This window comes from Prionailurus viverrinus, chromosome B2, assembly GCF_022837055.1.
Source record: "Prionailurus viverrinus isolate Anna chromosome B2, UM_Priviv_1.0, whole genome shotgun sequence".
NCBI classification, from domain to species: Eukaryota; Metazoa; Chordata; class Mammalia; order Carnivora; family Felidae; genus Prionailurus; species Prionailurus viverrinus.
In genome coordinates this window covers 121,454,277-121,598,455 of record NC_062565.1, presented here as the reverse complement: position 1 = coordinate 121,598,455, position 144,179 = coordinate 121,454,277, and the positions used below count along the sequence as shown (strand labels likewise).

General features: G+C 42.9%; 2 protein-coding genes, 1 long non-coding RNA gene and 1 other non-coding gene across 12 annotated transcripts; 2 read left to right on the top strand and 2 right to left on the bottom strand.

Annotated features, from left to right (window-relative positions):
* Window positions 1–42,530: 42,530 nt before the first annotated feature.
* On the top strand, window positions 42,531–108,462 carry SLC2A12 (solute carrier family 2 member 12). 3 transcript variants are annotated; one of them, XR_007152057.1, is made up of 6 exons: window positions 42,531–42,920; window positions 62,248–63,579; window positions 82,438–82,560; window positions 87,541–87,673; window positions 99,874–101,661; window positions 108,451–108,462. XR_007152057.1 is itself a non-coding variant. In XM_047858015.1 (5 exons), the coding sequence occupies exons 1-5, from the start codon at window positions 42,806–42,808 to the stop codon at window positions 99,977–99,979; spliced, it is 1,809 nt and encodes a 602-aa protein (XP_047713971.1). In that variant the 5' UTR covers window positions 42,531–42,805; the 3' UTR covers window positions 99,980–101,946. The 3 variants fall into 3 exon arrangements, 2 of the variants coding, with proteins under 2 accessions (XP_047713971.1, XP_047713972.1); XM_047858015.1 differs by lacking the exon at window positions 108,451–108,462 and having other exon boundaries at window positions 99,874–101,946; XM_047858016.1 differs by lacking the exons at window positions 82,438–82,560; window positions 87,541–87,673; window positions 99,874–101,661; window positions 108,451–108,462 and adding an exon at window positions 66,478–67,138.
* Window positions 51,758–61,601, bottom strand: LOC125165307 (uncharacterized). Its single transcript, XR_007152058.1, has 3 exons — window positions 61,538–61,601; window positions 56,635–57,435; window positions 51,758–54,306 (listed from the first exon to the last, which is right to left on the bottom strand). It is a non-coding gene; the product is annotated as an uncharacterized LOC125165307 (long non-coding RNA).
* TRNAR-UCG (transfer RNA arginine (anticodon UCG)) lies at window positions 85,042–85,126 on the top strand. Its single transcript is given in 2 exon segments — window positions 85,042–85,078; window positions 85,092–85,126. It is a non-coding gene; the product is annotated as a tRNA-Arg (tRNA).
* TBPL1 (TATA-box binding protein like 1) lies at window positions 103,856–139,276 on the bottom strand. Of its 7 annotated transcripts, none has more exons than XM_047858019.1 (8): window positions 138,874–139,276; window positions 132,002–132,084; window positions 111,432–111,610; window positions 109,316–109,398; window positions 109,102–109,165; window positions 106,558–106,661; window positions 106,360–106,454; window positions 103,856–104,389 (listed from the first exon to the last, which is right to left on the bottom strand). In XM_047858019.1, the coding sequence occupies exons 3-8, from the start codon at window positions 111,564–111,566 to the stop codon at window positions 104,310–104,312; spliced, it is 561 nt and encodes a 186-aa protein (XP_047713975.1). In that variant the 5' UTR covers window positions 111,567–111,610; window positions 132,002–132,084; window positions 138,874–139,276; the 3' UTR covers window positions 103,856–104,309. The 7 variants fall into 7 exon arrangements, with proteins under 7 accessions (XP_047713975.1, XP_047713974.1, XP_047713978.1 ...); XM_047858018.1 differs by lacking the exon at window positions 138,874–139,276 and adding an exon at window positions 137,900–138,214; XM_047858022.1 differs by lacking the exon at window positions 138,874–139,276 and adding an exon at window positions 137,743–137,758.
* Window positions 139,277–144,179: the final 4,903 nt, after the last annotated feature.

Below are 144,179 nucleotides of genomic sequence, written 5' to 3'. Positions count from 1 at the left end.
ACATCCACCGTAAGGTGCCCTGTGCACGTCCTATCCTCCCTTGTTTTGTCTCTCCTTCCAAACAGTCTGGTCTGGAGTTCTCACTGCTTTCCTCTGTCTTTGAAGGTTTGCTGTAACAGCCTCCTGAGCTTGGAAAATCTGAAGCTAGCCACTTGACCTTGTGCACATCTCCAGGTCAACTGAAGAAGGACAGTCTGTTAATGTGCTGCTGCCTAAAAAAAAAAAAAAAAAAAAAAAAAAAAAAAAAAAAAAATCACAAGAACTAAGTGAGATAATGAATGTCAGAGTATTTGAAAACTACAAAGGGTTAGGCGAACGCAGTGATGGTGCAGAGGGAGAGCAGAGGCAACAAAAAGTTCGAAAAGGCAGCCGATTTGGGTTCTTGGGTGACTGTTCAGGTGAGGCAGGTTCAGCCTGTCCGCGGGGGTTAGGAGGGAGCTTCCCTGCGTCACTCAAGCCAAAGTTGTCCGCGGTGCAAGCCAGGGACGGTGTTAATTACACTCACAACTTGGGAGAGACAGAAGCACATTCTGGGTATCTCAGTTTGTGGGGCGTGAGGGGCTACCTCAAGGGCGCTCTGGGGGAGACAGGAACCCCAGTGAGAGGCTGCACAGCCCAGTCTGAGAGAGAAGGAGGCCCGCGACCACACCCAGGACTCCAGTGCTGCGCCAGCCCCCTGCCCCCCAACCCCCCCGCACACCCCGCACCCGCACCCCGGAACCCGGTTGCTGCCCCGGGTGATGCCCCTCAGAAGCAGGTGTCAGGTGCTTCCAACCGCAGTGTTCAGCTTCAGCAGCTCCTCCTCTGGTCGCTTGTCCTGCTCCCGTGGTTAGACGCCCGATGCCTAGTTCTCAGCCACAGCGCACGTCTTGTTTATTCATGCGTTCCACCCCGGCCCAGTTTCTTTGTGCGCTTCTCTTGTGTGTCACTTACTGTGTCCATGACTGAATGTCGCCCATTGAGGGCCTCGAAGGGGGGGGGCTCTGCTTGGCGGAGAGTGTCACCATCTATGGTGGGAACACCCCCTCCTGGGCACAGCTCTGGTGCCAACCATTTTCTGATGACAGATAGCTGTTTCGGTCAGATGCTGACACTGACAAGAGATCCTACTTATGTGTGAAGCGACTGTCAGCTCTTTGCCCTAAGGGTGGTCCCGTTGGGCAGATCCCTAAACCGTGCCATTTTGCGCTGTATACATTCATTTTCCTTTAAGACTTTAGTTGCATTACTTGATCTCATTTAAAGTAATTAAATCCCGTGTAGGGATTTGATAGTATTAGGTCTGAGCAATTTCATACTCGCCACACAATTCATAGCACCTAATATGTTCAAATGTGTCATCTCTGAGTATGAACACTCTTCATAAAAACAAGAACAGAGACAATCATAGTTCGGTTCCTATGATAGCACACATTTTAGGTGTATTCATCTCTCACTTAATGGTTACAAGCTAAATACAAGGTAGATACAATTAACTTCGTTTTGCAGGTGAAGGAAGTGAGTCTTAAAGAGAGTTAATGACTTGTTTACAGTTATTTACTAGGATTTCAACTCAATTCTGATTCCAAAGCTCATGCAATTTCTTCTTTACCCATGGTGGCTTCTAAATGTCTTAGTCTGGCCTCTCTTACTTACCTTTCCTTTTAGCTCTATCTTTTCCTGAGATCTGTTTTCTTCCCCCATTTTGGAGTATCGTATCAGAACATATGCAATGCTATAATTATCTAGAAAGCTTCTGAGACCCTGACTCAGTGAAATAATAGTATATATTTTTTGGTGTTTTGCTTTTATTTTTCAATTAAGTTTCTGTGCAAAAATGTTCATTCACTATCCATTTTCTCTCTTCGTCTAACTCAGTCTTTACCTACTTCCTCTTAAGCCTATAGGTACAGCTGGGCGAATGCTTCCAGGGAAAGATTCTGTTTGAATCTTGCGGGTGGCACGTACAGTATCCTTTCAGGCTCCAAATTCTCCTAAGGCTTTCCCTCTCCTCTTAGTATCTACAGGACCAGAAGAATCTTCGGAACTTCTGGATATCTTTCAAGTCCCTGTAGTTCTGGCTGTGATTACTATGTGACCAGGCCTGGTTGAGAGGTCATAAGAGGCTAGTTTGGCCACAGAAAGGTCACCCTGACACCACATTTTATCATCCTTTTGAGAGTTGCTGAGGTAGGATATAGGGAAGGTTTAAGGTAAAAAGTGGGCTCTCCCAGTTGACAGGTATTCATTGGTTCTCAGTCTTTCGAATGTCTTTAGAAACCTAACTCAAACTGACTTGAGGAAAAAAGAACAGAGAGTTTCATGACTCGTGTAACTAAAAAGGTCATCAGATAGAGCTTGAATGAGAAACTTAACGAATGTCCTAAGAACTCTCTCTAACACTGGGGCTCTGCTCCTGGCTGTGAGGGCATTACTCTTTCACAAAGTATCTCCGTGTGTGATGGGGATCTAGGTTTAAATGCTCTGAGCTCTAGGTTCAAAGAAGGGAGAGAACGTCTCCAAAGTCCTAGTCCTGACTAGTTTGTATCACCTGCTTATCAATGAACAAATTGTCAGAGGGCTGGGATATTTTGACAGGCTTAAACTGGCACCCCTCTGCCTCTCAACATGGTTTGCAGTGTGTTTAAAAGGGGAGCAATATAAGGGGCGCCTGGGTGGCTCAGTTGGTTAAGCCTCTGGCTCTTGATTTCAGCTCACGTCATGATCTCACAGTTCCTGAGTTCCAACCCTGCGTTTGTGAGTTCGAGCCCCGAGTAGGGCTCAGGTCTGAACCTGTTTGGGATTCTCTCTCTCTCTCTCTCTCTCTCTCTCTCCCCCCCCCCACTTTCTCTCTGCCCCTCCCCTGCTCGTTTGTGGGATCCTGTCCTCTCAAAATAAATACATAAAATTTTTCTAAAAGGTGGAACAGTATGAAAAAGGAAACCAGGGAATTTCTGAAAGGAGGGGAAGAATACGGTACTCCCCTCTCGGAATACGAAGTTCAGGTTTTTTCTCAGGGTAGGCAGATGGCCTGTGCACAGAAAGGTCACCATGGGCCCCAGTGGGAACAAATCTTGACCTGGGCTCAACAGTAGAATCTGGAGGTTAGTGGCTAAGCTTTGGAAGGCCCTCTGAACTTAAGAATGCTTTGGGAATAATGGCTGAACCAGTGGTTATGAACCAATAGTTGTCCTCAGGGTCTGTAATAAATTGAATTGTGTCCCCCGGCAACATTTTATATGCTGAGGTCCCAACCCCCAGTATCTCAGAATGCAACCTTATTTGGAAATAGGCCATTGCAGAGGCAATTAGTTAAGATGAGGTCATCCTGGAATAGGGTGGGCCTCTAATCCAATGTGACTGGTGTCATACAGAATGAAGAAATCTAGAAGTGCATGCACATAGGGAGACTTGCGTGTGAAGATTAGAGTAATGCAGTCACAGGCCAAACAACTATCAGGCCTGGAACAGAGTCTTAGGACCTTCAGAGGGAGCACGGCCCTGCCAACACCTCGAAGTTAGACTTCTGACCTCCAGAACAGGACACGGTAACTTTCTGTTGTTCTAAGCCACCCAGTTTGTGGTCCTTTCTTATGGCAGTTCTAGCCAACTAATGCTGAGGCCAAAGTTGAGGCACCTCTGTGACCTGTGAAAGACTGAGATGTAGAACCAGTGGCCATCATCGGGTCAGGGGACGAAATTCCTCTGGTCTATGTGGGATCATGTGGTGCATCACGTGACAGTAAGAGAATCTACGGTGTGTCTGTGGGTGGTACATCTGGTGTTTGAAATACGGGTGACTTCTTTTACAACCAAGTAGGAGGTAATGAGGTGTGGCGATTATAGAGAATTACATTAACCGGAAAGTCGCGCTTCCTTACTCATCAAAATGTTTTATTTATTTACTTACTTACTTATTTATGTATTTATTTGTTTATGTTTATTTATTTATTGAAGTAAAATTAACATACGGTGTTGTATTCGTTTCAGGTGGACAGAGTAATGATCGAACAATTCTGCACATTACTCACTGCTCATCACAATAAGGATAGTCACCACCTGTCACAAAAACCTTCGTACAATGTCTTGACCGTATTCCCTGTGCTGTGCTTTTCATCTCTGTGACTTATTACTTATTTACTTTAGAACTGAAGTCTGTAGCTTTTAACCCCCCTCGCATATTTCACCCATCTCCTACCTGCCTCCCCCCCCCCACACTTTACAGCCACCAATCTGTTTTCTGTGGTTATTTACTTCTGTATTTTCTTTTTGGTTTGTCATAAAACTACTTTTTGAGTATTAATATGAACGAAACACTGTTCTAGGTTCTGAGAATGTAGTCTAGAATAGCATAGGTGAGGTTTCTGCGCGGGTGGTGCTTAAGAGATGGGACCCTGTGTCCCCAGCAAGCTGTAAAATAGGCCGTGTGTTTCATGGTCCCGACTCCAAATAGGCGATGGGCCAAGGGCATTGTAATAATCTAGAGAGCATAATTCAGATTTGAGTTTGCCTCTTGATTTTTTTCAAAATTTTATTTACATTCTAGTTCATTAATTTACAGTGTAATGCTGGTTTCGGGAGTCGAATTTAGGGATTCGTCACTTACATATAACACCCAGGGCGCATCACAATTACCTCTTGACTTCTAAAAGTAAAGCCATCGGTGTTAAATGTAATGTTTGTTGTTTCTCAGTTATAGATGGAACAAAGAGTTCTCACGCTTGGTTCCCACCTCGTTATATCACCATAATCCAGCAATATCTTCAAAAATCTCAATGTGATTAGGTTATCTTTAATTAGTCTAGTATACAAGTCTTTTCCCAAAATGCATTTTAAGTCCTACTGTAATTCAGCAAAAATGATTTAATTGAGTTATCTTTGGCATAAAACATTATATAAGTTTAAGGCATACAACATATTGATTTGATACATTTATATTGCCGTATTAATACAGCAAAACTTTGAGAGATAATTTCCTGGATGCATTTCTGAAAACTTTCTTTTACTATTACAGAATATATGTAACTTTGCCAAAATCTGTCACCAGTGGAGAATGTGGCTCCTCAAAATGAAAATTTATCAAAAATGACATCATGTCTACAACATCCCATGAATGTCCATCCAATCTAGTAACTATTTCTGGAGGAAAAAAAAAATATCAGAGCAAGTCAATGTTGAAACTATCAAAAAAAAATCCTTTCTATGAAAGGAATAAGTATAATAGTTTTATAACACGTTATTATATTCTAGTGTCACTGAGTCCCTCATCAATGCAAATAAAACTGGAAGGTTATGGTAACTGACTTTATTTGCTCGAGATACACAGAATAACTTCATTTTTTGTTGTTGTTAATTATTGCTATCCCTTCCTCCACCCTGACAACCCCACCCGCTATGCCCATGTCGATGACAGCTCCAACTTAATTCTTTGATAGACTTAATCTCCCAAACAAAACAGATAGGGTTTTCTTCAGCAAAATTCTTAAAAAATAAAGAAGTTCAAGAGTAGTTGTGTTTGTTGCGAGCTGGGGGGGCAGTGGAGAAGAGCATATCCCCTAGAAATCAGAGCCTTGACTTTCTTCCAAAAAGTAGCAATGGGGATGGAAAAGTAGCGCTTTCTCTTTCTACTCTGATAGAGAGAGCATTATAGATCCTCCTGCACAAAAATACTTAGCTCATCTCCCTACCAAAATGCCATCAAAACAATAGACAAGATATAACAATGTGGGAAATATAGAAGGGTACCATGAATGGAACAGAAATTTTGAAGAATTCCTACAAGATAGAAATCAGATGGGCTTATATTGACGTGAAGAGAAGCCAGGAACCACGACAGATGTAAGCCCTGAAAGAGGCTATTCACGGAGATTTGTGCAATTAAGACCCACCATATGAGAACAACCGAACAGTGCCCTGGGGGAAACCTCAGCCTCTATAAACAGGTTTAGGAACAGCCAAGGTCATGAAAGAACCCGGTGCTGGGTAGTCTCTCCAACTCGCTCACCCGCTGCCTGGACAGACGGAGTACACAAACAACGGCCAGGTCACATTTAACAAGACAACTCTGATCCACAACCTGTAACAACACCCTCTTTATTTACAGTAGCCAGCCCAGGAAGCCAGCCTGCTAGAAGTCAGACTTGGAGGAAGTTGGACCGCTACGTGTAGTAACAATCCAGGAAGTGAAATAAGAACTTCTGTACCAATTGGCTCAAAATGGCTAGGACTGGAATCATAACTGACCACTTCCCCGATTTTTGGCCCCCGTTCCCAATTTAGGACCAAGCGGAGAAAACCAAGCACGCACCCCCAGTCTATCCCATGGGATGCCCCACTTCTAGGTAGCCTGCTTACAGTTTCCCTAGTCCAACCACCCCCCCCCATCGGGGCACATCTGAAGCTTTCTCTCTCTTTTTGTTATAAAGCTTTCCCACTCTTCTGACGGCCTTCAGCCTCTGCCATAACACACGTGTTGGTGGCTGACTCCCTTGCAGCTCTGAATAAATAACCTTTGCTTTTCTCATATGGTGGGTCTTCATTTAATTGCACGACCCCAAAAACAGCTTTAGAAGAAAAATAGGGGCCTGCTTCAGAGAGCTCCCACGTGGCGACCCAGAGATGTGGATAAAAGCCCAGGGGAACTTAACAATTCTACCACCGGCCAAGTGGGAATAAAGGTAAGGACAGCCGCGCCCAATATTGGATGCGGGGCAGTCTCCACTTCAGAGAAGTCTCTCTCTGACAACTGAGGACTTCATCCCGCCTGCTCGTTATGCATGAAGGCACCATGAAGGAGCTTCCGGCTCTTTGCCCAGCCTGCCCACGCACCTGCACCGCGTTGGACCTGGCCGTCCCTCTAAGACTCTTCCATCGTTTGTAATTTCCCCTTCAATACTTCCTCTTGGAAAGTGAGAAACACGAAGACAGTACAAGCACTTGCGAATCGGTTACTTGACATCTGGAGCTTATTTCCTCTACTCAAGAATACACACCCCAGAAGTACTTAGTTAGTGTTTGAAACACCCTAATCAGGACGCCTCACTTCAGAGGGTCTGCCGGAGGGTTCAACTATTTCTGTCTGCCCTATAAGGACTGTTCATCAGCACGAGAGCTGTTAGGATTAATTCTGTACTGTGAAAATGAATGGTGTTCCAGCGATGCGATTTGCTGAGAAATATTGCACAGGAACGTTTGCCCCCGCATACACCAGGGTACGAGAATCAGTTCAGCACAACTCCCTGTACCCTTTAAAACTCTAACTCTAGGGTTCCAAATAAGACCGGGTCAAACCACTTCACAAAATCATCTAAATCCTGTTGCGGGAATCTTATCACCTCCCGTGAATCTAGCATGCAAGGTCGTCACTGAGCTTTTGAAAACAGATTGCCTGGCTGTTCCCATGCCAGCTTGCTAAAAAGGCTGTTGGCATAGCATGATTCAACCTGAATCTTGCTTTCCTGGTAACGTACACTGAGAGTAAGGTTGTGTAGTGATCCTCTGATCTCTTCTACCTCGTCACCAGAGGCTCCTGACATGTCCCGAAAAGAACCTGTCTCGAATGGACAGATTAGCCTACACCAGTTTAAAATTTTTTTTTTTTTTAACGTTTATTTATTTTTGGGACAGAGAGACAGAGCATGAATGGGGGAGGGGCAGAGAGAGAGGGAGACACAGAATCGGAAACAGGCTCCAGGCTCTGAGCCATCAGCCCAGAGCCCGACGCGGGGCTCAAACTCACAGACCGCGAGATCGCGACCTGGCTGAAGTCGGACGCTTAACCGACTGCGCCACCCAGGCGCCCCTAGCCTCCACCAGTTTAAATCAAGAGATCCTCTGATCTCTTCTACCTCATCACCAGAGGCTCCTGACATGTCCCGATAAGAACCTGTCTCGAATGGACAGATTAGCCTACACCAGTTTAAATCAAGGGAAAAGAGTTGTTTTAGAACCGTAGCTGCACAATGTCTGAGAAAATCTATTTCATTTTTCAATTGATCAACTTCCTCCATTTATGAAAATTGGTAAAAACAAAAAGCAAGGTTATCAGGCAGTTGAAAAAAAAAAACACTTAGGTTTCTTTTAGCATTACTATGAGGGTTAAATCAAACAACTTGCATTAAGTGCTTAGTGTATGTAGTATCAGTCCGTTGGTAAGGTCTCCAAGCAGTAATTATTACTTTCAATAGTTAAGTGTAATGTCTGGGAAATAGTCAGCGGGGACATCGAGGCTTCATTTACTCAATGATTCTCACCCAAACTGAACGAATTTTTAAAAGTTCCTCCGAGGCAGTAGGCACTGAGGCTATAGCAGTGAACAAGAGGAAAAGACCCTGCCTTGCAGAAGTAGACCTCTAAGGACAGAGATGCACTACCGACAAATAACTATACGATGCCAGGGAGAGGTCTGTGCTCCAAATTAACACAGGGCTGGTTCAGGGATGGAGAGCAGGGGGACAGGGACAAGGAAAGGGTGGTTGCTTTAAGTGGGATGTCTGGGGAGACCTACCTGCGGAAGTCACGTGTGAGCAGGGGTCTGACTGATGGCAGGGAGCACGTCACTGCGACATCTGGGGAAGAGCATGCCGAGTGGCTGAGACAGCAAACGCAAAGGCTCTGAGGTGAGAGTGTGCGGGAATGTTCAGGGAGAGCTACAAGGCAGGTGGGGCCCAGAAACAGCAGAAGAGGGAGTCTGGAAGGAAATGAGTGAGGTCACTGCTGGCCAATTTCTAGAGGGCAGGAGGCCGTGGTGAGGAGTTCTGATGGTGTCCCAGGTTTTACAGAAGGACACTGAAGAGTTAGAACAAAGATGAGGCATGATCTGGTTTACATTCTTAAAAGATCCGTTCAGAGGCGCCTGGGTGGCTCCGTCGGTTAAGCGTCTGACTCTTGGTTTCAGCTCAGCTCACGATCTCACGGCTTCGTAGGTTCTAGCCCCACGTTAGCAGCGCGGAGCCTGCTTGGGATTCTCTCTCTCCTTCCGTCTCTGCTCCTTCCCGCTCGTGCTGTCTCTGTCTCGCTCAAAATAAATAAATAAACTTAAAAAAAAAAAAAATATATATATATATATATATATATCCGTTCAAAGACATTTTAGTAGTCCAGGGAGAGAAGACTGTGGTTTGGCCCAGTGTCAGCAGTGGAGGAGATTTTTAAAAGTCAGATGCACTTTCAAGGTGGAGCTGATGAGTTGTCTGGGGACTAGATTTGGGATGTGAGAGAAAAGAGAAACTAAGCATGTCTCTAAGATTTGGGGCCTGAGCAATGAGATGAAAGGTGGTGTCGTGTATGAAGATGAATGGTAACAAAGTAAATCTGCTGTGGGTCGGACAGGGGGCGGGTGGTGGCCGGGGATGGTAATCCAAATACCAGATCCGGATGGGTCGCCGGAGTTCTCGGCAATTAGTGTTCGAGTCTTAGTACGAAAAAGGTCGACCATTCAGATTTCACAAGAGTCCGAAAAGAAGACAATCTGGAAGTCAGATGACCGGCGCACTGGATCCTAACGGGACTAAAGTAGAAACATCTGGTAGCAGTTTGACCAGGCGTCTGATGAGGAGGGACACTGGTTACTATTTAAACTGCCCTGCGTGTTAATTGTGGTTTATAAAATATGGATACGTCTGGGTCACAGAAATTAGCATGGAAGCATCCCTCGTGCTCTTTTCCGTGACCTTCTGAGGAGAACTCTGCAGGGGTCTGCTGTCCTCTTGGGCCTTTTTGATATCGATCAGGGTAATCGATGAAGAGAGGATTTGGCAGGAGCTGAGAAAAGAGAAGCAAATTTACACTGGAAAGGGCATGAGCCTGCAGAACAAGTCCTAAAGGGAAAAAAGGGGACAAGATATCTGATGGCAGAACAGAAACAGTGTGAAAATGCCACGGCGGCCCTCGGTGAGTTTCCGTGAATTTCTGGCCCGAGTGATGAGCAGCTTGCCTTCTGTAAGAATATTCGTATTCTAGAAGCTATTTTTAGTGACTACGTGAGCCACATGCCCAAAAGCATGCCTCATTTTTTATTTGTTCATAGGTATCTTTTCAAGCGTTGTCACCATAACCAATTGAGTTTATAGAAAAATGGGAAAATTCAAAATAAAACTACTGCTTCTAAAAAAGAGGTCATGACCTGAAATGACTCTCAATTAAGTATGTGCTAAGAGCTTGAATAATTTCAAGACATAGAAATAACAGCGTCAGTAGAATTGTAGACTATTATGTTCTGCTATTGAAACACAAACAAACGAGAAATAGCTTGGAAATCAGCAATGTTCCTAGAAAATAATCAAGAGGCTTTCATTCGGGTTTGCCTTAAGAAGAAAACAGTGACAATAGCTAATGTTCACTGAGCACATAGTAAGTGCCCGGCACTATGTGAACTATGTCCACTTTATGGATGAGAAAGAGCCCAGAGTTCACACAGGTGGGAAATAATGCATCCTTAGTCACAACACCAAATTGTGAAATTCTTTCAGAAAGAAAAAGATTCCTTCTGCTTCCATACCAACTTGAATAAAATTCAAAAAACAAACCAAAGCAAACGCAAAAACAAAGCCTTCACCATTTATCAGCCCAAATTACATTTTGTAAACTAGGGCAGTAACTTTACCGATAGATGGCAACAGTGGCGTGGAAAAGTCTCACCAGCCCACGACAAATGACCCTTACAGAAAATTCTGGAGCTGAAGCAACAAGCAGCTCTTTATGGCTTTTTCAAAGAGGACTTTTGCTCTTGTGTACTTAGTGACACTGTCGCTTTATTATTTTATGATTTAAACTCCAAACATTAAATTTAGACTTGGAGCAAGGGAAAATTCTAGAAACTTTAAATTTACAAGATTTCTCAAGTAACATTTTGGTTGGACTCACTTTATCAGAGCGAAACTGAAAATAAAAATTAAAAAAAAAGAAAAAAGAAGTTTATATATCATTTAAAAAACTTAAAATATTTCTTTTTATCTCATTCACTTAAAAATTTTTAATTTTTTTTTTTTTTTGAGAGAGGAAGAGAGAGACAGAGCATGAGAGAGGGAAGGCAGAGAGAGAGGGAGCACATGTTCTGAAATAGGCTCCAGGCTCCAAGCTGTCTGAGCCCAACGTGGGGCTCGAACCCACTGGGCACAAGGTTGTGACCTGAGCCAGAGTTGAACGCTTAACCGACTGAGCCACCCAGGCGCCCCTCTCTCATTTACTTTTTAAAAGAGAAGTGAAATACATTTTTCCTCAGAATTGAACAACTATAAAATCATAGAATTTAAAGGCTAGAAGGTAATTGAATTTTAAATCCTTCATTGTATTGAAGATTTACTGAGGCAAAGCACAATAAAATAAGATTAATAAAATCATTTAATAAAAAATCCCTTAAATCACTGGTCTTATGTAAATATTGCTTGTTAAGAATCTACCTGCCTGATTGTCCTAACGTACTTGATTTTATTGCCAACCTTTATTTTCCATTAACTGTGCTTAAAAATACTTTGTAATGAACACACGTCAACATTGCCATAAATGTGGAATATTTCAGAGTCCCTGCACCGAAATTAAAGAAAACTTCTCTAAGCAGCTTTATTTCAGGGCTCAAGTACTAATTTAAATGGAATTATCCGCTGTTAATACCTGTCACAATTTTGTAAATCATGAACAAGTTTAGGCAGAGAATATCTCCTTTGACTTAGGAGTAATTTCTTTTTAGTAATTTCTTTTGAGCTTACTCATCCTGCCGTTTTCATTACCTGTGTTGGTGCCACCAAATGATAAAGTTGTATAGCGGCTGGTCAGTTTCATACAGGTAATAGTAACCAGTGATTAATCTTCCAAAGTAGATGACAAGGAGCTTAAGTCAGGGTGTGACTTAATTTGTTCACTCACCAGTTCATTTATTTACCCACTCACTCGTTCATTCGGTAAATGTATACCAAGCACCTCGATGCTAGGGCTTACAGGGGTGAATAAAACGGTTGAAGTCTTATCAGCAAGAAACTTACATTCTGAGTGACTTATAATAAAAGCTAATACTTAAGTCAAGGGTAAGACATACTTGCTGTTATAATGGCATTATACCGACAGCTTTAGGCAATATTCTAATCTTCACAATAAACTTACAAGGTTGGTCCTAATTGACATCAAATGAATTGTGAATTGGCTTGATGATCTGAACGACTTGATCTTTTGACCTTGGAAAAAGGGTATGAAATTATTTCTCGGTTGCCCCAAAATGCCGACTGGATCCTTAAGGACTGTCTGTGGTTTAGATCACACTGATTTTACCCATCAAAGAAAATGTATTGAACTATGGGCTGATACTATCCTATAAATTAGTTAAGAGATGTAAATCAGTCTCTGCCCATGAGAAACATGTACTCTGGCCATATCACCTGTATTCACTTGTATTCCCTAATTCAAAATGACATTTACTAAAAAGCTTCCCACCCATCTTCTTTCGGCTTACTGAAATTCTTATGAAAATAGAAATACATGGGGAAAAAAAGAAATCTATGAAAGCTTACAGCACTAAAAATTAAGATTAAGAGAAATTTAGCTTAATTCCACTGGATAATCTGGGTTGAAATGCCTTGCTCGTACTGTGACACAGGAAACGGAACAACCTAATACCTTCCAGACCATCTGCCCCTGGGCCAGAAATGCAAGGCCTGCCTAAAAAGAAAACCAGGCATCTCTCCCTCTCCTTTGTGGCTGTTGATTTTGTAGACTCCCAAATTGCCATTCCCACCTCTATCCACCATTTCCATGCTCCTTTTAGTGCCTCGCTTTTTATATTTATTTAGGGACTATGACTTGAGGAAGACAATTGGACAAGGAGGGAATGCATCGAATCTAGGGATGTGTATTATTATTTTTCATAACATTTAGCATGATATCTTCACGTGGCGTTCTCCCCTGTGTGCATGTCTGTGTCCAAACTCCCCCTTCCTGCAAGGACGCTGATCACATCGGATTAGGGCCTCACCCCGACTTCACCATGATCCCATTCAACTTACTTCCATGTGCAACAACCTCCTCTCCCAACAAGATCACAGTCTGAGGTGCTGGGAGCTGCAACGTCGGTATGTGAAGGGGTGACACAATTCCATCCATAAGAGGTAACTTACTGAATCTTAACCTTGAAAGAGAGACTAGAACGGAGCTGAGGCTATACCTGGTAAAGAAGCAGCAGTCATGTTTATTGGTCTCACTGGGAGGATGTTTGGTCATTTATGTGGTTTGGAGAATGTTCGGTTTTCTCGGTGCTCAGGCATGATTACAGAGCAAATTTGGTTTCCTCCTGATCCATCATGGTCCCAGATGGCCTTGCCTGGTGCTGATGTTCTGTAAAACTATTTTTGTTCAACAGCAAGGGATAAAACTTAGCTGTGAGTACCAGCCCTGAGTGCTAGCAAAACCCAGAACTAATTTGTAATACCAGGCCAGCTCCCGGATACAAGGCGGCTACTCTCTTCATCCCCACCCTACCATTTTGAACAAGAGTAGATGGAATGAGGTCACAGGACACTAACTTACGATTTCCAGATCTTCGCTGTGGCCAAGATTTGCTGATGAGGGGGTTTTCCAGAGAACGTGGTGCCCGTTTCCCTATTTGAACTATTTGAACTTCAGAGTTAGCTCTTATATAACTCTCCTTTGAAAAGTCTGGAGTTGGTTTTTTTTTCATTCCTTCCCCAAAAGCCAACTTTACCCTAGTTGAGAAATCGCCAGTGGAAAGACAAACTAGCAAACATACTTTCAGAATATATGAAATAGTCAATCCCTGTGTTTTATATATAAAGACAGATTCCGTTCCATGGAAAGTCGGGGGCAGAGGGCTGTGCTTACATCCTTGGATATATGGAGCTTTCAAAACTCCATATATGTTTGCTTCATTGAAGAAGTTCTGAATTACTGTGACAGTGAGAATTTTTTCTTTCTAGTGTTTCAGCGAGGGTGAAGGGATAGATGCTAGGCTTGGTCATTGTTGAGAAACTTCTAAATCAAAGCTGTACAAAGCTCCAGATTTGTCAGTTGCCAAAGGCTATATAAATCTATTCCAGATGGAATCGGGAGAATGAGTTTTATTTTATTACTAAGTGCTGAACCAGCTGCCTCATCATGTTTCAGCTATAGATTGGACAAAAAAATATCATTTCTGACAAAAGTCTCTGGTTTGGTCATGAGATTTATCAACATGGAACATTCTAGGAACAATGGCCAAGTGTAGGATTAAAGAGCATATAATCAAGGCAAGGTATCTGGAGTAAATTTCATTGTACGTTGAGTTGTGCTTAATACCCCTTTATGTGCAGGCATATATATGTATAGTGAATTTCATGAGGCACTAAAAATCAGTTCCCAGGCTTGTTCATTTATGTTGTATTCCTTTCCCATTATTGCTAATTAAGGAATTAAGGACCAGTACCAACTTTAGTAAGATGTAAAAATCTTACATCTGTGAGTTTAGAGAAGCCAAAATTGCTTATTTTAATCTTCTCAAATGTACTTCTGCGGCTAATGAATTTAAATTCCAGAAATTAAAGCAAGATCCTGCAAAGTCCTAACCCCCTTCCCTTCTGGGCTAAACTTTAACTTATTTTTTAATTAATTGCTTTTAAACTGGAGATGTAACTGATATATAACATTATGTGACTTTCGAGTCGGCTTGAAAAATTATTCCCTCCTTTTTCCCTTCCTGCTTTTTTCTTTCTCTCCCCTCTTACCATAAGGTAACTGCCTTGTGCTACATTTCTTGGAAGTCAGTCTAGACACAGGAATTAATTTAAAAAACAAATTTAGGGTGGAAAACAGCTAAGGGTGTTAGCACTCCTTTAAAGTTTTTTTCTCTCTATCTACTTACTGGCTCAAATAATATGTTGCGTAGGTTGGTGTAATTCAAAATGTCCAAGGTGGGATAGGATTGGTTTGATTTGTAAGCTCCAAGTTGTTATGAAGAAGCCAGCCATCTCTCCTTTTATTATTCTCACTGCGTAAACCTGGCTCTGTTTTGTGTTGACAAGATCATGGCACAAGATATCTGGGTGACCTGTTTCTTCATCCATGTCCGGGGAGAAAACCTGTCCGCGCTGTATTTATAGTTCTATTTCGATGCTTCCCTTCCTGAGAGTATATCTGTTTTGAACGTCATATCGACTCAGGCTTTTCTTTCAGCAGACAGCTGCCTGTGCCACCAGAAGACCCACTTGGAAGGGAACGTTCAGAATTGACTGTTTTGTAACTGGCCAGAGTCCCATCCTTCCACAAAAGGTTTCTTTCTGTCAATATACGATTCCTGGGCTCTGGAGCTAAATCTCCAGTGGCACGTGAAGGGAAGGAAGAGTTCAACTTTGCTATCTTCCATCTCCCTTATCAGTGCTGAATTTTAAACCAATGTACCAAAAAATGCCTATTATTTATGTAGCAAATGCAATTTTTCAAAGGTGAGAAGAAGAACTTTTTAGAACACGTAGTTGCGTTTTGTTCTTTCTTAAAATTATTTATTTCATTTCATTTCATTTCATTTCATTTCATTTCATTTCATTTCATTTTATTTCATTTTTCAGAGGGAGAGTGTGTGGGCAGGGGAGAGCGAGAGAGAAAAAGAATCTTAAACAGGATCCATGGTCAGCATGGAGCCTGACACTGGGCTCGATCCTATGACCCTGGGATCATGACCTGGGCCGAAACCAAAAGTCTGCTGCTCAACTAACTGAGCCACCCAGGCGCCTCAGCATTTTATTCTTAATCCACAGGAAAACTGAAAGATCAGATTATTTGCCCCCCTTTCTCATCCTAAGAAACTAGATTCTGACTACACGTTCCATGGCTTAGGGGATATTTTTATTGCAGAACAGAAGGCAGAAAGCTCTCAGAATTAGACCTTGCCTGGCCCACCAACCCTTTGTTTCTGAGAGAATGGCCCATTGAGGAAGGCCCATTGAAGGAGGACCATCGAGGGAGGGAGGAGAGCCAGGACCTGCCAGATGAGGATGCAGATTCTTTCCAGACCCTGAGGAGGAACAAGTGGCTTGGGGTTCATGATGGGTGGGCACTGTGCCCCAAGGGGACATAAAACCTCCCTTACAAGGTGGTTCATAACTGCCAGAGGGACCGAATACTGGTGTCAAGGGGTGTGCACTTACTCTCTTTCCTGATGTTTCCTTTGCGGAGAGAACTCAGCAGAAATCGAACGCCTGCTCTCTCTCCCCCTTGCCTCCCAGTCCTCCCAGGGGAGAAGAAGCAAATGCTCTGATGAGTGAAATTGGAGGAAAATGGGCCTGCACACTCCAGCTCTTCCCCATGGCTTTCTGCTCTGCCCCCAATGGAGGGGGACGGCAGTGACCAGGAGCAACCTTGGCTGGGTGAGTGAACCAGCATTCCTAGGTGGGTGAACCAGTTGAGCTCTGGAGTTCCAGACCATTCTCCCTGACGTAGCTTTATCTGTATCTAAAGTAGTATTTTGATCTCCTGCTGCACATTCCTGCATCTCCCAGTTGGTCCTGAATTCAAGTGGGAAGAGAGGGAGGTGCTATGTATCGACCCTTTCAGATATGAACAATTAAGAATCATGGCCATGGGCACTGTGGTTACAGAGCCTCCTGGCCATTTGGAACAGGCATACAACCATTCATTCATTTATTTAGCAAACTTTCACTGATATGCTAGGTACAGTTGTCAGCAGGGGAAATATGGCAGATGGGTATCTCAACCATGGCAATGATGTTGTGAAAACTAGAAACCTTTTCAGTGTTTGAGGACACCATGGCAGTCTTCAGATCTTTAATGTGACCCCCAAAACATGACTGATGTATTTAATTTAGAATACATAATGTAACGTTTCTCACATGTAAGGACTACAGATCACGTTCATAACTACCACTAATAATTTAAATTTATTTTTGAAAGGATAGTTGTCATTGAGATATTTGGAAGGTAGGACGGGAAGGGAAAAGATAGGGCCTTCTCTCAAGCTATATGGCAGTTATACGGACAGTGTAAAAGTTGATCATTATTGGGGCGCCTGGGTGGCGCAGTCGGTTAAGCGTCCGACTTCAGCCAGGTCACGATCTCGCGGTCCGGGAGTTCGAGCCCCGCGTCAGGCTCTGGGCTGACGGCTCGGAGCCTGGAGCCTGTTTCCGATTCTGTGTCTCCCTCTCTCTCTGCCCCTCCCCCGTTCATGCTCTGTCTCTCTCTGTCCCAAAAATAAATAAACGTTGAAAAAAAAAAATTAAAAAAAAAAAAAAAAAGTTGATCATTATTTTCAACAAAGCTACTCTATTGCTTGGGGAAAAAATCCTAAACCTCAAGTAAATTAGTATCAAATAGAAAAAAGTTGAGCATTAAAAACAATAATAATAAATAAAATAAAATAAAATAAAAGGCTAAACATAGTTCTCTGTTATATCTGTACGGAAAAAAAAATGTTTAAGTTGTTGTACAGAGAAATATATCCAAATATGTTAATTCAATGGTTTCTGATTTAATGTAATCTGTAAATAACTGGGGGGCCAAAATATCATATTTCTGAGGAGGGAATATTATTTAATGTGACATGATAACAACAGAAAAAAAAACTATCATCCTCAAGACCTTTGAAAAAAATCATTATAGTCCTTGTAGCTTGCTCATTTCTGTCTCCAAGGAAAAAGATTTGAAGGCTGAAATGCTAACAATTATTATTCTCACTTCTAGTTCTTGTCTTTGACGAGGGCTAAATGCCACAAGCTTTTAAATTTTCCATTTTCTCCTCGTTCATCGTGTTTGCCAAATCCAAAAGTGGTGTGTGAGAAATAGCTTTAGCTTTTTTAAGGTTTTTTTTTTTTTTTTAATATGTGGGAACAAAAAAAAAGACATATCACTGTGCCAATTCCCACCATGCTCTAATCACAAAAAGTTGGGTTTAATTTTCATAATAGCTATCGCAAAACTTGTTCCCTGGCAAGGAGCTCTGGCTCTCGGCAAAGTCATGAAGTGGGAAAACACCCTTTTGGTGAATCCAACTCAACCCTTCCATTGTCTGGGCCCCACTCCACTACATATTCCGTCGTGGCCTCCCTATTTCCCTGCTAGGAAATTCCAAATTTAGGATTAGTGGCTCTCCCCTGGTATACTTTTAATTTTAAGAATATGCAGGTAAGACTGGGGCGCCTGGGTGGCTCAGTCGGTTGCGCGTCCGACTTCGGCTCAGGTCACGATCTCGTGGTCCGTGGGTTCGAGCCCCGCGTCGGGCTCTGGGCTGATGGCTCAGAGCCTGGAGCCTGCTTCCGATTCTGTGTCTCCCTCTCTCTCTCTGCCCCTCCCCCGTTCATGCTCTGTCTCTGTCTCAAAAATAAATAAACGTTAAAAAAAATTTTTTTTAAAAAGATTATGCAGGTAAGAAATGCAAATGAGCAGAATGAGATAGGAAGAGGCTTCCATATAATCATACGTCTAAGTCTGTAGTATGATGTCTCACGGTGCCACGATTTGTTTACATGTCTGGCTCTCCCACCAGATTAAGAAATGTGTGGGCTCGCTCTGACACATTTGTAACTCACATGCCCAGCTCAGGTCATGGCGCACAATTTATTTTTAATGAATTGATAACGAATGAATGTTTTCACTTTTTGATGTTTTGACAGTGCAGGAGCTGTTTCCTTTCACCTAAACTGCTGCCTCTGATTCCAATTTCATTTTTCCTGAAAAGATACATTTGAAAGTTGGATCTGAGTGAGCAGAACGGAAATGTAATTTTCATGGGGTGCCAGCAGAAAAAAACAAACTTTATTCTTTCTCTTGATTGCCCTTACCAACCTGTCCTATAAGGCTGTTTCTTCTCTGCCTGTTGGATAAAATCTAAGGCAAGTCTCAAGAATCTTATAATCACTCTCAGAAAAAAAAAAAAAAACCTCCAGTGGGTGCCTGGGTGGCTCAGTCGGTTAAACACCTGACTTCAACTCAGGCTATGATTTCGTGGTTTGTGAGTTTGAGCCCCGCTTTCTCTCTCTCTCTCTCTCTCTCTCTCTCTCTCTCTCATTCTCTGTCTCTCCCCTCTTATGGGATTCTCTGTCTCTCCCTCTGTCTCTCTCTGCCCTCGCTCACTTGTGCCCCCTCTCTCTAACAAAAAATAAATAAATAAAAAATAAATAAAATAAAAAAGACCTCCAGTTACTTCTAGTCACAGTAACAGCTTTATTTCAATCATCAATATATCTAGTTCCATGTGTTGTAAAAACTCCAAACTTTATTGAGTAAAGAAAGGCTTCCTTCTCACCCAGCCCAGGCTGCCTTCCAGCTGGAAACCTGCAATGAGAAGAGAGACCTGGTCAGTTTCCTTTCTATTTCCTGGAGCTACTTCCTCCCTTCTGCCGACTGATCTGGGGCTCTAACTCAAGATGGGCTATGGACATTCCAAGTTGACATTTTTGTTTTAGTGCTCCAATGGGGTCTCCAGAGGCCTTTATGAGACGCCACATTTCATAGCCCCTGACATGAGTGACGCACTCCCTAACTGATCTGTGGTGACAACCCCTACCCTTAGCACCAGAGCCAGTGTGTTCCCTTGAGCTGATACTGATGGGATTACCTCACTTGGCGGCTCTTCTGTGTAGGACTCCTTCCGGATGCATCCAGGATCAGTTTCCACTATCCACTTGGTCCATGGTATGCCCATGTATCCTTGAATGTACCACCTGCCCAGCACAGCCCGTTGTCTTTTCTTGTCTCCACAGGTGGCTTCAGCTTAGCCCTTTAGCTTTGGCTTCATAAGTACGGCTCAAATCAATTCCTAAACTCTGAAACACCCATCAAGCTTTCCAAGTATGCCTTTGAAACCCTTGTCACCAGCTTGAGTAAAGAAGAGGCAGCCTTTTCCCTTCTCCAACATGTAGGGTTGGGAGAGGGAAGGAGGCTCAGCTTACCCACATTTTTTCAAAGAAACTCTCTCTTCAACCTCCATTTCGAATACCCTTTAATGAATGTTAGGATGGGAGGGTCATGGAAACAGTTTTTGATCTGCAACTTTGCTAGCCCTGCATCGGAGGTGCAGTAGGTCACTTAGGAAGGTGGGAACATTTGCCACCTATTATTCGTTACTCAACTTTTTGAACCTATAGCCAAAATTGAGGGCAAAAGCGTCCTATTTTAACATCCTATGCAAACACAAAAGGCAGGCTTCATAGTAGCCTGTCAATTCATACCCAGATTCTTTAAAATAAAGCGTTTAGGTTTCTGGATGAATAGGGGCACCTGGGTGGTTCAGCCGGTTAAACATCTGACTCTTGATTTTGGCTCGGGTCATGATCTCACAGTTCATGAATTCAAGCTCCACATCAGGCTCTGTGTTGACAGTGGGGAGCCTGCTTTGGGATTCTCTGTATCCCTCTCTCTCTCTCTACCCTTCCCCTGCTCATGCTCTCTTTCTCTCTCTCTCTCTCTCTCTCTCTCTCTCAAAAATTAATAAACATTAAAAAAAAAAGTTTGGATGAATAAATGTGTTACACGTAAGAAACACAGGGAAAACAACCACAACAGGCAATGAGTGGACTGGTGATTCTGACTGATTTCTGGAAAATGGAAAGAAGATCGGGGGTACTTTCTAAGCATCCCCGGGAGAAGGCTTCAGTAGAGGTGACAGCTGTTCTTCTTTGCAAGCTCCAAGGTGGCGCAAAGCTTAGCATCACCAGGTTCCAAGCAGGAGTAAGAGGCCTGTGTTTATTGGAAGGCTTTCTCCAGAACAGTAGAGCTGGTGGCTGTCTTCCCATCTCCCATCCTTCACCTCACACTTGACAAGCAACTGGCTGCTGTCTTTAGCCCGAGGGGAAAAAAAGTCACAGAGATGTGGTAGCTAAGGAGAGTGATCTGTGACGCCGAGTTTAGGGCTCCAAGAGTGGACGCCGGCAAATTGAAGTAAAGCCTTAGCTTTTTTGTTGACAGAATTAGCCCATGTATTCCGTGTAGGGCTTCCGCCCGGAAGTAAACCCCCTCATTCAGTGCATGCACAGACGCACGCGCACTCCTCCCCCCATGACAAGATGCTGGTTTGAGAAAGATTCTCATTGGGAGAACAGAACTACGCAATAGCTTTGGAAACCATGCCAAGCTCCTCCATTAATCAGTCTAGCCCTTTATGCAAAAATAGGAAAGGACAACCAAGGATCACCAGACCATCCCCACGGAGATCTGGGCAAACACCAGAGGCTATTAATGGTGGACGTTGAGAGGACCCTGGCTTCTGGCACCCTACGAGAGGCATGCTTGATCTTGAAGCAGCTGAACACACGGTGGGGCTGGTCTCGACCACGAACACCGTGATTCCTGTCACTCTTGCTCTCATCCAAGAGTGTGACACTGATCTTGGATGAGAAAAAGAAAGATTCTGGCCCAGCATATGAAAAAGTCTGAGCTTAAATGCCAATTATTTAGGAACCTTCTGCGAAATGCCACTTGGCCACATCTGGAGAACTTGAAGGTGCCCACTAGTGTGAAATTTGGGTACCAGTCCTCCCAAGGAAGGCACTTGATTACCGAGGAAATTTCAGGCTCTGCCCCTGAGAGGCGTGAACCACCATTTTTACCAGCTTGTTGCCAGGCGACCAAGAATGATTTCCCACATTAGTCATCAGGAGAAGGACCAAGAGGAATAAACAGAATGACTAATTCTGGAGAAATCAAAGTTTACCCAGGAAACCCAAAAGAAAAAAAAAAAGAAAAGATATCGTGCCCACCACACGCCCACAGGAGCATCTGCCTACCTACCTGCCTTCAGAGGAGAAGGGTTGAATTGTCAAAGCAAACTCACTTGAATAATAGATCTCACCCAGCACCAAACTTTGCTGATAATTGGAAGACGATGGGCAAGAACTAGAAATAGATGTGGCATGTCTTTCAGGAGGAGCCCCAATCTGTCAGACTCAGCTTTAAAGAAAAAAAAGTCTCTTTCTCCATCATTAGAATGCATTCTGTTTTCAGATCAACAACTGGTTTCTGAACAATGTGGAAAAGGGTATTGTCTGCGCCCCCAGACCATCAGGCTGCATAAGTCCATAGGTTCCAGGCTTATTTACAATAAGCAGTATGGACCCGATGCTTGCTTGCTTGCTTGAATTCACTGTAAGTTTTGCTGAAGTATTGCGTCAATGTTCTTTTTGCAGAAGGGTGAATGGTAAAAAATCTGAGACACGCGTGTGTGAAAATGCCTTCATGTGGAAGGAGTGGTGTGGGTTGCTACACAACCCTAGCTTGTCTTAATTGACTACTTTGACACCCGGCAGCTCTCTTTCTGTGTGGGTAGATGCATGTGTGTGTCTCCATCTAACAGTAAACATCATTAACATATTTATAAGGAGGTCTGGTCAAGGTCAACCATCCAGTTGCCCATCCCCTCAGGAGGAGGTCACATTTCTATTAACCTTTCCGTTGCCGGGGCGAATTCTTCCTTTTACAACAAACTGTCTACACGGCTATTAAGGGCCAATCTGTCCACTTGTGCAAAGGATCCCGTTGTCCTTTATCTATTAAAAAGTATTGTTCTAGCTATTGTTCCCTTTCTCTCCTGTATATCTTCCCACCCCCTGCCCCGTTCTCCTAGATTATTGCCATCGGCATATAAACACGTAATAACTTCTTACATGTTAAATATTCTCTCTCAATCCTGCATCCTTATCCAACTCCTGCCCCATTTTCTCAGTTTCTCTTAACAGAGAAACTCCTCCAGTGTATCAATTATTTCGCAGTAGAATTGGGGAGAAACTTTAAAAACAAAAAACCCCCACAAAACTCCTCCAAAGAGCTGTCCAGTTTCTATTCTAGTTCTTTGCCTCCCATTTTCTTTTGAACCCACTCCAAATGGCTTCCACCCTCATCATTCCACCAAAACCGCCAAGTCACAATGATCCCGTGTGGCCAAATCCAATAGGGAAGTTATCAGTCCTCATCTTTCCCGACTCATTAGCAAATAAAATGTAATTTTAACATTGCGGACCACTCCCTCCTCTTTGAATCGTATCTTTCACTAGCCATCCAGAACGTGACACTATTGTGATTTTTTTCCCCCTATTTCATGGGCTTCTTATTCTCGGGAAGAAGAGGCAAACAAAGGAGAGTAAATCTTCCAGAGCAAAGATTAAAAAATGAAAAGCATTGGAAAATAAACATGGCAGAGGGAGGAAAAGGCAGGTGAGGGGTGATTAAAAGACATGGGATGCAGTGGACAGATGCGAGGATGGCTTTTCCATGATCTCCACCTCCTGGTGTTCACACTCTGGAATAGTTCTCTCCCCTTGAGTGTGGGCTGGACCTATGAATTTCTTTTAGTGAACTGACTACAGGCAAAAGTGATGAAATGTCACTGCTGTGGCTACATTACGTTATACAAGCTCCTTTCTTGCCAACAGACTAATGCCAGGGATTCTCTCTCCCCAGCTGGCTTTGAAAAAGAGAATACCCATGTTGGGGGCTATGTGGCAAGTATTTCAGGTGGTCTTGGGGAGCTGAGGGAAGCCTCTATCCCAAAGCCCCAATAAGCTGGGGCCCTCAGTCCTATCGCTGTAAGGAAATAAATTCTGCCAAGCTTGGAAGGAGATTCTTCCCCAGTCAAGCCTCCAGATGAGCCTACAACCTAGTTGATGTCTTGATTGAGGTCTTTTGAGACCCAGAGCAGAGGACTCAGCTGGACTGTGCTTAGACTCCTGACCCATAGAAACTATGAGATAGTAAATGTGTTTTGCTTTAAGCTACTGAGTTTGTAGCATGAGAAATCAACCCAAAGTCTGGTCAATGGGAGTTCTAGATATAAAAAATAGACAAAATAAAAAGAAGATATAATAAATTATGTAATATAAGAATTTCTAAAATATAAAATAAATAAAATATTTAAGAAATTAAAACTCTGGAGGCACCTGGGTGGCTCAGTAGGTTAAGTCTCCGACTTGGGTTCAGGTCATGATCTCACAGTTTATGAGTTTGAGCCCCGCATCGGACTCTGTGCTGACAGCTCAGAGCCTGGAGTCTGCTTCAGGTTCTGTGTCTCCCTCTCTCTCTGCCCCTCCCCTGTTCGCACTCTGTCTCTCTCTCTCTCAAAAATAAATAAACATTAAAAAAAATAAAAAAATAAAACTAAAACTCTTATTGAAAACTGCTCAGAGGGATTAATAGATGTGGAGGAAAAAAAAGATTCATACCAAGATATGAAATTTCAGAAATCCAGCTTAGGAGGTTTTGAGAGAGGGAGAAGTATACCACAGTTTCTCTAAATGGAGTGAAAATTAGGTGAGCAACCTATATGGTGGACGCCTTCGAAGTTCTGAGGAAGCATTATGTTAACCTAGAATTATATACCAACCCACACCATTACTCTGACATAAAGACAAAACAAAGATTTTTTCAGACATACATAGCACAAATGGTTTTCTACTATTTACCCTTTGGGAAAAAAATTGAGAATTTAGTTTAGGAAAACTTAAAGTGAATGCAAGAAAAAAAAAAAGTATGAGGTCAAGGGAGAGGAGACCAACCCATGATGAAGATTATGCAGCAGCCCTGAAAAGCAATCTGTTCAAATTAAAACAAGAAGTCGAAGAAGGTCAGTGAATTCACCTTGACGAACATCTTTAAGAAGCTAGACGACCTCAGTGAAAAATATGTATGTTTCTTTTTGGAAAATACAAAGGCAATTAGAAACTAAAAGAAGAACAAACATCCACAGGAAAATCAAGGTTCAAACATGAAGCAATAAAAAAATGTGGTGTAATTTTATTTATTTATTTTTTATTTTTTTTAATGTTTTTATTTATTTTTGAGACAGAGAGAGACAGAGCATGAACGGGGGAGGGTCAGAGAGAGGGAGACACAGAATCTGAAACAGGCTCCGGGCTCTGAGCTGCCAGCACAGAGCCTGACGCGGGGCTCGAACTCACGGACAGTGAGGTCATGACCTGAGCCGAAGTCGGACGCTTAACCGACTGAGCCACCCAGGTGCCCCAATGTGGTATAATTTTAAAGAATTGATAGAGTATAAGAAAATAAATTATTTGGTTTTAACATTTGGACATATTTTTTTTCCTTTTAGCATTACAGCTTTTAATGACACATTGGTACATTTCTGTATTTATCCTGCCACATTACTTCAATTAGTTCCATGGTAAATAATGTATCCCTAAGTATCCTGTTATAAATGTGGTTATGAGGAATACCAGTTATTAAAAACAATCTACAAAGCATGAATAAATTAATTACAGTTGGAGACACTATAAACATAATACTATAAATACTGAGAATGTAGAAATAAGTATAGTTTTAGAAGTTGGAAGATGCTATAGTGAGAATTGGAGGCATATGGAAAAATCCAATCGAAGAATTAAAAATAGTTACAATGAATTGGGAAAAGAGACTGGGACTGACAGGTTTGTCTAAGTGAAGGACCCAGTGGGAAATGAAATCCATTCTGCACTCTGTTCATCATCCTGTGTGTATGAGAAGGGGCCATCTCTAATTTCCAAGAGCCCTTGGCAGGGAGGGGCGGAGCCACCTCTTGGCGAACCTCTGAACTTCTGACAGCCCTGTTCTAAAATTCTCAAGACAGTGTGGATGTATCAGGACGGGGCAATGTTGCTTCTCTAGGTGTGGAAATCACAAAAGCCCCCATTTCCTTTCCAGTTCTGGAAGGGAGCTCTGGAAAAATAGTCCTCGCCTACAGTTGCTTGAGTCTTTTCAATCCTGACTACTCACTTCTCTTGATTTCCCTTTTAGGCAGCATAATTTGCTTCCAGCAGCCCAGACCTAGGCAAAACAAAAGCCAGGAGGGGGGGGCGGGAGTCTTCTGGGTGCCTGGCAACGGCTACTTCCTGGAGTGCCACACAAAAGCACTCAGGCTGGCTGGGAACACAAAGGCCTGGCATCTTCTGGGATGGGGGAGTTAACACACTCTAGCAGCAAGACCAAAACACAAACTGATATTTTCAAAAAATGATCTTATATCGTTTCTCTGCCTCCCATCTCCCCACATAATCTTGGAGTCCCTGAAAAGAAAACATTCCCCTACCCTGTGGTTCCCCCAAGAAGACCAGATCTAGGTTTCCCAGGCTGTTAGCTCCCCGACCTGAAGCAGCTTATCAGTTGGTGAGGGATCCTTCCCATATCCATCTGGATTCCCGGCAAGTGGACCAAGAAGCAATTCCTCAACCCATTATGTGCCTGAGGTCTAGAATTTTCTTAGGTTCTGAAATCCCTAGTAAACCTCAGGTTTGGGAGAGTAATGTTTGGCTTATCGGCAACAAGAGACGAAGAGAGTCAATTTTTGACAAAACCAGATCTGGTCTCCTAACTGGGGGTTGTGCCCTCTTCTTCCTCACTATTCTTTTCCCCATTTTTAGGACCTCTGTAGTGTGGAGTAAAAGGGAAAACTAAAGAAGCCAGCTGAGCCTAATTTCGTATTGTTTGCAATGTCTCCACTTCCTGCTCCCTCCCAGATTCCCCACAGTTGCCATAAACATACCTAGTTTCCTTTTATCAGCTGCACATTCATGTCTGAGTATAGTCCACTGTAAGAAAAGCAAACACAAGCCCATTGGGTTTCCCTAAATCCTCAATGACTCGCTTGGATCTTCCCACCATAAGGCTAAGGAGGGCTTCTTGTCTCCCCTGGAGCCACTGGGGCCTAGTCCATGTTTTAGTCGTATTACTTGGGTTCCATGCCACTGTGTCAAGGACCAAGTAAGAGCCATATCTCTTTGATGGCCTACTAGACCAGAGGGTACTCTCTGTAGGATGCCTCAGCACCCAGCTCCCTAAAAGGGTGCCCACACCATGTTTCCCAAAGCCTGCCCAGGGAAGTCAGGGCTTTTGTTGCTCTGGTGAACTTCCATCTATCACAACAGGCAAGATATGGGCCACTAACGTCAACCTATCCATGCCTTATTCCTACACTTATGTAAGTGGTCAACAACTTCCTCACTCCTCACCTCTCCCCTTTCCTTCACCTATTTCAGTGCATAGGAGAGCAGCTGGGGTGAGAGAGGGGGTATACAGGGTCTAGGGAGGCTGAGGCTATATGCAAGGTGAGGCACTGTGTTTTATACATGTCCTGTTTTAAATTTTTTTTTCAATGTTTATTTATTTTTGGGACAGAGAGAGACAGAGCATGAATGGGGGAGGGGCAGAGAGAGAGGGAGACACAGAATCGGAAACAGGCTCCAGGCTCTGAGCCATCAGCCCAGAGCCTGATGCGGGGCTCGAACTCACAGACCGTGAGATCGTGACCTGGCTGAAGTCGGACGCTTAACTGACTGCGCCACCCAGGCGCCCCGTACATGTCCTGTTTTAAATGAACAGATTCCAAGCAACAGATGTCTAAGCCTTCTGTACCAGAAACTCTAATCTCAGTGCAAATACAGACCCCAGCCTTTCCAACAGCCTTCACGAGGGTGTTTAGGAAACTGACTCAGGTTGTCCTCTGGTTTTTAGTGGACACTAAATCCTCTTCCAAAGTTCTTAGACATTTTGGGTTTTTTTTTTCCCCTTTAAGTTTATTTCTTTTGAGAGAGAAAGAGAGAGAGAGAGCAAGAGCTTGTGCACAACTGTCGTGGGTCTCAAAATCATGAACCATGAGATCATAATCTGAGCCTAAATCAAGAGCCCCACGCTTAACTGACCGAGTCACCCAGGTGCCCCGACTTCTTAGACATTTTAATGCAACATCCGAAGAAAGAGTTCTCTGAGCAGAGTTTCTGTTGTGCTCCCCCTACCACAATTAATATATTGAAATCCTAACCCCCAGGACCTCAGAAAGTGACCTTATTGGAAATAGTCTTCACAGATGTAGTTAGTTAAGAAGAAGCCACATTGGAGTAGGGTGGGTTCCGAATCCAATATGACTTACGTCTTCTTTTCACAAGGAGATGGACACACACAGGGAGACCACCACGTGAGGACCAGAATCATGTTACCACATGCCAAGAAATGATCCAAAGCTGGCAAAGAGGTCTGAACAGAGCCTTTCCTAGTACTTTGAAAAGAGTGTGGTCCTACTGATGCCTTCATCTTAGACTTCTAGCCTCTTGAACTATGAGACAACAAATTTTCATTACCCTTCAGGGTATGACACTTTGTTACAGCAACCCTAGGGATCTAATGCTCCTGGGATATTTCATCAAGGGATATCATTTCTGGCCTTGGACACCCGTTACTGTCAGCCCATCTAGTTAATATCCCCACTTCTCTTAGACTGGTAGCTACAGCAACTTATTTTCTTACTGAAAACAAGGGGCTTCCCCCCCCCCCCACCCTGCCCTAAATCCCAACAGCTTAGCCTGTAACTCATGTGGCATGGCCAGATCGGAATACACTGGGGTGTTCTTAGAATTCATGCAATATTTGAAAGTTGATGGGGGAATAATTTGCTCTTGGATGAATCTTTAGATTTGTAGTTTTCTATCTCCAGATATACTTGGATCCCACGTATCTGGTATCATCACCCACTCATGAGGGCTCAAACTCAGAAATAAGCACCCAAAAATGGCATCACCTACTCAAAAGAGAGATCACAAGTCCATGCACATTACTCACCAAGAGAGAGGTGGAGTCACGCCTTCCTTCCTCAGGCACAGAGGCTATTAAAGCGTATAAATGTCTTTTGGGGACCCGTTTTCCTTTAGCCTGGAGTTCCTTCCTAGGTTCTAAGTGGGGAGTGGAGGTGTAGAGAGGTGAGATACGGGAAAAGAGGGGGTGAAGAGCCACAGCCTGTTAGGTCTTCCAGAAACTCAGCAGGCTGCCCAGCAAGCAGAATTTATAAGGAAGCAGAAAAGACTGCTCCCGTCTCTCTGCCTCTGTCCTAAGTATGTGCACAGACAATTGCCTCAATTTCTGACAAAGTAGCTAAGACTGGCCACCATCTTTTGCCAAATCTGTAGACCATGTAGACACAAAGAATAACAGCTCAGGGGCTCAAGGATGGCCTGATGTCAATTTTGCCGCCATACATGTGCTGCCTCCGGGTTCGGGAGCCAACACTCTCCCTGCTGGGCCTTCAGCGGGGGTTCCCCAGGCACATCCTTGCCTCTCATCCTGGACCCTTCTTCCTGAAAGCCCCAAAGAAAGAACTTTACCCTCCCTCTCAGCCCAATCTCATCCCAGACCCAGAATTTTCATTTTTGGTTTCTAGAGCTGCTCCTTCTCAGGGTGACTGTGGAAATTTCCACTTGCTTCCTGGAATTGCATTCCCAGTTCAGAGGGGTTGGCCATCTTTGACCCTGGCAAGACCACGGTATCCATGCATAGCCAACCAGTGTCGGCACAGTTCTCCAGGCCAGAGTGATTTAGTCTGGTGTCACAGCACCTTCCAGACACCCAAGGACCAGTTCAGGCTGAGCTTGGTCAAATCTAGTCCACTTGCTTTTTTAAAAAGACTTTATCTAAAAAAAAATTTTTAATGTTTATTTATTTTTGAGAGACAGAGCTTGAGCAAGGGAGGGGCAGAGAGAGAGGGAGACACAGAATCCGAAGCAGGATCCAGGCTCCGAGCCATCAGCACAGAGCCCGATGCGGGGCTCGAACTCACGAACTGTGAGATCATGAACTGAGCCAAAGTCAGACACTTAACCAACTGGGTCACCCAGATGCCCCTAAAGACTTTATTTTTTAGAGTCAGTTTAGGTTCACAGCAAAATTGAACAGAGGTATAAAGATTTCCTATATTCCCCCTGGCCTTACTATCAACATCCCCCACTAGAATGGTACATTTGTTACAACTGACAAATCTACAGTGACTCATTATTATCCCCCACAGTCCATAATGTACATTAGGATTCATTCTTTGTGTTATACACTCTATAGATTTTGACAAATGTATAACGACATTAGATTATCGATCATTAGATTATCATACAGAGCCGTTTCACTGTCTTAAAATTCCTCTTTGCTCCACCTGTTCATCCCCTCTCCCCTCAGCCCCTGGCAACCACTGATCATTTTGACTGTCTCCACCACATTCCCTCTTCTAGAGTGTTCTATGGTTGAAAGCATACAGAATGAAGCCTTTTTATATGGCTTCTTCCACTTAGTGATCTTAGGGTTCCTCCATGTCTTGTCATGACTTGACAACCCTTGCTGCTTTTTAACAACGTCTTCATTGGGAGATGGCTGTTGGGCCTTCCTGTTCCTCCTGAAAACTTCAGGTCTCAAGTCCCAACTCGTGGCAAAGGTCTTTCTTTCTTTCCATCTATCATCAATCTATTTTAGAATAAAAATTCAGAAATGAGAAGGCCATCATAGAAAGATGCACATCAGTGTGGCTATTTGAACTTAAAAATGAGTTTCAATATTTCCTGGTGGAAAATAAGTATTATTTGACTGTATGGTTTGACACTCAGGCCTATTGTGAAGTGTGACAGATGTTAGCCACAGTTTGAATCTTTATAGCTCTTTGCTTTTAATTAATACATCCAAAGAATATATATATATATATAAATATATATATATATAAATATATATATATATATAAAATGCAGTACCCTGGAAAATACAGACTTTGCAACTATTTAAATTTATGGTAAAACATTCAGATGTCAGCTTAAAAATGCATGAAGAAGTACAGAATTTCTCAAGAGTTTTTCAAATACTTTCATGGCGTACTTGAGCAAAAATGTTTGAGGGCCCACAAGCCAGAAGCAATTGAGTGAAGGAGTTACGTTGGCTTTTTATTTCTCACATTAGTTACTCTTCAGGACATCATTGCATGACAACTTAATATAGTCATTACCCAGAATAATCCAGAAAATTTTCCATCTGGTTCCTACCCTATGGTAACTCAGGCAGGGAAGTAAGTAATGCATATTAGAGCAGTGACTAAAGTAACATCTCTCTCAGACTATTCATCAAAAACTTCACTCACCATCTAATTCCCTAACCACTGAAAATTTGGCCATTCTTTAGATATCCGATTGCCCTCCATGGTGTTGAAATGTTTTGGCATGTAGAGAAGGAAAGAGAAAAAAAGCACCCGAGAGAATAAGGACAGAGAAAGTTCTATTTACTAGGGCTTGGTGTTAATCTCTGTCCTGTTCCTCACCTGTCCCTTGACCTTGGACAAGACTCTTTCCTTGTCAGTCCTTTCCCAGAGGTGAGACAAGGGAAGAGTTGTATCTGCAGGGTGCACGGCATAGCATCCCCACATCAGGCTCGGCAGCCAAGGTGATTTGGAGGTAACTAATGTTTTTTGATAGTTTTCAAGATCAAAGACAGCATGAAGTTAATAATTCTACCATATAATAATTAACAGTTTCCTTTATAAACTAAAAGGAGTAGGTTGCAACATGGTTAATTACTTAATTATTTAAGGCCTCAATTTCTCTACTTGTCAAAAGGGAACACTGAACTTGATAACCTGAGGTCGCTTTTAGTGTCTACATGGTGGGTGATGTCATTATAAAGCTGAAGAGAAGAAATGGTCAGGTCTCAGCGTAATTACTCAGTAATGATTGTGCATCAGAACAGATCTCTCCTGAGCCCAAGAAAAGTTAGACTGTGGGTAGAATCTTCTAGAAAAGGTGCCAATCTCTTTGTCTTCTGGAAATAAATCAATAAAGGCCTCTGCTTCTGAAAGGTACTCTTTGAACTAACATATTTGCTAATTCAATTTTATCATGTTTCTTAGACACGTAGATCTTCAAACCTGACTTTCTTTTCTTTCATTCTCAAATGTCTGCTTAAGTGGTAGGGGACCATTGGGAAAAGAGAAAAGTACAGTTTCCATGAGATCCAATTATTATCCAATAAAGACCCTTGAGTAGGTTAGGTAGACTGTGGGGGTTGTGGAAAGATTCAACATGAGTTGTGATAGGGTGGAGTTTTGGAGAGAATCCGATCTCTGGTTGCTGGTGATTTTGGTGCTGGGGACAAGGTCTGGCGTGGGCAGTCCCACTGCTGTCCTCCCCTCAAAATAGACACATCCTAGGTCTTCCACTTTTTTCCAAAGGCAGATAAAGATGCTGCTTGCACCTGTCTGGCAAAAGTTTCTAGAACAATAAGATACAACTGCTTTCTTTCAGGCAATGAATGACATAAATACCATACAGTAATGAGACTGAAATGACAGAGTGTCTCAGAAGGTCTGGGCTACTCTGTGAGGCTCTGCAGTGGGGCAAAACTGGAGTTTGCCAGGAAGCTCTTCACTGTCACTTAGAAGTTTCTATGAGGATAGAGGTAGCCAGGAAAGAGATGGAAGGGCTGGAAACCGCCTCATCAATGTTCCTTTATTTTTTCTTTCTGGAGATATTTTTTAATGTTCCATTTGTTGTGAGCCATGCTGAAAATCATGACACTTTTATACCTTAAGGACTCCATTCGGATTTCTTCCCAAAGTGAATACCCTTCCACACCCAGGGTAGCTTCAGGTAGAGTCTGTGACCCAGGTCCTGCCTCAAATCTCAGCACAAAACAGAATAAAGTACGAGTTGTGGAGGCAGCAAAAATGATATGAGCCTAAGGTGGGCATTTATGACTAAACATCAAAATGTCCCTACTAAATGGTATCCAGGATCTGGAAAACTGAAAAGATGGCTGTTGTATTTGGTAAGAAGAAAGAAGTCTCGATCGGCAGTTTCAGTCTTTGAGATTCACAGAGAGCAAGGAAGGATGTTAGAGTCCAAAGGAAGGCCAGGTCCAGGTGCAATGAATATAATCACACAGTTGGGAAACATCTCTGGTTCGTCCACAGGAGCGCGTTGTTCATGGTTCTATCCCCATCGCTTTGCACTGGTTTATCACTGCTGTTTTAGTAAGCACACAAACATTTGTACGGATGGATAAATGAGTTTTTGAATGATTGCCCGTATTGCCTTCAGTCCAGGGCCCAAGGACACCTGGGAAGGCATAGATGCAGCAGGAACAAACAGCTAATTGGACCCACAGAAACCACAAGGTTGACAAAGCACAACTCCCATCACTGGTGGGGTGCTCTCTCAATCTCCTCAGCCCTTGCAGCGGAAACCCACTCTTCCCTCTATCTATCAGTAGGGGGCAGCAGAGAGAAGCAAATTCAGGTTCCAGCCTTCTGAGAGCAAAGCCACCCCACTCCCACCAATATCTCAAGGCAGATTTTCCAAGCTGTGTCCTCCTACAAGGTAATGTTTGTTTTGTTTTGTTTTGTTTTGTTTTGTTTTGTGGCAAAATTAAATATCTACAATTAAGGACGTTGGGAGAAATCTACATTAAAATGGTTTGGTGTCTACCCTGAAAACATTTCTTAGAGTTTTGGTGTCCTAAGAGTAGCATACCATGCAGACAATTTCTCAGACTTTCTGGAAAATGGAAGGGCCCCCTCGTTTTTTTAATTTCTCAGAATATCTATTCGCATCTGAAGATGCGACACCAAAACTCTGTAGAGGACGAATTAGGAAGCGCTGTCCTAGCAAATTCGTACTGTCTTGAGCGGAGGTTGATTCTCTCGACTTTAAAGATAAGAGAACATTTATTGGGCGACAGGGAGGAAAGGACAACAGTGTTGCCCCTTGCCATTTCATAGAGTAAATTATCTCAAGAGGGAGCTTGAAAAATGTAGATACACCTTCAAACCTTTCTACGTGGCACTTTCCTGTCTCACCTTCTCTCCTGGGAAGGTAGGCCAGACCCCAGATTTTCATCTGAAAGTTAAAGATCTAACCAGGGGCCTCCAGTTGGGTACATGGCTCTGGGAAATGTTGAGTCAGGTCATGCCGTTGTAAAGGCTGGAGATACGTGGACTTTTCTGGCTTATCACCACTGTATCCGTTGCCAGTCTACTGTCATATGGTGTTTCTGTCCTTTTTAGAAAGGGAGTGCATGATTTGGATGGATAAACAAACAGATTCTCTTTTACACTTACTGTTGCTATTGCATCGGCGAATAAATTCTGTTTATATGGCACCCGAACGGTTTTAAAAGTGCTTTCAAATACTTTATCTGATTTTATCGTAACTGAAATCCCTTTAAAGAGTTTATGTTAGGAATTTTGGACTCTGGACAACATTAGCCAAAAGTGAGTCTGTTGCTTGGTTTTGGGGTGGTTTATAAGAACGAAGGGAGAAAATACTGAGAACAAAGCCTTGGGAAGGATCAGGAAAGTTCTAGAGAAATGGGTAGTAGGAACTAATGGATGGTCTTTTCAGAGTTCTGCCATTGAGAATGACTGACTGCTCCATTCAGGTATAGTCCCTTGTGTCACCTTGGAAGACTTCTATTCCAAAGACAGAACATCTAATTGTCATGGCGGGCAGGTCCAAGCTTACCCGTTGGCTAAGGGTGGTGTGCACTCGTTGGCAGGTCCCAAAAGAAAATTTCAAGAATATTGCCAACAGAAGTGAGCTTAGCTGCTTGGTAAAAAAATATTACCAGCTTTAGGCAAAGCAAGTATATGTGTCCCCGTCTTCAAGATAAGGAAACCGAGCCTAGAGGATGATTCGAACTGGCCAAAGTCGTGTGCATAATAAACAAAAAATCCAACATTAGAATCTATATTACCTTACTCTTGAACCGGCATTTTTTCTATTATTGCCTTATATTTCCATGGAGTCCCTTGGATGCAAATAACAGCTATGACTTACTGAGGATCACTGAGGTCAGATACTGTTCTAAATACTTTCTGTATATTAATTCATTTCATCCTTGTAGGCATCCTATGAGATGGGTGCTATTATTATCCCATTTTAGAGATGAGAAAACTCAGTCTCGGTTCCCAGACTCTTGCAACCAGCTCTGGATGTCAGTTCTGTGCATCTGTATGGGGATAGGTATGATGGGGAGGCGGTGCTATTTTCTCTGGCTCTTTGGGGAGTGTCTGCTGCCCTGTGAGTTCAGACAGATGTGACATTTTCCAGAGACAGCCTTCCAGCATCGATAGCTTCCTGGAGAATGCAGTTATGGGGGCAGTTATCATCTGAATTTGGGCAATACATTCTTGAACTCACGGCTTTGTTTGCTGGCCTTGGATACAGGAGCTCAGCTGATAAGTCAGCTCTGTATCATTCTGGGAGTCATTTCTGAGTGCTTGGAATCTGATCTTTCAGGCCTTCTAATGATGTTATAAGCATTCATTTCCCTGTGTTAAGTTCCTTCCTGCTTACACTTCCTGCACTGAACTCTGACTGATATGACCAGTCTCTAACTTAATTCAGAGAGAGAAGATGTGAAAGAGGGGATCCTGGCCCATCCTGTCTGCTCCCTGGGCAAAAAAAAAGAATTCTATTCCTGGTTTAGTTAGTTGTGCTGGGGTAGGATTAGAGCAACCGCGGTGAGGAGTGAGACGAGACCTTCTGAGAGGGGATCCAGTCAAGGAGGCACTGATTGGCTGGCCCACTGTAGAGTCTGAGATGGGAGGAGACTTCAGAGTTCAAGTCCAGCAGGGCCAGGAGACGGGTCTGGAGATCCCAGCTTGAGCCAGACTGTGCAGGGCATCTCAAGTCTCATGAAGAAACTTAGACCCATCCTAAGGACAGAGGAAGCTGGCGAAAGGTTTAAAATACCTGGAGTCCATTTAAGGGTCTTGATGTTAGAAAAAAAATCTTCCTGGCTGCAGTTTGGAAATGGCCTCCAGGAGCAAGAACACAGTCAGGGGGGCTCGTTAGAGGCTGCTGCAGCTGCCCACAGGGCCACCGGTCAGGTGGCCTAGATTCAGGGAGCAGGAGTGGAGAAGGGGAGAAGGGAAGGGATCTGAGAGATGTTTAGTAAGCATGCTCATCTGGAGAGAACTCTATTTACCAAACATATTCGTGCTTCTTGATCGAAGTTTTGTGGGGCCTGAAGGTTTTAAAAATTTGAGGGCTCCTACTTTTAAGAAATAAGAATACAAAATGGGGCACCTGGGTGCCTCAGTCATTTAAGTGTCCAACTCTTGATTTTGGTGCAGGTCATGACCTCACTGTCCATGGGATCAAGCCCCACATCGGGCTCTGCTCTCACAGCTCAGAGACTGCTCGGGATTCTGTCTCTCCCGCTCTGTATCTTCCCTGCACTTGTGTTCTCTCTCTCTCTCTCTCTCTCTCAAAATAAATAAACCTTCAAATAAATACATAAATAAAAATAAAATCAGAATTCAAAATTATGTATGAATGTGAATATTTATTTAGCTAAATTCCAAATATAGTAAAACTTTGGTGTATACACATAATTCATTCTAGAGACACGCTTGTAGCCCAAAGCACTTGTATATCAAAGCGAATTTCAGGAACCTTTGGCTCAGTTGTGATCATGTGACGTTCAACGTCACGTACTACTCGGATCGCAAGACGTTGTTCATTTAGCAAGTTAAAATTTATCAGAAACGTTTGCTCGTCTTGTGGAACACTGCTCACAGAACAAGTTACTCGCTATCCCAGGTTTTACTGTACTGAAAAGCTGCCACTGTTACAAACATCACACAATCCAAGAATCACCTAATACATCTGACAGTACTCTTTTCTCCCTCTCCTCTCCGTGCACATGTTTTTGGTGACGTTATTTTCTACAGAGAGAATCAAAAGAATCCAGTGTGGCCCCTAGCATGGCCATCCTCCACAGTCCGCACACGTCTTGTGCTGAGAGCCATAGGACAGGTTCATGTTGAGAGGCAGTCTCCAGCTCTGTCCCTTCCATCACGGTGCCCCATGAGTGACGATGTGGAATACGCGTGACATGGGAGAATTCCCGGAAGTCCTTCTTTTACAAAGAGAGCTAACAAGGGCTTGACTATATACACCCACGCTCCTGGGAGCCATCTAACTGAAACTCAAACCAAGTATTTTTCCAAATTAACTGCCCCTAAGCTGGATCCCAAATATTCGAGGGCCACCATGTCACCTGACGCAAAGAAAATGTGACCGAGAGGATGTCAGAGTCATGGTGCAAAGAGTTCGTTAGTCTTAACTCGTCGCAGGTAAATATTTTACTTTTGACCTACCTCTGCACAAATGAAAAAGGATCCATTGCAAGGCCGTGTAAGAGTACTGAGGAAGAGTTAAGAATTAGAAATAATTTATTAGGAACAATAGCTGACGGAATGAAGAAAGGCGCTCATTTGTATAGCCAAGCGGGAAAAAAGCGGATGAAGGCCAGACAAATCAAAAAGGAAATTTAAAGGAAGACTATAATTTGAACAGCCTTCTTAGTTGCTCAGATACGTCTTTGTGCAAATTAGAAAAAGCTGCCCCTTCCTCATGTTTTTTTTTTTAAAGCGTATTTATTTATTTTGAGAGAGCACGAGCACGTGAGCATGGGAACGGCAGAGAGAGAGAGAGAGAGAGAGAGGGAGAGGGAGAGAGAGAATCCCAAGCAGGCTCCATGCTCTTAAGGCAGGGCCTGACGCGGGGCTCGATCATGACCTGATGGTGACCTGAGCCGATATCAAGAGTAAGACGCCCAACCAACTGAGTTGCCCAGACGCACCCCACCCCCCACCATGACATTTTCAAGTATCAATTTCTGGAAAATTTGTTTTACGATTAAACAAAGCCAACCTGTGCTGTGAATGGGAATGGTCCGCCTATTGTGCAATGTCTAAATTGCACAATAATATATAGTAGCCCTAAATCTGAAGAACGGTTCTTTAGATGTATACTTATATATTATATATTATATATTATATATTATATATTATATATTATATATTATATATTATATATATATTGTATATGTATATACATGTATATATATTGTATATATATATACATGTATATATATTATACAATGTTATCACAGCATTAAGAGAACATTTCTTCTGAAAATACCTTTTACACGTGATTAGGACCGGCCTACATTTCTTAACGTGGCCTAAGATTACCATTCCAACATTGTCAGTTACTTTCAATTTTTACAAGTTCCTTTCTAATCTCCACCGCTATGCACATACGTGTTTAAAAATTATTAGAATGGTAATCGGCATGCAATTTTCTACTCTGATTTTCTCGTTTACAATAACAAAATAACAGTTTTTATTGCTATACTGTCCTTAATGATTTTATTGCTAAACTGTCTTAATGGTTTATCATTTTCTACCCAGAAAATATATTATAATAAATTCAACCGTGCTTCTTTTATAATGTGAGGAACTTGAATCCATAGGTAATGATTGGTAAGATTCTACATATAAGAAACAAAGTTATACTGAAAACTTTTAGAGAAAGAAGTTATTTAGGTAGTATAAACAGGTAATATAATAACTATCTTTCCAAAAAATCGTACCAAGCTGAGTAGTTGATTGGACCAGGGCTAAGGAAGAGCTGACTTTGTATCTGGGTAATTTTTTTCTAAAGATCATATTTCTCCATTTGTGCTTACACTGTAGTGACCCATTTTAGGATTAAAAAACTCCAGAGGCACATCGCACATAAACATAGTGCCGTAGGATACACTGGGGAGAAGCAACGGGGTGTAGTGGAAAACATGTGGGTTTTGGAATCAAATGGACTTGGACCGCTGTGCTTTGAAATTTTATGTCCCACAAAAAGACCTGTAAAAGAATGTTCATAACAGCTTTATTTATAACAGCTCAAACTGGAAACAGTCCAGGTACACATCAGTAGGAAAATGGATAAATAAGCCGTGTCATCGTCACCCATGGAATCCTATTCAGCAATAACAGAATGAACATAATACACATAACATGAACAGAATGAACAGAATGCACATAAAAAACATGGGTGAATCTCAAAATTCCGCTCAGTGAAACAAGCCTTCTACGAGAGTACATACTTTATGATTCCATGGTATGAAGAGCCAGAACCAGCAAAGGTAACCCATGTGAGAAAAACCCACAGCACTGGTTGTTTCCAGAGGCTGAAATGGGAATTTACTCAGAAGAGATAACAAAGAACTTTCTGGGATGATGGGCATGTTCTGTAACTTAACAGAGCTTTGGACTGTGCACATGAAATCATGTCATGGTACCCTTAGGATTTGTGCACTTTGTTGTATGTAAAATGTCTCAAAGGGGAAAACAAAAAGAACTAAAACAAATAAATATTGAACTCTAGGGAATGATACCCATCCCAAAGTATTTCAACTTACTTTGAAGTTCATAAATACTGGGGCGCCTGGGTGGCTCAGTCGGTTAAGCATCCGACTTGGGCTCAGGTCATGATCTTGAGATTCGCAAGTTTGAGCCCTACATCAGGCTCTCTGCCGTCAGCTCTGAACCTGCTTTGGATCCTCTGTTTCCCTCTCTCTGCCCCTCTCCTGCTTGTGCGAGCATACACAGGCTCGCTCTGTCTCAAAAACAAACATTTAAAAAAAAGAAATTCATGAAAACCAGGATGGATCGATGGATGGATAGGGGGATGGATATATGAGTCCAAGAGCAAGCATGTTGTAAAATGTTGACTAGAGAATCTAGGTTTTCCTGTGTTATTGCAGATTTTCATGATAAAACATTGCAAAGGACTTTTTGATCTTGGGCATGCTCATAAACTTCTCAGGTTCGATTTCTGCAAATGGGGGTCATAGTATTTACTTCACACAGTTGTGATGTTAAAAAAAAAAAACTCGCCAGAAAAATAGGCCTGGAATATGGGAGACATTCACGTGCCTGGCAATGCTTCCGGCCTTGTCTCTGGTTCCCTCGTACCTATCTTGCCAATTTATCAGCCATGATATATCTTTTAGGATTCCACAGCATGATCTACAAGCAGGGCGTCTAAAACGGTGTGTGGCATAATTATTGGGGTTATAAGGAACAAACTGTGTGCTGTCTGCTAAGATCTATTTCTTGGGGGTGGGGAACAGCTTTTAAGGATAGCAGTGGCTCCAACTCCATGGAAGAGGGACAGAAAGCCGATGGTGATACTTGCTCCAAAGATATTAACGGAAATGAGAGAGGAAGGCCAGAGTGTTACAGGCAATCATCAAATGGGTTTTGATACATAAAAAGTAAACAGGTCTTCAGCTCACTAAAAGCTTCGTTTGTGAGCACTCGCTTATTTCAGATATACTGATCAAGGATTTATACAGCATGGCTGGTATTGTGCCAGGACCTGGGGGGACAGAGATGGACGAGGGCACACCCAGACGTAGGTACGTGTTCTCTCGGAGTTTGCATTCGAACAGTGCTAGCATTGGTTGCATTTACAGGGATCAGCCTGCTAGCCAGCAAATATTTACTGAATATTCACTTGGAATACCATAATGAACGGAACATGCTCCACACTCTCGTAGAGCTTGCTATCTAGCAGAAAAGGCAAAGTTGATCAATCTACACCGAGAAATACATTATAAATTATAAATGTGCAAACTATGATGAAGAAATACAGGTTACTTCAGGAAACTTAGGCAGAAGAATATTCCCCTGTAGCCCAGGTGAAAGGAATCTCCTCCCTTTTCTCGGAGTTAAGAGAGTGAGGCGAGCACAGGACAGACCGGGATAGCCACGGCTCACATCAGGGCAACAACGGAATGAGGAACAGAATTAGTTCTACCAGGAGGCGAGGTAGTCAGTCACATTGTTTGCTCATTCCTTTTGGTTTCTTGTTGGATTATGCCTTAGGAATTCCAGTAGAGTTCGACCATAGAAAGTAAAGCGAGAATTGCTTTTAACCAGACTTAAAGAATTCTAGAATTAAGTTTGTCTTCTCTCTGATCAAAGACTACAGCAAACACCCTGACACTTTCATGATGCCCACAAGCCGCTGGAGGAGACGCGGGGCCCGGGATCATTAAACAAGGCGATTACGCGATTGACCAAGTGCGAGAATATGTCCTCCCCTCCACCACTCCCCGCCAATTGAGGTCACTGGTTCTGAGCAGAAAAGGGAGAAGCAAGGGCACGCGGGTGGCGGCTCAGTTGGTTAAGTATCTGACTTTGGCTCAGGTCATGATCTCACAGCTGGTGAGTTTGAGCCCCGCCTCGGGCTCTGTGCTGACAGCTTGGAGCCTGGAGCTTGCTTCGGACTCTGTGTCTCCCTCTCTCTCTGCTCCTCTCCCATTCATGCTGCGTCTCTCTCTCTTTCTCAAAAATAAATAAACATTAAAAATTTTTTTAAAGGTAGAAGCAAAGAGAATACGGAGAGCTTATGAGAGATGCATGTGTGTTGCAGATAAAAAGTACAGCTCTTACCATCATAACACCTTCTGGGAACAAAGTAAAACTAAAGCATCATCGCACTACGCATTCTTCGGTGGGGACAAGCTGATCCGGGGGTTTATTCACCTCTGAACCAGGAGGCGGCTGGGCGATATCTGGAGAGCTTCAGCAGGGTCCGCATACATATGACAGGTGCACGGTAAATACTAGTCGAGTTCCTACAGGTTTGTTTCCATTCGCTATGTGATTCCTGGACAGATAAGACAAATATAAAGCAATCTGGTGACGAGCGAAGGAAAGATACACATGATAAGTTACTTCACAGTTGTGTTATGATCCAGCCGAGGCGTCGGAAGTGAGTCCAGAGTGGTTCAGCTTCTGCCGACAGCACAGATGGGCCTCTCCGTCCAGGGAAGTGACTAGGTCAAAAGGGCATGTTTCACGGCCTCTTCCTAAAATCAAGAAAGGCTGATGAGGGAAGGAAGCCAAGAAAGTCAGAGAAGGAAAGGCTGGGAAATTCGGATGTAGGAGTACATTAGGCTGCCTGGCTTTGCAGTCTCAGCCCCGCCACTGAAGTAGCTGTGACACTTGAGGCAACTTTCTCAGCGTCCATTGCCTCTTCTGTAACACGGGTACCTGCCTCACAAGTTGTTGTTGTTGCTGTTGTCGTTTCTCAAAAGAATCGTCTCCAAAGAAAAGAATCATCTGAGTTAATACCCTCGGCACAATTGCTGGCACATAATAAGTGCTCCGTAAATTTTCGTTTTCACGCCTAATGATTTTCTAAAACGATCCCAATTTCCTGAGATTTTTCGCGAAACATGACTTGCTGAAACATACAGCCGAAGGTAAAACATCACAACTCTGTAAGACCTTTTTATCTAAATAATATTCACCAATCGGGGGAGGGGGGCAAAATCTTCTTCTCACTCCCTGATTTTGTTTCCGAGTCTATGGCCACCACACTCACACAATGGGTCATCGGTCTGACGTCTCTGAATTGGAAACACCCTCCTCCCACAAGCAGGCAATCACACAACCTGACGAAGATTGGGGTGGGGTGGAGGGGGGGCGGTTGGTTCCTCTCATAAAGACAACTATGCATAAATAAACTGGATTACTTTGCGATCATCCCAGGGTATAAAAAGTCGAAAGAATCTATGCAGTATGAGTTCATGCACGCTTGGTCTCGGGCCTGGATCCGTCTGACGGGCCTTGTGGAGGAAGAGTGCATACCACACTCACCTAGAGCAAAATCAGGCAGAAACAGCAAAGCTGTCTTATGCTTTGTTTAAATGGTGAGTATCACGACTCTTGGAGTAACAGCCTTGCTGAAAAACTGCCACACTTTTCCTTCTGGTATGTCTTTGCATAAATTGTCCCCCTCTCTGCAAGATTAAGTGATACCATCTGTGAACATTCTGGGCCGTCCCTCTCAGCTTCCCTTTAAATCTGCAGGTTTCTCTTCTCTGCCTCTTTTCAAAGGTGCGGGGCATACAAGAGCTCCCCCCCACCCCCCACCCCAGCTTGCGGCCAAACCCTGAGCGCCCCGGCCTTTTAACCCCTTGCTTCCAACTCCGCATCTGAAGGCAAAAACAATCCTCGGAGACACGGCCCTCCCACTGCCTCTGATAGGCTGCTTGCAAATAGCAACAGCCTGTGTCACCGAAAAGGGCAAAGCCTTCGGAAATAGAAACAAAGTTGGTTACAAATCACATTGGCTTTGCCCGAAGTTTTTTTTTTTTTCCCCACCCTTCTTTAAGCATGCTACCATGGGGACAGTGACCGCCGCTGTCACGGGGGGCAGCCGGGGTGGTTCGGGGCCGCGGGAGCGGCTGTAACTTCTCCGCGACCATGGTACCTGTTGAAAACAGAGAGGGCCCCGCTCTGCTGAACCCGAAGGGGAGAGCGGCCGAGACGAACGGCAGCGGCGCGGCCAGCGGCAGCCGGCATCCTCCCGGGGCCAGAGGTAAAGTGAGGCACCGACCGGCTGGAGGAGCAAGCTGTGCTCGGGTCTCGCTCGCGCGCGCGCGCGCGTGTGTGTGTGTGTGTGTGTGTGTGTGTGTGTGTACACGTGAGCGTGCACGGTGCGTGGAGAGAAGGGAACGGGATCCGGTGGGAGGAGGAGAGGCAAGGAGCTGTAACGTGGAGATTGAAGTCCCACTGCTGGCACGATGGGTCCGTGGACTGTGTTGACATAATGTGTAACTCTTTTTCATTTGGGGAAGAGTGACTGGCAAGGGAGTCGCATGTGTAAACACACACACACACACACACACACACACACACTTTTTCATTGATTGCCACAAATGGGCAATCTGTAACGAGGGAACATGGAGAACCACCATGTTTTAAGTCAGTATTTTAAGTAGGCTCCGGAAAATTGTTAGTTACGTAATCAATGAACACCAACTTTCTTTTTTAACTTCCCAGCGTCTAGTTGGTAATGCATTTGAGCATTTGAGCCTTAGGGAAGCCTCAAACCTGTGCTCCGTTTGCTCCTGCCTAACTGTCAAACTGGCCTTTGAAACTGAGGGTCCTTGAATCCTTTTTCCTTCTGGAGGCGAAACTGGAAAAAGTTTTAATTCATTCCAGTTATCTTTGCTACAGCAAATGCTTTCCTTCACTTCCACATTTACAGTTCCCACAAACGCACTGCAAGCTCTTGGCTAGCCTTTCCTACTCTGTTAGTTGGTTCCCAAAGGAATGGAAACTAATCGTAATAGGAAATTAAATCGAACACAGATAATTGTCTCTCTGAAGCTTTCCTCAGCTCTGTGCCCCTTCACCATGCCTACCATAGATTCCCAGGCCACTTATTGGAACGGCCAATGTGAAAATGGCCAGTTTTCACGAACAATCCAGAACACTAACTGATTCAAAAGGCATGTGCCTCTCACCTTGCAGTGGATCTATCAAATCACGTTTGCCTCATGGGTCTGTCTGATCTTGGACTTGAATCCACGACCCCTCTGACGGAGGCATGGATTGGCTCTTCCACAATGAGAGGCTGTCATTCTTCCCTGCCCTGTTCCCCCTTCAGCTTCCTCCTACTTCCCCACTTCTGGTCAAGAATGAGTACCTGAGGTCATCCTTCAGGACGGCCTCTCCCTCGATTAAGCAGAACTACCCCTTTCTCCAAGGGTGCTTCCTGGCTCCTCCGTCTCCCAGCAGGCCAGGGAAGCTTGTATTTGAGGGTAAAGGAAAGAGTTGCAATGTTCTCTCCGAGTTCCTGAAAGACCGAACCGCCGAGCTTGCTCAGGTGGCCATGTCAACAAAAGCGTTCGCTAAACAGCCCGTGAGAACGTCACAAAGAGGATGAAAAGAAACTTTGTCCTGAAGGGGCCTCCACGGCAACAATTAAAAATATGGACTATTTCATTCTGATATGGCTTTGAAAGCACCATGTACTCTTAATAGGTTAAATTGCGCAAGGTCACGGTCATCCTGCAGGAAGGTCACAGGTGTTAGTGTTTGGAAAGGCACAAGATTCAACCGACAATGCAACTGTGTTCCAAAGAAATGATAAAATGAATAAACACGGTAAATTATTTTTTAACTTAATTGTAAATGAACCTTTATTACGTAGAAAAGAAAGGAAGCCTAAACGTCTCCCCCAAATCCTAAATGAATAAAGCTTTGATTTGTGCTAGAGTTTATATTTAGATGGATACAAACATTTTAGGATTATTAGTACAAATTTTCGTTAAGTTGTCTCAGACGCGTCGTGGTATCCAAGGCAATTATGTGTATGGACTTGTACCTACGGAAGGCATACTGCAGGCTCGCTGTACGATTTGGGATTATACTGTAGTCTGTTTTATGAAAATGTTGAGGTTTTAATGAAATGATGTGTGTCGAATCGTTCTGGTGACCTCTTTGTACATTCCCATAGTTTCATCCAGGAAATCCAGAGTATTTACGTATGCTCAATAATTACCATCCTAGGGGCGCCTGGGTGGCGCAGTCGGTTAAGCGTCCGACTTCAGCCAGGTCACGATCTCGCGGTCCGTGAGTTCGAGCCCCGCGTCAGGCTCTGGGCTGATGGCTCAGAGCCTGGAGCCTGTTTCCGATTCTGTGTCTCCCTCTCTCTCTGCCCCTCCCCCGTTCATGCTCTGTCTCTCTCTGTCCCAAAAATAAAAATAAACGTTGAAAAAAAAATTAAAAAAAAAAAATAATTACCATCCTAGTCCTGCATTTGAAGATACAAGTTTTTCTGTATTCCTAGATGGGGAAATTAAAGCACAAAGACGAATGAGTCATACAACCCAGGACAAAGTAATTAGATCATGTGAGATACTGAGAAACAAATCCACACAAAAATTTCCAGACTCCATGTTAGCGCCTCCTAACGCTCTTACGCCCAATAAAAGTGTTGGCAGATCTCACCCGGCCACCTCCTCTGAAACTGGAAAGAAGTCTTTGTTCCAGTGACTACAAGCTAACGAACTTAAGTCCATTTTCAATCAGTTACGACATAAAGCGTGTATGTTTTTAGTAATTTTTTTTTAGTATTCACGGGCATGTTATAACTGACCTTATAGGCAGCGTTAAGCTCAATTCGTAATCCTGGAGCCTAGAGCCGACCGCTGTGTGGGTGCTATTAGAAAAGCACAGTGCTACAACATCTCACACAAGTGAGAGAAGATGTGCGGTTGGCCCAGGTTCTCGCAGGACTGGTGCAAAACTCACCCTGAGGTCTCTGGCCTGGGGGGCTGGATGCCTGTTCCTCTGTCTCAGCAGATGGGTCTTCCAGACTCTTCCAATTTCATGTTTTTTTTTTTTTTTTTAATGTTTATTTGTTTTTGAAGGGGAGAGAGAGACAGAGACAGAGCATGAGTGGGGAAGCAGAGAGAGAGGGAGACATAGAATCCGAAGCAGGCGCCAGGCTCCAATCTGTCAGCACAGAGCCCGATGCGGGACTCGAGCTCACAAGCTGTGAGATCATGACCTGAGCCGAAGTCTGACACTTAAGCGACTGAGCCAGCCAGGTGCCCCTCCAATTTCATGTTTCAGATCAGGCTAAGAGGAGTTTCCTTGAGGCCCTTTTTACCCCACCAGCACCTGCCCAAAGGATCAGAGACCAAGAACAATATTCACTGTATGAGTGCAAGTTCTCAAGCAATGGAGCCCCGGCTGCCCGATGCACTGGAACCCAGATCAGTATCACTGGCTGGACTCACTGGCCCAGTTGAAGGGGCTGGGCTTCGTCCCCCCCGAGACCCTTCTAAATCCAAAATGCCGCAGGCTGAGATTTAAGAAATGTACACTTGGGCTAATCAGATGAGTATCCAAAGGCAGTTGTTTTCAAACTTGTTTAAAGCTGTGAAACTCCTTTCGACAAAGGAAAAGCTGAAGTAGGTGGTCAGTATATAAGAGAGGTAATCATGGCACCTCTTTAGTGGAAGGGGGGGGGTGAAGAAAAGGAAGAGCCTGAGGCGGGCTGCTCCCTGATCCCTTCCTAGCTCCTGTAGTCCTGAGCTGGGTCCTGGGTGGGACCACATTAGCAAACCACAGGTCTGTCACTACTCTGGTTATGCAGGCGATGTTTTTGAGGGTGGGGCATTTTTACTATGCTCCTACTGAGTCTTGGGTTCCCAGGGTTAGCCTGAACCAGGCCCCCTTAAACTCAGTCAGGCCCAGCTCTCTCAGGCTTCCTTGGGCAGCCCGATGGACAGTCTACCTGTAAGAGAGTTGAGCAGACTTTAGAAGGAACCTTGTCCCCAGGGAAGAGCAAGTCAGGCCAATCAACTCGACCTCTTAACAGAGCCTTGGTTGTGAGAAGGGCAAGTCTAACAGCAAACCAGTCATTTTGGGAAGACCCAGGTCTTAGCCATTAGCATTTTCCCAGGCTTTCCCTACATTAAAAAGTGGCCAAACCTGTGACACAGATTATTGTGCTTTAAAAACACAGGCATTTAACAAATTGATGACTGATAACAATAAAAAAAACTATTCTATACAGCTTGATATTGCCAAGGAAATGGCAGGATTGATAGACATGTGAATCTCTGAGAGACTGTCGACTCTTTTGTCTGGAAATAAGAACAGATTTAAAGATGATTATCTCCCTTTTCACTTCGGTCAGCTTATCTCTATGACTGTACATTTAACCTCACTTGGAAATCACATCAAAAGCCTCAGTTTGAGGCTCCTTGTGACTGTGAGGGCCAGGCAAATGGCTTCTCTGAGATCTAGGGAGAGAGAAGGCTCTGAGCCAACATGGCGGAAGCTGTTTCACCACAGACTCCCGGTAGTGTTGGGCTCACACAGCCAGGGCTCTTGTTTCCCTTTGAAATGGCTGTGCCCTAGAGAGGGCAGAGAGGTTGCTGCTTCCACAGACTACCCCCTGGCTGCCACCACAGCTGCGGACATGCACTGGAGGGAGCCTGCAGGAGGCAGGGCCTGGCAGACATGGATGAAGCCTTCAAGCGGTGTGACTGACCCGGAGGACTGAAATCAGTCAGCAGACACATTGTGCCTGAGCTGGTTTTACAGCTAATGCCTCTTCTGATGGGTCAGTGCCCCATCCCCGTTGTGAAATATTTGTAATATCACCCATAGTCTGGTCAGATTGCTCGCAGGAGCTAAGGCCTCTGAGATCCCAGGAACATGCCTAGTGGTAGTCCTTAACTTCTACTGTTTGTGAATTTTCAAGGAGGTACTTTTTGCTGGGCTAAATCTTATGTTAGCGGGTAAAAAAAACAGACAGACAAACAAATGAAAACAAAACCAAAAACACCTCAAAATAAACCCACCCGGTAGCTGCCCGAGGAAAACTCCAATTTATATGTGTAAATCCAAGGGGAGTCAGCCAATTTGAAAATGCAATGTTTAATTGCCGTAGATAGGTGGGATTGTCTTCTCGTTCAATAATAGTTGTTGAATCTGGTTTTGTAGGTAGCGTTTTCTCAGTAGTAGGAACCAAGTAATAATTAGCCTCAGGGTTTAAAAAGTTCTGAGAGCTCCCAGTTGCCCCCCGCCCCCTGTTAGTGTGCAATTAGTTTCTGCTTCTCAGCAAAACACCTACTGACTCAGACTGTGAGCCAGAACTCGTTGTAGAAGATTCTTAAATTGAGCAGAGTTGGGTTCCCTAGTTCAATGGTTTCCTCGGGCACAGTCTTCCCCAAGAAGATGAGTTATTGAATAAAATAGAGAATAAAAGCCATGTAAAAAGATACCAAGGTACGGTGAGAAAGGGGCGGGGAAGGTTAGAATGGGCTTCATTTCAAGGGGCTGTTTGACCAAATACCAAATAAGGATAATTTCTCATCCCGTCTTCCCTCAGAAGGTACCTAATCTCCGTTCAAGGCAGAGGACTTGAAATCACCCCAGATAGTTCCCAGCTGAAACTTAGAGTCAGCTGTATAACCTTGTGCTCCCCTTGGAAGTAATTGTTTCTCCGGAACACTCATGACTCAGGTCTGCCTGGCACAGTTAGGCAGACTCTGGGGCTGTTGGCCACGTCCATATAATTTTCTCCAAAATTTGTTCTACATGCACCTGCTTCCATACTTTGTGGAAGTTGGTGCTGGGAGCAATGTGCAATGTTAATTTAGAAAACAGCCTGAAATGGCATCTCAGCCTCAGAGGTGCAAGACTTTTTTTTTTTTTAAGGTTTATTTATTTTTGAGACAGGTGGGGGAGGAGAAGAGAGAGGGAGACAAGATCTGAAGTGGTCTCCGTGCTGAAAGCAGACAGCAGACAGCCTGATGAGGGGCTCGAACTCACGAACTGGAGATCATGACCCGAGCTGAAGTTAGAGGCTTAACTGACTGAGCCACCCAGGTGCCCCAGCAAGACTTTTAAGAACAGAGAAATAAATTGTGATTAAGATCAGTTTGTGGTGAGAGAGCATTCCCAAGCTAATAAAATGTTTCAATTCCATTGGGAAACAAGATTGTTGAAACCCCAGGCAAACTCACGGGAAGAATTTTTCATGGTGTAAACCCAATTATGTAGGTACTACCAAAAACAAAGGAATTCAAGAATTTATGAAAAGGCATAATTGTTATGCTGGAAACAAGGTATCATTTTACTTCCTTTGCTATCAGTAAGAGAGACTGTTTCAAAGGTTTATTTCCGTGTCATGGAGATTTTACCCCACTGACCCAGACGACACAAATTTCTGTTGAATGATTATTGTGGGTCAAATGTTTCTATTACTATTATTCCTTCTTATCTTTACAATAACACAAGGAGGTACTACTATCCCCAGTTCACAGATAAGGAAACTGAGGCCAGGAGAACCAAATGCTTACTACCATGCCCAACACATTCTTCTGCCTCATTAATTCTCATAACAACTTTATGAAGTAGGTAATATTATTATCTCTATCTTAGGAATGAGGACACAGAGGAACAGAAAGGTTAAGGGACATGTCACAATCTAGCTGGTAACTAATCAGGCACTCTGATTCCTGACTGTACCTTCACCTTAAGCCCGGGTACCTCCTGGAGAGAACCAAAGGGACTCACTCCAGGTAGCATGGATAATATCAGAGTGTCAGTATCCTATGATCCAATCCACGGTTTTACCCACTTGACCCGTAATACCATCCAGCACCAATGTCTCTACTCCCTGCTCTGTTCTGTTATCTGATCTTTGATTTGGGGTACCTGTTAAACTCGTTTCAGAACTTTATTGCATTCGATTTTAGCTAGCTCCCTGATTTTCCATGCAACACGTCTTTTGCTATAAGGTTATAAGCTCCTAGATAAAATACACATTCTTGTACATTTGTCAGAGCTCTGAGAGGATCGCAAGCACTGTGGGCTTGGAAAATACTGTTCCTAAGAGGTAGGAGCTATGCCTTTTCCATCAGGGATCACGTGCACGTGGGACAAGCACCACCATCTTGAGCTACCAAATCCAGATGCAACCTGGGAAATCTCTCAACACAGTGCTCATAAAGACCATCCTGCTGACTGCACTGTTCATCCAGATGAGCATGTTACCATCTGTGCCCAACATGGTGCTGGCGCATAGTACAAGCTGAGCTGTTAAATGAGCAAATGAATTAAGCCTTTGTTCCGCTAAACTAAAGAACATGGGAATTCAGCAGTACATATTGAGCACTTACTCCATGCTGGATACTTCAGAGTGCAAAGCAATATGTAGAACATTATCCGTGTCTGTAGATTTTACCAGATTTTACCAGAATCGAAATAATTATAAGATGATCGTTTAGCAAACGTGCTACAGCCGGGTCCAGGGTGAATAAGAGACATGCATGCAATGCCGATACATATTACCAACTGGTGGAGAGAGACACGAGTTCAGGAAACCCAGGATGGAGGAGGTGGCTGGGGATATAATGCCGTACTAATGCCCATGGGGCAGCTCAGCCAGGTTTTGATGGATTCTGGAAGACAGTAGAGTGAAGTTGAGTCAAGAAGGTATAACTGAGGTCATTGCATTTACGGAGAGCATTATAAGCAGAGAAAACAGCTTGCGTACAAATTTTGAGAAGACAAAATGGCACATTCAGGGACCTCCAGCTATTTCTGTGTGACAAGAGCACAGAGTTCAAAGAAGGGTGGAGGGCAGAGGACGACAAAGAAATCTGAAGATGTAAGCAGGGACCATATCACAAAACCTTTGTGTGCTAAGTACCATGAAAGGAAGCATTCTTAGGAAGAGACCATATCAGTTTAGAGAAACCAAGCAAGTTTCTGAAAATGATGGTAGTGGGGACAGAATTAGAGAGTTCTAGAAAACCTTATCTGCATGTCAAAGTCCTCCAGCTTCATGGGGCCACCATTATTTTAATATTTAAATAAACACAGTTCCATCCCCCATGAGGCTAAGTCCACATGTTTTCTTACTCGCCGCCCTCGCTGTGCACACACAGGATACCTGAGGAGCCTTGCTGTTCTTCTGATCAACTTCCTGTCTCCACTGGGTTCTTAACCTTCACTTCCTACAATTAGTCTTTTTCTCTTATCTTTGCTTTGATCCATGTGCAGATCATGGCCCTTTTTCCTTCACATTCTCAAATCCCATTCATATAAGCTCTTTGTGGATCATTACTACGATTTGCAGACAGCTATCATCCAAATAAATGTTTGGTGAGCCCATTTTTAAAATTATCCTGTCAAATCTACCATAGGGAATTTCTTGTAAACCAACTTTCCTAAAATCTGTAGGCCTGTGGCCCTTTTGTTCCCTTATCCCTGTCCTCTCCCCCACAACTTGATAACCTGTCTGGACCTTTTCTTCCATTTCTCCATTTTTCTTCAATTTCTTCCATTTCTGGGCATTCTTGGCCAGTCTTTCTTGAATTCTCTCTGTCATACACACACACACATCCACACACAGGTCAAAATTCTTCCCTTATGTTATATAAAACATCTCGGCCTTTTTTTTTGTTCCTCTCTCTCTCTTTCCCATAGTCCACTTGTATATTATCAACTTGCCCCATGCACTTCTCCCTTAACATCCAGATGACCATGCAGGTATTTATTTTTAGTAAATAAAGTGCATTTCCTAAGAGCTTTACATCCACAGCCTTTACAATATTATTTGTTCTCTTCCCATTGTATTTTCCCAATTTAAAATGTTTAAATGCACTACGGATGATTCCCAGTCATTTTCAAGTATGTAGACCCCTTTAACAACTCCTTAAACAACTTTAGATCCTCACACAATAGTTTCTGCCATCTTGTATTTATTGATTAGAAAATATAGACTGACAGGGGGCGCCTGGGTGGCTCAGTCGGTTAAGCTTCTAACTTCAGCTCAGGTCCTGATCTCACGGTCTGTGAGTTCAAGCCCCCTGTTGGGCTCTGTGCTGACAGCTCAGAGCCTGGAGCCTGCTTCTGATTCTGTGTCTGCCCCTCCCCTTCTCATGCTCTGTCTCTCTCTGTCTCAAAAATAAATGAAAACATTTAAAAATTAAAAAAAAAAAGAAAATATAGACTGAAGGGACGCTACTGTGCCATCACCGGAACTTGAACTTTTTTATAATTTTTCCATCACATCTGCATACGTTTGAAATCTTCGAGTGCAGATACACGTGTTACTATGTTTTCCAACGTTCACTAATTAAAGATTTTGTGAATTCTCACATGTCCATAGCTCATTTGCACTCGCACACACTGAGAATCCCCGTGGTGGAGTCCTCAGACGTCTCCAGGTGACGTGGCTGCTGGTTTGTTCTCCAGATCACACCCCCTTAACTGTCTGTTGAAAATATCCATAAAAACATGGAAAGAGATGTAAAGTCACAAAAGCATAAAAGCCAGAGATACTCATCAATGGCTTAGCATTTAACCCAAAGTTAGGTACAAACATGGGCCTGATGTATAAAAGGCAGTAACATTTTAGCTTTGCACAAACTCCCACTGCACATCCCTAATGGAGAGGATTTTCGGGAGCCAGATATAGGGAAGACATCGCCACAGACCCCTGGGGCCACTCTGGCAGAGGGTCGAAGCTTTGCCGCACGGTCCGATCTTCCCAGGCATCCTGTTGCCGTTACTTCTCTTTCTCTCTCAGGGGCTACAGTTTCCAAGATTTCAGCAACTCTGGGCAGATAGGAAAGACAGCGGCTCACCGAGTTCTGGAACGAGATCAGTGTTAAGAAAGGACAAAGCCTGGATGAGCCACTGGAATGGTGCCTTCCAGAAGTTGTAGCTTTGCCCGTACTGGTTTTCCAGACTGCTTTAAATCATGCAGGAATGGTATCTCTTCTTCCTAGTCAGGGGACCAAAACACGGAAGCAATACAAGTCCTTCCTCCGTCCAATGGCGTCCCACCAGAAAAATTACTTCCAGGCATCAGAAATTTGGCCAGTCGCTCTGCACACCAAGTGCTCCCCCCGGTCTCGCTAAGAGGCGTTCTCGATGGCAGCCGGGTGGCTAGAATAAGGTATGTAAGACACTGAAGACCCAACAGCTGTTCCAACTCCCTTCTCATGTTCTGCCTTTCCTATCTGGGGAGCTAAAATATTCAGAGACTCGCATCTCAGGCTCCCTTGCAGCCAAGTCTGACCAGGGAGCCCTCTGCTTCTGGCCAATGAGACACGATGGGAAGTCTTCAGCTAGGTCTGAAAATTAAACTGACAAAGACAGATTAAGAGGGAAAAAGTATCCACGTGAATTTAATGCGAGTTCTACGTGACACGGGAGCCCTCGGGAACTAAAGAGTAAGAAATGGTTAAACCTGAGTGTTGTTATGCTCTGTTTGATGAAGCGTGGACAGCCACGGAGCAAATGACAGGTCAAGGTGTGTGGGGTAAGTGCTGTGAACTGGGGAGACTGGGCAAGGCCTGTTTGTTCAGATCCTTCGTGGTCTCTCTCTGTCTTCAGAGATAAGATTGTTCCCTTCCTGTGGGTGTGGGGAGGGCACCTCCCATGTAAGGGTGTCACCTGCTTCAGGGGGAAAGGGCAGGGAGAAGGCCAGAGGGACCCTCCTGCTTCTGCCATTTTCTCAAACTCCTTCAGCTTAAAGCATTCAATAAGCCAAGGCACCACATTTCGGGGCTAGCGTATTCTGAAGCCCATCCTCTTCCAGGGTGCTTCTGGAAAGTTCCCTCCATGAAAAAAAGGAAGAGGCCTTACCGCAAGCCTTCTTCCACCGTCATTTGCCTTTGAATTTGGTTGCGAGAGAATCTTAAGCCTGGGGCTGTGGTGGCCTCTTTGCACCTATGGTGACAAACCAGGGGCAAAAGCCAACCCTCTGAGGAGGCAGGAACAGAAGAATGGATAGAGTATGAATCCTTGGAGACACCAAACTCAACTCGGTCTTCTCACCAATTAAACAGCGAATGCCACAATGTTTTAAAGCCTTGTTTTTTAGGTTTTCGTTTCCTACGGTCAAAAATATCATAACTGATCTGGGGGCTGGATACAGAGAAAGCAACAAATCTGGCCACTGGCAAGTATGTTCTAAATACAAAGGCGAAGGATGCATTTTAAGATTTCTTTTTATAGGAAACATACATACATTTTTGGAAAGCATCTGTTTTCTGTTCTCTATACATTTTGTAAGAGTAGACTCTGAAAAAAGAGATTAGGACAACGCCCGACGACGAGAACAAATCCAGGTGAAGACAGAGCTGAGGACACAGGTGCAGACAGGCCTGTGTGAACCTGTCATGAGCGTGAGGACACTAACGCCGCCGGAGCAGAACTATATTCTGAGATCTGCGACGTAGGAGAGGTTATTCTAGGTGCACATAAGCAGGACAAGAAAACAGAGAGTGGGGACGCCTGGGTGGCTCAGTCTGTTAAGCATCCGACTTCGGCTCAGGTCATGATCTCATGGTTTGTAAGTTCGATCCCCACGAAGGGGTCTCTGCTCTCAGTGCTTTGGTCTCCCTCTCTGCCCCTCGCCGTTCCGTGCTCTCTTTCTGTCAAAAACAAATAAACATTAAAAAAAAAAAAAAGATACAGGCGGGAAATGAGATGAATATGTATAAATAACACATAAATAATTATTACTAAACAAATAGGGGGAAACCCAAAATACTAGAAGAAATCTTTCCTGAGTAGAAGAACTCAAGTAGAAGCAGAAAAGCGTGGAAGAAACAAGTAGCCAGACTTATCCCGGCGGAAGTCTCACAGTGAAGGAGGGAAGGAAGGACGGAAAGGCAAAAAAGCGAAAAGGAAAGAAAGAAAAGAATGGAAGTCCTGTGAATAATCAGGCAGAAAAAGAGAGTTAATAGGGCAAGATGAAGGGAAGGGCTAATAAGCCAGTGTAAGCAGCGTCCCCTCTGGGTACCTCCCTAGCCCAGGGAATTTGGAGAAGCCTGGTTTCCGAAAAGTGTGCCTGTATACGTACTACTAAATCAAACCTGAGATTTGAAAAATGAAAAAGAAAGCAAGGTTCCTATCGTTTTTTGTTTTTGAAAGGCCAAACAATAGCAGGTAGAGAGGGAGGCCAAATTTTCTGTTGGGCTGAGTTTCATTGTACGCTAAGGGGGATTGGGAGGGGAGGGGGACTAGATGCAGGCTAGTGCCCAGTATTTACCACCACCAGGGGCCCCACACGTGGTCTAGGGCCCAGGGGCAGCATCCGGGACCTTTGGCAGCCGGTGGAAACAGCACACCTCAACTCTCCAGGGGCCATACCCTCTGGGCCTGGGGGAGCTCTCTGGGCCAGCGCCCTTCCCCCACGTGACAACCAGGAGTCTGTACTGAGCTCTCCTGGCAGGCCCTGTGTGGGTCCCTTGATGAGTTTTGTCCCTTGATGGCGACAGTCCTACTCTCAAGGCGCTCCCAATCTAAGGCAGGAGATGGGCGCAACTAAATACGATCCAGGGTGCTGTAAGGTCATAGACAGAAAGGCAAGAGAGAGGAGAGAGATTAACGCTAACCAGAGGGCATCTGGGAAGGTTTTGTAGAGAAGGCGATATTCAAACTGTATCTTCAGAGATGACTCAGGTTTCCCCTAGACTCTGAAGTTAGGGGAGAGACATACCCTGAGGGGGAACAGCTGGAAGAGAAGCACAAGTCTGGGAAAGTGCATGGCATTTTCCAGAAACAGCAAGTAGTCCGGATGGGCTGGGAGGAACCCGTGTCTGGAGACTGTTGTGGGGGCTGAAAACCCGAGTCCCTGACGGGTGCTGCTAAACAGTGAGTCTGAACAGCCAGAGAACACGGGGCTCACGTTTCATATAGAATAAATATATGAGTGATAACGAAATGGTTTACGGTGTCTCCGGTGGTGCTATATTAACAGGCTAAAAATAGTGCTGAAAGCTTTATAGAAATGCTAATGCTATGCTGTTCAAATGCTAAGCATTTATGTAAATATAAAGTTGTAAATGCTAACCATTCCATAATACTGTGCCTTAATCTTAGTCTGCCAACAGAACTTTGGGGAGGAGAGGACCAAGGATCAGTGTTCTGGAGGGCTCTTATCATTCATTCATTTATTCCATCACTCAGCAAACATTTACTGAGTATTTACCTTGCGCAAAAGACCACAGATGAGAATACAGACATAAGGAAAGTAGAGTTCTTAGACGTTCGGTTTAACAGGTGGAGACAAATGGGTAAATAAGTGAGCACCTTGAAAGATGACAGGTGCACTAGAAACACATTCTTTGGGCGGCAGGAGCCCAGGGGGGTGAGGGGTGAAGCTCGCAAAATAAGGCCGAGCAGGGTGGCCTTCCTGGGGGAGGTGGCACTTGGGATGACTCTTGAAAGAGGAGGTGGGATGGAAGATATTCAGGGAGGAGGAGTGGAGAAAGGGGAGACCACATCTGCAAGGCCATTTGGGAGCCACTGCAAGTTTTTCCCCCCGAGCAAAACGTGAAGTAGGGGGGTCTTTGAAACCTCAGAGGCATTCGCACCGGGGCACGCCGTCCAATTCCCTGGCTGCCTACCAGAGGAACCTGTGTGTGCACGTTTTGCCGTCTGTTGTAGGATTTAGTGAGCCGACAAGTGTTCATGGTGCGCCCATTATGTACCCAGGCTGGAACAGACATATGGGGCAAGAGAGGAAAGCAGAGAGCAGGCAGAAACGCAAATATTATGGAAAATTGTGTCGTGTGCGAGCCAGTGACAGCGTGGTTTCATGTGAGTCACCACACGCGGCGGACAATGCAGCTATTGTGGCCTCGCCTCGCCTGGGGAGGCTCCTGCCCTTTGTGCCCTCCGTGTGGGTCTCCGTGCACATACGTGAGGCCCCGTGGCTGTGATGGCATCTTCCGCAAGTGCTTTTACTTCCTTACCTTGTAGCACAGGCGTCGTGGCTTCAACAGGGACGCTGCTGGACTTCTAGCGAAGCAGCAAGACAGAGAAGTAGGCGTGACCCAGCAGCACTGCGGGTCCCAGGTGTGAGTCCGCACATAGTCGCCATTTCTGTGATGTCCACGAAAGGCTGGGAGTTCCCTGTGACCCCTTTGGGGCCATTTCCTTGAATGTTAAGGAAAGGCCCCCCATTGAGCAAGGCCATGAGCAAATGGGATAGAAATGCTGAAGGTCACCATGAACGTGAAGTGCAGGGTATTTGACTTCAGGGCTGGGTGTTCTTTGAAAAGGCATTCATCAGAATTCCTCATCCTGCCCTCTCCTTCAGGACCGGCTGCTGCTTCTGGGTCCAGCGAGCTGCCCAAACTCTCTCATCTGTGTTTAGGCAGACCCCACCTGCCTGCGACGCACTCTTTCCTCCTGTTCATGGCCAGATTTCTTGAAAAAGTTATTTCTACCTTCTGGCATCCGTAGAATAATGTCTTGCTTTTATCATCATCATCAAAAAAAAAAAAAAAAGTCCACTTTTTATGTCTCTTCACTGTTTTTTATGGTAAATTAGCACCAGGAAAATGTCCTGTCGTGGAAGTCCTGAGGTGTCACAGGGCTACAATCTAGGGTGATTAGGGACTAACCTTCCACGGGCTCGTTGGAATTCAAAATCCCAAATGGGCAGCTGGAGACTGTAAGGGAACTTCAGCAGTAACAAGGAGCAGCACCAAGATGAGTGAAATTTGTTTTGGTCAGGATCCCTTAAAGCATATCTCAGGGAGGACAGGCCCCTCAAATGAAATACACACAGTTAAGCCCTTAGCTTAATTCTGTGACATATCACCCCTGTTGGTATGCCCCCTGTGTGGGAATAGGGTCACAATGTCCTCTGCACCCTTTAAGATTTTAAAGGCCAACTCCCAGGGGCGCCTGGGTGGCGCAGTCGGTTAAGCGTCCGACTTCGGCCAGGTCACGATCTCGCCGTCTGTGAGTTCGAGCCCCGCGTCGGGCTCTGGGCTGATGGCTCAGAGCCTGGAGCCTGTTTCCGATTCTGTGTCTCCCTCTCTCTGCCCCTCCCCCGTTCATGCTCTGTCTCTCTCTGTCCCAAAAATAAATAAACGTTGAAAAAAAAATAAAAAAAAAAAAATAAAGGCCAACTCCCTAGATATACAGACAGAAAGATAGAGATAGATAGATAGATAGATAATATTGTGATATATAAAAAAATTTTTAGGGGTGCCTGGGTGGCGCAGTCGGTTAGGCGTCCGACTTCAGCCAGGTCACGATCTCGCAGTCTGTGAGTTCGAGCCCCGCGTCGGGCTCTGGGCTGATGGCTCGGAGCCTGGAGCCCATTTCCGATTCTGTGTCTCCCTCTCTCTCTGCCCCTCCCCCTTTCATGCTCTGTCTCTCTCTGTCCCAAAAATAAATAAACATAGAAAAAAAAAATTAAAAAAAAAAAAATTTTAAACTCAGGGCGCCTGGGTGGCCCAGTTGGTTGAGTGTCCAACTTCAGCTCAGGTCATGATCTCGTGGTTCACTAGTTCCAGCCCCATGTTGGGCTCTGTGCTGACAGCTCAGAGCCTGGGGCCTCCTTCGGATTCTGTGTCTCCCTCTCGCTCTACCCCTCCACTGCTCATGCTCTCTCTCTCAAATTAATTAATTAATTAATTAATTAATTAATTTAAAAAAACTTTTACACTTGTAATTTTGTAAAAAGAATTTTTAGTAATTCATATGGAAATAATTTTATTGTAACTCTGAAGAATTATACTCAGCGCTAGCTGCTGGGTATCTAGAGGGACCTTGACAAACTGGGATGGTTTCCAGACCCTTTGCACACATCCCAATTTGTCCGTGTCCCGTGAACGCTGACTAAAAGAATCAGCATATGAAGCTAAGTCCAGAAAGTGGACAAAGAAGCTGGATCTCTCTTCCGTCAGGAGCATTTCCCCCACAGTATAAGGAGCAGGCTTTGTGACTTGCCCACCTCAGACTCTGTCTGAAGTAACATGATAGAGCAGCAAAGGAAGGGAATCTGGTATGTCAAGAAGTCTTTCTTTTGGTAGGAATACACTATCTCCCAGCTAACAAAGGGAGGAAACAAGAGGGGAAGGAGAGGGCGAAGTGCCAAGGGCAATCTTCTGCCACTCAAGCAGTTGCAGCATCTATTCTGCCATGTCCCTGACTCAGTATCCCCTCATTGCTGCCCTGTGTCACTCTAAATCCACTCCTGGGGTGCCTCCCTCAATCTGCCTTACAAGTGTTTCATTCTTCAATGTCGTTTATTTTTTTTAATATGAATAGCAGAGGCCAATTGCCAAAACATATAAAAGCTAATCAATATGTCAAAAGTAGATAAAATTGGGGGGCCTGGCTGGCTCAGTCAAGCATCTGACTCTTGATTTCGGCTTAGGTTGTGATCTCACAGTTGGTGGGTTCAAGCCCTACACTGGGCTTCATGCTGACAGTGTGGAACTTGCTGGAGATTCTCTCTCTCTGTGTGTCCCTCCCCCACCTCAAAAATAAATAAAATAAGAAACTTAAAAAATAATAGATAAAATGAACAGTGGGAGGTAGAGATACGAAGTAATACAATATTCTTATCCAAATGTGAGAATTTGACCCGATTCTCCTTGTCATAGAGAAATATGTTGCTGAGGATTTCAAGATCACATGGGGGGGAAATATGTGGAAATTTAGCACATGAATGATCTTATAACAGAGTACCTTTTTTGTTGTTGTTGTTGATTTGTTTATTTATTTTGGGAGAAAGGGAAAAAGTGGGGCAGGAGCAGAGACAGAGGAGGAGGAGGAGGAGAGCCTGATGTGGGGCTGGAACTCATGAACCATGAGATCATGAACTAAGCTGAAATTGAGAGTCAGATGCTTACCCAACTGAGTCACCCAGGAGCCACTATAAGAGACTACTTTAAAGCCATTTTGCACGTAAAAACTAAAACACTGCATAATAAATAATAGATAATAGAGATATCACCAGAATTTTGGGTTTCTTGGGGGCAACTATATAACTACATCTGGTTGTCCTTATTTCCCTCTCTGTGTGTGTGTGTGTGTGTGTGTGTGTGTGTGTGTGTGTACTTCCCACTACCTACAGAAATATCTTCCATGTACTGGTGCTAAATATTTGTTTTTTACTTAGCTGGATAAATTGCTAATTTAATTTCACTTTAATAGTTTATGTTCACTATGCTCATGAATTACTTTTATTTTATTGTGGGTTCTTGCACTTTTATTTGCTCCTCCATCTAAATGTTCAATCCTTTTTAGATTTATTTTTTGAAGTCACCTATGTCCCAGGATCCTGGAGATGTAAAATACCTTGGGTATTTCTGGTGGGAAGAGACTCAGACCAACTTTATTTGACCTGCTTCACTTCCTAGAGCTGAACATCATTTTTAACTCCCCCACCACAATGACAGGCTCAAATAGCCCTTGCTCAGCCTGTGATAATTGTGTGCCCATGCACATTTCTAGTCTATTCTGTACACATCTCAGTTCTGTTCCTTCTCCAACTCCTTTGCTGTTGTCTGTCTTCTAGATGTCGGCATTCCCCAGGTCCCAGGACTACTCCTCCTTCTTCAGCTCTTCTCTTCACCTCCCTACCTGATTTCATTCATTCCCCTGCTTTTAAATCCCAAATAAATGCTGCTGAATCCCACGTACATATTTGTCCACAGGGTATTGAACATTATAAAATCACTCAACCAACAGGTCAAACCAGGAAACCATCTTGGGCTCTGACCCACCTCTTCTCCTTCTAACTCCCAATTCACAAGCAAGTGTAGTTGTTATTACTTCCAAATTCACTCTTTTTTTTTTATTTTAATTTTAGAGAGAGAGAGAGCACTTGTGAGCTGGGGAAGGGGACTAGAGGAAGAAAGAGAGAGAGAGAGAATCTTAAGCAGGCTCCACACTCAGTGCAGAGCCCGATGCAGGTCTCGAGCCCATGACCCTGGGATCATGACCTGAGCCAAAATTACGAATTGGATGCTCAACCAACTGAACCACCCAGGCACCCTACCTCCAAATTAACTCTTGAATCTGTCTACGTGTCTCCAGGTCTACTCTGAACATCCAAGCTACTATCATCTCTTGTCAACTCTAAGGCAACACACTTTTCTCTGTTACCAGTCTTGCTTCTGGAAGAACTAGTCTGCACCCAGCAGCAAGAAACTTGGTGTCAGTCCCCCCATGCTATTCAGTGTGCATTAGCCCCATTATACTTGGAAAACAATAGAAGGTGTCACTGTGGGACACCTGGGTGGCTCAGTTGGTTGAGCGTCCGACTTCAATTCAGGTCACAATCTTGCAGTTTGTGAGTTCGAGCCCCGCATCAGGCTTGCTGCTGTCAGCCTGTCAGCACAGAGTCCATTTCAGATCTTCTGTCCCCCTCTATCTGCCCCTCCCCTGCTTACGTTCTCCCCCGAAATAAGTATTTAAAAAATAAATAAAAGGTGTCACTGTGACTTGCAGGGCTCTGTTTGAAGTGTGCCCTCTGTGTCTACCCCGATTTACTGGATCCTATTTACTTCTCCAAGCTGGGGTTGCACCCCACATATGATGTACTAGCTGCCCAGCTGTTCCAGAATTTGCTTTCCTGTGTCATGCCTTTCAGTTGCAAACTACTGTTTCCTGTGCCTGCAGTGCTCTTCCCTGCTCTGCCCTCGGTTACTTTTTGTTTCGTTTTGTTCCTGTTTTGACAAACTACAGATATACACATATAATAAACACCCTCCTACCTACTTCTGAAAATTAATGCCTGTGAACATTTTGCTATTTTCCGTCAGTTGTTAACATTAAAAATAACAAAACAAGATGAAGTCCCTTTTGTCCTTCTTCCCCCAAGTCCTATTCCCCTTCCTCCGTACTCACAGCAAGTAATGGATGTTGTTGGTTCCCTCCCCTGCATCCATTTCCTTCTTCCTTCTTTCTGATACAACCTTAACTTTGTTAAGGCATACGCGCGCATGCGCGTGTGTGTGTGCGCGCGCACACAGGCGCACACACACACACACACACACACACACACTACCCTCATATTTCAGCAAGAGCCAACTGTGGCCAGATGTGACCAAGGAGAAATGAGGGCAGGTTTCCTGGAGGTTGTGGTTCATTTTTCCCCAGGTTACACAAGGGGAATGGAGGTTTCTACCCTTTCTACTCTGCCTTGGAGGTTTGCCTTTAGAGAAAAGCCTGCCATGGGGCCCGAGGAACTGGGCTGGCTGAATTTCTGATCCAACACCAAAGCAGGAACCAAACGGGGTTGCTCGTTTGTTCAGTCTTTATCATCTGTCATCTGCTTATCTTGCGTAGCTGTTGAAAAACAACAGTGGCACCACAAATAGAAGGAAATGACTTCCTAAATGTCCTCACCCCTCTCCTCCAAAAATGAAAGAAAAAGGATATTTCCATTTATATCTAATCATTTTTGTTAATATATTACTTTACTATATTAATGTGCGTGTGTGTATACTCAGTGCTCCGAAAAGCTTACGCACACAAGCTTGAGTCTCCATTCAGACATAAAATGTTTAAACTAATGGTGCAGAACTGACCTCTCTGTCTCTCCTCTCTGCCTGTAGGTTGCGGCATGTTTACTCTCCTGTCGTCCGTCACTGCTGCTGTCAGTGGCCTCCTGGTGGGTTATGAACTTGGGCTCATCTCTGGAGCCCTTCTGCAGATAAGAACCTTATTAGCCCTGACCTGCCACGAGCAGGAGATGGTTGTGAGCTCCCTCCTCATGGGGGCCTTGCTCGCCTCTCTCACTGGAGGGGTCCTGATTGACAGATACGGACGAAGGGCTGCCATCATCTTGTCATCCTGCCTACTTGGACTCGGAAGCCTGGTGTTGATACTCAGTTCATCTTACACGGTCCTCATAGCGGGACGCGTTGCTCTAGGGGTTTCCATTTCACTCTCTTCAATTGCCACATGTGTTTACATCGCAGAGATTGCTCCCCAACACAGAAGAGGCCTGCTTGTGTCACTGAATGAGCTGATGATTGTCATCGGCATACTTTTTGCCTACATCTCAAATTATGCGTTTGCCAATGTTTCCCATGGCTGGAAGTACATGTTTGGCCTTGTCATTCCCTTGGGAATTTTGCAGGCAATTGCAATGTATTTTCTGCCTCCAAGTCCCCGGTTTCTGGTGATGAAAGGACACGAGGAAGCTGCTAGCAAGGTTCTCAGAAGGTTGAGAGCCATCTCAGATACAACTGAGGAACTCACTGGGATCAAATCTTCCCTGAAAGATGAATATCAGTATAGTTTCTGGGATCTGTTTCGATCAAAGGACAACATGAGGACCCGGATAATGATAGGCCTAACACTGGTATTTTTTGTGCAAGTCACTGGTCAGCCAAACATATTATTCTATGCGTCAACTGTTTTGAAGTCCGTTGGCTTCCAAAGCAATGAGGCAGCGAGCCTCGCCTCCACTGGGGTTGGGGTCGTCAAGGTCATCAGCACCATCCCCGCCACTCTTCTTGTAGACCACGTTGGGAGCAAAACCTTCCTTTGTATCGGCTCCTCTGTGATGGCAGCTTCATTGATGACCATGGGCATCGTGAATCTCAACATCCCCATGAACTTCACCAATATCTGCAGAAGCCATAGCCCTGTCAACCAATCATTGGATGAGTCTGTGTTCTATGGGCCCGGAAACCTGTCAGCCAGTGATGATACTCTTAGAGAGCTCTATAAGGAGCTCACTGCCCGCAGCCAAAGCTCCCTAATGCCCATGAGAAATGACATGGATAAGAAAGGAGTGACACACTTACCAAATACTGGACTGAGCCAAGCTCAATACCAGATAGTCACAGATCCCGCGGACGTCCCAGCTTTCTTGAAATGGCTTTCCTTAGCCAGCTTGCTTGTTTATGTTGCTGCTTTTTCCATTGGTCTAGGACCAAGTAAGTATCCTATTTTTTTATTCCTTTCCTCTTTGCCCTTATGAATGCTAACTTGTTGCCTTTGGCCATCAGAACGTCTTATGGCTATGGTACCTTGCACATAAACCTACTAGACGTAAGATGGGGATAATACTGGCCACCTGACATTTCTACTCATGTGGAAAGTATGCTTGGCTCATACCTCTCTTGTGAGATGTGCAGGGCTGGTATTCAACAGAAGGATTAGTTTTCCATTATCTGTCGCAGGAGGATAATTTAATAGCAATTGATTGGGGATAAACCAGACCTCAAGAGATGAGTATTGTGCAAGAAATCTGTGTTTTATGAAAGCAGTTTACTGGAATAACATTTTCTCCCATATCATTCCTGAGTGTCTTCGTGAATGGAAGGAAAAAATCAAGCTTTTAGTTTTTCTCAAAGACACACTGGTGGATGCATTCAGTAATAATGAAGAACAGGGAACGATGAGTTGGGAAGGAGGGCGGATTATTCCTGTAAGTACTGTATGTTTTATCACCAGAGTAACCTCCCTGAGCACTTTACTCATTAAGCAGGAGAATGGGAGTCGAGTTACTCCCATTCAATACAATATAAACAATTTACAGGGAGATAGCTACACGGTTGTTTTATTTTATATAGCTGGTCTACTCCAATGACAAAGTTCAAACACTTCTCTTGAGCAAACTCTACGGTTTTCTAGAACAGGTTGTTGGTGGCAGTTCCTCGTCTTTTAGCCTCACACACAAAATCCAAACCTCTCTTTAGGGAAGTATAAGTCAACTCCTACAACTCTCCCTCTCCCCCATTCTTTCCCTCTTTCCCTCTTCCTTTCTTCCTTCCTCTCTCCCACAAAGTTTTGCTGTTGTTGTTTACAAGGATCAGGGACCAAGCAGAGTTGCTCAGATAAAAGGAAATATTGGAGCTTAAGAACATGAGAAGACATTGGTTATGTTGAAGGAGAGGGAATCTCACGGACAAATTTAGGTTTCTGCTTCCAGGACCTGACAATGTTCCTAGAAAGAAAGTCACTTTAGGGCTTGCTCTGGTGATCTACTGTTAGGTCATTAACTATTCGTTCAGGCGATATGTATCAAGTGACTAATTTTTTAATAACAAACAACTATGCTAGATGTTGAGGAAATCGTAATGAACAAGACAGACACTGTCCCTGTCTTCAAGGAGATGATACTTGAATTAACTGAACTATATTCCCTGTGTCTGCTTCTTTCTGGTCAGCAACCAGCCGATTTGGCCTCCTTAATCTCAGTTAATTAGTACCTGGATTTGCACATGACTTATATGGCCTCTACAGCTGCTCTCTTTCCTCACTTTGCAGCCTACTTCCACATCTAACTGAGATCAGTCTCTAGATATTGATTCTCTCAAATTCCAGAGAAAGAGAAGGAATCTGATGGGCTCTGTCCTTTGCGACGCAGTCATAAGTGGTTGTTCAGGACACCTCTAGGCCACATGGTCCAAACCATGGACGACCAGAGCTGGCCCTTCATCTGGCACTGTGAGTTGATGGATTTCCTTCTAAGGGACTGTGCATGGGCAGATACGAGTCAATTCTACAATACCATCAGCCTCTGACCTCTCTGACTTGTTTCTGAACCCTGGCCCTCCTTATTAAGACTTAGCAATGACAAATATTATTAATGAAGTTTCCTGAAAACAGGTTTCGACTATTATTTCAGGAATCAGGCATCTTGGGTGTGTATCTGTGGGACACTTATCTTAGTTAGTTTGGGTTGCTATAACAAAAGACCAAAGACTGGATGGCTTAGACAACAAACATTTATTTCTCATCGTCTGGCGGCTGGCGAGTCCAAGATCAAGGTGCTGGCAGACTTGGCTGTTGGCGAGAGTCCCCCTCCTGGTTTGTGATTGGCCATTACCTTCGTAGTGTGTCCTCACATGGCAGAGGGACAGAGAGAGAGGCAGAAACAGAGACAGACAAAAGAGAGCTAGCTAGCTTTCTCATGGCTCCACCCTGATGACCCAGTTACCTCCTAAAGTCCCTACCTGCAAATGCTATCCGATTGGGAATTAGGATTTCAACATATGAATTTTATGGGGAACACAAACATGCATGCGGTGCAGACAATACTTACGTGGTTACTCTGATGCACAAAGCTAATGAAATCCGAGAGAGCATCTTACGCTTTTATTCCCAAAAGCTCCTTGAACTCCACCAGAAGGGCAACATATAAGTGTTGTCTCGTACCAAGGAACAACTCGAGCTCCTTTGTGAACTCTTCCATATGAAGGAGTACAATAAGTTTTGCTCATGTGATAAACTTCAGGTGGTATTGTCTCGTTGATTTCCTTTGCCAGCGTCTTTTTTTCCTACACGTTCATCATATAACTAAAAATCTTCTTTACATCAATTTTCTTGATCCAGTCTTTTACAATATCAAGAATCAACTAAGAATCTAAGGAAAGGTGAACAAAAAGAAAAGGATGCTTTTCTTGCTTTAAGTCAGAGAAACTTTCAGGTGAACAGAGGTATTGATACGGTACATATTATATCGGACATTGATCATAAACCTCCAGAACCCACATACTCATGGTATGAGCTCCTACTCCCTTTCTGTCTTTAGTTTTTGGGTAACTTTGACAACACGCAGCAAATTCTCCGTCACTAGCTTCCCATTTGATACATTATTGTATTAGAGCAAGAATTCCCCTTTTCAGCAAACTCCGTTTGATTTTGGAAGAAATTATTGGGAGCTGTTTGTTATTTACCCTTTAGGATTCTTGAAATAGTGTTCTCTACTCATTCTTTCAAAATATAATTTAGGCTGTAGATCCAACTCATACGTATTGACACCTATTAGGTCAAATACTGTGCTAGGAAGGTTTTACATACTTTGAAGTATTTCGTTTTACCTTCAGGACAAGCCTGTGAAGAAAGAATGGCCACCAAATTTTACAAATGACGGTACTGGGTCTCACAGAGGCCAACGAAGTGACTTGCTCAAATAATTGAAAAGACTCGTCTTCTGAAATTCAGTGTTAATCCTCGTCCCAGGCAAGAATAAGCAGGCCTCTGTTGGTCTCGAAAATAAATGTTAATTACTTTTAGTTCCGTCCTCCATGAGGACGCTGTAGAGGCAAGAATGAATGGAAATCGTGTGTCATTGCCCATCACATGAGGCTGTTTCAGTGCTCCACTCTGCATTTTATGCAAGATAGAGACAGTCCCTCTTTTTCGGAAGCTCTGCTGGGTAAGTGAGCATGTACATTTATGAGGCTGAGCTGCAGGATAAGAGAGAGGGAGGGTAATGATAAGAACACAGAAGTTTCTGATGTGTACTTACTTGAATGACTGAAGTTGACGAAGATAATGTTTACTGGTTGTTTGGTTAGATTTCAAGCCCGGCCCTAACAAAGACTGAAATAACAGTGAATTCAATAAGATAGGAGTTTCTTTCTCTCTCGCTTAGTGACTGGGCAGTTCTGGGTGCTGTGGAGGCCTCCACGGTCAGGTACCAGAAGCCCCTAGATGGTGTCCCCCAAACCTCCTTGTAGCTAGTACTGCCTTCTTGGTTCTCTGTCCATCATGCTGTCTGTTTAAAAATACGAAGATGTGTTTTAAAATTTCATCACCCTTTTCTGATGGCTAATGGGCCCTTGGGAATCAGTGGAAGACGCAAAGTACGGTCAATTAGAGGGAGGCGGGGCATAGGAAGGCCTGGGTAAGGAGGGATTGTGAGCAGCTCTGTCAGGGAAGCAGGACCACTGTAAGTGATAGGGGACAAGGAACTTGTCACAAGGTTGCCCCTCACACAGGGCCCCGGGGAAGAAAGGATGGCCTCAAAGCCACGACAAACTGGAATCCGCGAGAAGAAACTGGAGCCCACGTCTGTCTCCCACCACATCGACTCTGATGACGCTGGCCACCCGCAGAAAAGCGGGTGTCCTTCTCCGTAGAGCCCTGACAGCAGCAAGAGAGGCCAGAGGAGGAGACTGGGTGCCATTGGCTAGTCCTCACGACCAGCAGGGAAAGGCAGCCGGTCACAGCCCTAGTGACGTCTAGGACCCAGCAGAGGCTCTGATGTGTCACTTTGGCCTTCCAAGCCTCGTGCACATTTCTCTTCTGGCCAACCCTCACCAGAACTACCCAGGGGAGGGAACTCTGGGAAACACAGTTCCAGCTCAGCTCAATGGACGCAGTACAAAACCGCCATAGTAATGAACTCCGGACTAAGAAAGAATAAATGTGAATGTGGCCAAAAACATTCCAGAAGGTCAAGGGCCCTGAATGCTGTCTTCAAATGCCATGATAGATATTTATTTCTGTTAGATATTGTTTCTCTTATTCCTGTGATAGATATTTATTAAGTTGTTAACATGTGTGACTAGCTTCCATTCCATCTACTTCTGAAAAAGAGGTGAGATCATTAAATTAATGTCTCTTGCCTTTCGTTTCTTCAGCTATAAAACAAACAAAAAAGACTCTTTTGCTAATGCATTATAAAAGCCTCCACATCTATTTTCTCAGGAATGTTCATTATCTCCCTGCAGCTGATGACTCTCACTTATCTCTAGTTCTATCGTGTCATATGACTTCGAGCTCCTTTTTTTCCTAATGAGCACGGGATTTTTCCACTTTGACGCTTCACTGTAAGCCCAATGCAAGAAGCTCAGTGCTGAATTCTTTTCTCCCTGAGACCAGGGGGAACGGCCCTTTCTTTTCCACGCTGTCTGTCATTCAGTCTGATGCTCTAATGCCTTTTCCCAATCCAGTCAATGACCAAACGCTCTTGCATTGCCGCTCACAAATGCCTCCTGTGTTGAGCTTTTCCTTCCCGTTTCTGCCATCGTAGTCGACCCCTTAGGAGCTCGCTCTTTGATTCCCGGCAGACGCTTCGGGTAATTCTCTTACATTGCAGATCCTTCCCATGCCCTCCCGTCCAACATAGGGGCCCCCTTAAACACCATGTTCCTCATATCACTACAGCTCACAAATCTTCCATGGTTTCCTGCTTTCTACCACATCAGAGGAAGTCCAATGCCTTTCAAGATGAAACGAAGATTAGACATTCCCTAGTCCAACGTATTCCTTTTATAGAAAAGAAAGAAGTCCATGAGATTGAGAGCACACAGACGTGGGACCAGATCCCCAGGCATCTGGAGCCTCATCCATCCTCTATTACTCCCTCACCCATCTCTGAGGGAAAGATGGTATGATTTCCAAGGCCCTCCATCATCTTCCCAGCTCCATTTTGTAGCCAGTGGCCTTGTGCTCCGGTGCCGCCACTCATACAGAAGCACGTGTAGACTCCGAATGGACGGCAAAGGGAGCTGCCCTCGGGTAGTGAGGTCACGCTTTACCTCTCGGCCGCTGCTGTATCTCCACGGCTCCACACCCCGGTCGAGAGACACACGCCCTTGTTATGGTTCCTTTTCCTTCCCCCTCCCCTCTTCCCAGATCCCTCCTGTCTTTAGAGCTCAGTATAAGTCTCGTCTCCTTTAGGAATTCACTCGGTTTCTTAGAGGTCTTTGTTTGTAGGCACTACGAAGTATTTCTAGTGTAGAGCGGTCTGGTCCGGGGCCACGGAAGAGCCTGAATGTAAAATCAGAAAAGCTGGGTTCTTCTAATTCCAGCTCTTCTACCTACGGGCCGTGCGATCTTAAAGCCATTTATCTTCTCTGAAGCTGATTCTAATCTATGAATTGTGCATAATGACCCTTGCTCGATCTCACAGGGTAGGGTGAGTGCCAAGTGAGTTGAAGCACGTGCGACTGTTTGGGATGCTGTTGAGTCTGGTGTAAGTGGAAGTCACATGTGTGATAACACCACTGAGGCCTTAATGATGAAGTGTATTGCTTCGTTATGTTTGTTTTGCTTTATTAACCAAACATCGTTATTAGAATAAGGCCTTTGGGGAAAGAAATGACATCTCATGTTATTTTTTTTCCTTCTCCTCCTTTAAGTGAGCACTACGTAAGTCTGTTTGAAAACCATGAAGGAAGGCATGTGTGTTTCTAAGAGGAGTTGGGGGAAAAGGAGTTTTAAAATGAGATACAAACATAAGAGAGATCTCGAAGTGTGGGTTTTTACGTGTGTCAAGCCTTCCAGGGCAGGCGAGGCACCATGTGAGCTATCCCTGCTGGCCACCATCGCGAGGCTCTTTGCGGAACAATCCATCACTTGGGCATATTTCCAAAAAATCTCTTTCTGGTTTGGCCCGTCTGATACGATATAGGGAAGTGAGGAGGCCTTGAAAAGAGGTAGTGGGAGGCACTTAGGGCTTTTCTTTGTCAAGTCGTGAAGCATTATTGGGGAATTTCTGACTCAGAGTATCTAAAAGTAGCCCCAGTTTTTCTTGGGCATCTCTACCTTTTGCTGCTAGAAAGAGAAGAGAGTTCTTTCTGCTAAGGAGGTAGAGAATCTCTTGGTTGAAGGAGGTTTGGGTGTGGGAGAAGAAATGACCCTTTGTCTCATGGTTTCCCCAGCTTATAATTGCAGTTCCAAGGACTGAGCTGGGTGACATGTAGGTAACAAGATATGGGTTCAATTACTAAGCAAAGGAAAAGTGTGGATTTTGGAGTAGAGTGCTGCCTGGAGGTGAATCTCCACTCTGCTAGCTGTGCAACCTTGAGGAAGTTAGTTAACTTCTCTGTGCCTCATTTTTTATCACTTGTAAATATGGATATGATTAATAATTAAATCATAGCCTTGTTAAGATTAAATCGGCTCATAATGAAGTCCTTAAAGACTGGCACTCAGAGTGCCATGTAAGTACATGTTGAGTAAAAGAAATAAATAAGCTTAGGGGTACCTGGGTGGCTCAGTCGGACTTCGGCTCAGGTCATGATCTCGCGGTTCGTGAGTTCGAGCCCCCACAGGGCTCTGTGCTGACAGCTCAGAGCCTGGAGCCTGCTTCGGATTCTGTGTCTCCCTCTCTCTCTGCTCCTTCCCCACTCATGCTCTGTCTCTCTCTGTCTCTCAAAACTAAACATTATTTGAAAAAAAAAAAAAGAAAGAAATAAGCCTAAAGAGTTGGGTATTGACTCATGAATCTGTGGGGGCACGCAGTGTGAGGCAGAATCCCAAATCTTCCCCTCTGGTGAGAACCAGTGGTTATTTCATACACGTGGTTTGGGTTATTGATTCTTCTAGAGTTTTCACAAGGGATCTGGTAACTGTCCTTTTTTTTTTTTTTTTTTTTTTGCCAAGAGTCAGTCATTTATGTCTGTATATTATGTTGTAGTTTTTTTCTTTTTAAAGAAAACGTAACCTAGGAATTCCAATTTGGTCACCAAAATTGTGTTCTAGAGCATTAGTATAAACTGTGCAAGCCAGTTGGAGTTTAAAGATTTTTATTAGGAGCAAGGTTTTCATACCAGACCTTGAATGCATAATCAAACTTACTAATCTGATGTGATTATTGCCCAGGTATTTCATTTAAAGAGTTTATTGCTTGTAATAGATGCAAATCCTTTGTGTATAAAGGGAGTTAGCTGCTTTTCTAAAGTAAAATTGAAAGCAAGATTAAACTGTTTTTATTAAGTCTTCTTAAATCGGGATTGGCTTAGAACAACATTCCTTAATTGTATTAGATCACAACATAGTTTCTTCAGCCAAAAAAAAAGTGTTTCTATTTTTAGATTAAAGTACATGCCCTACATCATTTTGTTTTCTGGTCCTCTGTTTCCCTCCATGTAACATCATAAAGCTCGGCCTAGAATTTGAATTCAGGAGGGGGCACGAATTTGGTCGGTACCAAGTAATCTTATGTATTTTATTGTATGCGTCTAATATACTATTCAGGGAAGGAATCCATAGTCTTAATCCGCTTGCTGAAGGGCTCGTGGCCTAAAGTCTCTGCCTTCCATTTTTCTGTTACTCATCCAAAAACTCTGCCATCAAAAGAAATCAGGATATAGATGCCACTGCTTCTGTTAGAGGCATTTATTTAACATGCTACTTTCCATACCTCGTTTTTCACTTTAAAATACGTTCAAAATCGGAATCTTACCCTCTCCTGTGCTTCTGGGGTGGTCCCGATCATCACTTAGCTCCTTCTAATTACAGAATATTTGTCCATCATGGTTCAAACTTCAGGGTTGAACCAGAGGTCCCTTACACCGTGAGGACATAGACCCACAGGAAGATTTCCCTTTGACTCACGTTCAAAAGTAAAGCACAGATGAGCCCGAACCCGAGGCGTGGAATTATTAGCTCATGAGTTCGTTTGAGGTGACATTTGTGTAGAAACCCAGCCCTCCTTAAAGTGGCCACCGTAACACAGAAAAATGTGTGTGGCTGTTCTTTTCACAACAATTAGGGCTTTTTAAAATCCAAACCTTACTATGTTCATAAATTAATGAATTAACCTCTTCCATCTCATGACCAGTCTCTATTCATGAAAGCAGATGGAAAGAATTTGTCCGACGTCACATGCTAAGTTCGGTAATGAGACTGTGGCTGTTATCTTTTAACTACCTTTGTATTCACCCATTCAAGCACAACCTTACACTGCAGGCTGAGTGACAGGTGCCACCAATGCGTCTCCCAGAGCCCTTCTACTAAATAGGCAGAAGTTCCAGCAAGAAAGCGACTTGCGGGGACCCAGAGGAGGAGGGAGAGGGAGGAAGCAGCGATTGGGGGGGGGTGTCACCAGTTCACTCGCTTATGCGGCATATATGTATTGCTCACCCACGACATACGGGGCTCAGTGGTGTGGCGACTCGGGGTGGGTGAGCGAGGCCCACGATGTGCCCTCGTGAGCCCAGTGATGGGGACAGGCAATAAGCAAGAAAATGACTACATGCGTGATACAGTGTCAAGAGGAGAGAAATGCTCACATCCAGCTTTAGGTAAGAGTAGTAAAGAAATAATGGAAAGGATAAATGGAACAGCCTGTGTGGAGGAGGTCGAAAGGTCACAGAAAGCCTTCCTGGTGTGGTGACATTGGGCCAATGCTTGTACGAAGAAAGTGGTGTGAAAATCTGGGGGCAGGGAGTTTGAATCAGGGGTGATGGCAGGTCAAGGGGCCTTGAGGGGACATGAGCTTGACTGAAGATTTAGCAGAACAGCAAGAAAGCCTGTTGAGGCTGTACCACGGAGTATTTGAATTCGGACCAGGCTTTGACATCTGACTGCCCGGCCTCGAATCTCAGGTCCAGGGTGTGGAACTTCGGGAAAGTCAGTTCATCTCTCGAGGTTTCAACTTCCTTATCTAGAAAATGGGGCAATACTGTCTGCCTCACAGTGTAATCCATGGGGTTAAGGTGAGGCAATCTATATCAAGCATTCCTAGTTCAGTGCCTGACGTCCAGTGTGGACCCAATACAGCTAGTTATTATGCTAATAAATGTCAGACAAGACGTGAATAGTTCTGATAATGCCACCACTGACCGCAGCAGGCGTTTTGTTCAAGCCATGTCAGGACCCACGGGAAGTACCTCACGGCCCTATGTTGAATTATGATGCCATGGTCCTCGTCACCTCCCTTCTATACACTATTCCACTTGGGTCAAGACTAAAACGAATAGATTTGGGCCTTAAAGTATCTTTTAATTCTGGATTACCTGCAGTCAAGAGAGCTTCCTAGGAAACCAGACATGGCTTAGAGAAGGTCCTGAAGCTTTGGTGAAAGGTGTGAGGTAGGCTGAGAAACACCCACCTGTCCACTCTTCTACGTTGGTGCAACTAATTCAGACTATATGTCCTATGTGTACACAACTTCTATCTTGTTCATTGTTGTTTCCTCCAGCCTAACCTAGGGCCTGGCCCACAGCAAGGGTGCAATAAATATGTGTTGTAGGAGTCAAAAAAGTGTTTCTGGAACTCTCTCAGCTTCTGGGACTAAAGGGGAGCTCTCTGTCTAGTTTGGGGTTGATACGTCCTGATCTCCTCTGGTATATGAGTCAGTGTATAGGGAATTAGAGAGGCATGTATGGTGTATGGAACCCTGTGTACCTTTCACCAAAAATTATACCTGAATAAAGCTACTCAATTCAGGATGCAAGGCCATCTCCAATATTTGATGACCTGAGAAGTTTTACATTTGAAATTTCCTAAAATTAAGGCCATTAAAAAGTTATAGTGTTATACAAAATATTCATCTCCAGATTTCTATTGTTTTCCCCAAATACAAGACCCAGTCCTTCCTTTGAAAACAAAGATTAAGATTAGCAGTGTCATGGAATAATGTTCCATACCTTGGTTTAGTAATTAGGTGTATTTAAACTTGCCTCTACAGAAAAGATTTGAGTCAATTCCTTCACAGTTTTCCTAAGAGAAATATGTGAAAATCTGAACCTGGCATTTGAGACTTGTTTTTGCTTTTTAATTAATATTAGAGTTTACAGAAATATTTCAATGGATTATCTCAGGCTTAACAATCCCATTGAATCCATCAGATGTAAATGGGCAGTCCACAGTAATAAAAGATCTTTGTAGAAAAATCATGCCATTGCCACAAGTAATCAAACTCTCAAGAACTGTAAACTGGCTGATATTTTAGCCCACTTGCAAGCTACCAACAGAAAACAAGCTAACCACAAAGAGAACGAGATAATCCCTGCACATATTATGGGTTATTTTTGAGAAGAGGAGCCCCAAGCCTAGGGAACCCAAATCTTTTATAATAGACAGTAAGCCAGCCTGATTTCTTCCATGGAAGACATTATCTTTAATTTATTGGATTGTAAACAAACCTTTGCTCCAGAGGAGACCCTATCTCTGTCTTCCAAGGCTGTTTGTTATACAAAAATCCTTAGAAAGACAGCCCAGACCAAAGACAGTCAGCGCTTTTGCTCAGAAGACATGCAGAACTGCGAGAGAGCCACAGAGAATTGTCTCTCGAGTCAAGTAACCCCCAAAAGCTGATTTTATGTTTTCAATAAGAAACCAGAATTTTTTTAAGTTGCAAAAACTGTAGAGTCTAACTTTTTGTGTGGTTTAGTTTTACGGAGTCTAGCCAGTTTTTTGGAGGATGGGTTAGCAGTAGGAAGCATGAGACTCCTCTGCCATAACATTCAAATTTAGATTTTATACCCAAATAACTCTAGTTCTTCAAAAAGCAATTGTTCATGTGATGTTTTCATAGCTAAAGATTTTGATAGTTCCAGGATGTGAAACAGCAGGTTCTAATTTGGAAGCTGCTTCACTCTAAGATATATTGGGTTTAGAACACAGAAGCATACAGACCAGAGTACATTGAATGTTTCAAAAAAGATTTCAGTATTCTTCATATTGCCTCCTAGGCTCTAGGGCTTTAATATTCAGAATCATGACTGTTAAAGGCAGTTTTAGTGATCATCTTTTTTCCCCTCCAATTCTTATAGGATAGTTACATACCTTTAGAGAAAAGGCATACTGCATACATTTTTATGCTTTATTTTATTTATTTAATTTTTTAATGTTTACATTTGAGAAAGAAAGAGAGAGAGACAGAGTGTGAGTGGGCGAGGGGCAGAGAAAGAGGGAGACACAGAATCCCAAGCAGGTCCCAGGCTCTGAGCTGTCAGCACAGAGCCTGATGCGGGACTCAAACTCTCAAACCGTGAGCTCATGACCTGAGCTGAAGTCAGATGCTTCACTGAGCCACAAGGTGTCCCCCAAATTATTATGCTACAAACATGGGTGTTTTATTATCAACTGTAGCCATTAAACAATCATATTCACACATTAGTCTGTGTTAAGTGTAAGTGTTAAGTGTGTAAGTTTAAGATCTTTCCAAATTTTTTTTCTTTTAAATCTTAGGTTTTAGTTATCACCCGTACTCTTCCTTTTTTCCAATTAATGAAGTTAAAGGCCATGTTGATTGATGAAAATGGTGATTTATTTGGTGCTCTGATGTGAGTCATTAAAATAATGCAAAGTAAATTAAAAAATGGTATCTGAATAGTTTTATACTAAGTTTGCATCTGAGCGAAAGAGGAAAGGCTTAAAGAAATATGTGCCCTTGGGGCGCCTGGGTGGCTCGGTGGGTTAAGCGTCCCACTTCGGCTCAGGTCACGATCTCACGGTCCGTGAGTTCGAGCCCCGCGTCGGGCTCTGTGCTGAAAGAAATATGTGCCCTTGTCCAGTGAAATCCTATTTTCCTCTTTGGAGTTACATGAAGCAGGAAACCAGTACCTAACAGCAGCAGTGTAAAAATTGCATTTTTGTAGTGTGAGCACAACTCAACACTTAATGAAATGACACCATCAGTTCCATTACCATGGGCAACTGTTCCCATAAAACAAGTGCTGAACTTCCCTCTCAGTCGGCACCACAGCGTAGTCCTGTGCCCTTGAAGCCTGTGAATATCACACAGTAAAGATGTGAAAGAAACAGACTAAGGTTTTAATACTGTCTTGATCAACCCAAGCATTCCTTTGCTACTTTATGTTTTCCGGAGCACGATGTTAGAATTTTTCCGAGGAATATTTGCAACATTTAAAAACCAGAATACCTTTCTGATTAAGCCCAAAGCAATCATCAAAAAAGCACCGCATAATGTATTACCTCTGAAGCATGACATTCAAGTTATAGTTTAGACAAGAAAAGACTAATTTCTCGTAACCCCTTTTTTTATTTTTCGTTTTGAATCCTAGTTCAGTGGTCCGAAAATTGGGATAGTCGGACTCCTAGAGGTTCATTTTCCAGAGTACTCCTTCAATGGTACATCAAAGAAAATAAATTTCTTGATTCTTTAGGGAAAACCTGTTCCCTAAATTTTCTTCTTCCTCATCTCCATTGTAATAACTGTTGTTAAAGCACACCCATTACCCATCAGGAAATCTTTTTATTATGACACATGTCCCAAATTATAAAAACCTCAGGAGCACTAATCAAAAAAATAATTGGAAATATTGCTGTATTGAGGAGGGCACCTTTTGGGATGAGCACTGGGTGTTGTATGAAAACCAATTTGACAATAAATTTCATATACTGAGTAAAAAAAAAAAGGAAATATTGCTGTGGGTATGGTATGGAAAAATGAGAATGACTAGATAATCATCTTTTCATAAACCTAGATATTTCCAATAATTTACTTTCAACAAAATTAAAGAATGATCTAACCAAGTTATGAGCTGATATATCATTACAAAAAACTTGTTTTGTTAATGCAAAGAACTGAGTGATACTGCTGTTATAAAATTTCTTCAACTCCCCATCTTTTTTCATTATCCTTGAGAACAATAAATTTCATCTAAAGAGTAGAAATGTACCATATTGTTCTAGAAGTGACATTCACCCACACATACATGATAAAGAAAAAACTCCCTGGTCAATTAAGGGAGGCTTTTTTTCAATACATTTCACTTTTCATATCTGATAATTATTTCTAAAGATTTGTAACATATTTCTATAATTTTCATCCATTTTGTATTAATTATTGTGTTAATACCTGAGGGAAAAAATACCAAAATCTCTTAGGGGAAATTTAAAAATCCCTAAAATTTCAATTTAAGGTAATTTTTTTTCAGAGAATTATGATGGAGTGATCAAAAGACTTTCAAGGTTAAAAATTCATTACAAAAGGATAAAATACCAAGTTCAAGGTGAAAAACTACATAAAATTGATGTTAAATACCTTATTCCTGTATTTTTTAAATGGATGATGATGAATATCAGATAGGTATCGTATTTCATAGAATGATAAGTGTTCTATTTTATATTAGGGTGTATAATACCATAGAAGTTGCATTCTTTGCTATCAGTTAAATTTATGGTGAAAGGGAGTTTGATGCTGGCTTATAAAGAAAGAAAGTACTTAGTTTTTCAAATTATTTTAAAGGTTACACAAGAAGAAAGTTTGAAGACCACTGCCAATAGCTTTCTCTTATTTCCAACTGGTTCCTGCTCACAAAGGAGTTCCATGATCAATTCTGGCATTTTTTAAACAGAGGGTTATTCGATTTATTCCAATTTCCCCTACAATATTTTCAAAAAATCAGTTGGTGTTGACTAGAGATCATGAAGATAGAAAGATTAGGGAACATTGAGACTTTCTTTTGTTGCTTTTCTTGGTTTGTTTAAGTAATACAAAATAGTATTCTTGAATAAAATATTTGAGAAGAGGCCAGGCATGAGCAAAACTCAGAGAGACTGAGAGAAAGGAGAATATAAGAATAAAAATAAAAATAAGCGAAAGCTATTGCGTCATCACTGATGTTGGAAATGGTGCTCTACAGTGCAGGGTACGTTTAAAGAGCACACTTATCCTATTTAGGGAACTTCCGAAGCCAGGATTTAAACATCTGGTTGGGAGGAAATGGGCCTATTTCCCTCTCACATTCATATTTAAAGGACCTCTTGGCAGACAGAGAGCTAGGTGTGCCCTGCGCTGTTTGCATAGGCAATAAAAGTCATGGGATTTAGCTTTACTTCTTCAGAGTGTGGAACACTGATTTCTCAGCAAGTCAGGTTGTTGAAAATTCTGCACCCTGAGTGTAGAACTTCCTCCAAAGTTGCTAGGAATTCTCTGGTAAGAGTTTAAGACCTCCACGAACTTTTCAAACCTGAAGCTGGCATGCCAGGAGGTTCAGGAAAAGCTCAAGCCAAATGGAAGGTGTGCCTGGAGAGCCGCGGGTCTGATAAGTGATAGCCTTGGTGGCTCATAAGGAGGGGGTGGAGATAAGCAGGCAGTTTACCTTTGGGTGGGCTGGGTCATCTCCACTGATGGCCTCTACCAATGCAAGTCCTTGTCCTCCATGGCACATGGAGATACGTCAACATATTTTTTGACACTGTGTCCGGCCGTCAACACTGTCTGCAGATCTCACCCGGATCAGCCACGTTCTGACGGGCAGCCGTGGTGATTCAGTAGCATGTGAAATACAAGTTCCAATACTTGAGGACAAATTGTGTCCTGGCAAGTCCAAAATCTCCTCTATCCTCGCAGCCACAAAAGAAGGCCTTGAAGACCTGTGCAGAGGGTCACCTGGGTGGCTCAGTCAGTTAAGCATCCAACTTTGGCTCAGGTTGCGCACTCGTGGTCCATGAGTTCAAGCTCTGCATTGGGCTCTGTACTGACAGCTCAGAGCCTGGAGCCTGCCTCACATTCTCTCTCTCTCTCTCTCTCTCTCTCTCTCTCTCTCTCTGCCTCTCCCCTGCTCGTGCTCTGTCTCTCTCACTCTCTCTCAAAAATAAATAAACATTGGGGCGCCTGGGTGGCTCAGTTGGTTAAGTGGCCGACTTCAGCTCAGGTTGTGATCTCGCAGCTCGTGGGTTCAAACCCCGCGTCAAGCTCTGCACTGACAGCTCAGAGCCTGGAGTCTGCTTCAGATTCTGTGTCTCCCTCTCTCTCTCTGCACCCCCCCCCATACACACACACTCACACTCTGTCTCTCTCTCTCTTTCAAAAATAAACAAAAAAACTAAAAAAATAAACATTAAAAAAAAAGGCATGTGCAGACTGACATTTATGGAGGCACGAATTGCCAAGGTAGTCCTGGAACGTCAGGGTTAAAGGTGGAATAACAGAAATCAAGGAGGACTGTTTCAGGGTCTGCTAAAATGTAGCGGTGGCACTCATTGTAGAAGAGTTCGCTATGCGGTGGGCACAAAGCATTCCCTCTGGCTCTGTCATCAGGGAAGGGGAGAACAAGGACTCCCAGAGCGAGCCAGCACTTCCTCACGGTGCCATGTGACAATAGCTCAATTTTCCCTGGGAGAGCAATGAGGCCATCTCATGAGAACGCAACGTTGGTGATTTTCAGAAGACTTCTACTTGCCATTACCAATATCAACATAGTAAATCCCCATGTGACATTTTACATCTCCGAGCTCCTTCCTTGTGAACTGATACAGAGCTTCTCCATTCTTTCCGCTTTGGGTATTCGTGGCCCCTTCCCAGGGAACGTGGAGGCTTTTCATCATCTTGCTCCTGAGGCTGCCGTGGAAAGATTCTTATCCTTTCAGGAAGTTTTCCCTTGCTGCAAGGACCACCTTCAGAACTTTATTTCACTTTCTGATTTTGGAAGTCTGTGATTTTAGGGTGCTGAACTCATTGTTAAAATAATATCAACAATCTTAACAATAGTTTTAACAATTAAAATCCTTATTTTTGACTTAACAGGCTTCTTATTGGGAGGTTGAACCATCCTTGTCAAAATGCTTGTCAACTGCTACAGCACCCAGTTTGTCAATATTAGATAAACCAAGGTATCGATTCTTGAATTCTTTCTATTAGATCAAAAAAGAAGTGGAAGCTTTCCACAATGATGCATTATTTTTGGAAACGTCAGGCGCAAGGTTTGCCTGACAAGCTCTTATCAGAGACAAAGGAAAGTCCCTCTCTCAACATTCAGTTCATTGTTCACTGCCTGGTTCAACTGCCCGAGAAGCTGGCTCAGGTGCTGAATTGAACGCACACCTAGTACCCAGGCTTTCAGTGTAGACTGTGGGTCCTTTCAGGAAACCTCTGACAGTTCAGATTGAGTGCTTGTAACTAGGGCTTTAGGAAACTGTCCCATCTTCTTGTTGGTGAGCTCTACCACTTTCTACAACAGAAAGATCAGCTCATTTTCATTCGATGCCAGCGTGGGTCTGATGACCCCAGCAATGATTTTCCAAAATCCCACCAAATAATTCCCAGAGGAGGTCATGATGAAACTGGGGAGGGAAGGAGGGAGTTTCAGAGGTGACGAAGTGGGGATGAAAGTAGACCAAGAAAACCTGTGTGAGGGGCACCTGGGTGGCGCAGCCGGTTAAGTGTCGGCTCAGATCATGATCTCACGGTTTGTGAGTTCGAGCCCTGAGTGGGGCTCTGGGCGGAGAGCTCAGAGCCTGGAGCCTGTTTTGGATTCTTTGTCTCCCTCTCTCTGCCCCTCCCTTGCTCATGCTCTGTCTCTCCCTCTCAAAAATAAGTAAACATTTAAAAAGTTTTTAAAAAAATAAAGCAAACTTGTGCGAACTCCTCCAGAAAACAGAATGAAAGAGTGACCCATCCCCCACCTCCTCCTTATGGCTGCTAGAGCAAAAGGTGATAAGAGACCCTCCGCTCTACCTTGACAAAAAACAATGGCAGAAAGGGGCAGAGGGGATTGGTCTGTGGCGTAGATTATTTAGCTCCAAAGAAATTGCATATACATAAATTCATCTTGCATTTGTCCAAGGGCAGGTCATTACAAAGACTTTGCTAGAATCACACAACTGTCAGAGCCAGATCCCCAGTCTTAACAAAGCCCCAGACAAGGTTACCCCAGCACTGCTTTGGTTTCATTAAGAGCAAAGTGATCCTACCTCGGGTGTCATCTGCAAGAACCCAATAAAGTTGGTGGTTTTTTTTGTTTTTTTTTTTTTGCAAGTAGGAAGCGGAGGGGAGGGGTACGAAATGTTGACTTTGAATTCCCTGTTAATTAAAACAATGATCATCGTGTTCCTTTTGTTTAAAGTATCTTCCATGCCCTAAAGGTAACTCGATACGGATTCACGTGGAAAAGGTAATCAAGAAAAAAAAAATGTTTCTCCAGCTCTCTTCTATAATTCAATTTGTTTTTCTTACTCTGAAACAGCAAATTTACTATGAGCAGATGTTTTCAGCCCAGAGCCTGCTCTTGTCATGAGAGCCAAGTTGTTAAATTAGAGGCACAGCTGACAGCTTGGTTCCCACATGATCCCTCCCAGTGGTTGCCCGCAGTGGGGCCCCTCCCTGGCTTCAAGCTTCTCCCCGCCCCCACCCCCCACCTCCACTGGGCTAGGACGGTACATCTGGGCTGTATGTGACTGATGGCTTTCCAACACAAGGTGACTTAGCCAGCAGTGAGCCCGGGCTGGGGCAGCTCCTGCGTCCTTCTTTCTTCAGAATCAAAGGCTTAGATTCCACATTTACTTATTCATTAACAAATATTTATTGAGCCACCAGCAAGAGAGCACCGTGATTAAAAAGCATGAGTTTCACAGACTGACCGCCAGGACTCAGTGGCACCCATGCCACTTGTGAGCGCCGTGACCTTGGCACATTATTAACTCTTTCAGCCCGAGTTTCTTCTCTTGTGAAGAGGGATAGTAATAGTTCCTATCGTGTGAGATTTGAGGAGACTCGTTTGAAGTAAGTTTCGGGACGTGCTCCGTCCCTTGTACGAACTCGTAGCTCCTTTATGAGGGCAGATTGGACTTGAAAGGCTGTAAGCAGAAGACAAGTGCGTTTGCTCCTCGACCGCCCCTCCTGATCCCATCAGGAGGGTCCTATAATGCTCCCCGTCACTCCCAGAGAATCAAAAGTGCTCTGGTCAGTTTTTGTGCCGACCAGAGTCTCCTTTCAGACACTCAAACATTAAGTCAAGTATGATAATCAAATTTCGGACCTCTGTTGAATTCAGACCTTCTGTCCACTCAGCTTGCCCAGGTCAGGAAGACCAAGTGGGAGAAGGGGGAATAAGAGAGCCTCCTTCCTCCTGCCTTCGTGGCTCCATTTCCTACCCACTCATTAGCTATGATGTTGGATTTCTCCAAGGTCAGGGGCAAAGGAAATTATAGGGAAGGGCCCAGACATGGAGCAGGTAGAGCGCTGGTCTGGCCCTGAGGCTCTGTGCTTGGCAGAGGTCCCAAGCTGCCTCTCTGGTTGCTCCCTGGCAGGTGGCCCCAGCCACTGCCCCTCCCATTTGCATTTCTCGGTCCTGTGTCACATACCAGCTTTCTGTCCTCCCGCCCCCCACCCCTGCCCCACCCCTCCTCCAGGATTGTCAGGCTCTGTTGGTGTTTCTCCCGAATCCTTTCTCACTTGGCTGGAGAGGAGCAGGAAGCCTGTCCTCTTCCCTCCTGCCATGGAAGGACCCAGCCCTGCTCTCCAGCCATAAACCACTCAGGGCCAGACCGAGGTCGGAGGTCAGGGGGCTGGCCCTCCGTTTCAATGGGTGTTTGATAATTTCGCTGCTCCCCACCCTCTCTTCCCTTTCTTCTAGTGCCCTGGCTACTACTGAGCGAGATTTTTCCTGCTGGAATTAGAGGACGAGCCATGGCTTTAACTTCTAGCATGAACTGGGGCATCAATCTCATCATCTCTCTGACATTTTTGACTGTGACCGGTAAGGACCTGCTGTTTGCCTCTAACACCTTTTGTGCTCATAGGACAAATGTTGGGGAAGCACACTCACCTAGAAGACATTTCACTATGGACATTTTTAAAACATTCAAACAGGGGCGCCTGGGTGGCGCAGTCGGTTAAGCGTCCGACTTCAGCCAGGTCACGATCTCGCGGTCCGGGAGTTCGAGCCCCGCGTCAGGCTCTGGGCTGATGGCTCGGAGCCTGGAGCCTGTTTCCGATTCTGTGTCTCCCTCTCTCTCTGCCCCTCCCCTGTTCATGCTCTGTCTCTCTCTGTCCCAAAAATAAATAAACGTTGAAAAAAAAAAATTAAAAAAAAAAAAAAAAACATTCAAACATAAAGAGGATGTATCTCATGTACCGACCACCCAATTTAAAGTTATCATTCTCAATTTGTTTATAACCCCAGCTTCTCTCTCCCCGAATTGTTTTGGGTCATATCCCAGACAGGACGTCATTTTGTCTATAAAATTTCCACGTGGACCTCTAAAAAGATCAGGCGTTTAAAACCTATACCTGCAAGGTCATTATCAGAAATAAAAATATTCACAGTAATCCCTTAGTATCAAATATCGAGTCTGTATCCACATTCTTCCATGTCTTATAGTTATTTTTTATATTTTGTGTTATTTTTTATGTCTTTTATACACTTTTTATATTTTCTTATACTTTGTTTGAATCACGATCCAAATAACACAATCTGCCGTTGATTGACATGGCTCCTAATTTGTAGGTTTCATCTCCATTTCCTCCTTTTCCTGCCCATCTTTGGATTTGTAATGAAGAAACTGGGTCATTTGTTTCAAAGAGTTTTCCCCACGCTGGGTTTTGCTGATTATAGTCATGTCACGTGGCCTTCTGTCTTCTGGGTTTCCTGAGAACTGCTCTTTAGATCTCGAGGCTTGAGAGCAGATTTAGATTTTCTCATTTGTTTGTCTATAAACTCCTTCACAGATGATGGAGGGTGTCCTGCCACAAAGGCACACCCTGTGTGTCTGCTTGTCTGTCTGTGTCCCACTTTGTCATTCAGGCCCCTTCGAGGATCATCACCCAGATCCGTTATTTTTTTTAAGTGTTATTTTTTTAATATTTTATTCATTTTTTTTGAGAGAGAGAGAGAGAGAGAAAGACAGAACACGAACAGGGGAGGGACAGAGAGAGAGGGAGACACAGAATCTGAAGCAGGTTCCAGGCTCTGAGCCGTCAACCCAGAGCCCCACACAGGGGCTCGAACTCACAAACTGCGAGATCGTGACCTGAGCTGAAATCGGATGCTTAACTGACTCAGCAACCCAGGCACCCCAGATCCGTTATTTTCACTGCATCGCTCCTTCTGTATTTTTGTCATTGATATTTCTCTAAGGAGGAATTTATTCTCATTAGTTATTTGCCTGCCCTAAAGGATGAATCGTAGGAAAAAGGCAAGGTAAATGCTTGACGTTTTCTCTTGATTTTCTAGTTTTCAAAATAATGAGACAGTTCCCCAGCATCTTCCAAAATTACTAAGGAGCTGTTTTCTTCCTTTCCTTTTCCCATTATATGTGTATCTGATATACATATTAAAAAATACATATAAAATATGAGTTTTGAAAAGTGGATGTGTACTCGAAAAGTCTATATCTATACTTCTGAATACTTGTCAACCACTTTTTTTTGAGTACATCTACTTTTGGAAATTCAGTTTTGGAGTTATTCACTAACCATGGTTTGGGTTTTTACATAACATTTTCAAATGTCCCACGTTTTTTAGAAATAGCCTAAGATTAAAGGAAACAAAGAAACTGGTCATTAGCACCAACCATACGTGTCCTTCTCAGATCACGTGCATAGGCCTGTACGCTTCACCTTCACACACACACACACACACACACACACACCCCTTATCTGCCCCTTGATGTGCAGAAAGGAAATATAAATGCAAAAATGGAGTGAGCATGGCATAATGTGTCAACTTGTCCAATCACTAACCTGATACCTGAAACCAGTGTGACATTGTGTGTCAACTATACTTAAAATTGTAATGAAAAAATAGAAGAAAGAATGGAAACGATCAGGGATGGGAAAAGATGACATAAGTCTCTGGGAAGGCTAGCTAATGTGTAAGATGAGCTAATGCACATTCAGAAGTTCTCCTGCATTTAGAACAAACGTTGGGAAAGCACATCCACTTAAAAATCCTGGAATGAACCTGTAGATGACCTTTCACCGGGCTGCGTTTGAAATTCGATACAGGTTTCTCCCGCTGTTCGAAAGTAGAGTGTGTCTACCAAACCACTCAGAAGCCAAAATGGCCTGAAGCAAAGCAACTCGCACTTCCTAAGAGCGAAAATCCTCTCTGGATTTTTCTCAGTTAGCAAAAACAGATACCGAGGTAGGTCTCTCATAAAAGCAAAGTGGCAGGACACGAATTTGCTGAGAACAGGGAAGGCTGTGCTTACTTTCAAAAGTCAACTTCCCAAGGGGCGCCTGGGTGGCTCAGTCGGTTGAGCGTCTGACTTCGGCTCAGGTCACGATCTCAGAGTTCGTGGGTTCGAGCCCCGCGTCGGGCTATGTACTGACAGCTCGGAGTCGGGAGCCTGCTTCGGATTCTGTGTCTCCCTCTCTCTCTGCCCCTCCCCCACTCACACTCTGTGTGTGTGTGTCTCTCTCTCTCTCAAATATAAACATTAAAAAAAAATTTAAAAATAAAAAAAGAGGGCTGCCGTGTGCCCAGCACGGGAGGGCACCTGGATGGGCATTGTGACCCGCGGTCTGTGCAGAAAAGTTGCGAAAGTCCTGGGTGTTTGGGGCGAGAAGATGCTCAGGGAAAGGATGGATGGGAGCTCGCTCGGGTGCCTGCGTGGCTGTCACGCTGTCATGACGAAGGGACTGGAGAGCTGACCCGGAGGGCAAAGCAGGACCAGAGCCAGAGCTCTTGAAAGGCAGTACTTGGACTTCAGAATGAGTGAGGAAGGCCTTTGTAACAGTTGGGTCAGCCCACTGTGCGGTGGAATCTCTGAAGCCATCAACTCATCAACTCCATGTTACTGAAAGTGTTCAAACAGAACAGAGGACGAGTTCGATGAGGTGGCCTTTTTTTTTTTTTCCCCACTGTCTATATTCCGGTTTTATGTCCCAGAGAGGAAAGGATGACCGATTCTACAAGCACTTTATTAAGCCCTCACTGGGGCGAAAGCCTGTGCCAGCAGCAAGGAAAGCACAAGGGATCGGACTTTAATTAAAACTGTCCAGGGGCGCCTAGGTGGCTCAGTCGGTTGAGCCTCCGACTTCAGCTCAGGTCACGATCTCGCGGTCCGTGAGTTCAAGCCCCGCGTCCGGCTCGGGGCTCATGGCTTAGAGCCTGGATCCTGCTTCGGATTCTGTGTCTCCCTCTCTCTCTGCCCCTCCCCCGTTCATGCTCTGTCTCTCTCTCTGTCTCAAAATAAATAAATGTTAAAAAAAAAAAAACTAAAAAAAAACAACAACTGTCCAAAGAACTGCAGCACTGTCCCTTCTTCCTGCTTCTCCTCACCTCACTGACTGGCAGGTGGTTAATATGCCCAGATCTTTCCACGCTGCATTCGCCAAACCTCCCCACTGCACTTTTCCCTGACTGACCAGTCGGGATTCGTGGCTGCAGCTGTTAAGGGCTGTTTGCACTGTCTCTGGCTGAGGTCAGTCTGAGCCTGTGTTTGTTAAGAGCCAGTTTCTTTCCCACAAGTCCCCGCCAGGCTGGACTTCTTGCTGCTAAGCCCGGGGCAACGCAGTGCCCATGCCAGGCTCCGGTGCCCTGGGGGCCGCTTCTTGCCAGTTAACTTGCCTCGAACCTTGGTCAGTAACTACAAAAGGACTGTATCTTTGACCAGGAGTCAGAGGAAACACCAGGCTGGCAGGAGAGGATGCAGCTTCTTGTTGATGAATCTTAGCAAGCTAATGCCTTTCATTAGAACTGTTATCACTTCTGGGGCACCTGGGTGGCTCAGTCGGTTAAGTGTCCGACTTTGGCTCAGGTCACGATCTCTCGGTTTGTGAGTTTGAGCCCCGCGTCGGGCTCTGTGCTGATGGCTCAGAGCCTGGAGCCTGCCTCAGATTCTGTGTCTCCCTCTCTCTCTGCCCCTCCCCTGCTCGCACCCTGTCTCTCAAAAATAGATAAACGTTAAAAAAAAAAAAAAGGAGTTATCACTTTTTTCTCTGAATCCAGGAAGAGGCATCACAAAAATGCTGCCAGCTACTAAAATGAATATTGCCAATACGAGTGACGTATTTGAGTCAGGGTAAAGACGGGTGAGCTCATTTCAAGAAAAGTGCATCTGTATAAATGTCTTTTAAAATATCCACCAAATAGAAACCAAACTGCTACAGCCAGTACTCCCAGGAGGGGAACTGTGGGGTGAGGAGAGAGAGAGAGAGGAGATATTTTACCTTCTGCTTTCTCTGTTTCTGTGTTGTTTGAGGTCTTTTTTCTTTTTTGCAATGAGCATATTCAGCAGGAAGATGGCACAATGGCATTGGATTTAACTGGTGGTAGCCACAAGGCTTCTATTTACTTTGACAGGGCAAGCTGGGGTAGTTGGTAAACATGACACTTACAGAGGTTGACTGTATTTTTAATTTGTAGTTGCTGTTTCCCTGGGTATATACCCTACCAGCGTGTTCGGAAATACACATGTTTTTTATATGCTCTAAGAAGCAGCTGTCCACAAAGTGGGTCAAAGCAACACAAAACACATTTTTAGGGATGCCTGGGTGGCTTAGTCAGTTGAGTGTCCTACTCTTGATTTCGGCTCAGATCATGATCCCAAGGTCCTGGGATCGAGTCCTGTGTTGGGCTCCACACTGAGGGTGGAATCTGCTTAGGATTCTCTCTCTCTCTCTCTCTCTCTCTCTGTCTCCCTCTCCCCTGCTTTCCCTCTCTCTCTCTCTCTAAAATAAAAAACAAAAAGCAAAACCCACATTTTTAATCAGTCTCTTTTGTCCTTTGTAGATCTCATTGGCTTGCCATGGGTGTGCTTTATATACACGATCATGAGCCTCGCATCCCTGGTTTTTGTTGTTGTGTTTATACCTGAGACGAAGGGATGCTCTTTGGAACAGATATCAGCGGAGCTGGCCAAAGGGTAAGTATTCTATGCATTGCTCTCTGCACAACACTCTGGTCCAAAAAAATGCAGCTTTTATGTACAACTGAATAATGATAACATCTGAAATTATTTCAGGATATTCCCTACGGTGTGAAGCCATATCTCAGAGCACAACTGCAGCTTTTAGGGCCATGTGTTGAATCTGGGTGACTAAGCGAAGGAGTTAGAATAATCAGTGCTTTCTAACAGGTGAACTTTTCAAAGCTCTTTTCAGAAATGTTCAAAGAACCTCTCTCGTCTCCCTAGGTCCCCCACCCAGGAGGGGTTTTTTTGATAGTTTGTTTGTTTGGGGTTTCAGGTAAGTCTTGGAATGCCATGTTCATCCCGTGCCAGAACCATAGGCTTCTATTCCTATTACACGTGTAGGTTGTCTTTAAGCCCTAAACACCTGTTAAGGCTAAGATTATCAGGAACACTCGAGTTTCAGTGACTGCAGTCATTCCAAATGCGGCACAATCAAAACGAGTTTAAGAAGATAAAGAGTTTTGGGGCGCCTGGGTGGCGCAGTCGGTTAAGCGTCCGACTTCAGCCAGGTCACGATCTCGAGGTCCGTGAGTTCGAGCCCCGAGTCAGGCTCTGGGCTGATGGCTCAGAGCCTGGAGCCTGTTTCCGATTCTGTGTCTCCCTCTCTCTCTCTGCCCCTCCCCCGTTCATGCTCTGTCTCTCTCTGTCCCAAAAATAAATAAACGTTGAAAAAAAAATTAAAAAAAAAAAAGAAGATAAATAGTTTCTCGCAGGGATAGCATTCAGAAAACTGGTGAAACACGTCTCACATAGAGAGGTTGTTTAGACCATTTAACTTAGACAGGGGCTGTAGAAAACTCTTTGGTTTTGGTAACAGAGCTCACAGCTCTGACTGCTCAACGGAAGGCAAGGAGGTGATGCACAGGGGCCAGGAATGAAGGGGAACTCGTTCTTCCTCGGATTAAATCATTACACTTGAACATGGAGAGATTCTTGCTCTTGGGTTTCAATATACGGGGAGGGCACGACTTATTTACAGTTTGGGAATTTCTTCCAGAAAGTCTTTCAATGCACTGGAGAAAAATGTATGATTGCTACAGGAAATGTGGGCACCGTGATGCTTCAGCTTTTGCCTGAAGGAAGAACATACCTGATAGGTGATTTGATGGTAGCTGGACGTGTACATATCCGTGTAGAGTAGGGTTTGGAAAACTTTCGCTTTGTATTTTATACACTTTTAAGTGGTTTGCATTTTTTCCCCATGTTTATTTATTTATTTTTGAGGGGGGAGAAGAAAGAGAGAAAGACAGAGAGAAAGAAAGAGAGAAGGGGGGGGAGGGGCAGAGAAAGAGGGAGGAAGCATCCCAAGCAAGCTCCATGCTGTCAGCATGGAGCCCAACCCGGGGATCGATCTTACCAACTGTGAAATCATGACCTGAGCCGAAATCAAGAGTCAGACGCTTAACGGACTGAGTCACCCAGGAGCCCCGAGAGTGGTTTGCCTTTTTAAAATATTTCACTTAAAGGGGCGCCTGGGTGGCTTAGTCGGTTAAGCATCCAACTTCGGCTCAGGTCATGATCTCGCGGTCCGTGAGTTCGAGCCCCACGTCGGGCTCTGTGCTGACAGCTCAGAGCCTGGAGCCTGCTTCAGATTCTGTGTCTCCCTCTCTCTCTGACCCTCCCCCATTCATGCCCTGTCTCTGTCTGTCTCAAAAATAAATAAACGTTAAAAAATAAATAAATACATAAGTAAATATTTCACTTAAGTGAGCAGAAGGACTTTTCTCTTAATTCAAGCTGTAAGTTAAACATCAAATTGTAGGATTACTTTTTAATACAGATAAGGCCCCCATTTTTAAAAAAACACAATGAAAACGAAGGTTACTCATTTACGAAGACATGTAATTGTCAGGAAAGCCGGCTGTACCCTTGGCCTGATCAGCACATTGCCTGGCCCTATGCTAGTTGAAACCAACTGACTGGATTTCTTGGAGAGCACAGAATCTCAACAGGACTGTCACAGATGCCTGATTCCAATAACTAGTAGCCTCAGACCTTGGTAACTTTATGCATTCATCTGAATACTTGATTCAGATTCAAGGCCTTTTTCGGGGACTTAGATGCCAGGACGCTAAAGACTTCCAAATCTGTTGTTCATTCTTCACTTCTCATTCTTCCCTGTCACCTGTTTCACATCAGCTGTCTGTTCAGGTGGAACGCACCATCCCCAAATGTGGTGGCTTAAGATACACCATTTCCCATTTCCCAGGATTCTTTGGCTTGCTTGGGCGGTGCCTCTGCTCGGTTAGCCTGGCTGCACTCATGTGTCTCCATCAGCAGGAGGGACCGCCGTAGTGGACGGTGTAAGGGAGCCTCAGCCACAGGATGGCGGCGGGTGCTGACTCAGTGGGGAGCTCCCATTGCCCTTCACGTGGCCTCAGCCTCCAATCTAACATGGCTTCCTCACACGGCAGACTCTGGGCAGCATTCCACGGCGGTGGGAGCCGGAGCTATAAGGCCCTGTGGGGTATACGTTCTGGAAGTCACACTGCATTACCTGCATTACTCTCTAGCATCCTACAAGTCCCAAGGCCAGCCCAGAATCAAGGGCTGTAGACAGTGACTTAATCTCTTGATGAGATGGACACACGCACACAAAAAACTGTTTTTAACCACATTGACTCTTCCACACCTACTCTTTTTGAAATTCTCTTTTAGCGCCTGTGAAACAGTTTTCTTTCCTGGCTTCCCTCCTGCCTCACTGATACTTATTTCTTTATCTCTCCTTCTCTTCCTACATTGTAGTTACCACCGCCGATTTAGCCGGTCATCCTTATGCCTTGAGAGACCATGCAAAGCCTCATCTTAGAAGCCCTGCATAACCCCAGCCCTGGATAGCATTCCTCTCTCCTGGATTTTTCACATGTTCGAGTCCCATTTTCTTCTCTACTGGCGTAGCTAGGACTCTAGGGGTTCCCCCTCCTTAGCTAAGTGGTAAAGTCTTGGTTTCCAGGAGTGGCCTCTGCCCATTGTCTTTCTTCCGGAACCTCTGTGTGGTGCCTAGCATAATCTTGATTCCTAGAGGATGGTGGAAAAGTATCCGCTGTTCAATTTGATAACCTATGAACAAGGCCAATGCTGAATTCATTGTGTGGGGGGATTAGAGCTTGGATGACCGTGTGGAGCACAATAGGTGTTGATCTGTGGCTTGTAGGGTGTGGTTTCATCTACAGTTGAATGGAGCCTGTGCAATGGGAAGAGGCAGAGGTATGTGTTCAGATAAGTGAGCCCGACTGGCTATACCACACCACTCCCTTCCCCACGGTTTCATCTTACTCATTCAACTCTTTTCTGACCATCTGCTCTCCACCAGACACCGTTCTAGGAAAGAACTGAAGACGCAGGAGACAAAGAATCCATAGCTTCTTTAGAAGGCAGGCAAGAAAACAGACTATTACAAATATTTAGCGTTGTTGGCAGGCTCAAAGGAAGATCGCCTATATTGGAGGATCTCATCTATAAAATCTTCCTTTGAAAGAGATAATACCGAAGCAGAATCCTGAAGGAGTTGCCTGGGCAAAGAGGTGTAGGTGCGAGACACAGGGGGATCACACGCGGAGGCCAGTATACTCGCTGGTGTGGTCTGGAGAGGACAAGAGGATTGAGACGGGAGTGCCGAGCAGAAGGCAGAGAACAGTCAGGAAGGGGCTCGTCCTTCTTGGTAAGGAGTTTGGAGTTGGTGCTAAAGGCAGTGGGGCCTGTTTAGGGGCACCTGGGCGGGTCAGTCGGCTCAGGTCACGATCTCACAGCTCGTGGGTTCAAGCCCCGCGACGGGCTCTGTGCTGACAGCTCGGAGCCTGGAGCCTGCCTCAGCGACTGTGTCTCCCTCTCTCTCTGCGCCTCCCATGCTCATGCTCTGTCTCTCAGAAATAAACATTAAAAATTCAAAAAATAAAAATGAAAAAATAAAGTAACCGAACAGGAGGGAAGAGTTACCGATTTTTGAAGGAGGACTCTGGCCAAATACAGAGAATGGAAGTGGAGGGGCAGCTGAGTGAGGGAGACCGATGGGAGTGTGTTGACGAAACCAGATAGAAAACTATGGGGCTGGATGGCGTGTCGGGATGGAACCAGACAACTTAGACCTGGATTGGAAAAGATGGTCAAGGGAAAGGAGCAAATCTCCCTCAAGCTTAGAGAACTAACCCCATACACAATGGCGACATGTGCCCTCGTAAGACCAGGAGAAGGAGGAGCAGGTTTGGGGGGCAGGAGCCCGGTGGGGCTCAGGGACAACCCTGAACTCAGTCTGTACGGACTGTCTGTGAGGTGCCTCTGGGACATGCAAATGGACCAAGGGAGCGGAGAGACCGGTGTCGGTCGGAAGACGGTCCTCAACACATCAGTGCATAGGGATGTAAGTGGGGGCTGATCCACATTTCGTGGAGCCTAAGCTTTTGAGGGGCCCCGTCGAAGGAAAAAAAAATACAAATTATGAATGTGAAATTAGGTGTGACTATGTAGGTCTTGGAAGAGGCTGTGCAGGGAGGGACCCTGGGGCTTATGTGTCATTGGCTTCATGGTAAGTCCGTCCACCATGTGCGTAAGCACTTTTTAACTACCCATTTATTAGCTGGGGGTGTGAAATTCCTTTAAAACATTAAGGTTTGTTAAAATTCTCGTGAACAACACTACAGAATTGAGGCAGGGAGAAAGCAGTTAGGAATTAACTTTTTAAGTCTAACTTGGAAGCGGAAGGAACGCTCTGGATGAGCTAAGGTTAAGAAACTTTCAGACCTATTTTTCACACGGGGCTGTCAGAATGTATCCAATTGCAAACCAAACAAAAATCTGAGGACAAACCCTCAGAGAAGCCAATCTTTCTATCTAATAGACCTCCAGAATAAGACATTCCCTAGCAGTATCTGATTTGGCTGTCTAAAACGCAACAAAACTTACTCATTCAGCGTCAGGGTGGGGAAGGAATCCGTCTAAATCAGTAAAGCTCTGGATTATGAAAGGTTTTCGAAAGAATCACATTTTTGTTACTTGTGAGTCACGCAAGGTATTCACACTTAAATCCGAACCTCAAGTGATAAACGGCAGAGTAAGAGGAATCCAGAAGCCAAAGCACCATGAACCCTAGACAAGACGACACGGGTACCAGGTGTTGGAGGCCAAAAATAGATGCGAGCTCTGATGCGGAGAATTATAAAAGAGGAGGTGGCAAACCAATCCTGCACGTGAAATTCACAGCAGCAGTGAAGGCATCTCCTAGGGTGTATGGTGTGCGGACACCCAGTACGGAGGGCGGAAAGAGTTGCTCTGGGAACCCTTGGCTAACTCCTGTTTATCTAGAAGTAGAGAGCCTGCGGTTCATCTGAGCTCGAAGAAGCAGGTTGACAAAGGCTTTTCAAATGAAAATGTAAGCAGCCCGAATTGTGCAGACTGGCCAAAGTCTGTACATTAGACAAGGTTCCCTGGAGGGGTTAGAGTGGGAGAGAGCCAAAGCCTAAGAGACTCTTAAAAAATGAGAACAAGGGGCGCCTGGGTGGCGCAGTCGGTTAAGCGTCCGACTTCAGCCAGGTCACGATCTCGCGGTCCGGGAGTTCGAGCCCCGCGTCGGGCTCTGGGCTGATGGCTCGGAGCCTGGAGCCTGCTTCCGATTCTGTGTCTCCCTCTTTCTCTGCCCCTCCCCCGTTCATGCTCTGTCTCTCTCTCTGTCCCAAAAATAAATAAACGTTGAAAAAAAAATTTAAAAAAAAAAAGAGAACAAACTGAGGGCTGATGGGGGGTGGGAGGGTGGGGAGGGTAGCTGAGGGCTATGGAAGAGGGCATCCTTTGGGATGAGCACTGGGTGTTGTATGGAAACCAATTTGACAATAAATTTCATATATTTAAAAAAAAAAAAAAGGTTCCCTGGAGGGAAATGTCCGCGACAAAAATAAAAAGATAAAATACATAATGGTTCTCCAACCAGCTAAGTAAATGCGGGGCAGCAGAAAGCCCAGGGAGCTCGCTTGGACGCGGAAGCTTAAGGGAGCTTAGGGATTGCGGAAGGACACTGCTATGTCAAGCAAGTCTTTGCAAATTTAGGAGTCTATGAAACAAGTGAATCATTTTTTGCCACCATGGAAAGAGATAGTCCTGACATGTATCTCCCGATGACTTCCTAAGGAGTAAGAAAGGAAGCAATTTATAATGTCAAATTAACTTCGAAGTTGAGCCTGCATACCGCGCTTAGCACTTTTCTTTCCTCATCGCCGGAGTTCGGTTCTTGTGCTTCCATCTCCGCGAGGCTGAGAAAACAAATATTCTCCCAAGGTTGTTAAGTTTCTTATAAAATAAGCAGTGACTCAGCTGAGAGGTCGGACAAGATTTCAGCAAGAATGTAATTTGAAAGGATTTTGTTTTGAACTTCTGCCCTGCCAGCCACAAACTCCAAATGGGATGTTTGCCATATTTGCTATTTCAGCTGTGACTTTGATGCTTTTCCTCAGTTTAAGCGGGAACAAATGGAGAAAATTAACAAGCTAACGTTTTGGAAATATTTTGGCTCTGAGACTTAGGTTATTTTCCGCTTCCAGCAGGTCATTGCTTCATTCATTCACCCAAATTCACTGATTTGATAAATATTTCCTGAGCATCTAATACGTGCCAGGCACTGTTCTAGGTGCTACGGCAACATTACTCAACAAGCAAAAAGGCCGTATTAAAACATGGCAATAAGAGAGCCTCCTAATCAGGGCCTAGGTTTTTTGTCTTTGTTTGTTTTTTTTTAAAGTTTATTTATTTTGAGAGAGAAGTGAGCGAGTGTGGGGGAGGGGCAGAGAGAGAGGGAGAGAGAGAATCCCAAGCAAGTCTCCCTGTTGTCAGTGTGGAGCCCAATATGGGGCTCGATCTCACGAACCTCAACATCATGACCTGAGCCAAAATCAAGAGTCAAGAGTCAGATGCTCAACCTACTGAGCCACCCAGGTGCCCCAGGGGGCTATTTTTGATCAGCTGATCTGAGAAGGTTATTCTGAGAGGCAACATTTAGGATAAAATCTATGTGATAATAAAGGAGCCAACCAAGGTAGGGTGAAGGAGAATTCGGGCAGAGAGAACAGCGCAAAGGCTAATCCGAAACGCACTTGACCCGTTCCAGGAACAGCAGGAAGCCCAGGAAGCTGAAATCTGTGTGAGATTAGTCAGAAAGTCGGTAGAGACGAGCGTACAGAACTCTGCAGGCCCAGCGAGTTTGGATTTCATTCTCAGTACAATAGGAAGCCACTAAAATATTTTAAGCAGGGAGTGACATGATCTGATTTACATTCTGAGGTGTGCCAAGTAAGCCTCTGCAGTCGCACAGCGGAACGTGGCTGAGAAAGCACACAAGTGCGGTGTTGGGTTTTTCTCATTTCGAATCACGACCATTGACCTCAAATGGCCCTCAGTGCTTGCTGCCTGGCGATCGCACGTGTCCCTGGTCCATTAACTGCTTGTCTCCTAGACAACTGCTCCGTACTGCCTTCTCTGTCTGGAAACCTCCCTTCTTCCTTAGCCCTGTTCACTCCCACTGACGGCCTTGCCCCTCTGACTTTACTGAGAAAAATGGACACTTCCATAACCTGGCACACCAACCCGCACGTGTTTGTATCCAAATGCGCCACCATCCCTCTGGGTTTTCTCTGTTAGCCTCAGCATTCCTGTTTGAGGCCAATCACTTCATGTTCTCCCCCCATGCCTTTTCCAGGACATTCTCTGACAGTTCTCTCTGCTCACCCATGCATCATGCCCACTTTACCTCTCCCTTTATCTCAACTGCTCACCAGCAGGGAAACCCTGTGCAATTTTTCCCCATCTAAAAAAAAAAAAAATGGCCTTGATTCCACTTTTCTCTTTGGCTTTTGCTGTTTTTCTGCTACCATTTATAGCAAATTCTAGCATATTCATTGTCAGTTCCTCTTTTCCCATTCTCTTATGAACCTGCCCCAGTAAGACTTTTATGGCCACCGTTCTACAGAAATTGCTGTTTTTAGCATCCCAGTTACCCCTACAATGCTAAAGCCAGTGGTCGATTCTCCTTCCTCATCTTAATGGCTAGCGTGGTGACCATTCCCAGAATTGGACCGAGGTGAGCATGCCCTTCTTCCTGAAATAGTTGGCTTCACTGCCTTCGAGGACCCCCCCCCCTCCTGGTTGTCTCCTGTCAGCATCCTCTACTGGTTCCGTTGTATCTTCCCACTATTTTAAAGTTTTTGTGCCCTAAGGTTTATTTCTTAGAGAACTTCTTTATCAGCCTCACTGGCTAATTGATCTCAGCTAAAGTTATTGAATGAATGAATGAATGAATGAATGAATTGGATATAAGAGTAAGGCAATGAAGTAGTCAGGATGACACCTAAATGTTTAGCTTGAGAAACTACATGGATGGTAAAATAGGGTAGCCACAAGGAGGACTAGGTTTCGGGGATGGAGAGAGTCCAGAGTACTATTCTCGATATATTCATTTTGAGATGACCATTAGGCATCAGGGAGATATATTATTAGCCAACTGTGTGATATATAATAAGTCTGAAAGACACTCAGGGACAGGGTCAGACTGGGCTGCTATGTAGTTTGTAGATGGCATTTAAGTTGTGGAACTGGATGAAATCTAGTCAAAGAGCCGAGAGAAGGGAAGGAAGTCCAGAACCAAGCCCTAGGTTAATCCGACATTTAGAGATCCAACAGAGGAGACGGAGTATCCAAAAAGACTGAAAAGGAGCTGATAGTGAGTTTGGGGGAAAGCCAGGAGACCATGGGATCACTGAAACCAAAAAAAAAAAAAAAAAGTGTTCTAGGAAGATGGGACCAGATGGTGCCAAAAGCTGCTGAGAGGTCAAGTACAAAGAGTAAGGTGACCGCAGGCTTGTCAGGCACAGTCTCAGTGGAGTGACAGGACGGAAGGGTTGAGGCTTGAGATGGGACAGAAGTTCACGAAGTGAGGGAATCAGCTACAGCCCTTCTGTCATTTTGCTCGGAAGGGGAGCAAACAGGATGGTCGTTATCACGGACTGTCATTGCCCCTCGCCCTGTGACCCCTCTGCGCCCTAGCTCACTTTCCCAAGCACCGGCACCGCAACAAATCCGCGCCACACCAGGGCCTGGAATCCACTGAGTAGCCATCGGCTTCCCCTGCTCAGACTTCATGGACCACCACCGCTCCCTTTTCCCTGCCTTCGCTTCCTCCATCATTTCGGGAAAACCCAACTCTGATGAAACCATTTCTTATGTTATCCATGCACCCAGGGGGCACAGCGTGGCTGAAGAAGACACACAACCGTGTTGACAAGACTGATTTTAGATTTATGAACACAAATCTCAAGTAGGTCTTCGGGCGAGTCCTACAACCCACGTTGCCCAGAGAGTTGACTTCCCTCCTCTCCAAGAGGATTACCTTACACTCTATACTCTTTCCTCAAGCCTTGAGTACCCTTCCCACTTCCTCTCTGCCGACGATCTTGCCTTTTCAGTTCGCTGACAAAAGAGAAATAGAGAGACCAACTCATCCTGCATGCCATCCACTAAACTACCTACATCTATGCCCATATCCATCTATGCCAGCTCTTCCCTTTATGCGCTGAGTGCATCAACTTCCCCCTTCTCTGAGGTTATCATCACACACACACACACACACACACACACACAGAGCTGCAGTATTTACCGTCATAAACAATATACCTCCCTAGACTTCAAGTTCCCTCCAGGAACCCACCCCTTCCCTGCCTACTTTTCAGTTCTCAAGTACAGTAAAACCTTATATGGCGAGTGACTTGTTCTGTGAGAGTTGTGCAAGACAAGCAAACATTTCTAATACATTTTAACTTGATATCCAAGCGATGTCTTGCAATACGAGTAGTACGTGACACCGAATGTCACGTGATCACAACTGAGCCAATGGTTCTTGAAATTCGCACTGATATGCAAGTGCTTTGTATTACAAGCACATTCTGGAACGAATTATGCTCGCCAACCAAGGTTTTACTGTACTCTGTATTGTCTTTGTGTCCTCACCTTCCATTCTTTCTTGAACTTACTCCACTCAGACTTGCTCATGTTCTTACTCCAAAGGCTACTTAGGACTTCCAAGTTACCAAACATGGGGACAGTTCTCAGTCCCCGTTACTCGACTTCCCAGAAGCACTTGCCCAGCTCCTCATGCTCCCTATCTGCAAACACTTGTTTTCACTTGTCTTCCGGAATACCACTCTTCCCTGATTTTCCTCCTACCTCATTAGTCACTTCGTGGTCTCCTTTGCTTCCTCCCTCTCCCCCTCCTCCTGTATACCTTTAAAAACAGTAGGCCCAAGGGGCACCCGGGTGGCTCAGTCGGTTGAGCGTCCAACTTCGGGCTCAGGTCATGAACTTACGAACTGTGAGTTTGAGCCTCACATCAGGCTCCGTGCTGATAGCTCAGAGCCCGGAGCCTGCTTCAGACTCTGTGTCTCCCTCTCTCTCAAAAATAAAGATTAAAAAAAATAAAAAATAAAAAACCCAGTAGTGCCCAGGACTCAGTCCTTAGATCTATACCTACGTCTACTTCTTAGACCTATCCCTAAGGCATTATAAGCCATCCAAAAAGTGAGGACTCCCAAATGTCTCCTTTCTCCAGGTTTTGACCTTTTACCTGACTTTCAAATTTCCAAATCTAACCGCTTACTTAACATCTTTGGTTGGAATGTCTAATAGGTGTCTCTAGCTTGACATGACCTACACAGAACTCTTGGTTCTCAGACCCACTCACCCAAATGCACACACCCTCCTCCATAAGCCTTCTGCCTGGGAGTAGTGGGGAGGGGCTCCTCAGGCCAGACGCTTAGGATTCATCCACGATAATCACTGTGCTCCACATCTATACTGTCACTAGGTCTCGTTAAATCTGTCGGCATGACATACATGAATCTGACACTTTGAGCCAGTACCATTCGGAGTTCCTGGACTACACTAACCTCCACACTGGTCTTCCAGCCCTGGCCCTCTACAGTCTGCCCTCCATGGGGCAGTCAGCCTGATCTTTTACAAATGTCATTCCTCAGCTCCAAATGCTATGGTGCAAATTACATTTCAGATAAAATGCAAGCTTCTCACTGTGGCTGCCACCTACCTCCCCGACCCCGTCTTGTCGTTCGTGTACTCACCGTGCTCTGATCTTTCTGAAAACACAGTGCTTCTAATGCTTCACATGGTTACCTTCTCGTTACAGTTTCTGATCACATGTCACCTCTTGGGAGCGATGCCAGCGGGATATAGTCGCCTCTCTCCCAACTATTTTCCTTCTTTTTTTTCTTTCCGTTTACTTTTCTCATTCGCACTTTCACTACTTGAAATCAGGTGCTTATGTGCCTGTCTCCTTTATTAAAATGTAAGCTCCTTGAAAGCAGGACTCTATATCCACGCTATCTTCAGTACCTAGCGTAGTACTAGGTGCACAGTAGCCACTTAAGTAAGTGGCTAAGTTACAGGAAAAGATCTTTGAAAGCGGAGGTTCAAAGGTGGCTTTATTTTTTTTTGTTAATCATTTTTTAATGTAGATTTTGGAGAGAGAGAAGGGGGAGGGGCGGAGACAGAGGATCTAAAGCAGGCTCTGCGCTGACAGGAGACAGCCTGATGCAGGGCTTGAACTCACGACCCGTGACATGGCGACCTGAGCCCAAGTCGGATGCTCAATCGACTGAGCCACCCAGGCATCCCTTTGTTTCACTTTTAAATGAACGTAAAATACTAGGGCATATTTTTATGGGAAATAATCCCATCATGGGAATAATCCTGTAGGAAAAGAAATTATTAATGCCGGAGCAAGGGGATAATGCAGAAGGCAGACAACGTAGATATACAAACAGGCATGTTAATTGGGTTCGAGAAGTGGAGACAAAATAGGATCTGGGACGTTATCGCCATTAGTTCTGTGTAATACTGTCCTTGGACTCTGCTGGTAGGAATGCCTTGATTGTGTTCGGAGAAGTCACCTCCCCATTACCCTGTGCATGAAATCGACCCAAGTTCTGTGGGGTACTGAATGTCAGGATACATCAGGGCTTTACAATGAAAATGTCTTTTTTGCTTAGCTAAAACATGAGAGGCCCAGGGTGGTTTAAAAAAAAAAAAAAAAGCCTGCACCCTTCCCCCCCTACCCCAGTACTATAAATTAAGAGCGACATTTTCATTCGTGCCTCTTTCTCTTTCAGGAACTTTGTGAAAAACAACATTTGTTTTATGAGTCATCATCAAGAGGAATTAGTGCCAAAACAGCTTCAAAAAAGAAAACCCCCAAGAGCAGCTCTTGGAGTGTAAAAAGCGGTGTGGTAGGGGACGAGCAAGGTGGCTTTCTCCGGAGATCTAATGGCCTCAGACCTTCCAAGTGTTGACAAATTAGAAGGGTGTCTTTGTACCAACACCTATTGGCCACTCCCATGTTTTCTTAGGGTCACGGAGCTAGTTTTAGAGGGACACCCTGAAATGATAAGGACAACCTTTCATGTCCACCTGTCAAAGTGTAAATGGGGTGCAAGATCCCAAGTGATCTCTTACTCTGAGTAGGATACTAGGTGAAAAATACTGGCTGGTTCAATACTTCCCACCCCTTTCACATAGCAGCCTTTGAAAAACTATGAACTAGTAATGCGATCAACTTCTGCCTTAAGGTACGTACGTACGGAGGCCAGTCGCAGCTTTGTTATCCGGACACGTAAGTGGCCTGGACACGAGCTTACAGGGTTTTTTTTTTTTGCCCACTATGACAGTACTTACACTGGGTCTTCTGTAAAAAAGGACACAACGTGGACAATTGCACTTATGTTTTAGATTAGGATAGGATCCTGGCTAGGATTTCAGTGATAATTCCTAATTATATTTCAACAAGTACAAAGATTATGCAGCTCATTCTATGAATTATGAACAACAGTGTAATGCAAAATACCCCTTTATAAATTTTATGTATTATCACATATTAAAAGAAACAATTGTGCCATAGTTAAGAAAAACAAACACTTTTCCATCCATTTAAAAAAATATATATGAATAGAAAAGGCAATTTCCAAATCCTGGGACCATATATACTTAGTAGTAGCTGTTAGTAAAACATTAGAAAAGGAGTCAGGCCATTAGGTTATTTATCCAAATCTCTATAATCAATTAGGTTTGAGTTATGCAGTCAAGCTTATAAAACTCTCTCCTTGTAAGGCTTTCATGACTTAATAGCGATCCATAGTTTCCTGCAATTCTTTGCACTCCTCAGGAATATCACTACCTCAGGTCATGGCATACTGGCTATAATTGATGCTGACTTTCAGATGACTGCAGACATAGGACATCAGGACAACTCCTTCCCTATGTTCTTCTCTATGATGAAACAGAGGTCACCAGCTATACCAGAAGCTTGAGTTTTTACCACAACAATGAATTGCTTTCCTCTGCATTCCTCCAGTTGAATATTAGGACTTGGTGGGGCATTTTTCCAATTTGGATATGACGACAGAGAACCTACAATAAAGAATCTTGACCCACTTCAGGAGTAACCCATTAAGTTACTATATTATAAGCTATGGGAGGCACACAAAGACTTAAGGCACGAATAACCTAACTGGAAAAAGAGTAACCGATTACGTTTGGCCTGAAGAAAAGAGAATCCTAAGAGCCAAAACCCTTCGTTATTCAGGTTGGGATTTTCCTACTGGCCCCAAACAAACTGCCCCAGTTTGACAGAAGGGTATATGACCTAGTCATTTCCCTACAACAAAATGGGAAGACTACAAATCTGTATAATTAATAGGGAAACTGTACTAGCAGAGACTCAGGAGAATGACTAAAAGTCCTGATTCTGAAACGAATTACATAATGAAAATTGGCAGGGAAAGTTACGAGGAAGGGAGACTTGAGACCTTCCTTCTACCACAGCATATTTCCTATGCAAGTTAGAGCATGTGTTGGGTGGTTGTGTGTTTGTTTTGTTTTGTTTTTGGAAAAAGGAAAAGTGTGTTCTAGAGGATCAATTTAAGAAATTTATTATGAATCTTCAGTGGAATTAGATGCTGGGATTTTTTTTTTTTTTTAATCAAGACAGGGAATTGATACACATTTGTTTTCTTTGCCAAGCGTCCCAGATTGTGAGATATTTAACAAAACTGTTACATGTTCCCTTCAAAGTCTGAGCACTACGTATACATTAGCAGTTTGTTTTAGCCATTCATCATGAATGGGTAGGAAATTGTTCATAAACTTAGGTGGTTTATCACTGGTGATTTCAACTTCGGTATCTTAAACACTCTTACACGTGTCTTTTATTACCCTGAGCCCGTGACTAAATAATTCTGTCTTCGAACCAACTTTTACCCAACATGTCCCCAATCAGAGCTTTTTTTGGTTTTCAAAAATAAAAAAGGGGGAATACTTACAATGTGTATGTATATATTCACAGTTTTTATTTATCAAAAAATTTACAGCACTTGTGAAGAGCCAGCAGAAGACCTCAGACACGCTCATTCTTCCCAGCTTTGTTAAGTTTAGTGGGTCAGCCAGGACATTTTGCCAGGTGACGCTCACACAGCAGCCCTGAAACCTAAACCGGTTAGATTGTCTTTCTTCCTCTTTTCTGAGAAAGCGTTTTGATGCGCTACTGATCTACCCACTTTTCAAGTCACTCAAATGCTGAAAATATTACAACATCTGGATCCGCACATTGGCCATATAATCATGTTCCCCCCCCCCCCACATTTCTTTTTGGGGCGAACGTTACAAAACAGGTCACTTGTTACTGTTAATTAAAGCTAAGTGGAAAATCTCAATTTTTAAAATAGTCTGCCCGGAACCTGTAACTTCTTCACGGAATGGTATCCTCTGTATTTTATGAGGTCTACCTATCCTATTGGCTCTTAACGTGAAGCAAATAAACACAATGTAAAAAAAAAAAAAGAGAGAGAGAGAGAGAGAGAGAGAGAGAGAGAGGGCACACGGAAGTTTGAAAATCAGAAGTCTTTCACAAGAAAGAAAATATAGAAGTTAGCCTTTGCCCACCCCCCCACCCCCCCGCCATTAAGAGTGAGAGACACAGTAGGGAAAGGCATCGAGAGGAAAGAAGATAAAAATAAATCTAAAATAACGTGTGTTGTTCAGTGCAGGATGTAAGTGAGGTTTGGGAGACTTTATGAGATGGTGAGGAAAATGGACTCGAATATGGAGGTTAGGACGCGGCCATTTCTCATGAAGCTTTCAAAACGTTTTGGAAATTCAGGTTTTGGTGGAGGATTGTGTTGGAATACTGTCTCTAGTAGGTTTCTACTGAGAAGCTAATTGCACTCTCCACTCAACTTCACTTCCCGTTGAAATTACTGTTGGTTCTACCGAGTTCCTCACCCCAGGGGTGGAGCACAACTGCAGCCTGATTCGCACGCCACCATCCCAGGGCTCACGCGGGTGAGCCAGAGAGCCAATGTTTCACACATGCACATTTATTGTCATTTGAAGAGGAGCAATCCCAAATACTGGATAGGCAGTCACTCTTCAGCTCCATTAAATAAGACACAGCGAGGAGAAAGACATGCCTTGCAAAATGGCTTTCAAGTTCAAGTTGAACTATATTATAATTATACTGTGGCACAGAGGCAGCTTGTGGGCACTTCTTGTTAAAACAGCGCAACGTATCAACTTCTGACAAGACTCTTAGTACAGCCTCGAACACCAACGTCAGATTACTACTTTCCTACAACTAGAGTTGAGTCTTACCAGAATCACAGAAGTGTATACGAGGTACAACCCATCACAGCTTCTTTCTCACATCCATCTCATAGGTAAGAGGTTTCGCTTTTTAAAACTACAATTCTGTAACTTTTAAAAGATATTTAACATTTTCTATCATATTAAATTAGCAACATAAAACATTATGCTTAATCTATAAAGTTCTACTCCGGTTCATTCCCTAGAATTTATACACATATTTTTATTTCTAATCTGCAAGAAAAAAATTGCCTATTTGATATTTGGTAACAGAGCATTAAAAGATACTATACACATGTGGCATATATATATTTACAAAATACACTTCAAAAAGAAGCCAACACACTTTTAGCAAAAGTCTAAGCTTGCATAGATCAAAAAGAAAAAAGAATTGTGAATACAATTTTTGTTAAAATAGAAAATGGGGAATAAAAGTTACAGAATGGATATGAAGAGAGATCTTTTCCAAACTTTTATTTGTGCACATTCAATTGAAAAAGATAACTTTTACAGGTTCTTTGGTGCCCATATTCAGCATACAAAAATGTAAAAGACTATTCACAAATAAAACACATTAGCTCAAACTGGAAAAAACTAATGACAACAACAGAACAATTTAAGGTAGTGCACACTGTGACAGCTCTGCTTTCGGGGACATGAGAATTACTGCGAAAATAAATAGAATGTCCTTTTGTAAAAGCAGCAATGTCATGTCTTGTAAACTTCCTTTTTATATTACAGCAAGGTCTGAAATAAAATCCAAAGGGCCTGGAGCTTACACTGTAGCCGTGAATGAATAAAAGAGTCTATTTCCTCAATTACTGTTGGTCCAGTTTTCCTTTTGTTTTGAGTCCAATGTGCAGCAGGTTTTAAAAGGTGCTCAGTTAGGGATTCTAACCAATTAAGCGATGAATTATAAAATTTCTTTCCTGCTTTCAAACACAAACGGGTAAATCTGTTCCACAGCAGTAGCAACAGCCTTTACGTTGGGCCCTGTACCAAACACAACAGAGAGAGGAAGGGGTGAGAAGAGCGCCAGGAACGCGGATTTCCCAGAACTGAAAATATATGGGGTTGTTTTTAAAAAGCTCTACACTTTACATAGTCAGACGGTCACAGCAAAAACCAAGAGAATAAAATTCTTTCTGAACAGTTCAAGGCAATCTGAAACACCAATGATGTGATTCGTCTTGTTTTCGGGCCCCAGGGTGAAGACAGTGTACATAAAAACCACACACAGACTGCCGTGAAGGAGAATAAGAAGCGATGTGAGATACTGATTAAAGGAAGGAATGAAAAACGGGAGCAGACATTTTGGGCACTATCCTTTTGGTCGCTGTAGTCTGGCTTTGGTTAGGCCGCCTCTGACGCTCACAGGAGTGCTGAGGAGCCCAGTAAAGTACAACAAGCCTGCTTCCAAAGTTCTGGGAAATCAGAGGGCTGTGACTAGCTAACTGGTCTAAAACGCCCCGCAGGTTAGTACTCACTACCAACCCCCACGTTTATTACTAACCTGGCCATTCATCCTCACAGTTCACTCAGTAAATAGGGGCGCGTGCACGTGCACGCACACTCACACTCACACACACACACACACACACGCACACGGGAATGAGGTGACGCTACATATGAATTAATCCATATAATACTAGGAATAACTAGTTTCTAAAAAATTTAATATTCCACTTGAATAGATAAAAGGAAACATAAAAAAAGACCAAATATTTTCATAAAACATTTTAATAAAAATGGTTTCACTAACGTACGCTCAACTCTTTTGAAAGATCTTAAAAACACACATATTGTACCCACTGTGAACTCTCTGAAGGTACTGACCACGTGCTATCAGGGTCTGCTCTTTCCTGATTCCTCTCCCTTCCCCCACATAGGATAGTGCTTTGCCTATGGGAACCACTCAGTATCTGTTCACTGAATTGTTAACATTTCATAGGATGTTCCGGATGTAAATATATAATGTATACTAATCAACCTAACTGTCTTCAGTTTGTGATGTTGCTTAGTTACCTATTAACTCAAATGTAGATTTTACCTATACATCATAAACTCTACACTTAATGGGGACTTCTCAACAGATTTGGGGGCTCTGCAGAGGCCTAGGCTCCAAAATGTAGGAAGAGGCAGTTGAAAGAAGGGAACACATGGATTTGTTCCCCCACACTCCATTTTAAGATTTCGGCATGACCCTGGCAGTAGGTTTTAAAAGTCTCCAAGGAAGATGTGAAAACCCATAGAATGAGTCAAAACTAAAACTTACTTGTTCAGAGTCTAAAGGTGTTGGGAACGTGTATTTTCTCTTAAGGACTAAAGGAATAAAAAGAAAAATTCAAGGACACCAAAGAAATTTTCCTGAATCCAATTTAGTCAAAGGTTGGGCCTAACTCTCAAGTGATGTCTCCGTACAATTTATACGCACAGTACTTTTAAAAACCATCCTGTGTGCTAATGTGATCCTTTGACATCTATGCCTGGTCTTTGAAACTTTACCCCTTCCGAATACTTAGGACTCAGAAGATACATAACAAAATACACATAAGACGTGATAAATAGGCACCAGTGATATATGAGTATTTTGCTTAGGTAAAACCTCTATGAAGTTTATGAAGTGGATTTCTCTTAGGGTGCCTGTGTGGCTCAGTGGGTTAAGCGTCTGACTCTTGATTTTGGCTTAGGTCATGAATCTACAACTACATGGAATAATACGAATGAATCTCACTAGGTAATAATGAATGAAAGAACACTGACCCAAAATAGTATGTATAAGACTTAAAACTAGTAGAAAAAGCAGGGAAAAACGAAACTACAGTTTTAAAAGTCAGGAGACTGGTTCCCTTTGAAGGGCAGAAGTGACTGAAGGGGGCAAAGAGACAATATTTATATTTGGATATAAGCACTTCATTCAAACCATAATTGGCCATACGCTTGCTTTCAGTATCATAAAATACCTGTTACTGTGATACTTCCCGTTGAAAAAATCTGTAACGTAGCTCTTAGAGATTTTATCCGATAGCACACAGCAGGATGAAGTTCAGGTTCATAACTGTACAAAAAAAAAAAAAAAAACCACACAATTAATATAAATATTTATAGGCTGACAAACAATTACAAATTTGGTAAGTTGTCCTGATTCTTCGAAGACCTACCTGGCATGAGGTCTATTGTTCTTTGTGAATTCTGGCAAACGGATTTCAAATGGCATATTACACACCGCCAAAACGTTAACGACCTTAAAATCTGTAAATATTACCTTCAGGAGAGAAGTACAACTCAATGAATTATTTTGCAACAAAAAAATTGCTCAGCAGAAAATAGAAATTGTTCATCAGGGAAACTATAAATAACTGTTTCAATCCTTAAAAGTAAGAACAAACTAGAAAGAAAAACAACACCTGACGAACTGATTTAGTTTTCGGTGACTTCTTACTACCATACAGGTGACCCTTGAACAATGCAGGGATTAGTGCCCCTGCCAGTCAAAATTCCACGCATAACTTCTGACTCCTCAAACTCAACTACTAATACCCTACGATTGACTGGAAGCCTTACCCATAACATAAACAGTCGATTAACACATATTTTGTATACATATTATATACTGTATTCTTACAATAAAGCTAGAGAAAAGAAAACGTTATTAAGAAAGTCATAAGGAAGAGAGAATACATATATGGCACTGTAATAGATTTATCAAAAAACATCTGTACATAAGTGGATCCGCACAGTTCAAACCTGTGTTGTTCAAGGGCCCACTGTAATTAAAGAAAAAGGTCAAAAACTTCATCAAAAAATTAAATAAAACTTGAGAGATTTGCAAGATTAAAACATCTGGGTCTTTTGAATCTTATCTTGTATTTTTTTAAACTTTAAGTGGGATATTTAATCTGCTGGGACAGGAGAAAGAATAGTGATTATAAAAATTAAAGCAGAGTTACCCTTCTCAAGAGTCAAAATGGAAGTTGCCACTTAAATAAGTAAATACTGAGTATACGCTGAGTCAATACTGAGTACTGCGTGTACACTGAGCTCTGAAAGGTCAGACTTTTGCTTATAGGAGTAAGGTAAAATGACCTTTCTGCGAGTTTAGTTAGACGTTTTCTTCCGGGAGGGTAGAGTGAGAAAATGGTGTTTTTAACTGGGATTTTTCTCAACACGTCTAATGTTATAATAAGACAAGGTCCAAGGCTGAAAAGTAACTTCAGCCACTCCTACCAATAACTTGAATGGAGCAGTTTATTATCTTTTGAAACGTTCCCAGTAAAACCACAATTCTGGGTTAACTATCTTCCATCGGAGTACCTGCACAAGGCAGCTGATGAAAGTCACCACGCTGTCCAAAGTGGCCCCACCATGAGTCACGACTCTCAATACTGCCACTTTTCTTAGGCACCAACCCTCCCCCTCTCCCACCATCAGTACCCCGGCGCCTTTCTAGTATCTTCCACCTCGGGGAAGACTGAGGAAGACACAGAGAAACTCAACTTCCCACAACTGCTCATTTGAATTCCACACAGCCTGGGCCCATCTCTTCAGGGACCACAGCACATCTTTATTTTTCTTTCGTTGACTCATCATTTGCAAGTGACGTAACAAGTCCATACTACATAGCAATTTTACCAAATGTATGCCTCCATAAAATGGTATTTGATAAAGTTAACCTCCCAGTGATGGTCACTTTACAAGTAAGAGCCCACCAACCAGTATGCACTATCTGTGGACTAAACTGTGGATCTAACACAGCAGGCCAATCTTACAATGTCCGTTTTCAAACACTGTGCATTTTGTTTTGGACTTATGCTATTTTGTTTTAAATGTTTATTTTTGAGAGAGCGCAAGTCGGGGAGGGGCAGGAGACAGAGGATCTGAAGCGGGCTCTACACTGACAGCAGAGAGCACGACGTGGGGCTCAAACTCATCAACCATGAGCTGAGCCGAAGTCAAGAGCCGGACGCTCAACCGACTGAGCCACCCAGGTGCCCCAGGATTCATGTCATTTTTAATACAGCTGATTGATTGTACAAAATGCAGCCTTTTCTGAGTTCTTATACACAGGTGTATACTTAGTATTGGTTATTCATGTGAATCCTTTTCAACTTACACCAGCAAATGCTGTTATTTCTCAAGCACAGATTCAGTAAGTTCTACATATTTTTAAATAATCACAATTTCCTGTTACAATGGTAATGCCGTCACTAACCATAAAATGTAGGAACACTGTTTACTCTTAGCCATAAAATGTATAGATCTAGGCAAGTTCCGTTCTAATATCTTTTTTCTTCTTTATAATTTATGTGATAGCTATCTACAAATAAAAACAAATGCGCTTCAACTTTTTGAACGTAGGGCCCTACTCCCTGCTCATCATCCTGACAAACTACTCTTGAGGTCATCAAAAACATGACCTGGTGTGTGTGTGTGTGAGGAGTGAACAACCTGAAGAGCTGAGAAGGCAGGTCACGTGTAAGGTAACAAGTGTCTCTGAGAAAGGGGGCAGTGAAAAAGCCAGGATCCTTGCAAGGACTCACGTGGGTAAGCTCACTGCATAATTTTTGTACCGAAGGACGGTAAGAAAAAGGCCAATCGTGAGGAAGTTTTTGTGTGATTTCTTCCGTCTATTAAATTAAAAAGTTTACCTTTACAAACTAAATCCTTTCATATTTGCAGTTTGGATGTTTTTTTGAAAACATTACCTGAAAACCTAGTTTCTGCAGACTGCGGGCTAAACGTCTGGCACCAAATTTTGCTTCTTCTTCGCTACGGTTTTAAGGAAACGAAAAGATTATCAGTCACACAGGAAATAAACTTTATACTGACAAACATGACAAACGACACACGTGATTTTAAGTCCAGGAAAACGTCCTCCCCTTGTACAAAGGAAACATTAAAAGTCCAAGGAAAGTTTACCTTGTTGCTCCAGTGCAAATAATTTTTCCTGAGGACCAAATTGTAGCTGTGATTCTAGGTTTTCTAAGCTTCATTAATACTTTCTGCAAAAAACAACACACACACACACACAAAACCCAAAACCTGATTACACATTAAATATTAATTTTCACTTACGGTGCTGCTCTACGTGGCCATTTTAATACAAGTTGACTACTCGATGCTTACCCATGCCTGAAATAAATAACTGTTCTCCAAATCATCCATTCGGAAATCGAGCTCCATACCGAACACAAAGAACATATTAATCCAAAAGGACATTCAATTAATCAAAAATACAAGGTCTGCATAAACCTCTTACTATATACTTGAAATCAATACGCCACGAGTCTGTACACTTTCCAACTCTCATTCCCCGCTGGTTACATAACTGGAATTTGCAATTCGCAATCCACATAAATGGATCCTTAAACATGCCAAACCTTTTGCAGTAATTGTCACTGTCATCCGGAATGTTCTTCCCTCAATATTCTCACTTCATTCAAGTCTCTCACCAGATGTCAGAGAGGCCTTCCCTGACCACTCCATCAATGCACCCGTCCCTTTGTCGCTCCCCACCTCCTACCTTGCTTTATTCTGCTTCATGGTACTCATCGCTACTTTCTGTACCTTACAGTTGAGATGCCTACTACATGTTCAAGTTCAATACACAAATCTTGAATGCAGGGGAAACGGTGGAGCTGGAGATGTAATTTTAGATTCCTTAGATATGAGAGCCATTTAAAGCTGTGGGTTTGAATGAAATTATCTACAGAATGAGCATAAGTCGGTCAAGGACGAAGGTCCAAGAGAACAACAAATTTAAGTTTTCATTGTAGTTTTTCATTTATGGAAATATTAATTATATGCCCATTGTGCATAAGAGAAGTAAATGTATACTGATTACGATAGCATATGAATCAGACGTTTCTCCTTCAAACTTCCGTTGGCATTTTGAGTTTTGCCCCTTCTCTGTCATATGCCGTATTACCCACCTATTATCAAAGCTATTAAATCTGGAAGGATAAAATTTCCCAAAGAGTCAAAATAAAATCTGAACTAAAAGATAGTATAAAATTTCACACACAAGTGGCTGGGAAACACTAAACTGAGTTTATTCTGCACTTAAGTGCCTTTCACCACCTGCTTACCATCAACTCAGCCTTTTCAGTTCATCTTCCTAGGAAAAATGACCTCCCTGTCCCATGGCACACACAAGATCCAAAGCAGCACGAGGCCTTTTACTCGCTAACCTTCTTCAGCGGACATATTCCTTCCTTTATTTAGGTGACGATGGCATTGCTGATGAACTTGAAAATCTTTAATTGTGTCACTATTAAGTTTTAATTGAATTCAATTCCCCTTAACTTAGTTTGTAGTACTAAGAACTAATAATTTACTGAGGTATACTGGCACCTAATTTTTAGAGCTTGGAGCCTTCATATACATTCATAATTTTCATAATAAATGTATAAGATACACATCTCAACATCATGTGGTTTACAAAATCCAATGAACACGTATTGTCACTTCTAACGTTAATCTTCAATAAGGTTAAAGGCAAGTTATCAATGCTTTTATTTTAAAGAGTAGAGGTCTAACAAAAACTAAAATTGAAAGTATCCAGGTTAGGATATGAATCATATTATTTTCAGCAATGTGTTACTAAGAATACCAACTATTTTATTTTAGCTAAATAAAGAGGGGTATGACAACATACTACAAAAATCACAACATATGTATTAGGACCTCATTCGTATCATGCATCATTCATGCAACTAAAAAATTATATTTGAATTAAGTATACACCACTGTACAGATGTCTCCTTCTTCAGTTAAAAGAAATTAAGAGAAAAAAATGTCTAGTAGCCTGTGAATTCTTTGCTAAGACTTAGAGATGTGTATATGCAAAAGTTGGCACTTCATGGGAGCGGGGGGGGGGGGGGGGGGCTTCTACAGGGCTCCATATTGTACTGAGTACAGCCGGCACTTGGTAAGGTGCTCTTAAACTATCGGTAAGTGAATATATTTTAGTAAATCATTTATAGCACTACAAAACCAGTCTATGTAGCCCACACGCCAAAATTTAGATACTTACTCCAACATCACGCTTATAAATTACATTTGCTCCCTCCAAAGCAATCTTCCTTAAGTTCAAATGGCATCTTGTTCTAAAAACACAGACTACATTTGTAATTAGAATGTCCAATGCAACATCACTGTCTGCATCCATTGGGGTAGTTTAAAAACTGAGCTTCCCACCACGAAGATCACATCCTGAGAAAGAAAACAAAATAAAGTAATTACACTTAAATATCCTGTTAATTTATTTTTCATAAATAGTCTTGAAAATTAAAATATAAGAAATGAATTACACTATTTAGTTTTCAAATGTGACTCAAACCAAATCATGTCCCTTCTTTTCCTCACTAAAAATGTCATTTTTAAAAAGATAACAAACATGTCGTACAGAATCTTTCAAAATCCGGACCTTTTATTCCTTACAATTAATAAGTAACATTTACGTGCCAGGAGCCTACCAGACTTCTCTCCTGGTACTTCCCTTTACAACCACTATGTTTCAGGTGTATCATAATTATGGCAATTCTCCAAACACACCAAGTTTAAGGGTGGGACTTTGTGGTCCCAATGTCCAATCATTAGTGGTACTGTAACCCGCCTCATACAACTTGCCAGGGCGAGAAGAAGGATGACCTGTCTTTCCTCATTTTAGGTAACTGACTTACCTGTTTAAAGAAGCAGAAATATTAATTATAATATTAATAGATTTTTCTCATTTACTAGTCAGCCATTCATTATTCACTTACTGAATACCTTCTATGCACTGAGGACACCAGGAAAAAAATGAATAAGGCAAAATCTTTTGTCATCAAGGAGCTCACGAGTCTATGAGTGTAGGAAGAAGCTCTCACAAAATAGCACACCATTTTCTTCAGGATCACAGTCTTTCAAGGTCTGTATCCTTTTAAAACTATGATACGAGCATTTCTATAAATGAACCAACAAAAAAGAGCCCCAGTTTTTACCAGTAAGCATATGACCCATTTCCAGTTAAAAAATTCTGACCAGGTTTCCACATCTTAAAAAACAAGTAATGGTAATTTAGTTCACCTAACCCACAAAGAGAATACCAGAAAACAGTAACAATACCATTGTAATCATCTTGGGGATCCCTTGCAGCTACAATATGATAAACTAGTATTCTTTATAAGGATTCAAATTATTGCATGACTAAAACAACGAAGATGCCAAGGGTCCCGATAAAGAAAATTCCAGCTTGTTTTCCTGCCGTTTGGGATCTGACAGAACACAAGTCAGACCAGACCTGTGGCACCTCTCTAGGACGATGGAGCCTTCAGTTCTGTGCACCACCTGTATCTCCGCTTCACCAATTTCTGACTTTTACGTTCCCTTCAATCTGCTTATCTCCTTGTTGTTTTCTGTGTATCTCTAAGTCAACTCAAATAATTTTTACGTACAAGGGATGGGGCAGGAGTAGCAGTGCATATACAAGTAGACGGATTACTAAAGAGGATGGAGGCAGTTATCAACACTGACCTTAAACAGCAGGATCAATATCCTGACTCCCCACACACCAGGTACGAGAACCTGAAAAAGGTATGCAATCTATCTGTGCCTCGGTTTTCTCATTTGTGGCATGGAATATAGTGTCCTACTAGAACGTGTTGTGGGGATTATACAGAGTGTATAAAAAGTACTTAGTATACATATTTGGCAATAATAACACAAAAATGCCAGTTAATATGGATAAAATAATCAATAAGCAGAGATCTCTTACTACCATTTCCCATGATTATATTATAGCCCAGATGCTGAGCCATATAGACCTCACCAGGTTTTCTATTTTCCTGTAAAAACTATGAAATAACTGAGGTAAAGAGGCTCTTAGCTGCATACCCCAACATCCGTTCCAGATGAACAGAACCCAGGTGTTTGGGAGAAATAAAATACTATCCATACTTTCAAGGCTCCCTGGGAACAGGTAGAGCCAAGGGGCCACACGATCCTGTCACGATTAACGAAATGCAAAATGAAATGGTTTTGTATCTTTTGCGAAGAAAAGATTGCTTAGAGTGACCAGACTAAGCCAGCCAAGACCCCTTTGGCCTTCCTACCCTTCTTCACTTTTATTGGCTGGACTTTAGATGTAAGAATTGGGAGCTCAAGTAGCCATCTGATCATGAGACTATGAGATAAGGGCAGTGGAACAGTAAGACAGAGCAAGCCCGAGTCCCTAATCCAATGGAATTCCTTATTACCCCTGTACTTCCTAATTCCAGACTTGATGAAGGTGGGAGAAAAATCAATTTCCATCTCAAGGCCCTCACCTGCTGAATTTCTGTCATATGCAGCCAAGCCTAATCCTAACGGATGCACATCCCAAGAGACAGGCTACAGAAAGCACTGCTTAAAAAGAAACTCGTATGAAGAAACTGTCAAATTTACTGTTTCACACAGATTTTGTTTTTTACATTAAAACAAATTAAAACAAACTAAGGCGAGAATACCAGGACAATATGTAGGGTAAAAATAAGTCAAGAAAGTAGGTATAAAGCAAATCTCGGTGACTGCAAAGAAGACTTGAAATTAACACAATTGTGCCTGTACTTTAGTAACTTAAACTCTAAAAATGAGATCACAGGCGTAGTTCATCCTAAGTTACTCAATGTTCATATTTTAGATGAATATAACCTGGCAAGCAGCCTCAGAAAACACTATTGCTTTAATACGTTTTAAATCAAGGACAGAATATGGAGTCAGTACTTAAAAAAGAATCAGGCGGGGCGCCTGGGTGGCTCAGTCGGTTAAGCGGCCCACTTTGGCTCAGGTCGTGATCTCGCGGTCCGTGAGTTCGAGCCCCGCGTCGGGCTCTGTGCTGACAGCTCAGAGCCTGGAGCCTGTTTCCGATTCTGTGTCTCCCTCTCTCTGCCCCTCCCCCGTTCATGCTCTGTCTCTCTCTGTCTCAAAAATAAACGTTAAAAAATAAAAAAAAATAAAAAAAAAAAGAGGCATCCTACACGAAAGACTCCACATTTCTGAAGCATTACAAACAAACAAAAAACCCACTTGCAGTCAATTTAGCTATCTTGTAAAACAAGAAAGAAGTGCTGGATATTAACAAAGATTCACCCCACAGCTAACATCATACTCAATGGTGAAAAGCTGAAAGCTTTTCCTCGGAGATCCGGAACAAGTCAAGGATGCCCACTCTCACCGCTTGCATTCAACACAGTATTGGAAATCCTAGCCAGAGCAGTTAGGCAAGAAAAAGACAATGCATCCAAATTGGAAAGGGAAAAAGTAAAATTGTCACTTTTTGTGGATGGCATGATTTTACATATAGAAAACCCTAAAGACTCCACCAAAAACACTTTTATACCTAATAAATGAATTCAGGAAAAGCTGCCAAGTACAAAATCAATATATAAAATCTGTTCTGTTTCTATATACTAACAACAAACTATCAGAAAGAGAAATTTTAAAAACTCAATTTATAATTGCATCAAAAAGAACAAAATACCTAGGAATAAATTTAAACAAGGAGATGAAAAACCTGTACACTGAAAACTGTAAGACACTGATGAAAGAAAATGGAAAACAAGTAAATGTATATTACATGCTCATCGATTGAAAGAATTAATAGTTAAAAATGTCCATACCACTCAAAGCAATCTAGAGATTCAATGCGATCGCTATCAAAATCCCAATGGTATTTTTCACAGAAATAGAACAAACAATCCGAAAATTTGTATGGAACCACACAAGCAATCTTGAGAAAGAACAAAGCTGGACTCCGATTTCAAACTATATTACAAAGCTATAGTAATAGAGATCAGAACAGAATAGAGAGCCCAAAATAAACCCATTCACGTTCAGTCAACCGATGTATGAATAAGGAGGCAAGCACACACAATGGTGAACAGACAGTCTCTTCAAGAAGTGGTGCTGAGAAAGCCGGGCAGCCACATTCAAAAGAATAAAACTACACTCCTATCTTGCACCACACGTAAAAATAACACAAAATGGATTAAAGACTTGAATGTAAAACCTGGAACTATAAAACTAGAAGAAAACGGGTGGTAAGCTCCATGATACCACCAGTCTTCGCACTGAATTTCTGGATCTAACTTTAAAAGCAAAGGCAACAAAAGCAAAAGCAAGCAAGCGATACATCAAACTAAAAAGCTTCTGCACAGCAAACAACATGAAAGGCAGCCTACTGAATGCGAGAAAATTGCTGCAAATCATATACTCAGTAAGATGTAAATATCCAGAAAATAAAAAGAACTCTTATAACTCAATAGCAAAAACAACAAACAATCTGATTAAAAAATGGGTAGAGGAACTGAAGAGACATTTTTCCAAAGAAGGCATACAGATAGCCTACAGGCACATGAAAAGATACTCAATCAACATCGCTAATCATCAGGGAAAAGCAACTCAAAACCACAAGGAGAGATCACTGCACATGTGTTAGAATGGTTGTTAACAAAAAGACACACAATAACAGGCGCTGGTGAGGATGTGGAGAGAAGGGAAAGCTTGTTCACTGTTGGTGGGAATGTAAACTGGTGCAGCTACTGTGGAAAACAGTATGGAGGTCCCTCAAAAAATTAAAAACGATCCAACAATTCCACTTTTGGACAGTCATCTGAAGAAAGGGGAAACATTAATTTGAAAAGATATATGCACCCCTACATTCATCACAGTATTATTTACAATAGCCAAGCTATGGAAGTAACCTAAATGTCCACTGATGGGTGAATGCATAAAAAAAGATGTGGTATATATACAAAATGGAATACTTCTCGGCCATAAAAAAGAAAACAAATATAAACGACTTAAGCATTCGATCCAAGAAATCAAGTATAGGACAAATATAAATGACTTCAGCATTCGATCCAAGAAATCAAGTAAATGACAACCACAAAATAGAAGGAAGAAAATGGTAAATGAAAGTAGAAATAATATAACTAAAAAAGCAAACATGGTAGAAATAAAAGAAAAATTCAACTCCAAGTTTTGAAATGTAAAAGATTCCAATAGTTTTTTCATATAGGAATATGAAAAAGTTAATTTCTTCAATTTTTTGTATAGTACAGAAAAACAACATAAATATTAGAATCTTTGTACAGTATAGAAAAATAACATAATATATTAGAGAAAAACATATATATTAGAAAAATAACATATATATTAGAGAAAACCAACATATGAAAAGCACAGTTAACTCTATTTTGATTTAAATAGAATTATCAATGACTTTCTCACTGCACAGGGCCTAACATTAAGGCATGGTTTAATCAGGTGTTTCGTCCTGTGCTCCAAGTATGCCTACTATGAGTTGTCAAATATTTCCTCCTAATAAAAAGCAGAATTCAAAACTGCCCCTGCTCTAACTTCAGGAACTATCATATTTCTAGCTTCTTATTAAGTCCATTACAGTTGTGGCCAAAAGCACAAACTTCCAGTTATAAAACCAGTAAGTCCTGGAGATATAATGTACAGCTTGGCGACTAGAGTTAGTACTACCATATGGTATATTTGAAAGCTAAGAGAGTAGATCTCATCACAAGAAAATAAATGTGTAACTATGTGTGGTGACGGATGCTAATGACATAGTGTGGTGGTTATTTTGCAATTCATATATATACGTATATGGGTGTGTATATGGGTGTGTGTGTATATATATATACATACATCCATATGTATATATGTATATATATATGTATATGTATATGTGTATGTGTATGTATATACATATGTATGTATATACATATGTATATGTATATATATATATACACACACCCATATACATATATATATTTTTTAAATCATTAAGTTGTATACCTGAAACATATTATATGTCAATTGTATCTCAATAAAAATTTTTAAATAGTCTTAGAAAAAATTCCTCATAGAGGCTGAAGCAGCTTCTTCCTCACTCAATGATTTTATGGATAAGAACACATTGTGTGTTTTAGGTTCTCTGACTTTTCAGTGGTATTCAAAAACATTACTTCAGTAACCCTCACAAACTGCAACCTTAAAGCATTACTTGGAAAACACCGCCACCTCCTGGCTTTTAAGACAAATTGCATCAAAGACTACAGGTGATAGCGTGGGTTTGGTTCTAGACCACCATGATGAAGCGGGTAACTCAATAAAGCAAGTCAAATAAACGTTCTGGTTTCTCAGTGCATATAAGTTATGTTTACACCATACTATAGTCTATTAATTATACAACAGCATTATATCTAAAATCATCAACGTATAAACCTTATTTTAAAAGTACTTTATTGCTAAAAAATGTTAACCATCTGAGCTTTCAGCAAGTCAATCTTTTTGCTGGCGGAAAGGAAAAGGAGAACATGGAAGGTTCTGCCTCCATGTTGATGGCTGCTGATTGATCAGAATGAAGCAGTTGGGGTGAAGATTGGGGTGATTGCGGCAATTTCTTTAAGACAATAAAGTTTGCCACATGGATCGGATCTTCCTTTCATGAACGATTTCCCTATAGTAGGTGATGCATTCCCTATAGTAGGTAGCCACTGTCGAACTTCTTTCAAAATTGAAGTCAGTCCTCTCGATCCATTAAACCTACTGCATTATCAGCTAAATTCATGTAATATTCTAAATCCTCTGTTGGTCACTTCAACAATCTTCACGGCATCTTCACCAAGAGTAGACTCCACCTCAGGAAACCATCTTCTTGGCTCTTCCCTAAGAAGCGACTCGTCAGCCATTCAAGATTGACCATGAGATTGCAGCAATTCAGTCCCATCTTCAGGCTCCACTTCTTTTTATTTTTTTTTTTAATGTTTATTTATTTTTGAGACAGAGACAGAGCATGAATGGGGGGAGGGTCAGAGAGAGAGGGAGACACAGAATCGGAAGCAGGCTCCAGGCTCTGAGCTGTCAGCACAGAGCCCGACGCGGGGCTTGAACTTGTGAACGAGATCATGACCTGAGCCAAAGTCGGACACTTAAGCGACTGAGCCACCCAGGCGCCCCCAGGCTCCACTTCTAATTCTAGTTCTCCTGCTGTTTCCACCACACCTGCAGTTACTTCCTCCACTTTAGTACTGAGCCCCTTAAAGTCATCCATGAGGATTGAAACCAACTTCTACCAAACTCCTCTTAATGTTGATATTGTGACCTCTTCCCATGAATCATGAATGTTCTTAATGGCATCTAGAATGGTGAATCCTTTACAGAAGGTTTTCAATGTACTTTTTCCAGATCCATCAGAGGAATCACTATCTGGGGCAGTTCTATAGCCTTATGGAAATGTATTTCTTAAACAATAAGACTTGCAAGTTGAACTGACTCCTTGATCCATGGGCTACAGAACGGATGTTGTGGTAGCAGGCATAAAACGACATTAATTTCATTGCACATCTCCACCAGAGCTCTTGGGTAACCAGGCGCACTGTCAACGAGCAGTAATATTTTGAAAAGCATCTTTTTTTCTGAGCAGTCTCAACAGTGGGCTTAAAACATTCATAAACCATGTTGCAAATAGATGTGCTTTCACCCAAACTTTATCGTTCCATTTATAGAGCACAGGCAGAGTAGATTCTCTTAAAGGTCCTAGGATTTTTGGGATAGTACATGAGCACTGGCTTCAACTGAAAGTCACCAGCAATATCAGCCCCCAACAGGAGAGCCAGTCTATCCTTTGAAGCTAGCATTGACTTCTCTCTAGCTATGAAATCCTTAAACAGCATTTCATTGCAATCGAAAGCTATTTTGTGTATATTTAAAATCTGTTGTTTAATGTAACCATCTTCCTTATCTTAGCTAGATCTTCTGGATAACTTGCTTCAGCTTCTACATCACCGCTTGCTGCTTCACCCTGCTTTTAGGTCATGGAAATGGCTTCTTTCCTTAAATGCACCAACCTCTGTGAGCTTCAAACTTTCTTCTCCGGCTTCCTCATCTTTCTCAGCCTTCACAGAATTGAAGAGAGTTAGGGCCTTGCTCTGGATCAGGCTTTGGCTTAAGGGAATGTCGGGGCTGGTACGACCTTCTATCCAGACCACTACAATTTTCTCTGTATCAGCAATACAGTTGTTTTACTTTCGTACCATTTATGTGTTTACTGGAGTAGCAGTCTTAATTTCCTTCAAGAACGTTTCCTTTGCGGTCACAACTTGACTAACTGGCACAAGAGACCTAGCTTTTGGCCTACTGCAGCTTTTGACACTCACGAAGCGTAATCGTATCTGGCTTTTGATTTCAAGGGAGTGTAATTCTTCCTTTCACTTGAACACTTAGAGGTCATCAGAGGGCTACAAACTGACCTAATTTCAATACCGTTGTGTTTCAGGGCACGGGGGGGGGGGGGGGGGGGCGAGGAGACAGACAGGGGGATGACCAGTTGGTGGAGCAGACACACCGGATACGTTTCAAGTCTGCCACCTTAAACGGGAGCATTTCACAGGGCCCCAAAACAACTACAGAGTAACAGCAAAGATCACTGATCACCATAACAAACACAGTAATAATGAGTAAGTCTGAAACACCGAGGGAATCATCTAACTGTTGGAAAGATGGTGCCAACAGATTTGCTTGGTGCAAGGTTGTCACAAACCTCCCGTCTGCCAAAAACGCGGTATCTGTGGAGCGCATTAAGACCAGTAATAGTTCTAGTACATTTTATACTTTCCACATCAGGAAAGATATTGAAACTGAAAGGCCACAAAAAACACTCTTCGTAAAAACAAGGCAAAAATACCCCCAAAACCTAATAAAAGGCCAGGAGAACAAAACGAAATAAACAGAGCACAGAAAAATAACATCTTAGCTACTCTGAGGATATTCAAGTTGCATCTGAGGACACCGGGAGAGCGGCCTCCAACGCTTTAACCACAAGATCACCCTCCACGATTTGAGAAATGGCAAAAGTAGGGGAAGACTGGATTTAGACCCATTTGCACACAACATGAACCCTCACGGTCTCCTGGAGATTGCTCTTTTCTACAGGTGAGGCATGCCATCCAAAGTAACCTCATATTCGTCATAAAGCTCTCAAAATAGCACATCAGGACACAGACGTTGTGTCCTGACTCCAACAGATGACTTGACAGTCCCTCAGCACACGCCTGTAACCCAGCTAACGTTGTGCCTTTGAAAAAGCCAACGTTCTTTCACATCTGTTTCATGGCACAGGAGAAACCTTACTTCTTCCCTTTCTCATCTGAAAACTGGTGGTACCACTGCACCCCCCCACCAAAGGTGCTGTGAAGGATTAAGTACGGTTATCTATGTCCATACAGCACACAGCATGCATTAATTAAATGACAGCTATTACTGCTTGATGGATTCACAGGTAGTTGAATTTTATAACCAAATAGTATTATTTCATGAACCGATGCAAACCTTGAGAAGCCATATTAACAGAGAGAAAAAAATGGAGATCGCCGCAGATTAGGCAGGGGTCAGCAAATTATACAATGGGCCAGTGGCCATTTTGTAAAAAAAAGTTTTATTGGAACATGCCATGCTCAAGTGTTACCTAATGACCACGTGGCACAACTGAGCAGTTATGACAAAAACCAGATGACCCACAAGTCTAAAATAGTTACCATCCGGTCTTTAAGGAAAAAAAAAAAAAAAGTCTGTTAATTCCTGGGCTGGCCCAATTAGGCTGTATCAATAAAATAAAATGCAACACTGATAAATTTTAAAGCCTACTTTTTTTTTTTTTTTTTTTTGAGACAGAAAGAGACAGAACATGAACGGAGGAGGGTCAGAGAGAGGGAGACACAGAATCTGAAGCAGACACCAGGCTCCGAGCTGTCAGCACAGAGCCTGACGCGGGGCTCGAACTCATGGACTGTGAGATCATGACCTGAGCTGAAGTCAGATGCTTAACCGACTGAGCCACCCAGGCCCCCCACCTACATTTTTATTAAAATACATAAAATATGTTTGTCATGGTCCTTGATTGAACACTGGTTTGAACAAACCATTTGTAGGAAATATTTGAGGGACATCAGTATGGATCTGAGTGATACATATATTGGGGAGTTACTGTTCATTTCGTTATGTGCAATGACAGACTAGTTACATAGACCAATATGCTTATTTTTTAGAGACACTACCAAAATATTCAGGGAGGCATGTCGTGTTTATAATTTACGTTAAAATGCAAGTGTTTTTCATTATCTGAACTCAGTAACAAATAGATTTGGATAAAGTTTCAGATGACTCCCTAGATGCTGGAATCCTGCTACAGGAACCAAACAAATTTGGACAATCTATTCTGGGATACAGAATAGATATGGACAGTAAATATAATTGTATTTTAGGACCAAAAAAATGTCACGTTACTGTTGCATGTCTTAACAATTGTTAAACGTACGTGATAGACATACGGATGGGTATTCATTATACTATTCTCCCTTTAATTCTCTCTGAAAATTTCCATAATAATTTTTTTAATGTTTATTTGTCTTTGAGAGAGAGAGGCAGAGTACGAGCATGGGAGGGACAGAGAGAGAGGGACACACAGAATCCGAAGGAGGCTCCAGGCTGTCAGCACGGAGCCTGACGTGGGACTCGAACCCAGGTCAGATCATGAGCTGAGCCGAAGTTGGATGCTTAACCGACTGAGCCAGCCAGGTGCCTCTCCACAATAATTTTAAGAAGTGTTTAAGAAAAGACTTTACTTCACACTAGGCCATACTAAGACAACATGAAGTTGTGATTATATTACTTAAAAAACAAACAGAACCTAGGTTAGATAGGAGCACCTACAGCAAAGGAGTGCCTATAGCCTTTTTTGCTACCAAAATGTCTCAACATCCAAACATTGTCATTTAAAGAGGGCAATGATAACCAGATATCCAGAGGGAAGTAGGATGGTATGAGATATAAAAATAGTGTGTGAGGGAAGTCTCAGGACATTTAGCGCAGGAAAGAAAAGATAGCAGTTGTTCTCAAATATCTGAATAAAAAGGAAACTGACAAAACCAGTTAAAGTCACATGGAAGCATCTCACGAAGCCACACCGATAAACAAATACCACTGCAAAGCAGGGGACTCCACAGAAGAGAAGTGTCACAAAAGGAGGCGGGGGGGGGGGGGGGGGGAGGTGTGGCTAGAGAATTAACCAACAGTTAAGAATGTTATAGAATGAGTCTTCGATTAAGATGAGACTAGATGGTTTCTAAGGTCCCACCTAATTCTCAAATCCCAGATTCTAACATCTTAGATGAAGGCAGGCTACTGACAAACTAGGCATTATACACTAAATTTTTATTTCAGTTCTAGAGCTACTGTGTCAGTTTAGTTAAATTAACATCCCAATTCTCAACTTCCCGCTTTGCCTTCAACATGCGTGTATGTTCAAAGGGGCAGCGGAGGGAGAAGACTGGCAGCACTACAGGGCAACAGCACAGGCACATGGACGAAGCTGCAAACCTTGCACCCGTGTGGCAGGGTGACATTCTATCATTCTGTCACCTGGTGCACTTCCGGGACCCATCTTTAGGGCTGGCATTTTTGCATTCTAGCCACAGAAAGAAAATTTTACTAACAGGACGCCTGGCCTAAAAAAAAACCCTTGTACTTTCCAAAGGAAAAGCTTATATATTATGCCATCCATATTACATAAAACATTCAACAAGTATTTAAGTAAAAAGCAAAAAGTACTTGATATACAAACCATGATTACATTGAGTTAAACAGAAAGTTAAAGTATCTTCATTACTTTTGCCTCCACCTATGACTTAGTCTAAATAACAATTCTGAAGACCAGCAAGCTGGTAGCATTCATGTAAATACCTTGCATCAAAATGAACTGTTACGATTTTTTAAATCTGTATTAAGGAAACTACAAAAATACTGTTTTTATGGAAATTAACAACAAGTGGTGGGTTGCCAGCAACTATCTATTTAAAAAAAATAGGAAGGAAAATTTTTATGTTTCAGTCAGTAAAAATATTTGTGATGGTGCCTAAAAAATAATGGAGGAAATTTAACTTGATGATTTTCTGAATGTGTGCTTAATGAAAGGCAAATCAATGGTTTACACTCAAAGAAAAAGTTCCAGTTAAAACAAAACAAAGTATTTTTGTAATTTAAGAATAATCTAATATCTACCTCATATTAATAATGTTTCAATAGTAGCCCACTTAAGAATTTCACTATTTCATCATGTACTAAAACCTATCTATAAAATAAGAGAACTTGGGGGTGCCTGGGTGGCTCAGTTGGTTAAGTGTCTGACTCTTGATTTCAGCTCAGGTCGCGATCTAAGGTTTGGACATCAAGCCCCGGGTTGGGCTCCACGCTGAGCATGAAGCTTGCTTAAGATTCTCTCTCTCCCTCTGCCCCTCCCCAGTGCTTGAGCAGAGGCTCTCTTTCTCTCTCTCAGAAATAAAGTAAGAGAACTTGGATCCTAGTGGAAGCTTTGTGAAAGTGGGCTGGCTCTGAACGTTCCTACACTATTTGCAAAATGCATACACCATTTACTCATCACATGATTTGTTTTGAGAAATTAATGAACACCTCCCAAATCATAATGTGCCCAATTAATGCCATATTAGTCAATGCTAACATCAACTAATGTATTACTGTGGATAACAAGAAAATAAGTATATTTTACTGAATATAACTTGAAATTTGCGGATTCAAACTCAAAAGATGAGAAATTGAGTGTACCAATTCCTTATGAAGAACAAAATTTACTTTGGATAGATTTCTTAGTATTTCAAATAAATGGCCTTAATGCAGGATTTTAAAGAAGATACCACATCATTTTCCAATCACATACAAAATACTCAAAGAAAAACAAGTCCTAGCACAGTTATAATTACTAAGGTCCCCCCTCCCCCATGCTCAAAAGGCACATGTTTTTAGGCTGCTGAATCCTTACATTTATCTGCATATTAAACAAGACTGAGATCACATGTATATTCTGTCATAGCTCGCCAACAAAGTATTCTGAAAAGGTCTTTGACAATCTGAGATACAAGAAAAACCAATAGTGAATTAACTGGTGAGGGTGAAATTCCTTGAATACTGATAAGAGTGCACTTTTAAAATACTACCACTTGTATTTATTCTGTTAACTGTCTCCGATTCTTTGTTCATTTTCCTCCTGAGATTCCTTACTGCTTTATACAAGCTCTTATATGTTAAAGAATATTAATCTTTTGCCGGCTTATGCTATTCCTTCGCTAAAATTCTTCACCTGTCTCACTCCTATTTGTTCTATAGCTCAGCATCCCCTTCATTCAATCAATTCTGTAGAAATGAATTGGAAATCTAAGCATTAGGCCTCATGCTGGGGGCGGGGGGCGGGGGGTGGTTGGGGATCCAGCCCTGAGCAAGACCTGGTAGAGGGAATGCAGGTGTTCTCAGCTCCAAGGTGAAGAGTACAAACTATTCAGACCTGAAGAAGGGCCAGCACAGCTCAAGTGGGAAGAGTGGCGCAAGACCAGGCTGGAGATGCACGGAGGGGTCATGCCTTCCAGACTACGTTAAGGATTTTCACATTCTCACATTCATCCCAAGAGCAATGAACTAAAAGAGAAGCAAGAAATGACATGAAGTATTTGCTTTTTAAAAATATATCCCTGGCACGTCTGTAATGGAAGAATGGACTGGATGATAAGAACGGGCAGGAAACTCAGTCAGGGTCCAGTGCAGCAGTCCTGGTGAGAGAGGGAAGCAGTGGAGACAGGCTGGATGAAGATGCAAAGAAGTAGACAGAAGAGTGACATTTCTAGGAGATGACTGAACACAGCTTTGTGGCTGATACAGAAAGAGGAAAAGGGGGTGGAGGAGGACTCCAGGTTTGTTGCCTAACATACTATTTACAGAAACACTGGAAGGAGAGCAAGCTGCAGAGCAGACAGGACAAGGAGCGATGGTGAGGATTCTGTTTGGGGAATGCTGAGTTGAAGGAACTTATAAGACATCCATAGGGAGGTACAGAGCAGACAATTAGGTAAGAGTCCATCACTCAGGACAGGTCCAGATTAGAGGTAAAAATCTGAAAACCCGAGTAGAGAAGGTAATTAAAACCACGATGGATAAAATAAGAAATCAAAGGAACTAAGACATCCGATCCCTAAGACTGAGCCAGGGTGTCCCTACTCTGAGTCCCAGTACCATGTTGCTATGCAAACCACTATCACAGGATTTCCCCACACTATAGTAAAATTTCGTATTTATTTATGTCTCCCTGGTAGACAATAAACTCCTCAAGCACATAATCAAATCTCACTTATTTTTACACCCAAACCTTAGCATAGTTCCCAAGACACTAAATGTCTGGAAGAGACATTCAATAAAATGTCTGGAAGAGCTTAACTGTTAGCTTGAGATTAAAAAGCAGTACACACACACACACACACACACACACACACACACGTTTCAGAGCTCAGACTCTGGAATAGATCACTTGGGTTAAATCAAGACGCTACCATTTATTTATCAGCTGTGTGACCCTAGGTAAGTTATTTAATGACTTTGTGCCTGAATGTCCTCATCTATTAAATAAGGCAGGTAATAGGACCTATCCTGCAGTGTTGCAAAAATTGAAATTTCATGCAAAACACAGTACAGTACTAACAGTTGGTAAGCATTCAAACTTAGCCATTCTCATTGTTGTTATTATCTCCTTTCTTTATCTTCCATGAATAGAGAAGTGTTCAAAACTGGAAAGGATTTCCAGTTATCTGCTGTGGTCCTCAAGCTTTGGAAAACAAAACCAAAAACAAATCCTGTTCTTTCAAGTCTAAAATCAAGGGGTAGAGGGGCACCGGGGTGGTTCAGTGAGTTGAGCATCAGGCTCTTGATTTCAGCTCAGGTCATGAGCTCAGGGTCATGGAATTGAGCCCTATGTCAGGCTCCTCTGCCCCTCTCCTCTGCTTTCTCTCTCTTTAAAAAAAAAAAAAGTGGGGTTGGGGGTGCTTGGGTGGCTCAGTCGGTTAAGTGTCTGACTCTTAATTTCAGCCTAGATCATGATCTTGTGGTTTGTGAGCTGGAGCCTCAAGTCAGGCTCTGCACTGACAGTGCAGAGCCTGCTTGGGATTCTCTCTCTCTCTCCCCCTCTTTCTCTGCCCCTCCCCCACTCTGGATTTCTCTCTCTCTCTCTCTCTCTCTCAAAATAAATAAACTCTAAAAAAGACAAAGAATAAAAGGAAAAAGAAAAAAAGAAAAAAGCAAGTGGAAAAATAAAGAATATAATTTTGATGTGTCTGTTATTATAAAAAAATAGATTTAACAGTGATTTTTTAAAAAATCCCCAATAATAAAACCATTTCAAACCAAGTGCTTATTATGCAGAGTTTTTTTTTGGCGGGGGGGGGGGGGTGGGGTTAGGGGAGAAGGGGAACAAGGAGAGAGAGGGAAAAAGAATCTGACCAAGTCTATTACATATTGCAAAATATATATTTTGCTTTTACTTAGCTAGGTACCTGCAAACACAGGAAAATTAGAGGTACAATAGATTTGGAAACTAAACTGCAACAAAACTGTGTATCATGTTCATCTCGCTTAAAGTATAAATCTACTGTGTTCATTTCAAGTGTATGGCATAGGTTTTCTCCCCAGTCTTATATGTCGTATTCTCCCATATGGTGAGCCATCATTTCAAAAACTAGTTACGTCTGTCACTTTGTAGAGAATCTTGATATTTGTCCTAACTTACTCATAAGTAACCACACTTTGTGAAACTAATTAAGCCACTAATAAGCTAATAAAACCACATAATTTTAAAAAGATTATCATTTTCTTGGCAGTATAAATATTAACTCCCTAGGTGGCTAGTAAGCTGAACAACCCCTCTTTCACCTGCTGGTTGGTGTCAGGGTTGACACCCATAAAGTTCAAAGTTCTCCGTATTCTGTATTCTGCTTTTTATGTCAGGGATGTGAATGCAGGGTTCAAACTTGAATGCCGACAGCTCACCAAGAATTTAATCAAGAGAAAGCACCCCAAGGTAGAATACAACATGAGAAATTTTCTATTTTGATGGTTTCCTTTCAACTGCTTTTACAGGCTTACCCTTCGTATAAAATGTGTGCTCTAGTGTAGACAACCTGTTTAAGGTCTATGTCATGTATGAGTGCCATTTTAAGAAAAGGAAGGTAGAATTATGAAATAAATTAGCTAGTTGGAAAATAGTAATACAGAGTTCAAACTTTTCTAGGTAAAAAGCAGTTTTTACTATTTAGTAAAAAAGTAACATACTTAAATAAAAGCAAACAGGGTTACAGAATGAATATCTTTCCACATGTAAGCACCATTAAGAACGTCTTAATTTACTCAGAACTGTCAGATCTTTTAATTGACTGAGGGCTGAGTCACGTTTTTTAAACTGGAAATTAAGGTCTGTGAGAAAGACAAAATATTTTAAAACAGCACAACAGTAAACTGAGTAATTAGATAACATACAAGTAAAAGAAAGTATTCTTACATAGAACATAAATCAAGAATGATAATGAAGTTTTCTGACTGCAACACTAGCTCTTAACTACTAAGTAAAAGATAAAACAAAATAACAACTACAAAAAGCCTCAACCCCCAGAGATATTGATTAACTAACCTTCATCGGGGGCCCTAATTTTTGAAAACGTTGCCAAGTTGTTTCTAGTGGGTAGCCAGCTGAGAACACTGGGCTGCAACACCACAACAGGTCATCAAAATAATGGAATTTCCCTTTCGGCAGGTCCTTAAAATGGACTCTATTCTCGTATTAGGCCTGTTTATCATTAGAGAACATCAAGACTTCTGTAGTCTGTTTACCATGCATTGTTTCCTTAACTTGATTCATGCATGAAACTGTCACACTCTGCCCTGTGCCTCTGCATGGTATGAAATGTTTAGGAACGAGCGGCTCACTGCTGAATCTGATGTCGCAGTTGAAACTCCCTCCTGATGGACCTCTCCAGAGCATAAAGCACGGGGCACTCCTGACTCTCAAAATTCTCCCTCACCACCCCTAGTTTTGGCTTCTGAGGCACCTTTCCCTAGGTTCTCCTCCCATCTCCAATACTTTTCTGCTCTGCAAATTGGAAGTTCCTCACTGAATCCCAGGACAGCTCCTGAAAAGCTCAACAATAGGTTCCAGAGGTGAGGAACCCCTGAAATTGTGCACACACAAATTTGGATGTGTACCTGAGGGGGCCATTTGTTTTTCATATTCTCGATGAATTTAAGAGCCCTTTTCTTCTATAAGCTTTCCAAGCTTCAACTGTTATCTCTGAGTTTATGACTCCTACGTCAATCCTAACCTATCAGAGATCTGAATCCATTTTCTTCACTGGTTGTGCGGTATGTTCATGAACTTAAACCAACACATCCAAAATCAATTAATCCCCTCAGAAATACTTGTGGTCTCTTCATTCTTAATTTCAGTTGATGGAACCACCCTCCAACACTCACTCAACACCTGAATCAGAAATTTCAGAATCAATCATCCTTCAGCTCTTCTCTTTCTCTTATACCCAGTTAACTTTTCACTTTGCTTCTTTTCTGCATCCGAAGCATCAACATTTTATTTTAGGCTTTCACATGTCCTTATGACCACGGCCTTCTAATGGAACTTTGCTTGCAGTATCCACAATCTAGTCCATCCAACAAATAAGCTCTCTTCCTAACTGTGCCACACCCCTGCTTAAAGAAAAGTCTGGCCCTCTTGCACGGACACATGGAATCTAACTTGCTTGGCTTGGAATGCAGTGAGCTTCGAGCCTCCAATTTACCTTCTGTGACCTAATCTTCTTCCACTTCCAACACACCTTAACAATCTCAACTATTTCTCCTCCAGCAGACCTTTTCTTAATTTTAAATTTGCCTAGGATGCCCTTTCCTCATTGCTTCACTAACAGACTCTTACTTGTGGTTAGACTCATTGAATCCACAACTGATACGAACCAAGCACTGTAGCTGGACACTGGGAATACAGCTCAGAACAACGGTCAGAGAAGGAAACTTCATGGCAGCTGTATTCCGGTGGAAGAATCTGACAATGAACAGATAAGCAATTAAAATAATTAAGAAAATGTGATCTATGTGGTGAAGGGAATAAGAGGACACAAGAGAAACTCTAGGAGGAATGATGCAGGCAGGCCTCTTAAGTTCCTCAGAGACGAAAAATTATTCTTAACGTGCGATCTTGTAGGATAAGAAGGAACCAGTCACGAAACACTAAGAGGAGCTCTCCGAGCAGAGGGTACCGCAGAGGTACCGTCTGCATGATAACCGTGTCCTATAGGCCCCACACGCCTTGAAGAGAGCTGTTTAATATAAATGTGTAACCTTTAGAATTTGGCTTAGCTGGCACTTGGTCATCAACTCAACAAATAGTTGCTGAATTAGATGAATACTTCAAGAACAAGTGAAAAACCGAATTGTGGGGTTGGGGAGTTAAGTAGGAAGGGCAGACATTTTTCACTGTAACAGGTAAGAATCTTAGTAGCCCCAAACCACTCAAGTTCTCTAACAGCATCTATTATGTCCCTTATTTAACTTACTGGTATGTTCTGCTTAGTGTTCACACACCTAACAAGTTATTATTGGTTTCAGTTTAGACCCCCAAATCCTGAAGGGCAACTGTGTTTCAGGAGCTTTTACAAATACAGAAGTATGTTTCTGATGTAAAGAAAGAATTATTTTAATTAAAACACCCATACAGATCCTTAACGTTTTTGATGTATATATTCCCTTTCCTTTCTCCTAAGGGTTACGTTCTCCATTTTAACCCCAGGAGTCCCGTGAGCCCTAAACCATCCATACCCAAAGTTCATTCCATGGTAGCTGGTCACAGACCAGCCAACAGGTCAGCTGCTTCCAGCCTACCAGTCGCGTAATTAAACGAATATGATAATAAAGCCATCATTCCACTCTTTACAAAGTAAGAGTGAGGATGTAACACAAGACGAATTAAGAATGTAGCTTCAGACATTTGAAACTCTTCCAATTTAATCGGCCCCAAACAAAAAGCCTAGAAAGAGCAAATTAAAAGGCACACCTTCTTAATAGACACACATTCTTAATAGACACACAAATTAAACAAGTACCCAAGTGGTACTGTACTATGCACTGAAGGAGAATTTTCAAGATCACTGGCCAGCCAAAGGTTTTCTCAGCTTTACTAACCTAAGGATTCACACTAGCAGTATGCTGCTGAGATGATAAAAGAGTTATTCGCATGGCTGTTCGTCAGTCATAAACTGTTCAGCTGTGTCACATACCTTAACTGCCACCATCACCAAAAAAGGAGGAAAGAACTGGGTTAAGAAATCTAGTGTCCCTTTGAGATTAGCATACCAACGTGGTGCTGAGGCAGGTCTCATGAACTGGTGACTATGCCTTCAAGAAGGCTGTACCATCCACATCTACCCTAACCTGCCCCCAGCAGAGATTCTGGGATATATATGGTCAAGCCGTGCAATTAAAGGATGCTCATCACAACTTCACCGGGTTACACATGCCTACGAATAACTGGAGACAGCCAAGAAGCTCACTGTAGCCATCAGCTGGTAAGGAAAAGAAAAGGCTCTGCACCTTGAAAGAGGCTCTGCAGCAATTTACAAGGACTGGGGTGGTTCTTATTCCACAGAAGGTTCAGGTTTACCAGGAATGTTAGCTGAGGTTCAAACAACGATGGGTTCTATAAATGGTGACCGTAGTCAAAAACCAAGTTCCCATCTTCGTATTTGTGCTTTTAGACTACACATTAGCTTTATTATCTTTATATCTCAAGGTCAGCAACACCTGTCCCTGAAAAAGTGTGGTGGAAAGAACACTAGGGAACATTTAACCATGTGTCAGTCAGACCTTTATTTCAAAACGGGCTTTTATTCTGGACAATATTAACACCTTGGAGACCTGTTTTCGTACAAATCTCCCACTATAGTCCTTAGAATATCTAAAAGGATATATGGAGGTGTGTATGTATAAACTATATATCTATATCTCTATAGATATATTTATGGATATATATCTATGGATATAGATATCTACAGAGATATATATAGATACATATGGATATAGATATCAGTGAAATAGCCATGATCATTTCTTTGCTTATCTCAATATTTTTCAGATCCAGAATCCATGATGGCTATAGGAATAATGTTAACAATATTATATCAATACTATATCAATCTAGTCAACGAAATGACTACTCAACTAAATCAAGAACATCAACTAAACTTCCCTCTCTTTAAACAGGAAAACAAAAGCCACATCTCTACATACAAGCATATACGCCAATCTTCTTAGGGGAGAAATAGTATAAAAACCAACTAAAACAAAACAGCACAAGATGGAAGGGTTATAAAACTCGACCCCTGTACGTTTAAAGCAAAACATATTTTTAATAGCACGTTTCATATAAACTTCTGTAATATACCTTTTATGAAAACATTATTTCAACCTGGATGTCAGCCAAAACAGAAAAGAACAGTTTGCAATTCACTGTATTTAAGCAGAAACATTTATTTTCTAGTCAGCAGTTTCAAATGTCCTTCTAACTAAACTAAAACATTTGTACTTCGCTTTAAAAAGTTAACCATTTTAATAACAGCCTAAACAAAACTACAATTATCAAGCTATTCCCCTGATTAGGTAAGCCTCGGTATCTGGTGTTAGCCTCACCATAAACAAATAATTTTCCAGTTCTATGCGGTCATCCTTGAGTCACTTGAATTACTGGAGCAGAGCAGCAGTCTCAGCTACTTCTAAAATTACAAGAAAGCTACAATGTAGGACATTTATAGTGATAACAGAAAACACAAGTTAAATGGCCTGACAAAGACACCAACAAGTTTCAAGTTTATCACCATTTAAGGTTATACAAGCAAAAATAGTATCCTCTAAAGAAAGAGGAATTCTGCTAAATAAAACCATCAGGGTCTATTGCTTTTATTCAGAAGCACCATACAGCAAAACAAGTGGTCAAGTCCACAGGGTAATAGCATTTCAATAGCTGCAACGTGGTGCCAGATCAGGCTTTGTTGGCCTTCCTTTCCCAAGAAACAGAGATGTCTCTTTTTACTTAGTCCATCTGCCGTAAGTGCTAACCAGATGCCTGTGTGATAATTCAAAATTAAAACAAAAGTGCTTCCCTCCCCCCAGAACCTAACAGCAGGGATGAGTCTAAGTCGGTAATCACACATCAAGAATTCCAGTGCTTTAACAGAAAGCCTCCATATGAAAGACACAAACTATATAGCTGGTTCACCTTTAATGTGCTGCCTAGTACCACTGCTGTCAGCATCAGGGAATATCTGTTCACCTAATTATGCTGAGCATTGTTCCAAATGCTTTTCACTTAATTCTCACAGCAATCCTACAGGGTCGTACTAGGATTAGTCCCATACTGTAGTTGAAACAACTCGGGAATCAAGGCAGTGAAATAAATTACTCAGGCCATATCATCAAAAAGCAGCACGGCCACTGTATTGAACACAGACAGCCTGTATCCTGATTCCATACTGTTAAGTGCTATATTAAGACTAATCCTAAGAAAACAGTATAACTGATTTTGACTAAAACTGTTCTGCCTCACAATGAAAATACCTGTAATTCATCAACAAAAGAAGGCTCGCACCTGATTCTTTGGAACTATTTAATTAACAAAAACAAATTTTTACCTCTTTTAAAATTTTATGCGTTCTCATCGAGGGAGTTAAAAACCAAAAACAGGGACGCCTGGGTGCCTCAGCCAGTTAAGCATCCAACTTCAGCTCAGGTCATGATCTCACAGTCTGTGGGTTCAAGTCATGCATCAGGCTCTGTGCTGACAGCTCAGAGCCTGGAGCCTGCTTCCGATTCCGTTTCTCCCTCTCTCTCTTTCTGCCCCTTCCCTGCTCAAGCTCTGCTCTGTCTCTCCCGCTCGCTCAAAAATAAACAGACATAAAACAAAACAAAACAAAAAAACATACCACGGACCATGTTTATAAGCAGATCTCTATGGTGCTAAATACAATTAAAACAGTAAGAGTCCTCATCCACACATGTCCTGACAAAAGCGTCCTCAGTACACAATCTGATTTTCAGTACTCTTGCTTGATGAATGAATACTGCATGCTTGAAGTTGCCAGCCAAACTTTTGTGCTACGTTTTTTTTTTTCGTGAAATTTTAAACAGTTTCATTATTGATTCCTGCACGAAGGCCCGTCCGAACTGTCCCAGAACTCACTTTAGTGTGTTTAACATTTAATGGGATCCCTAGCAGCAGGTGTCCCACACAAAACAAGCCATCGAAGCCAAATTTTGAGTTTTATCACCAATCACAAGATAAGACCAGATGAATATAACTTCTGATACAAACTGATTCTTTTTCACTAACGACCTATTTCTAGAATCTTGGTTTTTCCACAACTACACAGACACACACACTCCGTATCTTTCTTCTTAATAAAAGGTTGTATCACAAAAGTCAAATTTGTATACGTAGCCTGGCAAGACCTCAAACACGCATATACTCTTTCACCCTTTCGAAATTTCCCAAGGTGGTATTCATGCGAGCAAATACTGGAGCTACTCAAGGCAGTAAATCATTATTTTTACTGTTTGAACTGGTTTAAAAAAAAAAAATCCCCCATCATGTTAGAGAAGTTTTTGCTTCTAATTTGCAGCCAGTAAAACAAAAAAACAAAAAAAACCCAAAATAACTGAAATTGTAGGCATCAAGAATTAGATTATTAATTAATTAGATAATTAAAGGTTCCCCTCATCTACCAGATTACTCTCCGAAGTCAAAGAAAATAAATATACCCTTTTATTAACATGTTAATCTTCAAAATATGTACACACACCTGCATGACATTAGCATACAATAGGATGGCAACTCATAGTCCTGATCCTCCAGAAAGTCCTAATTTTATCAGGCATGATGAAATCTGTACATCAATAGCACCGGGCAGTGTGTAACAAAGGATTTAAAATACAAATTTGTGTGTCATGTTTCGGTATTCATGGTATGTCCATTTCTCTGCTATCTACAAGAGCACAAAAAGCACCTGAAGAGAAACACATTTCATCCAGCTTTACATACTCGATGCGGCATTAGGCATATAAAAGGTGTAACAAATCTGAGTGTACGTTTCAGGAAATCCTTATTTTTTAATTCAAATGTCACAACACAGCTAAATTTTCAAAGCACTACAGGTCTTCAGTTAAACACACGGGGGAAACATTCTACTATGAATTCTTCTAAAATCAATTTAAATTTTATTTTTCAAAGCAATAATAATTTCATCACATGGTCAATGATGCAACGGAAGGAAATCAATCACCAGATTCTTACCGGCTCCCTTCGCCTAAAAACAATGCTGACACCCATTCAACTAGATCATACAATATTTATTGTAAGTGATGTGCCACATCCATGATAAGAAATAACATTCTCCAATAACATTCGGTTGCATATTTCATATGTATCTGCTCTACTTTAGAGCAAATTCTGCACATTCTACACACGTATATAGTAGTTCCCCTCATTTGTAGAGTATATGTTCCAAGACCCCTAGTGGATGCCTGAAACTGCAGGTAATACCAAACCCTATATACACTAAGTTTTTCTCTGTACATACATACCTATGTTAAAGCGTAATTTCTAAATAAGGCACAGTAAGAGATTAACAACAGTAATAAAACAGAACAATTATAACAATGTACTATAAGAAAAGTTATGTGAATGTGGTCTTTCTCAAAATATCTTATTGTACTATACTCCCCCTTCTTTTTGTGATGTGAGATGATAAAATGCATATATGTTGAGATGAAATGAGGTGAATGACGTAGGCCCTATGACCTAATAACCTAATATTAAGCTACTACTGACATTCCGACCATACATCAGAAGGAAGGTTGTCTGCTTCCAGCCCCTGGCTGACCAGGGGGAACTGAACCCACAGGAAGTAAAACCACAGATAAAGAGGGGACTACCGTATATCCACAAAAGTTTTGATATAAAAATTATCCACATAAAGAAAAATTTGTGGGAATCACTTAAATTGTTCCCTCAAACTTGGCAAAATGTAATTTCAGTTAAATATTCAGATGCAAAATGATCAGAAAAGACTGATACTAAGAAGGTTTTCAGAAAAAAAATTATGAAAATCTGAGGTTCAATTAAAAACACAGTGAGCTCTACAATACTTTTAACCTTTAAAAAAGTGACTGTGTCTATAATTATAGTACTACCACTTGAACTTGTAAAACACCTTTTAATTCTGAAAAGTGACAATATTTTTTACATGCTTTATTTCAATACAGTCCCAGCATGAGGCTCTTAACCTGCTGTTCTGCACAAACAGAATGAATACATAACATCTGACATGACCACTTCAATTCTACAAATAAAGGGGAGGGATACAGAAGAAGGAAAATACAACAAAGTTAACATTAATGAAAAGGATATATAGCCCAAGGATGTATACCGAAAACTCCGTAAGAAACAAACAATACAAATAGCCCAAAAAATCATTTGGACTGTTACATGATTAAATAAGGATAGGGACTAAAACAACACCAAACACTGGGAATGCTACAGTAGAGAGCAGGGAACACAGAAATTGGATTGCTACTAAAGGTGGAAGCTAGGGCCTGACCCCCACTCAAACACGGAACAGACAGGGAACCACAAACGGGTCTAGGTGAAGTATGTGATGGCAACCCTGTGATTGAGGGAATTCACTTAAGTCTCATGTGCACTATGGAAATCTTGGGACTCAACATCCAACAGCTTCAAGTGTGGTCCTCCCCCAGGATATCCTTCATAGAAGAAGAGCTTTATGAAAAGATTAAACAATCCTTGATTCATTAACCTAAAGGTGACAATCTTGGGTTTTTCTTCTTAGAATCTTAAGCAACTCTAAATCTCCCAATGTTTATACTTTCCATTAAAGATAACTAACTGCCCACCTCTTTGCACATCCATGAAAGTCCTTTAACAAGAGATACTGAACCCCAACTCCAGGAAAATGCCTGTGTTAAAAACGCTATTCTGGCTATAGTGAACCAATCAAGAGCACTTATTAGCAGACCATTAGTTTCTGATCTTGAAGGCAAAGAGTATGAAAAGAGGGGGCTGAGAATAAGGATGACACATTTTGCTTAAGACAAGCCAGCTTAGCCAAAAAAAAAAAAAAAAAAAAAAAAAAGCTTGAGACAAACAGAAGCTGTGGTTGACATAATTGCTTCTGTGATTTATCAGTTTTATTTTCATTGTTAATCCTCAACTTTATATAAAGAGCTTTATTCTCACTGGACATGAAGATGATATTCTCTTGAAGGTATATGTGGCCATTTCAGTATGCCATAGGGAAACCTCATTTACTGACCTGGAATGATTTGGGAAAGTATAAAACCACTAAATAGTGATGTAAAGCACCGAGATCATATAAGCTGACAAATATTTACCTGGAGGTATCAAACTGCAAATAATTCTTTAAACCAGATAGCGATAAAAGTCCCTTCTCCATTTGAATGGCCTGCCATTTTCTCAAACTTTAAAAGAGACAGCAGATTACGCTCCGACTGCTAAATCTTTTCCTTGTATTTCTATTTTTCAATTTTCTCAGGGATTCTGTAATTGGTTCTTCACACAAAAATCACACCAGGCTTGTTTCTCTCTCTTTTTTACCTTCAGCCAATTTTGAGGCACTGTTCTTAACCCTAAATACAGAAGCCCACGCTGGTTAACTGCCAGTGTCGCTTTGCAACTGCAGGTGACAGACGCAGCCAGAGAGCTCACAGATGTGAACTGGCTGGCTGCAGTCTGAGTCTTATTGCAATGAGCACACTGACAGAGCCCGCAGATGCACACCGCGGCTGAAGGAGTCTTAAAAACCGTCATTCTCAATTAAATTACTTTTAGGGCTCTTACGGGCTATCATTAAGCGCTTATCCCAATTCTGATCCTCGCTTAGCTCTGCCCACAATTCATTTTATCTTCCTCAGTTCCGGACCCTTCATCAAACCTAATTTGGGTAATAATAATAATAATAATAATAATAATAATAAAGCGGGGCTGTTGGCATTGCCGGCACCAGTAACCGGGGAAGATGCTATTTGGTAGCATTCCCGCCGCGGCAGAGGCCGCTGGAAGTTTTCTGGGAAGCAATGGACCCCTAGCATCTTTGCACGATTCTTCTTCTCCAGGGTGAGGGCTTCACAGAAACGGATGGGGAATCTCCCTTCTGTCTTTCCCAGGGGTGGCTAACAGGAAAAACAAAACACCTCTTTTCTTCTGCTACACCCCGCTCGGTTAAGCTCGCAGGCAGGGACGCCCCGCCCCCCACGCCGTTATCCCTGATGAGCTCCCCAAATATCACCCGGTCCTCCTAAGAAGTAGACCCTCCCTCGGCCCCCGGACCAATTCCTCCCACCTTAGTTCCTCTCCTCGGGTCGTCCGCCCCCGCACACCCCACCAACCGTACGGCCCGGCTCGCACACGCCAGCCCCGGCGCCCAGATGCCCGGCACCCGGCGCTCAGGCCGCCCGGTCGCCCGCGCTCCCCCCGCCCAGGGTCGCCTACGGGGTTACCGTGGGAAGAGGGGGCGGCGGCAGAGAACGCGGCGGCAGCGCTGCTGCCGGTTACGTCGGACGCGGAGGATAAGCTGGAGGACAAGGATGATGATGAGGCGGGCGCGCTCCCCAGTCTCCATGGAACTCCCGCCCCGACCCGTTGCTAGGAGCCCCCGAGGCTCGAGCTCCGTCTTTCGTGCTTTGTTGTTCCGGGTACTGGGCGGCCGCTTCTTCCCCGCGACAATAAATAGACCAGACGCAGGGGGAACATAGAGACAGTGCGCGGGGGCTAGAGCGCCGCCGGACAGGGCGCCCCTGGGCTCCTCGCTAGCCACTCATTTCCGGCTCTCACTGCTCCCGTCACTTTCCCCCGCCCCTTTCCCCACTTTCCCTTCCTTCTTCCTGGTCCCCCAAGGTAGGCCCCTCCCGCTCTTGGGCTTGGCGACGTCCGGGTGTTGGGGGCAGGGACTGCTACTGGGCTAGACTTCTTTTGCTGGAGGACCGCCTAAAAAGGTTTTGAAAAAATTGCGTGATCTTTGTACCTTTCTAGCTCATCTCTAAACATGAGTTCGTTGTTCCTGGCATACAGTATAGTATAAATGGACTTTAATTTTTTCGTCAAAACCTTAGAACTTTCTCGTTAGCTCGTTCAACTTCAAGGTCCACCATTTAACGCAATTAGCAAAACTAGTTCTCAACAAGTAAATTTATTTTCTAAGACATTTTCTGTCTGAAAAAGTCCTATTTTCGCTTTTTCAGTTAAACGCGTTAATTTACGACGTCATGATAAACCTCTCATTAAGGAATTCTAATTCTAGTCCTAAAATACAGCGGCAGGAGATGATAGCGGAAGGATGGATGGACAGATCGATAGAAGGGTGGGTGGATGGATGGATGGATGGATAGATAGATAGATAGATAGATAGACAGATAGAGGCAGGGAGCTTAGGTCACACTTCTGTCGCCTCTCCCTTCCCTATTCCTTACTCAACTTGGGTTTGCGGTCAGGACTCCGCCTGGGAGCCCGAGCACTTCAGAGGCTTATGCGCGGCGCAGTCAGATCCTGGAAGGATGGACGGGGGCGAGGGCGGCTGCAGGCTAGGGCTGGGGAGCCCAGCAGGAGAAACGGTGGCTCAGGCCGACGGGCGTAGGAGGGCGGTCACTCGAAAGCTGGGCGCCTGGGGACTGAGACTCTTTCACGGCTCTGCGCCCAAGTAGCCCTAGAATCCGGGGACCCCGAGAGGCGCACACTCGCCAGTTTGAACGGCCGCGCTGGGGTCCGATGAGCTCTCGGGGGTGGCCTGAGAGGCGCTGCCCGCGGGAGCGAGACTCGGGTAACGGCCTGGGGAGCGCCAGGCAGCGCAGAACCCCGCGGCGCCCCCGGAGTCCCACTCTTCAGGCTGGCACGGGCCTCTGCTCCCGAGCTCAGCTGCAGCCAGAAGCCTCTGGCCACAGAAGAGGCCGATGGGCAGCTCTGATTTAATAAAAGGCCACAAGGCGGGGTCATGGGTATCTGGTTTCTGATTGGTGTGAATCGTGGATGAAAAATGATAATGCCACTATGAAGGCAAGGGCTGACTTCAGGGCATTTGGGAGTATGCAACCATTTGGGTATTTTATTATCTATTGGGTCTATCTATTATCTATTGGGTCTATCTATTGGGTCTCTAAGGATGGCTCTTGATCTTTTGCTTCCTACTCTAAGTATTCAAAAAATATCTGAGCATTTAAAAAGCTCTGTAGATGAATGGAATTTCCATTTTGCTGCAATATTTGTACTAACTTATTTTCGAATAATATTAAATAATTGTAGCTTGGTTAGGTATAAGTGAAGAAAATAAACGAGGCTTGACTGGAAAGTAATGTCTGTGTCATACTGGGGTGATGACTCTTAGGAGGTAACATTCCAGCTGTTAACTGAAAGCTATGGGAGTGGAAGGGATGTTCAGAGAGTGTTCCGGACAGAGGGAACAAGATATGCTAAGAGTTTGCTATGCCGAAGCATTAGCGTGGATGGAGCGTCCTGATCTAATCAAGGGAAAGAGTGACATCAGATGAAATTGCAAAGTCAGGCCTTAAACCTTCAGTGCCTTGTAGACACAGAAGGGAGTTTGGATTTTCTTCCAAGTGCTAGAGGAAGTGATGGGTTTTAAGCTGTAGTGTAACATGGTCTGATTTGCCAAGGAAATGGCAAGGGAAAGGCTGTAATCCCCTGATTAGTGCCAAGGCTGAAAAGTCAATTTCACATCAATGGTGACCAATTTTAAGGTCTTCATGAGGCAGCTTTCTTTCAGGGGACCAGCAAGATACCTGGTATGAAGCCAGTCAATTACTTCAGACTCCCTTTTGTCATAGATTAGTCGACAATTTGTCTCACTACAAGTGCCTCATCCAGGAAATGGATGTATGTTGCTGCAAGCAAGCCCCATTCTCCGTAGACCTATCACATTAGCCCATACACCCTTCCTCTGACCAAGGAATTCACTTCACCAGGGAAGACGTAAAACAGTGAGATAGAGTCAGTGGGCTTCATTGGTCTTAGCTTAGAATGTGTTCCATTATTTAGGTGCCAGGTAAGATTATAATATTACTCATTATTCAGGTGGTAGGTAAGGTTAGAATATACAGTATATGTTCTGAACCAAGACTCTCCATTAATACAGAAATTGATACCTAGGCTGGGAACCTAGTCAGATTTATCTGTTAGATAAGTGCTCCTTAAAATGTGATGTATGGACCAAAGCCAGTCTGTAAACTGTGCTGATCAGCAATGAAATAGGTATAGAAATTGAGAGGAGCATTTTGAAACTTTTAGTAATTTGACATTAATGTGGCCCCTAAGCATGCAGTTTGCTCTTTATGAAAGCATTTGTCTGTGTTGAGTTGATAACTAAAAACAAACAAGCAAGAAGTGATCCTTCACAACAGATATCTGTGTCCACTAAGGCTTCTAGCTTTATGAAAACTCGTTTTTGGTTTTTTTTAATGAAGCTATTGGAATATATTGGCTACTTCTTACTCCCTTGGTGCTCTGAGAGAGACAGACTGGTTCAGCAGGGCCACTCAGAAGGAGATGGGCAATAATAAAGTGGTACTTATATAGCTGGTAAGAGGAGTCCTTTCTGCCAGTGGGTTAGTGATCTTGCGTTGATAGTGATCAGATAATATCTACTCTGCCAATTGAAACAGTTAGATTTTCTGCCCCCCCCCCCCCCACGCCGCTTCATCCCTCATAAGGTTAAAACACTAAACAGGATTGCAGAGACCCAGCAGGACAATGGAGTCAGGGATGTCTCATTCCTCGGGGCTCTTCTCAAATATCTTCTGCTGTGCCCCCTTACCAACTGAGAGATAATTTCTCCCATTGTGCCAGTTGAGTGGGGCACAACTTAGGGGACAGTCTGAAGCTGTAACCTGGCTTTACAATCCCAGCCTGCTTCCCTCCCTGCCCTCAGATAAAGTCTGTGGCAAAGACAGTGAACTAAGATCTAGGGTGATTGACAGAGTAGAGTTCCCAGGCCAGTTTCCAAGAGATGGAAACAAGAAGGGCAAAGTCCCTATTTAAAGCTTGCTGCCTAAATGAGATTTCTGATAACAAGCTAATGGATTTCCCCTAAATGACATTGACTGACAGCCAAGTTAATTTTAAGGGATTGCCAGAAAGCCTTTAGCCTTGCAAAAGGCCTCTACTGCTGTGCTGTCTCAAAGACAACATCCCAGTCCTGGGATCTGCAGAAAGTGGAATTCAGTTGCCAGGGAAGTCCCAGGAAATTCCTTTTCACTACTTCTCTAAAGGACAGCCTTTGAGGATAATAGATAAAGGAGATCTTGGCACTTTGAGTGACTGACAAGAGATCTCAGTTTTCTCCTGGAGAAGAGAAGTCCTTCTTATGCTTATTCTACATTATACAGTATATGCTCAACCATGGCACAGTGAGTCTCCTTTTTGCCCTTTCTTATTAGGTTTTGTTATCCTGTTCCCCACCCCCCTCTATTATATATTTGTGCATTGGGGAAAAAATCCATTATCATTATCATTTAGCTAGATCTGGACCTTATCAAGATTGGCTACACTCAAAGATTCTGAATTTGGGCTGCAGGTGACATTGAGTTTTCCTCTAGCATTGGGTAGGGATTGAGTACATTGTCAATTGCATAAGGGATAGTTGCTTTATGTTAAGAGAAACTACAGCTATGTGAAAACCAGTGTGTGTGTGTGTGTGTGTGTGTGTGTGTGTGTGTGTGTGTGTGCGTGCACCGAACAGCCAAAGGGTAACATGTAGGGAACATTTATTGGTTTGTCAGCCAAGAACACCTGTCTTCTTTTGGGAAAAGTACTTACACCTCTTATTTGGAGAACTATGTTTGCTCTTTACCTACCTCCAATCTAATGTGGGTCCAAGTGGGAGTTGCAATTGCTAGTGGTTTCTTCTAGACGTACAGGGACTCGGAAAGGAATAAGATTGGAAGATTGGTGACAAGGTAGTGTGGGGAAGAGGTATATAGATAAGTTTCTTTTCATGAGCACACGCTGTGAAGATCCGTGTGTACCATTTGGATACACGCTACAGGTACCCATTGCAGAGGAGACTTTAATAATCAGGTGGGTGAAATGGCACTGTCTCTGGATGTCAGGCAGCCTCTTTGCTTAGCCACCCATGGCTTCTTCAGTGGGCCCTTGAACAAAGTGGCCATGGTGGTGGGGATGCAGGCTATGTATACGCTCAACAATCTGAATGTCTCCTTACCGACACTCTCCTTGCTGACACTACTGTCAAGAGAGAGAGCAGACGGGGCGCCTGGGTGGCGCAGTCGGTTAAGCGTCCGACTTCAGCCAGGTCACGATCTCGCGGTCTGTGAGTTCGAGCCCCGCGTCAGGCTCTGGGCTGATGGCTCAGAGCCTGGAGCCTGTTTCCGATTCTGTGTCTCCCTCTCTCTGCCCCTCCCCCATTCATGCTCTGTCTTTCTCTGTCCCCAAAATAAATAAACGTTGAAAAAAAAAATTAAAAAATTAAAAAAAAGAGAGCAGAAAACAACACCGAGTCCTTGATCCGGCCCCCTTTCCCTGGGCTACTAAAAACAGCTGTCTGATGGCAGATTGATCATACGGGACCTCTTCCACTTTTGAGGGGGCAAAGATTCATCCTTATTGGAGTACTCCTGTACCCTGAAAATGGATAGTCTTTGCTGCTCATAATGTTTCTGCCAGCACCTAGTGTTTGTGACTCACAAAATGGTGTGCCATCTACCAGCAGTGCATTCCACACAGCACCGCATCCGATCGGGGAACTCATTTCACGGCAAAGGAAGTGCAGCCATGCGTCCATGCATAGGAAATTAACGGGCCTTACCACGTACCCCGTCGCTTGAAAGCAGCCGGCTGAGCTGAACAGTGAAATGACTTACTGAAGCCTCAGCCATAGCCCAGCTGAGAGGCAACACCCTGGAAAGAAATGAAAGCCTGTCTTACAGGATATGTTTTGCATCAGAGATCATCACATGGTACCCTCGCTTCCATAGCCATAATACATCGGAATCAAGGTATGGGAGTGGGAGCGGCTCTTCTCACAACCTCACCTTATAATGCCCTCAGAAATTTTCCCTCCCTTACCTGGAAACTTTGCTGCCGGAGTAAAGACCCTAGTCCCCAAAGGGAGAATGCTTCTTTCATGAGATATATCAATGGTTTCACTAAATTGGAAGACGAGACTACCATCTGGCCATTTGGGGTTCCTTATACCGCTGCAACAAAAAGCAAAAACAGGTAATTTACTGGCTGGAGTAATATGTATGTATGTACGTATGTACATAGAGATATGTATGTATGTACACATACACTAATTGTGTGTGTATGTGTATATATATATATATATATATCACTACGTGTATATATATATATATATATATATGACTTCTACCAAACGTTTACTGCATGAATAACATATAAATATACAAAGAAACTATTATGACATTTATTTATATAAATAAAGTATACAGAAAAGGCACACACAAACTAATTAGAGGCATTTTGAACTCCCTCTTATATTTACTAAATTAGCAACAACAAGTAAAATCCCTACCCAAAGCTGTAAACTGTTAGTGAGATGATATTCTTAAATGGTGACACTGTTTGGGACACTAGGTTACTTACACACAGTGGAGGCAAGAAAGACAGTCTAGAACCCAGAAGAGTCTCCGGAATCCTCTTCGTACTTCTGTGTCTGATATTAAAGTGAGTGAAAATTTATAGCAACCGAAAATAAATGGTAGGGTGTTAGAAGACTGAGATCCTTTGGAA

Excerpts from the sequence above, each read along its gene's own strand:
- TBPL1 (XM_047858024.1), bottom strand. The coding sequence starts at position 111,566 with ATGGATGCAGACAGTGATGTTGCATTGGACATTCTAATTACAAATGTA. Across the intron at positions 109,399-111,431 it reads TTTATAAGCGTGATGTTGGA|AAAGTATTAATGAAGCTTAG; the intron begins GTAAGTATCTAA and ends TGTTTTTTGCAG. Across the intron at positions 106,662-109,101 it reads TGCAGAAACTAGGTTTTCAG|GTAATATTTACAGATTTTAA; the intron begins GTAATGTTTTCA and ends TCTCTCCTGAAG.
- SLC2A12 (XM_047858015.1), top strand. The coding sequence starts at position 42,806 with ATGGTACCTGTTGAAAACAGAGAGGGCCCCGCTCTGCTGAACCCGAAG. Across the intron at positions 42,921-62,247 it reads GCATCCTCCCGGGGCCAGAG|GTTGCGGCATGTTTACTCTC; the intron begins GTAAAGTGAGGC and ends CTCTGCCTGTAG. Across the intron at positions 63,580-82,437 it reads TTCCATTGGTCTAGGACCAA|TGCCCTGGCTACTACTGAGC; the intron begins GTAAGTATCCTA and ends CCTTTCTTCTAG.